The sequence below is a fragment of the Aythya ferina genome, assembly GCF_964211825.1.
Source record: "Aythya ferina genome assembly, chromosome: 14".
Taxonomy (NCBI): Eukaryota; Metazoa; Chordata; class Aves; order Anseriformes; family Anatidae; genus Aythya; species Aythya ferina.
This window is the reverse complement of record NC_140312.1, coordinates 701,592-819,764: the sequence shown is the minus strand read 5'-3', so window position 1 is coordinate 819,764 and position 118,173 is coordinate 701,592. Positions and strand designations below refer to the sequence as shown.

The 118,173-nt window shown below is 44.5% G+C and overlaps 3 long non-coding RNA genes across 10 annotated transcripts; all 3 read right to left on the bottom strand.

Moving 5' to 3' along the window:
* Positions 1–15,737: 15,737 nt before the first annotated feature.
* On the bottom strand, positions 15,738–17,329 carry LOC311444481. Its single transcript, XR_014697898.1, has 2 exons — positions 17,256–17,329; positions 15,738–15,961 (listed from the first exon to the last, which is right to left on the bottom strand). It is a non-coding gene; the product is annotated as an uncharacterized lncRNA (long non-coding RNA).
* Positions 17,330–29,159: 11,830 nt separating this feature from the next.
* LOC311444550 lies at positions 29,160–37,204 on the bottom strand. The gene is made up of 4 exons (XR_014697947.1): positions 36,878–37,204; positions 35,284–35,417; positions 30,966–31,055; positions 29,160–30,876 (listed from the first exon to the last, which is right to left on the bottom strand). It is a non-coding gene; the product is annotated as an uncharacterized lncRNA (long non-coding RNA).
* A 3,162-nt stretch (positions 37,205–40,366) lies between these two features.
* Positions 40,367–112,591, bottom strand: LOC311444547. 8 transcript variants are annotated; one of them, XR_014697938.1, is made up of 12 exons: positions 112,466–112,591; positions 66,777–66,929; positions 61,136–61,322; positions 59,381–59,517; positions 55,996–56,194; positions 52,595–53,824; positions 51,600–51,706; positions 51,004–51,143; positions 49,522–49,700; positions 47,602–47,782; positions 47,220–47,506; positions 40,367–42,813 (listed from the first exon to the last, which is right to left on the bottom strand). It is a non-coding gene; the product is annotated as an uncharacterized lncRNA (long non-coding RNA). The 8 variants fall into 8 exon arrangements; XR_014697939.1 differs by having other exon boundaries at positions 47,593–47,782; positions 61,136–61,284; XR_014697940.1 differs by having other exon boundaries at positions 61,136–61,284.
* Between the last annotated feature and the right edge of the window lie 5,582 nt (positions 112,592–118,173).

Sequence of the window (118,173 nt, the reverse complement as noted above, 5' to 3'; positions counted from 1 at the left end):
TTGGACGTTTCTGAGAATAAGTTTACTAAAAAAAAACAATGACTTTTTTTCTCCAGAACCTGGCGTGAAGCTGGGACCGTTGCAACCCCCTGGCCTGCCCCTGGAGAGAAAATGAGGAGGAGTTTACAGGTAGCCAGAAAGAATGGAGGGTTCAGCAGCTGCACGTCCAGGGACTCCCTCCCCAGAGGTGCCAGCTGCTCAGGAGGACAGCTCCAGCCAGTGCCAGGGTGCCCGTGCCCAGCCCTGCACACGCAGTCCCACGCAGGTGAGACAAGGTGTGCTCACAGAGCGTGCCCTGCACATACAGCAGGCTGAGGGGCTGCATGGAAAGGGAGAAAATTGAAGGGCAGCAAGAGCTGGGGTTCTGGGGATGGCTGAAGCCCTGCTTCAGCCCCCGGGGCTCTGCTGTCCCCCTTGGCACAGGTTGAAGCATGCACTGGGACTCGGCTGCCCACTCCTCTTTGGGGAAAAGGAAAAAAACAGCCTCCAGGCAACGCAGCTGTGTGGGGTTTCATTGTTTTCTAGTGACAGAACTCAGAACCAAATCTTTCCTTTCTTGAACTCAACACTTTTTGCTTTTACCTTAACTTCTGAGGTGTAAATCATACAGGTTTGGGAATTGCGGATAAATTTATTGGAGGTTAGGGCTTTGGTAGTGGTGAAAGTTGGAGGCTGAAATATAAAGACATGGAAACAGAGGAAGCGATACAACGGGTAGGTCGGGGGTGAGGAGGGAAGATCTCTGCACTGACCACACCGCACCTCTGAGATGTTCACCCATTCCTGGCTTCACTTGGGCTGGTCAGCACTGGCTGTACAGTAAGGTGAAGAAAGATGGAGCTGCAAAGCCAGCACCAGCCATTAGCAAAGAAGGAAAAAAAAAAAAAAAAAAGAAAAAAAGAAAGAAAAGAAAAAAAGAAAGAAATACCATCAACGGATAAACAAAGCAATTGGGTATTATTCAATAGACCATTAATGCTACAAAGACACAAAATAGGCACTAGGGAGTCATGCCTATAATCAATTTTTAAAAAAAGATTAGGGTCAGAATGAAATGAAAGGGCAGACTTAGATGATTCTCTCTGCTCGTTAAGAGAATTACATGTTTCACAATGGAAGAACAGGAAAAAAAAGGGGGGAATAATTACAGTTATTTCGGAACAATGAGAGATCTGGGAAGAGAAATCTAATATCTTTTTCTCCATTTTAAGCACAAATTCCAGTCGTTTTCAGCCTAGGTTAACTTCCTGCATGTATTTTCCATGCCTCAGAAGCTTTGGTGCTGGGAACCAAGCGAAGAAAAGAAAGCAATGTCTATTTGTGACCCATTCCGGTTTCAGAGCAGCTATTACAAGCAATGCTACGAGGGCACGAGGCTAATCCTAAACAAGGCTGCTGCTGGCTTTTCCTCCTCGTTACCGCAGCCCCGTGCAGCTCGCTGGGACCCGGCCGGGCTGGCAGCGGGGGGTGGCCGGGGCAAAGCGGTGCCGGGAAGCCCGGACCCCCCCGGAGCTCAGCCCCTGGGTCCTGGGAGCCGGGGGCATCCCCCAGGCGGCTCGGGAAACGGCCGCAGCCCGGCTGCCAGGGGTAGGGGCAGGGGACGGGGCTGCCCCCGGACCCCCCAGCTCTTTCCAGCACGCTCACCGCAGCACACCTCAGGGTCCATTACCAAAACCAGTCAAATTGCAATCCGCCTGGAAAAAGAAAAAAAAAAAAAAAGCAAAAAAAAAAAAAGCCACCAACTTGGCTTTGTTTTTCCCATGATAAGTTTTAATTGGATTTTAGCTCTCTGCCTTTTATACTTCATCTTAGGCTTTATTGGGTTTAATTACAAATCCATAGTTATTTGTTATGTGGCTCTGGTTTGATATTTTGCACTGACAATTACGTTTTTATTCAAAGAAAAATGTATTAGGAAAAAATAGCAAGAGACAGGGTTATTGTATGATCTGATTAATTGAATTCCAGTTTTATGTGCATTTATGAGTGATTGCATGCCAAAAAATGAGTTGAATATTAGATCAGAGTGCACTTATTCATTTTAATTGGTTTGCACAAAGTGCAAGCCACCATAATGATAGACCAGCTGTGAAAATACAATGGCAATGGAGGCCTTCAGTGCCCCATTCCTGATGTCTCCTAAAACTCCACTGGTTTCTTTGAAATCCTTCCACACAGAGGAAGAAAGATAGGATGGATGTTAAAAGATCAGCACCCTCTTTTAAAGAAACCAAGGACAAAGCATCACTACCTCTGCTGTGTTCTCTTCTTCTGACAGCTGCAATTTAGCTTTAATTATTCATAGCAACATCTATTAGCAAATAAGGTGTCATGTTTTTGCAGAAAAAAAATAAGCCATAGTAATAAGAACATAGCTCACTGACACTAAACCTTTTTGAAAACTTTGAGCAAATATGCACTAAACTAGCACTAATCACAAACAAAACCCAGTCGTGTCTGTGCTGGCTGAGCAAACCCGTTCTGGTGTGGATTTGCCACGGCGCAGCATGGTGCTGGTGCAGCGGCTGGCAGCAGCAGCACCGAGCGGTGTCTGCTCATCACAGCCCCAGGTCTGGGCTGAGAGGCCACCTCGGCCAGGCTGCGTGCACATCCCACAGGTGTTAGAAAGGGCAAGAGCCTGACCGAGATGTGTATCTGAAGTCAGAGCAAACACCAGCCTTGCAGCAAATTCACCTGTGCTCCTACCCTGTGTAACCACAGAGGCTTTTCACCATACTTTGAGTTTTGTCCAGAGTAACTTGTTGTGCTTTAATTTGAAGCTATCTCGTGCTGCTGTGGCTCAGCACCATCCCACAGCAGAAGTTAACATGACATGGCACTGAGAAATACAACCTGACAAACTGGTGATGATAGTCTTGCTGGAGAAAGCAAATTTTACTATTTGCTTTCCTCATCAACCACCATTAACTATAGTTTGCCAAGTACTGAAACTATTTCATCTCTCCAGTGTCATCTTGTCACAACAAATTAACTTGAAACTAGGCACAGACAAACCCTAGAACATGAGCATACCACATTGATGCTCTGAACCGAGACCTGAGGTACAAAAAGAAATAAAAAATCCTTCTTAGAGGCTGGAGCATTGCTATGATAGAAAAATGCATCATTTATCATCACAAATTGATTCAATGATAATAATAATAATAATAATAATAATAATAATAATAATAATAATAATAATTTCTTCTTCAACTCTAAATATCTGCTGGAATAATAGAACATCCCAAAAACACATACACTGATTTGGCCTTGTTTCTGGACAGCACGTTTATGGTATTGAGCCCTCATTTCAAATCAAGATTCCTAGTTGCTCCTTTGGCCTGTGCACATTGACCACAGGTATCCTTGCAGCTCTCTTATTTGCAAAATGCAACCTCTTTAGTAGGTGTTCACAAATAATGACTTTGAGGGAAAACTGAAGTTGGTTACTCTCAGCTTCTCTCATCAATGCGTCAAGAGCTCAAGCCAGAAAAATTAATCCAAACCTTTTCTCTGGGGAGCTGAAGGGCAAGAACCTGAACAGGGACATTGTAAGTTTGAAATCACCTGGAGATATGTCTTTTGTCTTTTTGCCCCCCTCCCCCCCCCCCCCTTTTTTTTTCCTAAAGCTTACTAACAAATCTGTTTGGAAGGATTCTTGGCATATCAGTGAGAATTACATGTCCCAGGCACTGACCTAGATCATAGCAAATTCACTAAGTAAAAACTAAGCTGCACACCCTCATCAAGTGAAGCCGTGGTGACTGGCTGGTTGTGCTGACACGGTGCTGGTGCCACACCGCTGCAGGGGCTGTGCAGAAATTCCTCCCGACCCTCGGTGTCACGGGGGGCTGCAGGGCTCACACAGACCCAGCATTACGGACTGGCAACGAGCATCCCGGCCCTTGCAGTAAGTGCTACTTTTAAAGCAGCCCCCCAGCTGCATTCCAGCAAAATTAGGCAGTAGCGTACATTATCAAATATCATTAGGTAATCACGCATGTTCTCATTATTTTTATAGTTCCCTCCCAAGCAATTTGTTGTGTAAGCAAGAGCCCCCACTCCCGCAGCACCTGCAGGCACCAGCACCCAGCCGAGGGCACCCACTTGGGGACACTCCGGCAGTGCCTGCACGGCTGCCAGCGGGCACAGAGGGCATTGCCTTGCTGCCCAGGCATCGTATGCCCACGCATAAAATGCTCTTATCACATTACCAGAACACAGCATAAAAGCACGTCAATAGAAATAGAATAATCAAAACACTCCTTGTGAACCTCTGAATCAAAATGTGAGTACAAAGCAGCTGAAGAAATGTAATACTTTCTTCAAATGTGCTTGCAATTCACAGTGAAATGATTAATGTCTGCCCAATCTTAGCATCTTTCGATTTTACCTGCCATAGTCCTGACCTAAAAACAATCCCGATCCTCAGCTTCCTGGGCCTGAGGATCCCAACAACGATAAGCATTCTGCAGCTGTCAGCACTACGTGGAAAATGACCTTTTTGCAACTTGTACTGGGGTAGTTGCCCAGTTAATGGTTAATGGCATCTCACACAGGGAGATGGTTCTGGCCCTGCTGAGGATCCCAGATCTGCCAGCTTGTACTTAGATGCCACACAACAGTACAGCTCATGCATTTATTTTTTGATGTTTGTTTGTGTGTAGGTTGGTTGTGGTTTTTTGATTGTTTGTTTTTGTTTTTCTCTCTCTTCATTCGACAATCTTCAATTGTCAGACTTCTCTGCTGGCATTTGGCTGTCAAAGAGACAAACACGGTGTAGGCCATTAAAGTTCTGCCAGGCAGAAACGACGGAGAGGTAAGAAAGGGGAGGTGAATATTGATGCTCCATCACAGAGCTGGTTCACGCCTCCACAGGTGGGCAAATGGCTTGTGCCTGTTGGGAGACCCAGGACTGCTGGCCGTGGAAGATTCCAGCTCCTGTAATTTGTGGCATTAAAATGAGCAGCAAGTTAGTACGAGCTTGCAGCCCACAAGCCATTGCTGAGTTCGGAGCACCAGACTAATTTTAAAGGAAACAGACTCTCCATACTCACTGAAAGCTGGGGAAATCCTGGAAGTAACCTGTGCAGAACGAGGCAGGATTTTTACACCTCCACAGAGCGGAATGAAGAGCACCCATCTCTAGACAAGCCACATTGTCCAGCACTTGTCATCACAGGGCTGTGCCAGCAGCAGTACAAAGAAAAGGGAACCCATACGAAAGTGAAAGAGGGACAAAGGAAAGACAAAGGCTAGGCTCACCGAGGAATGATGCTGACAAGCAGGCAGAAAACAGGACAGTTTGAGGTCACACGCTAATTTATATGCACAAACGGCTTCCAGTTTCAGCCTCAGGATCAGCTGTTGTTTCTCCCACCTATTATCTTCCTGAATGTCCTTGAGCCAAGAGGAAGCGCCTGTGACTCGCGCCTGTCCTTGAGTAAGCTGTGGGAGGACTGATGGTCCAGGCAGCACCAGGGCTGCTTCTGACCCCACCGCATCTCAGTGGGGCTCTGCACACTTGCAGTGTGACAGCCCACGTCCCTGACTGCACCCCAAAAGAAACACAGTGATCGAGCTAAAGTGTTTCATTCTTTAGTAAAACCTTGATGTTTTAAGTAAAAATTGTAATAAGAGGGCTGCACTTCCAGGAGTTCCAAACAGGCAGAACACTGAAGTGTGTGAAATGTTTCTTCCTCTCTCCTGCCAGCATTAGTAACAGCTCAATCAGGCAGGCTTCCCTCGGGAAAAAAGTGTGGGAGCCGTAGTGGAGAGGTTGGATTTTACAGAAGAGTTGAAATTCATAGCAGCCATAAGCAACTCAAAACAAGTCCAGAAATGGCACCACTGGCGTCCTCCTGTCCCAGTCCCATCCCACTGCCCACCATCCACCCTCCGCACCTGCAGGGTCTGTCACTAGCAGCACGTCTCAGCACCCTGACCATCCTGGCCCCTGCCAGGAACAGAGCAAGAGCACAGTGCTGCCGTACAGCCACCAGCCTTTGTTGCAGCATTACTGAGAGATGCTAAAACTCTGCCACATAGGAGAAAAAATTATGTTTTGCAGCTTTTTTTTCTTTGTTTTTAGCCACCACCTAGTCTTAGTCCTGCTACTTTCTCAGTTTCTTTACTGAAGTCTCAAATATGCTGAAATATAAACTCACATTTTAGAACAACCTGAACTGGGTAGAAAATAATTGCTATTTGTGAATGTGCTAGGTATTAATTAGGGAGTATCACATGAGAACTTTAAAGAGATGTAAGCGTTTTAGGGAAAATAACAGTATTGATCAGAATAGGAAAGAGAATAACCTAAAAATACACTTAAAAATTCAGGACTACAAAAATGGAAAATAGCCGAAATATAGTCCAAAAATAGAGATGGTTTCTACAACACAATCTGTATTTCTTACCAGGAGAACAAGCTGTACAAAAGAACTGAAATTTGCAAGACTAGGTTACAGCAGAAAGATAGCACAGGTGAAAAATGGAAAAGAAAAGGCAAAAGAAAATGGGCTTCAAGTGGAAAAGAACATCTCAGGGAAGCTCTCTGGCTCTGCCAAGGAAGATGTGTTTTGAGACGAAGAAAGTTTGTTTCCAGAAGCTTAAAACGACCAGATTAAATTAAGTGAGTTAAAAGATGGTTCTTGATCAGCTTGTCTTTACATACAAAGATAGTAGATATTTAATTGGGACCAGAAGGCAGCCTGATGGCAGAAAATATTTAAAGTAGGAGTGAAAAAGACACTGTAACAATGCAAATAAATTCCACCCTTAAAATCAGCTCACTTGACAGTCACAGCAGGGCAAACCAGCAGCAACCAGGGCACACGAGTGCCGAGGGTCGGGGGGGACCCATCAGGGAGCCACCGAGCGCCAGTCGCCACCAGCCCTGCAGCCACGGCTCACCTGCTCCAGCACCAGCACCCTGCTGGACCCCGAACCAGGCAATGTTCTGGAAATTAGACTTCTAAGAGAACTGTATATGTTAGTACCAGTGAGGAAAAAAAAAAAAAAAAAAAAAAAGTCCCAAATTAGAAATTGATGGGTATGTTAATATTATAATATTATGACCATATATGAAAGTGTATCTGTGTTTTTGCTGACAATCAGTAGTCTGTCCTGAAATATTCAGACTCTCATCTTTGTTTCAGAGATCTCATGGCTGCATTCCTTCTGCCTCAGTCTTTTCCATCTTCTAAACATATTTTTGCTTTCCTGCATCCAAGTGGTTTAATGCTGTGATGTCCTAGAGTGTTTTACATTGACCTTAGCATCCAGATGACAGTCCTGGGATTGCTGAGTGCAAGAGGAGTGGTGCAGGTATAATCCAGGTGGCAAAAACAGCTGAGCTGAGTGATGAGTCACGTGGGAGTGGGGTAGATGCAACCAAGGTTTTACTTCAGTGGGGTGCTCAGAGAATACCTTTACCTTCCACATTTGCAGAACTGCTGAAAACATAGTAATTAATAATAATTGAAAAAAAAAATAAGAAATGCATGGCTAAAGATAGGGAGAGAGCATCATTTCAACCTTCAGCGTGAGTTTGGAGTGTTTGCCAATGTATGGGGGCTGATCCTCAGCTCATGTAAATTGTCACAGCTACACGAAGATCTAGGAGTTATGACATACCATACCAACTAAATACCATTCCCTGTGTTGGCAAACATTTCACAGATCCTCATCTACTGGGGGCTGAAACAAAACTCTTCTTCCGCCCCCAGTAAACAGCTTGGTGGAAGCAAAGTTCTCGGAGCCCATGAGATCAGCTTCATGCCAGGAGCTCTGCCTCCCCCAGACACGTTTCACAAGACAGAGCACATCAGAAGGCAGAGACAAAATCCGCTGCTGGAGCTGCACTGATGGCAGAAACAAAGCTCCTTCTGCTCTAACGCATTTTCCTCCCGCAGTTGTCTGTCTCCATTTTTGACCAAACTCTGCAAATTCCTATGTATGTCTTTTAAAATAAATCTGTGTGCCTCTAGCAGTGGAGAACAAGCAAAGTCCACTTAGAGCCAGTCAAGTCAGTTACCTGATAATCCAGGAGCAGGAAAAAGGTTGCCAATGAACCACAGAACAGACCTCATGGAAAAAAATAAAATAAAATAAAATAAAATAAAATAAAATAAAATAAAATAAAATAAAATAAAATAAAATAAAATAAAATAAAATAAAAATATGAAAGCCACAGAAACTTCAGGTTAACTATCACCCTTCAGAAAAGATGCCAGAAGAAGCTATCACATGCCATTCCACCCTTGTTAATGTACTGCTCAAGAGGACATTTGTACATGGTGTAGGAGAACAGTAACTGCATTACCCTGTGAAGTAACTCTGGGTGGTCACCTGCAACACGATCGTTTGTCAAGGCCTGAACACCTACACCTGCACCAGCCCTGCCCAGGGCAGAAGTGCTGCACGAGGCCATTGCAGAGAGTGAGCTGAAAAAAGAGGAATTATTCTGTTCTTCTGTACACCTATGCTGTGCAGATGTAACTGAGGACACAGCGTGATGAGCTCTGCACCTCAGTACAGACTGAGCCAGCAGGCAGCTGGGCAGAGAGGACACAAAAAGTGTTTTTTTACCAGCATGGGAACCAGCAGTGGGACCACGAGAGCCCAAGTCACAATTTATTCTGATGCCCTGGCTTAGCAGAAAGACATCCTGAATATTTTCCACCCACAACGCACAAAACACCTCCTGGGGCATTCTCTCTCAGTCTGCACTCCCAGCTCAGCACAGCCCGGGGCTGCCCGGCCTCCTGCTGCCCAGCGCTGGGTCCGAGGCCGATGGAGCTCACCCACCAGCAGTTTGGGTTGGGGCAGAGCGAGAGCTGCCACCTGCAGCACCGGTGGCCGGTCCCTGCCATGGCAATCGTCTCGGTGACACCCTGCGGGGAGGAGGCTGTGTCAGGGGGGGATGCACAGATCTGTTCGGGCAGCGAGTGCTTTATGTACCACTGTGTAGGGCTGCCTACTCACCATCGCTGCCTGGCACGGATGCAAGGAAAGAAAAAGCTCTGCAAAGGTTTAAGCAGCAGACAAAGCTCTCTTCCCTCCCCAGCTTTGCAGTTTCTGTAGGCTTATATGTTTTAGATAATGGAAGAACCAGAAATTGCGTGTAAAATCTCAGCATCCTGTCCCAGTCCGGAGGTCGCTGTAGATCGTTTTTCATCTGAGGCCAGTCAGCACCCTGGCAGAGAGCCCTGCAGTACCCCTTGAGCTGGGACCCGGCTGGCAGAAGGATCCCCATGCTCCTCGCCCCAAAGCAGGCACCTCACTGTTACCTGTGCTGGCCCTCTGCATCACAGCCCGCTCAGCTGCACTCCAGCTTATCTGCTCTGCAAGTATTGTGATTACAGGCTGCCTCCGGAATTTTCTTTGCCTCAGAGAAGAGTTAACAAGATGTCATTGGGTCCAAGCATTCCCGATGTGCTCTGCTCAGGCAAGGAGTGGTGATCCTTCAATTAGCTACAGCCACAGCAGCAGGCAGAGCAAAACAACCTTCCTTCTGAAGGTACAGGTGTACACCTACAGACACAGATCCATGTTCTTTAAACATATCATATGAATCCGTGTGTGTGTGAATTTGTATAAAAACCAGGCACTCGTGCAAGCAGCCTGTGACACTTCATAAAGGCACCCGGAGGTAACAAGCATGCAGCCTGCAACTGGAGATCTGGGGATGTAGAGCAAACACAGCTAGAAAGGGTAAAATTAATTTGTGTTATAGCTGGGATCACCAGGATCATCTTGTTCCATCATTATATTCAGATGGCATAATCATCAGTGATGTTCGAGAAAAAAAAAAAAGCTTAAAAAATACAGAAAAGAAAGGCAACTAAGACAAGAGCTGATCAAATGGAGCTGGTTTAAACAACTCAGCAAGTGAAGTGACACAACACGGTTGCGAGGGGAACTATCAATTCTATTTAATGGTAACCAGCTGCATTAAAGGAAAACACTGTTGGCTTTGAGAGGAAAACTCAACAGGAATCTGTCAGCGCTAGGCCCACAGGGCATGAGCCCCGGAGTTCTCCCTGCAGCACCACCTGCACTCAGAGCTGAACATGCTCCAAGTCCTCAAATGAGAGATGAAAGTTAGACTGAGCTGTTATTTCGGGGAATTTTCAACTCATAAGTATTCTGGGTGCTTACAGACAAAGGGATTGTTTTGAAGGTATGAGAGAAAAAACTACTTAAGCTTTCCAGAATACTGAACTGTTTGGTTTTGAGAATCACACTTGGAAAATTCTGTTAATCTCAACCCTTAAAAATTTACAACAAAATTAATTTCAAGATGAAACAATTGTAACTGATTTGAATGCTTTCTCTAAAATCAAATACATGTATACTTTGATCCTTTTCACAGAGGTTTGCAGGAATTTTCCTCAATGAAACAAATTTCTAAACTCAAGGTGTTTTAAAACTCCTGGTTAAATTGAGGCTGTCTTACACAAAAAACAGTCTCCAAAATAACTGCTTACTTCTGAGAACATAACTATGCACGCCTTGTGGTTTCTCGTAGCTCTGACTCCCCGTCACAGAAGCACAGGCAAACAGCGTTCCTGCTGCTACGAGTGGATTTACAAAGCAGCAGGGCAGCGGCTGCCTGGGAAGCTCTGCTTGTGGCAGGGCCACCAGCAGCAGGACAAGGAAGGCAGCGTGCTGCTGTTGGGATAAAAGAGTCCAATGAGCTCTGAATAACATTTCCCACAGGCCCTGCTTTCAGTTTCCCACAGACAGCTGGCTCCTCTGCCCACCACAACAAGTGCCTTCCCCTGCAGCTCTCCGCTCTGTGCGCTTTGCCCCCTTTTAGGTCAGCGGCTGCTAGGTCCAGCAGTGCCACACACCCCCGGACACACGGGGTGCTGGCTGGGGCTGCCCACACCACGCAGCTGGGACCTGGAGGAGGGCTGGTGGCCAGGGCTGCTGGCCAGGCCCCTGGGGCACCGTCCTCGGAGTGACAGGGGGACACCAGGCACTGCTGCAGCACTGCCAGGGGATGCCCATCAGGAGCTGGACACACACAGAGGGCTCTGGCCACCCGTCTGCTGCCAACTCCTTTGGCTCCCTCACCTACCTGTGTAAGAGCAGCAGGGTTTCTGGACAGCTCCTGCCATCCTGCAGGCACCTACACCCGCAGCCAGCCCACAACACGGCAGAGGCAGGAAGGAGGACAGCTCGACAGCAGGGCACCTACGGAGAGGCCATTAGGAACAAGAGGTTGACAGGCTCTAGGGGAAGAGCTGGAGGGCAGCTCTTACCTCGCCTTGCTTGTATAAACACACCACCTGCAGTAATGAATTGCAGTAGGAGGCAAATTGGAACAGATCACCCACAGATTACAAATGTAAAAATACGGTACTTGCTCGTGGCAGGTGTAAAGGTCAGAGAGTAACCTTGTGAGTGATAAATGATGCTGATGTGGGGAAGCTAAACAGAAGGAAACAAATAAGGAAGCAGAGCTCTGAGCTTTGATAATTAACAAAAGAGGAGTAAAGTAACATCTAGGAGTAAAGTAGCAGACTGAGAGGTCCTGCCTGCTGTCAGTTAATGCCAAAGAGTACTTGATATGGTTCTTCGGATTCAGATGGTCTCTATCCATTTTGCAGGATTTAACAGAGTAGGAACAATACCAGTGAGGAATCTTCCTGCGCCCACCCAGTGACAGGGCCCTCCCATCGTTCTTCCCGTGATTTATTTGGGGGCTCAGGGAGCCATCATTAGACCACCACAGGGAGCAGAAAGCTTTCTGAGGGCTGCTGATCGTGGTGGAACCCCCCTGTGGGTGCACAGAGGCTGCTTTATCATAATTTGTTTTGTAATGCTGATGCACTGAGCAATATTTCTGTTGTGCCATGGTCCTGGTGAGGCAGGCGAGGCACGGATGCTGGAGATGTGCTGTTCTGCCACACAACTGCCCCGAGCACGGTGCTTGTGCCTCACCCTGGTCCAGTGGTGCCTGCTGTGGTGTCAGAGTCCTTGGGGACAGAGGGACAAGTTACCTCTGTCCTGACCAGAGAGCAGAATGGGCACGTACTGCAGGAAAGGGAGCTGTCAATGTCTGATCAACTGAAACCAAAACTGATTAAGATTTTTTTTTTTTTTTTTTGGGGGGGGGGGATTGGTGTTTTTTGTTTGTTTGTTTCAGTTTTTACATCATGTCATCATGTTTGCAGCCAAGTCTGGCATGCAAAAAAATCAGGAAAGCCTCACAAACTTCACACAGCAGAACCAAGACGAGCTCTGTCCCCCATCCCCAAATATTGCAGGTAGTCCCAAAAGGCACAGGACATGCTAGGAGCAACACCAGGCAGATTTCCTGTACTACACCTCTTTTATTGAACTTTCTAAGGTGTTTTGTTTTTGCCCAGCACAGCAGAATAATGTCTGTTCTCTGACTTCTGTATTGTTACTTGCATGACAAACAGATATCCACTTCTAAGAGAAAAGCCTCAGATTTTGCATTCCTGATCTAGGACCTACTCCTGTTAACTTTATGTGAATAGAAACAAGGTACGTAGTTTTCAGATGCTTTTTAAAAACCACACTGCATTTTCTTCGCTTGTCTAATAAGAGACATTTTCAAAGTCACAAGTAGCATAGGTTGGGACATTCTTTTTTTTTTTTTTTTTTTTTTTTTACTTTTTTTTTTTTTTTTTTTTTTAAGAGGAAACCAATGCAGATTTAACAATCTACCTACCTTTCCTAAAAATCTTGATCTGAACTTGAAAAATGCTAACAGATATTTTTGGAACCAAATTGACAGTTGCAATAAGACCTTATCTTTTTCTTTAGATGAGAAAAGCATTTATCACTTTTTCCCCCTTTTGTGAGAATGGCAGCATTTGTGTACTAACATCTTTCTGGTACTTTGTCATGCACTCACCAGCAAGACTATCCGGGAGTATTCAGGAGGCAACAAACAAACACAAAAGGAAGCATATGGCACTCTGTTCAGAAAAGTGATGCCAGTCTCATCACTGCCGAGATCTCAGAAAATGCATCTCAGATGCAAATTGGTTTCACAAAACCAGGGGGAAAAACAGTCCTATTTCTAAGAAAATAAAGTGAAAAAAGTATATTAACTGTGAAGAAACCAAGCATCACTGGCAGGATTGGTTATCAGTTTTTTTTTCTTCCTGACAAATATCCCTTATTTTTTTCCACCCCAAATTCTGACAACCAAGAAGGCACTCAAAGGGACCAATTTTAAAATCGGAAATCCCATAAGGAGGAAATGTAGTAGATTTCAGAGCAGTTATTTGGACATCTGCTAGGACGTAAAGACTGGCTTTAGCTCCCCTCAGCTGGACTGCTTTTTCCCCTCCAGTGGCCAGTGAGCGGTGAATGAGGCATTTGGACTTTGGAGAAGCTTTTGCCTGACCCACCGCACCCAGCCCTTCTCGCAGCCCCCTGCCCAGGCAGCACCAGCAGCCACCACAGCAGCACAGCTAACCCCGGCTTCAGCCCAAAGGCACAGCACCAGATAAATGCCATTCCAGCAATACCCAGAAGTACGGCAAGCGTTTGGGATTTGGGTAAATGAGCAAACTGATGTTCGCTGAACTGCTAGCAGTTACCATAAGAACTGTGTGTGAGTGGCACTTCTTCAGCTATTTAGCCGCTTGCTGTATGTGCCAAAAAAGTCATTGATATAACTATTGAAATAACTGACTTCTGTGCTGTGATGCATTTTGATGCAGATGCTTTACAGGCTCCTGGCAGCCACAACAGTTTTCTGCTTTTCTTGCCATTGCCATTTTTCTTGAAAACTCCGACAGTCATTTGGTTTCATTGCTGTTTGTCTCTAGCACTGTCTCCTGCAATGCTGGAGTTTATGAGCCGTAGTTAATGACAAGCATGTCTTTTGGCTAAGCCTGCTTAGCATACCCATGAAACCAATAGCCATTTTTCCACAGAGCAGAAATTAGTCTGTCCTCAGCCTTGCCCCCAGTCAAGTATCAGCACATAGCAGAAACACTGCCATATCCATTTGCTTTACTCTTGCTTCCCCAACATAAGGGGTCAGTAGATTTCTCCTGTGACCACATTGCCGACTTTTTATTTTTTTAATCTAGTTAAAAATAACCAGAACTTTTATTAGCTTTTGATGGGGGAAAAATAAAGATTGATGTCTATATGAATCCACCTAAAATGTGGGTTAATTAGATCCCAAATGGAGGAAAGAACGAACAGGGTGATGGGGCAATAACTCAGTGCAGAAGAAAAGTCAGTTTCAGGATGGGTCTTAACTATGTGAATGAGCAAAATGACCTAGACCCCCATGAGAGCTGGGTGTCAAATTCATAATCCAGGACACCTCCTACTTATCCAGTATCTATCATAAAAATGTCCTGAAGTGTAACCAAAGTAGGGATGTGGAATAGGGATTTGTTTATTCTCGCCACCCCTGCAGGGCTTCTTTCCCAACCTAGAACCACATATGATCATCTTCTCTAAAGCAAGAAATTGTATGGGATAAACAGAATTACCTCCTGCAGGACCTTCTCCATCACATGTTTTTGTGCCTTTTTTTTCCCCCTCCTTACCTTGTGTTCTGAGCTTATATTAATGAATACAAGCAATGACATTTAAATTAATAAGTTAATTTATTCTCTGGAAGGAAAGGAGGACCATGGGCCAAGTTGCTCACTTGCTCATCTAGGTGTTCAGATGCCTCATGATGTAGTTCATCATAGCTACCTGAAGAAAATAGGATAAACAAGCAATTGGCTGGAGCACTGGTATTAAAATAGAAGTAAAGATGATGCAATAAGTGCTTATCCACAAAATTCAGGTTCTACTGCGATGTTTCTAATAGCAATAATGACCTTGTGTACACTATTTTGTAATAGGAGCTGACCAACTGGAAGAATGACCCTTTTTCCACTTGTAATAGCTGCAAAATGCATTCCAGGTTAAACATTATTGCTTCAACAACATATGCAGAGCTACTCAAAGCTGTGTTTGCTCTGTACAAACAGAGCTCAGTCCTAATTAATCTATGTACGTTCCTAATTTTCACACTGACAAAGGAATGGAAGGGTAGTGCTCAACACAGCTCAGAAGCGCAGGGTGTTTGCCAGTTGGTACAACTTCCCAGCAATGCTCAAAGTTGCTCAAACAGAACAGCAACACTTACTGCAGAAGGAAGATTAGCAATATCACAATAGGAAGCAAATCAGGATGAAAACAGAGGAAGACATCAAATGTGAAAACAACATTCATGTCATTATTCTGCAGCATAAAGCATCCCTAGACAGTACGGTGTACGTTCACCATTTGAGTAAATGGATTATCTGAACACGTTCCAACCCTGCACAGCCTGTGCTCCATTACTCCCATATGGTAAATGGTTAACGACGCTCTGGTATCTGGTAAGTCATTTACACAGCCTAACCAGTGCTTTTGATCACTTTATAAATGACTTTCACTTTAATAGGATTCATTATGATGCCTTAACTGTCCTGGAGTTCCACCCGGCAACTCACTGTTCTGTCACCCAGTTGTGCTGTTTGAGGATAATTAATGTCCTTGGACAAAGGCAAGATATAATATAAATGCATAATACTTGTTCTGGTTTTTGGAAGGTGTGAAAAAAGCTCCCAATTTATCTTGTATTTTGCACCTTTATGCCTCCAAAAAAAAGCCATTTTCTTCCCTGTGTTGTTTTCTTACTGTGTTACTGACCAAGCCCCCCTCCAATTTTATTTCAACATGAATATTAATTCAAGTATCATTTATATTGCGAACAAAATGAGAAAAATATCTCAAGGCTGTTACAACTCCCAGTCTTTTTGGCAGAACCTTCTAGCTCTTAGAATAATCACACTCATTATTTATAAATTAACTGGACTGGGGCTTTACAAAATAAACACAGAAGTACAGTCCTTGCATAGAAGGATTTCCAGTGGATAGGTTGCTCTATCTTTTCTTCCAGCTGGATGAGTACCTACAAGACAAAATGATCAACTGGTGATAAGACAGTACTAGCTCTTTTCACTTTCCATATGTTTTCTCAGTTCTTTCTATTGCATTTAGTTTTCTCCATGTCCAGAATCACATGTATTTACATTGCCCACAAGCTAAATGAATGCCCCAAAATCACCGAGCTTAGTGTAGAAGAAATCAAGTCACGTATTCCTTCAATTGGTTCATCACCAACATCATTAGCAGCTCACACGAATCAGAGTAGCTGAGGTTGGAAACACCTCTGGAGACCATCCAGTCCAACCCTCTGCTCAAGCAGCATGAGCTGCAGCAGGTTGCTCAGGTCTCAGTCCAATTGCTTTTTGGAGCATCTCTCTCCAACGATGGAGACTCCACAGCTTCTCCAGGCTACCCATTCCAGTGTTTGATCCCACTCACAGAAGTGTTTTTTTTTTTCCTTATGCTCTGACAGAATAATTGACCTGATTATAACACTCATCCTAAGGCAGCCCAGGAGGCTGTTGACTTTTTTCCCCCAGCAGGAGCACATTGCTGGCTCATGTTCGGCTTGGTGTCCACCAGGAAGCCCACGTATTTTCTGCAAAGCTACTTTCCAGACAGTCTCAGTGAGGTCTGCAAACTCGCTGAGGGTGTACCACTGTGTCACATCATTCAGGCCAATAATAAAGATGCTAATCCATACTGGCTCAAAGTCAATTTCACAGTCTCTGATGATTACAGAAAAGAAAGCACCAGGCAGTGTGAGCAGGTTAACGATTGGACAGAGCAGAACATTAAGTTTAATGAATTCTGAGCATTTAACTTAAATGGACAAGACAGTAGCTCTTTTCTGCTGCAAGACTCACACGTTCTGCCTGAATATCACTTGAGAGAAATTTTCCATTAACTTAGACAACAAGCTTGCAACCTCCAAGACATTGGCAGTTTGCACCTTACCATATATCCTCTGAACCTTGTTCATACATATTTCATGCTAACGGCTGCATCTGACTTGTTTATTCCAACCCCACACAGTACTTCATGTTTACTTGGCAGGTCTGGGATTCCAAACCCAATCTCCCAGATGCTGACCCTTGAACATCAGTGCTATGAAGAACATAGGCAGTTCTTCACATGGATTCACCTTGGCTGTCTGCATAAAGTTTCCTTATAGGTTGCTGAAAAGCTTCTCATCAGATCTCTGATTATCTTTGAATGTTTTGGATGTGCAAGCATCACCTAGCATACAGACAAGCTTTCTCCTGCTGTTGTAGCCATACTATCTCATGAAAATACCACCCACATTGCAATCCTACCTGCTCATCTGCATTTTAGCTTCTTGCTCAGATCTTTCCACAGAGTTGCTCAGACATCTGACATATCCTGGGGATTAAATTATATGTACTATGTTGCTTCAAGCCATTTAAACTGTAGGTCTTTGCTTAACAGGTTCATTTTGGATGGGAGGGATTAGAGGGTGATCACACGCAGCTCTGCTGGCAGATTGACATGATGATCAGCAGCTGGGAGGGGGGCAGAGCCCTCACCCCCAGCACAGCTTAGCCAGTCAGGATGGGTGTCCGTAGCAGAAATTGCACAGTATGCTCTCTTTGCTGTTTTTATGGCATGTTTCATAACAGATGGATTAGAGACAGCCTTATTTGTGTATAGTTTCTAGCATTTGTATACAAATACAGTTCCTTGTACAAAGAAAACTACTCCCAAAACACTTGTATGAAAAACAAATTTTAAAAAATGGTACAACTAGCAGAGAACACAAACATGACTGCACTGGCAGCCGGATGGGATGCAAAGTACTGCTCTGCACTGTTTTTGCAGTGCTCAGCTGGTTCTGCTTGTTTAGATGGTAAAGAGCCCAGAAAGGTGCAAAGCCCTGGTCAGGCTGTGCAGGATGCTGAACGCGGCCTGGGGAGGCTGTGTCCCTGTTAGACAATAAATCCGTGTTGGCCAAACTGTTCCTGTGCAATTGCTTGTGTGATCAAAAAGAGGCGTAACTCAAGTGAGACTCAAACTTCATGAGCTATTATTTGCACTTTAATTGTCTGTGTATTGCAGACTGCAAAAGCCAAATCTTTATAAAGCCAGTATGCCATTAGATGCTGTTCATCTTTTCCATCATTACTGGCCATCTGAAAAAACACAAAGTCAAAATGAGCACTATGGTTTTTTCTTCTAGTATCGTCAAAAGAGCAGATGAGGTTTGATTCTTGGTATTAGGTCCCTCTCTCGCCAGGGCACTAAGATTTTGGAAGGCCTAACTTAGCTGGCTACAATTAATGGATAAACCTCAGCAGTAAAGAAATCCCCGCACATCTTTTATGGTAAGATACAGCTGCAGATCTGAATTGCTCTTAGGCTTCCCAGAATAAAACAAAGCACTATCTTCTCTCTAGTCTGAAGAAATATTGAAGGTGTACAGGAGAAATAGAAAACTAAAGCCACCTATTCAGTGTCTGTCATCTGCATTACTGAAGCAGAGTTTTTCCTCTGATACTGGGGAGATGATGGACAAAAGCTGATGGTAGATGCAACACTCCATGTGCTTTCGCCCAAGTCAGTCACAGACCAGGGGGAGCAGGTGGATTCCCAGGGGTGTTGGGACAACAAGGAATGAATTCCCTTGCTCTGCCTCCTCTGCAAGGCTGGTGGCAGCAGGTCCTAGTGAGAGAGCCTGAAAGCTGGATTGCAGTACCTACCACCCATGCTCAGGCTGGGAACCACAAACTCCCTGCTTCCCTAGCTGGGTGTTGAGCCTCAGAATCTGCTGCAAGCTGCTCTGAATTATTTTTACCAGAGTTGTGCTAGTTGATTGCTAGTGCAAAGGACAGCTCTTTTGTTTTACTTTCTTTAATTGGCAACACGAGTGTGCCTAAGAATATCTTCATTGCTTGGAAACAGAGCGACTTTGTGCCTGTCTGTCGTATCCTCCCAGCTTAGCTCTCCATGAGGCATTCCTGGCCCTTGGAGAGCGGCTGGAGGCTGTCTGCCTGCTCCTCCTCAGCACCATCAGGTCTGGGCCGTGGGGTCCCCCTGCAGTGCCCCCCTGCAGAGCCTCCTCCTGCCCTGGGGGTGAAGCATGCAGGCATGAGGCATTACGGGTAGAGGTGAGGTGAAATAACATAGCAGAGCATTCGGCTTGCTGCTGTCTGGAACTTCAGGTGTTTTTTACCCCTCTGTAGCAGAAGCAGCTGCATCTCAAGCTCCAATTGCACCAGGCATCAGGAGAAGGAAGGAAGAGGCCGCAGAGTGGCTGATGGCATCTGCCCAGTGCAGGCCCGTTTTGCAGAGACATCTTTCAGAATAACAGTTTTGATTTGGCACGGCACTGCAGGATTAAAACACTTCTGAAGCCCACAGCAACCATCCTGACTCACCCGTTGTCTTGGGTTGCACACTGACATTTGTGACTCAAGCTTTCCCTGTGAGGCAGGGGTTTTCACACACTACTTGAAGTGTGGTACAGCAGTTTCATCTGGCAACGTAGGGGAGAAGAGGCGGATTTCATACACAAGCTGGGAAAAAAAGAAGAAAGGAGGAGGTTGGAGTCAGCTGAAATGTTAACGTGACAGTTCTCCTTCTGTTCCCTGTTTGGGGGAGGCCTGGCTGCAGCCTGCAGAGGACAACACCACGCTCAGACCGGCTTCGCTGCCGCCACCTTATCTCCTGGCCAGGGGGCTCAGCACCTCAACACCCCCGGATGGGAGCTCCGGGGAGCTCTGCAGGTGTCGGCACCCCTGCTGCCCCCATGACAGATCACACAGAACCACTGGCAAAACCCACGCACAAGCTCTCTGTGTGGAACACCTGAACCCAGGTGGAGCCAAAGTCTGCCATCAGCGCTCAGTTCAGAAAGAAATGTGTGGCTACTTTCCTATGGGCTGCTAAAGCTGGATGGCATGCAAACATTTTCTTGTCCTGAGGACAGTAATTTCCTCTATCCACTCTGTGTTGTGTGTGGCTCCAATGCCTGGACAAAAAGCTTCCTGGTTTGAAAACGGTATGAGCATTGCCAAGGAAGTAGTAAGGCATTCCAGATAATTATGCTTTAGTAGAGCTTAATCAAAGAAGCCATGGAATGTGCTAGCATCAGAGGCATCCTTCAGATATATCGATTTCCTCTACGAAAGCCACATCTGTGTACTGTAGCATGTTGAGAAACAGAAAGGGGGGATTGTGAATCCTGGCTGGAAGATGGCTGGAATAGGCTTTATAAATCAATGCACAAATCTGCTGTTTTATTTCCCAGAAATAAGAACAGAATATCTTTTACTCTTCCACCTCCTAGGGTTGTTTGTTGTGTTGTTTTGTTATTGTTGTTTTTATTTATTTATTTTGCCTTCAGAAATACCTTTTTATTTGGAGCACATGTTTCTCCAGTTAGCAGCCAGACATACTTTATTTGATCAGGAGGTTGAACCATTTTATTCTCTAAAGTTGAAGTACTTCAGCAATCTGTTAATATTTCTCACAGCAGTAGCTCAGAGGGTAACCAGGACTGCTGGTGTAAATTAGTACGTTCTAGATTTCACATCTAATTCAAAGCTATAATTCAGGGGGATGGCTGTGTAGACCCTACAGCAAATTCCTCTTTTTCTGTCGAACCTTATTTACTCTATAGAATAGAAAATCATTAGCATTTACAGTGGGTTTGATGGTGTGTTTATGTGCATTTAACATATCTGTAACACGATAATCCTAAAACTAGCTCTGTTTGTGGGAAAAAGGGTTGATTAAAAACACCTCATCCCAAGCCTAATATATTTTACTAATGCCATGTGTGGCCTCTGTAAACAGCTGCTACAATAAATGATGTGCACGCACCGTTTCTTGTGTAAATTCATGGCTTTGGTTCAGATATGGAGCTACACTTTATATAAAGCTGTACTTTAGACAAACACACTGAACTTCACCACCCTCCCTTTGCCATTTTGCTTCCTCCAAACATGCATTCAAAGCTGCAGTGGAGCAAAAGTTCCCCTCAGCGGAGATCCCCGATTTCCTGGGACAAATTTTCACTTCGTAAAAACTCTGTGGTTGGTAAGCAGAAACACATTTGAAACTATTTGAAAAGTTGGGCCTTGCACTGCTGGGTAGGGAAAATATTAAAACTAAATCTCTTCTGCAGGTGTCTAAGCAGTTTCCCAGCTATCCAAGTTACCATCTGAACAGACAAACACACGCTCGGATTTCCACAACCTTGTTTTTCAAAGCATCTCTTTTCGTGTAACTGAGCAGCTTCTGGATGTTGCAAGCCCAGCTGTGTTTTCCACTGAATCAGTCTTAGAAACGGACTGATTGTCACCATAGCTGGCTAGCAAATAGGCTGAAATATCCACTTTCCATAAGGCAAGACAGACCAAAGCCAATATTTTAGTAAAAGAAAAGATTGATATTTAGGTATTTGGCATATTCATTAAGTAACTTGAAAGGTCACCCTCTTAAACATTTGCAAACAAAATGCAGTAAGAAAATTTAGCTACACTCTATATAGCATACCAATGAGAAGAAATTTAAACAATAGTAGACTTTCATTTAAAAAGAACAAACAGAAAGATTTGTGCTTCTCTTATCTCTAATCCTTACTTCTCCCTCCAGAGCTCTGGCACAATTAATTATTTCATATTAATCACAGTTTTTGCTGTTAACTTTTTTTTTTTTTTTTTCCCCTACAGTAGCTTTCCACAGCCCTGTGTCTGTGACAAAGGAAATAAAACACAAGTAGCACTAGCTCCTATAGCTTAGCAAGGACAGCACATTGACTGCTGAGGAAGATCAAGAGTTAATTTTCATTTTTCCAGCCTGCACATAGGGAGATCTATTTCTGTAATTGCAGGTGTAAATCTGCCCAGAAGGCTGATCTCTATTTGGCCAAAATAGCTGGAGTCAGTGCAAATCTCCTGCTATTTTTCAACTGTGGATTTTTTGATGCTATAGCTTAGGGGGATGTTTTTCTTATTTTTACATTTGATGGCTTATCAAATGCTAAAGAAATGTGAGATGTGTGTAATTGTTTTGTATGTACAATGGGAGAGGCTACAATGAAGTTATATAAAATTATGAATGGCAAATTAAGGGTGAATAGGGAAAAACTAATCTTTCACATAGAACAAGAACAAGGAACACAAAATTAAATTATCTAACAGCATTTTTAAAACAAACAAAAAAGAGTACATGTAATTACATTTTGGAACCCATTGCCATGGAATGTGTTGAAAAGCACAAAGTGTGAATGCGTTCAGAAAACAAGGGGCAAACTCCTGCTGAAAAGGCTGTCAATGGGTGCTAAATGCAACGGTGCAGGTGGAAGCTGGGTAAGAGCTGCTTCCTTCTGGTTCCCTCCTTTTGATGTTCCCTAATGACCATTCACCACATCAGGACTCTGAAACAGACCTTTGTTCAGGCCCTATACAGCCCTTCTAGCACACCACAATCAGCAGCCCCATGGCTCTACACCATCCCAGGTCGTGCAGTCCAAAGTTGCAGACGAGTTCCTGGAGCCATTTATAATTTCATCCAATGTGCACTTTGGTCTCTGCTGCCTGCTCAGAAGGAACAGAGATCACTTTAAAGGCAAAAGGCAGGTCCAAGCAAACCAGACCACGGTGCACAAGTTCACGAGCAGATTGCACTTGTGCTGTCCCCGGGGGAGCAGCGTGTAGGTAAAGCTGCGCGGCAGTGCGCTGTGCCTACAACGCGGCCACGCTGATCAGCCACCCAATGCCCCCCCGGGCTGCAGGCAGTTATATCGTGTACTTAAAGGCTTTTCATTGGCTGAATTCACTGCCAGCAGGAGTCTGCATGCAACTTGCTTACATTACCACTCCAGTGTGTATTTACGAACACACACCCTACCAAGAGGGTCACCTTTCACTGTCATAGCAAACCATGTCTTTCCCTGGATATCTGCTCATGCTTATAAATTTTGCCTTAACGTTTATTAACAATAAACAACCTCCTTTTGAGTTTAACTCCTCAGCATTAATATGATTCAATTTTGCCTCATTTCAGTTGGAGCTCAAGTACTTTGGCAAATAGAAGATGTTTCAGATCATAAAGGTTTTGATAGCCAGAGCACGTTTTTTTTTATTCCTGAGAAGTGATAGACCAACAGAGAATGTCAAAGGCAATAAAAGCTGTCCAATCTCATAGACTTTAACTTAGACATGTAACCCTATAGACAAGAGTGCATGTTAGCTCACTGCAGCCTTACCCTCTCCAGTCTTGACGTAAAGACATTCACTTTCAGTCCACATTACCAGCAATGGATAGGCACATCTTGAAATTTTTCATCAGAGAGCAAACTGGTGTCTGCAGAAGGCCAGACCTGGGAGATCGTTAGCTACAGCTTTCATTTCATTGTCATTTCGTGTAAATTAGTCTCACAAAGTCTCCATAAATGAGATAGAGGCAAGCGCAATTCAAGAAAAAGTTTATTTGGTAGTCAGCAGTTAGCTGTGAAATCCTCATGGCACCCTGTATTGGTCAAGGTGCTGCACAACAGTCCAAGAGAATGCCCTGAAGTTTTTTTTTTCCAGATATAATCTAGCACCTCGTGGGGCTCTTTAGCACTCTTTTGCTTATGCTATGTTTGTGGCCCATGTCTGTGCCTCCAAACCAGCCTCCCTGTTGCTCCTGCCCAACCACAGCACTGCTCAGTGCTTGGGAGAAAACATGAAACACATCTGGGCAGCAGCATATTCCCCACAGTTTGCTGCTCAGCTGTTTCATGGCAGGCCAGATAAGACCTGGGATAGAGGTTGAAGGTATCATCCAGTGTCCTTCCCAGCTCTGATAAGCCATTTCTCTATCAGAAGGTGATGACACATCTTCTACACTTCTGAAAGGCACATGGAGATGGGCAGATAAGCAGTGCTACTCCATAAAAATGTCTTAATTATTATTCTTCTCCTGTCCTGAAAATGTCACACAAATGTCACTTTTCAATATAATAGTTACTTCCATCCAGGTATTGGATCACCTCTGTTCTGCAAGGTGAATATAATAATGTTGCATCTCCTCGTTGCTGAGATTGTACCACTGCACTCAAAGTAAAAAGATGAGTAAAGAAATCAGGGTTGAGTCCTTTGTCTCTCCTAGATCATGTTTTTTGTTTCTTACATTTTACTTCTCTTGAGATGAAGTGATAGGCATATCTCTCGAATGAGCTAAACTGTCTTACATCCCCTTTTATGTCTTTCAGAAAGGCTGCTTGCTAAAGACATCCTGTTCTCACTGGACACTGGATGTTATGCCACTTGAACTCTTATTGATTGTGGTATTTAGAGAATGCTGTACTCTGTTGTCTTCCAATTGATGGTTAATATATGAGATGAGACAATGTTCCCTGTCAAAGCATACTTGGTTATATTGACCTTGTCAGTAGTATTTAAAGCAGAACAACAGATCCATTTTCACTGAGGAGACTCTAAAAGGCATCATTGTACTCCCCAAAAGCCATAATCTGTCCAGTACTGAGCTTTTCCACTAAATTAGTTAAATGCAGCGATCAAAAGCCAATTTTTAAACTCAAAAGTATGTTTGAGGCAAGCATTACATCAGTATTATTAGGACAGGTCTTTTCAAATGAGGACAACAAATAAAAACAACTGACCTGCAAAGATATGTTGCTCTTTGAAGACCTACACTTGTCCCTGAGACATCCGTGACTGAGGGCTTGCTGCTGCTCTAATGCCTGCTAATCCAAACGACCTGCAATGTGACCTGAGCCCCAGGATGCCTGAAGGTGTTTTTAAATGCCTAATTCCTGTTTACTTTCTTCAGTCCTATAAATTCGCAGAGGACTTGGTCAACTAACACTTTTGTGGCTATGGGTTTGGTCTGACTGCAATTACTGGAGACGCCGGACTCTCCGCACCCAGGAGCAGGAGCTGTTTCTCTGGTGATTGGAGACAATGCTCTAATCACTTGGACTCGTGTCCTGATTGTAGGACCAGTCAGCTGAGGAAGCCACATTGCACAACATATAAAGTTTTTAAGAAAAGAAAATACTATTGTACTTTTCTTCTTATTATTATTATTCAGTTGCTGTAAATATGTCTGCCTATAAATACATATTCAAAAAAATAATATATTCCCAGATAATGTACTGCAAATACCTACAACCAATTCCCTATGAATTTATAGAAATGACGGTATATTTTCCTCCATATCTTCACCTAAGTAAGTAATTTTAATGCTTACAGGTTGGATTTTTGAATAAGAATCATCTCCTACTGGCAGATGCTTGTTTTCATAGTGAACTTCAGTGAAAAGCTGGTCTGTAAGAAAGTCATTTGTCCGAAAAATTCTTTATCACATTTAAGTTTCAATTATGTGTTTTATTAAGCAAAATAAAAATACAGGAAGTAAGAGTGCCATCAATAACTTATGTATGTTTGAGGATGAAGATATCTGCTGTAATATTTTTTCAACAACGTTAATCTTAACTCCACCATTTTTGCGCGTTAGACACTGGAGCTTACAATCTTGACTGTGTTTTCATCTTACAATGCTTAAGACCACATCTCAGAAAGTGGGTACTTTATGTTTAACTTAAATTCTTCTTTTGTCCAGTAATTCTTAGAAATTGTATTTTGGTTCTTTCCAACAATAAGTTGTCATGAGGATTAAATAAATCATCTTGACAAGAAGTCTTCATACTTGTTCTGAGCTTCGTGTCCATGCCTGTAGCTACCTCAGTACAAAGCAGAGATGAGGTGCTACAAGTTGAGGCACACAAGCCAACCATGGCTGTAAGTTCTCATTACGATTCTAGTTCAAAGGCTCCTTTCAAATTTATCTAATCATGCCATGAAACAGCACCAAAATGGCAACACTGAGATTACTGCATTGTTTTAAGAAATAAGAGCAACCCGCCCCAACACAAAGAGGTACTTTGATGTATTTCTCCTCCCACCTGCAGTTCTCTCATCCTTTTCACTCTCTGAAGTGTTAAACACAGAGCTTTTTCTGTGGCTAAACATCTTAACTTTTGTTCACCATGCTCCTCTTGATTTCTAAGAGTTTAGGGTGCAGCTTGAATGAGAACCAGTCTTCATCAGATACAAAGAGCCATCTGAAGTAAATACAGTAAAGTACACTTGGTCTTTTTATGCTCTTTAATTACCCAGGGCTGGGTGTTATATTTTGCTCTTCTCCCCAGTGACTACCACAGCTTACTCAGCAGTTTGCAAGCACCCAGGGTGGGTGCACTTATGCCAGGAGGGTGGCACCTGCCCACCCTGCCCAGGCCCCACCCGGGGGACAAGTATAAAATCATCTAGCCATGCATCTCTCTAGCACAGCCCTGCTTCACAGAATTAAAAAGTGCTACTACGAACGGTATATGATGCAGAGTAAATTTCTACTTCAGCATCATGTACCTAAGGATACAGTTCCTGGTAACTCTTGCGTGTACAATGTCTGCCTGATTAAAGAGATTAGGAGTGTGTACAAGGGAGCATTACCCGTTCAGCCAGTTTAAAACATATTTTATTGCTTTGGGGGATAATCATACCATAACAGGGCTGTCGTGTTTCTTCCACCTCCCAGCAGCGTTGATGACAGACCCCTTGTCGAGAAGCACACTGCTCTGGGCAGCTGTGACCCCCGGGTGACAGCACCGCGTTTCCTGAAAGCTGGTCCCAGCACTTTTAATACCATCAGGCATGCAGGTACAAGAGGATATCAAAGCTGACAAATTTATTAGGTTTGTGCCTTGAAGAATGCAGCAGATATATCACCACCCTTACCACTTCAGCTGTTTGAGCTCCTGAATAAACCGTGAGTGATGCAGGGTACAGGAAGCACACCTTCTGTCGGGTGCAGGGCTGTGGCCACCCCATCTATGCCAGTGCACAGCTTTGAAGTACTTCACAAGCTTCCACAGGAGATGAAAACAGATCACTAACATGAGTTAAAAATAAATAAATAATAATAATAAAAAAATTTAAAAGGCCTCATTTTTTAACACCACCTGTGAAAAAGAAAAACACTAAATAATCTGTTAGATGGTCTCCAAGGGAATGTTTATGGAAATACAATCAGAACATAAGCCACATTTTGATATGAAGACACCTGAGTGTGTGAGACCACAGTGTGAAAAACAACATGTAATCACCAGCTTAGAAGTAGGTATTTATCAGTATAAATGCTGAGAAGATCCTGATTACAAGAGGGCATTTTTCTACTGATTTGAGGTCTCAAATACTTTTTTTTTTAAATGCCTTTAGTAGAGCCTGGACAAATTCAGACAAATTAGTACCAGAAGGCAGCATAAGGACATTTGCTGGGTATCCAACCGAAGTTAGCTAGAGGAATCCACACAGATTTATTTTCCACATGGAAATACCTGAATGCCCAGCAGTTCAGTCTACACCAAGGAAGCAGCAGTGACATATTAAGTTCCTGCTAATATCTTTGTTGTCTTTCTTGTTAGCCCTATGCAGAAAGATCTCCATGTTATGAAAGCTCATTCACTCCCTGGGAAATGAGGCGACAGAAAAGTGGCGCTGCATGGCCATGAACTACCCACGCGCCGGCTGCCAAACTCCTTTACCTGTCCTGCTGCTCCCAGGCTTGCCTCTGCCCTCAGAGCTCATCCAGCACCAACTGACTGGGCTCAGTGCTTGAATGACTTGATTGCACTCCGCTTGTTTAAGTTCTGTAAGAACTGTAAGTAATGCTAATCAAATAACAGTAGAAACATTTTTTTATATCATAACTGACTTTTTCAATAATCTCAAAGATGTTTTGTTTGTGGCTGAAATATCAGAAGAAAAAAAAAAAATCAAACAACTGCACTTTTCCCTGTTTTGATCTTTCTTGACCATAACATGTTCAAAAAGGTCAAGTACTTTACCAGTTTGGGGCAAATTAACCTGGTATGCTTCATGCAGTTGGCAAAGAGAAGCAGTATCACAGAAGAGTAACTCACGACTGAGAGCGACATGTTTCTGCAAATACCACACATGTGACCCTCTCAAGTTTTACATATATACCATAACAAGTTCTTCTCCTGGGAAATGTTCCCATGTTTATTTTACTCCTCCTAGTAACAAATTTAAATGTCTTTTTTTTTTTTTCTTTCCCCTGTATCTTATGTCTTTGCTTTTCTGTGTTTTGTAGAGCATCTTGTCACTGTGCTGTGCTATCACTGCAGCACTAATCTGTAAGTATAATCCCTCCTGCTTCACATGGGGTGCCAGCCTCAAAAACCAACAGATCGCTCAGAAAGGAACAGACATCAGAACAAGAGCTTGGGAAAAACTGAATTCCCACATGGCAGAGTAAGAAATCTTCTGTTTTGGAAAGGAAAAACCTATGTGCTGCCAAGCCCGTGTTCTTGGCGTCAGACAGTCCCCTCTTCCTCAGTGGCAATTTTAGCTGTGAAACACAGACCTGGAATCCCAGAGTGGGACGATGCAGAGAGAAGCTGGGCTTGGTAGAAGCTGATGAGAAACACGAACCACCCACATTTTGTTGTCACAGCTCCCACCTGCATTCACGTTACCTCTTCTGAAGAAGAAAGCTTTTTTTCCTGTAAATCTCCCAGACGGCCTCCAGGCTCTGCTCGAGATGGGACCACCACCACCACAGCTCGTCCCCTTAGCAGCTGTCCCTGGGATTGTCTCAGACCCTTTCCTGGTGGCCCAGACCCCTGCCGGGCCATGTCTCCAGTGCTGGGGTGGTGTAGCTCACACTGAAACAATTTATTTCCATAGATTCAGTGTCAGCTCTGAGAAAATACAGTTTAAATTATTGCAGGGTCTCAAAGCATAAACCTGATAAGTCACATCCAAGACCTATTTAAATAAACTTTTCTACTTAAGCAAGAGACTGGATGGAAACATTCTTTTCCAGGCACCTTAGTACCTAGGAGAATGACACGTGTGCTTCCTTGAAACAGCATGATGGGGAGCTGGAGATGTGCTGCTGGGCTGCGGCAATGCCACACTACACGGATCTAAACTCCCCTCTGACTCTGTGTGTCACCTCTTTGGAGGAGGCACCAGCTACCAGCTCCTGCAGAGGAATAGAGGACCAAGGATCAAGCTTCACTGGCATCCAGCCAGTTGGCTGAGAAAAAAAGAGAAAAAAAAATTCATTAACTGAAAAAAAAACCACCACCCAAACTGTCATGCTTCAGGGTCGCAAGTGCTTTCAATCACAATCACTTTCTGTCTCAGCAGGAAGAATGCTTTTCATTCAGAAAGGGACCTGTTTATCAGAGAGAACAACAGAGATAAATCAATAAATGTCTGGGTCTTTATTAACTCTGGGATCAAGCCCTTTGGCATTACCTGTGAAGCCACCAGCTACAGATCTCAGTGAGGGAAAGCATCCTACACATTAGTTAAAGTGACTTTTAGCATTCATTTCTGCTTAACTCTGGAACACAAGAAAATTCAAATGCCAAATCTGGGCTGAATTTCCATCATCCAGCCCCCAGTGTCACACAACTCCTCCTCCTGTTCAGGATGGGTAGTGGTAGAGACAAAAAGAAGTGATGTACAGGAACATGATTTAGTGACCTCTCAAATTATGTTATTGGTTATATACTGAGCAGCATTTTAAGGTTGTTTTTCTAAGGACATCGTCAAAAGCTCATGCTTTCAATCTAAAATGATCACAAAAAGTTTCTGAATTCCCAAGGACGTATGAGGAATGGGAAAACTAAAACCCACAGCTTTTGAACTAGTTCTACTTTTCACTTTCTTGAAGTGTGATAAGAAACAGCTCCTTGTTTCTGGTTCAGAGAAAAAATTGATTTTTAACTTTGGCAGCTTTCAGTGTGGTTGAGCTGCACAACACATGACACCACGCTGTGTAGTTACCATATGAAATGATGAATGAATATGAAGTGGAAGGAACAGCAAAAGTAATTTTCCCATGACCTTGAAATGGAAAGGAAGGTAAACTGGAAAGGTGTGCGTGGCACCAAGCTCAGGCGCAACCACAAACCTCTATTCGGGTCTGTCTGCAGACCAAAAAATCGCAGGATATATCTTTTATTAAGTGACAGATAGCTGTACTCTAGGCCTACAAAACACTCGTGTGTATAAGATTCATTTTTCTCAAGCTGAAATCCCCAGGACTTGTGTTGTTTTGCTCTCAGAAATGAAGTTTCTGCTGGTAGCCGTTACAGAAAGCAGAGAACATGCTTACCGTTAATATAAGCAAACAGTATATTGGAAGTACAAAGCAGCAAATATTAAGAATAACTTATTGGTACCTCAAAAGACCATGGAAAATTTTAAACATACTTCTGGGGAAAAGCGGTGGTGGTCTCTCAACAGAAGTAATGCTTTGGTTTAATAAATGAAATTTAATTTTGCAACAATCTCGATCCAGAGAGGCATGCGGACCTTGAATATTTACACAGTGCACTTTCATCCTTTTAACCTGCAAAATTGGATTCAAAATAAAGTTACAAATTCCCAGCCATGCTCTTGTGGAGATGCAGTATGTGCTACCACTTTCACAGTTGTTTTGCACCTCTGGACTTTCCAGTCCATAGGAAACCAGAAGGAAGCTGAAAAGAAAGCCTCCTGCAGCAGAGGTGTGGGGACATGGTGATCGGAGGGAGAAGCCCTTTACAAGCTGCTAAAAGATTTGTTTTTAAAATCAGGAGGGCATTCTGGTTGTAAAACTGGGAGGCATTCACAGAAGGTGATGTGCCTAATCACGCTGCCATCTTTTTGCAGAGGAAAGCTACCGCGCTGCAGATTGCACTTCTCCATGGCAATGGCTTCTGCAAGGCAGCAATCAAAAGATGGAGAAAAGTGCTGCATCACTCCGCCTTTTACAATCCCTCCATTATTTATTTACATCGTGACTAATTTCTCTGCTAGTAACAAAGTGATGAACAGTACCAGGGCAGAACTTCCCTGTTGCTTGAAATTGCTTCTCAGTCACCTGAAAAGAAAAATTCAAGAGAGAATGGCTTCTATTGCTCAATCCATCTTCAGATGAGAAACCCACCACCTAATCATTATTTATCTTACCTAGGCAAATGGCAACATCTATCTGTTTTTTTCCTGATACCGCAACAAAGGGATGCCTGGGCTCAGAGCCATTCATTGTGGGGAGGTTGCCTGTATTTAAGTAAAACGAGAAGACAAAGAAACAAGAAGACAAAAAGTCAGTAGCAGGGCAGCACTAACTGAATTTACAACACACAGAGCTAAACTCACTCTCCTGATAACCTTGATCAATCTTGTAAATTTGACCATTAAAAATATCATATTTGTTTAAAAAAAAAAAAAAAAAAATTATTTGGGACTCTGGCTATTCAGAACACAATATTTCCTGTTGTGAAATAACGTGAGGATTTTCTTATTTATTTATAACATGACACTTACCGCAAGCAGCTATTTTCTGAGGAGGAATCTAAACCAATCTCTTTCTTTTTAGATTTAGGGCAGACTCTAAATAGCCAAGGTGACTGAAGCCTTCATTACAGACAACGGTGCAGAGAGGATTGAATTTCCTGGTGGCCAGTGGGCAGACAGACACTGAGCCACTGAGCTCTGCAGCCCTCAGCTCGGCTGCTGTGCCCTGCAATGCCAGCACAAAGCACAGCTGGCACCAAAGCCGAGCAGTGTCTGCCTGGGCAGCAACGTGAGCTCCCTCCCTCCTCACCGGCCTCATTCACCCAAATCACCCAGCACCTCACTGCATGGTCACCGACATCAAGTGCACCCTTCAAACCCTCAAGCTGAAGCCTTTGGGACGGTGAGGCTTTGAACTAGCTCCCGATGCCCACCCAACAGCCAGCTCTGGTCTCCAGCAAAGGCTGCCCAGTGCCCGGGAGGTGCTGCAGGAGCCCTGTGAGCCGGGAGGGCAGCAGAGCTTTGCAGAGAGCACAACACCAACCAAGAGGTTGTGCTGGCTCAGGCACACCCTGAGCAACCTGCCAAAGCCAGGATCACACTGACCTTGTTTTAGGGTGGAAGAGACACACAAGCATGCATAAAGGTGCAAGCAACCAACAACCAACTGTTTGGCTAGTAAAAGTCACTCTCCCTAAATTTACCAGCTTTTTCTCCTATAGAAGTCCCTAGAACCCTTCCAAAGTGAAGTATGGTGATAAGTGCACCACAGAGGAGAAATCAAGGTTATAAATGAATTTGCTAAATGAATTATCTTTGTTTCATTCACATTCAAGAGCTATGGAAAACTTACTGGGATTCATGAGCAAATTACGGATTTGAAGTACTGTGAGCAGCTTTGCCATTATATCTGTGGTTGATTTTAATAGATGCAACTGTGTGAAAACTCTCCATACTGTCTTAGAAATTAGGAAGTGCAGCATTCAGTGCAGGGGAACAGCAGCAACAGCACACAGCATCTTCATAGTAACATCATTCCCGAGCAGAAAAGTATCAAAATTCCCAAAAGACAGAATGTGAAAGTCAGCCCCAAAATATGAGGTAATATTTGAATGGGAGTGAAGGAAGAGCTTACCCAGTGCCTTTAAAACAGAACAGTTCATACAATTAAATAAAAAGCTCAAAGCAGCACTGCAGGGCTCTCAGCACTTTGGAGATGCAGTTAAGTCCTGATCGCTTCCCTTTGTAGCTGTTCATCTCAGAGTTGGTGGAAAGCATGACTTTCATTCCCAGCTATTTCTCTTTTTCAGAGCTCATAAGCATGCTCTTTTATTAAAAGTTAAAAGCAGCACATAAATTAGGTGCTTTTTCTTATGAGAACGAGGCTGCTTTTAAAATGCTGGCATATGTTAAATTAGAAGGAAGTTAACTTCAGAAATCTTCCAGCAGTATGAAACAGTTGCCAGTAAGACAGGATGATTTATTCATGCTCTGCAACAAGCTTGCGCAACAGGGGAAGTTTTTCCTCTCCATTCTCTCTGCTCCACGCAATCTGCCTTGACACTCACCCAGCTGAAAGTCCATTAAGAGGTGCTTCATTATTTATACTGTAAATTGATTTAAGATTAAATTAATTATACATGCTCGGCCAAAAACTATTGCAGCATCCCATAAGCACCTCTTCTGGGCAGCGTTCCTGGGCTGCTGCACCCAGAGACGAGCAGAGCCACTGAACTCTGAGCCCCAGCCCCAGCCTGGGGAGGGCCCTGGCCGAGCACCCCCTGCCCCGAGGAGCCGGCAGGGGAGCAGCACCGAGGGGCTGGGGGCTGCTGTCACCAGGCAGGAAGGCAGCGGGTGCAGCCCCATCCCCTTGGGCAATAAAACCAGGCCGCAGGAGAGGGGCTGCAGAGCTGCAGGGATGAGCAGCAGCACAGCAAACACAGGGACACAAAATGGACAATGCTTCGTGTAAGAGAGAACCTTCTGAGAATGAAGAAAACCAGACATGTATTTGTAAATAAGCACTCTGAAATGCTGGATATCTTCATTGTAATGGTGTTTGGTGGTGGTGGTGGGTGTTGTTGTTGTTGTTTGTTTTCTTTTGAGTATAGAGAAGTAATTGCATTCAAAACTTTGTTCAATACTTGGCAGGATTTTGGACCATTAGCCACAACGAGTCATGTAACATCTGCAATTTTTGCTTTTAGGTTCAACATGTTTTTCCAAGTGGTTGTAGTCTGCTTTTTTTTTTTTTTTTTCTTTTTTTCTTTTTACTCTGAAACCATTATTTGCCACCAGCTGAGATTAGTAATGGTATTTTATCACATCACATGTACTCATCAGCCTAGGGGAATACTCCTCGAGTTGTTATTTTTTCACTTTTCTCTCATAAAATGCTTCATCAGTTCTCATAATGCAAAAAGTATATCGGAAGCCAGAATAGCAGTTAACACATTATCACACTTTTCATTCTTTAGGATGAAATCTAAGTATTGATTCCAGTTATTTTTTTGACAAAAGATTTGCTTGAACTCCCACTCAAGTCAAACGAAGGACCCCCAAAGGACACAGCCAGCCCAGGACTTAGCGAACAATTTCCTGCTAAATACTTAATAGGACTAATTAACTTTTTAAGGTCAAGACTTCTTCAATGGCAAATTAGATTTTTCAAGTTAATACTATTTTTCCACAGAAGGAGCTTCTGCAGAAAAATGTTTTCTTTATTGTAGGTTAGCAGCAGTGATCCCGGCGGGCTGCAGCTCACACTTCCAGCCTGGCCACAAGAACCCTGAAGCTGAGGGTTTCTGTCTGAACTGGAGGCTGAATGAGTAGCTCAGGATGTAGAGTAGAAATTTTACTATATAGTCTTTTTGCACACTATTCAAATTTTCTGTATCTGTGTCTCTTTGTGGGTCAGCACAAAGCTACGGCTGTAGTTAACTGCTGCAGACTGGATCACGCGTGTAGCAACAAGCCAAGCACTGAGATGAGCTTCATTTTCTTGCAGGTAGGTTAAATTGAACTTGATGAGGGCACATTAAGCAAGTACCTGTGTGAGTAACAGGGAGTTTTCAGATCAAGCCATGCATTTATAAGGCAGATGTTCGTTAGATGCTACGCTTCTGCAAGGGGAACACATGCAGTCCATCTGCTTGCATACCTTTCCCTTTCTTGCATGGAAATATATTCACCATCTACAGTGAAATCTTCCACACCACTAAGGCTAGGTTTGTTAGGGCCTTGCAAAACTGGTAATCCTAAAATAGTTGAAAAAAGCCAAACAGAAAGAGTGAGGTAGTAACTGAGAGCCGGCCCCGTAGCCTCATCAGTGGCATGCCGTGCGTAGGCTTTAGGAAAGCCACCAGCAAGCTGAAAAATGAGTTTGTTAAGATCTGCGTACAATAAACAGTCCATATGATGTATGATTTATAAGATGTTACAGCAGTCTTGAAAAGCCTTTTAATTTCCCTGCTGAAGCAGGGAAAGCTGTGCTATTTCAGGAATACAACGGGCCTATAGGCAGAAAAGCTCTCAGATAACAGCAAAGTGGCTGTCTGGCATATCTGCATTTTGTAACTGCAAGTATAAGCAGCTAAAAGGAATAGAGTGGTGCAGGCCAGTAAACAGCACAAGGGAGAATTTATATCCTGTATGGTAAAGTATAAGATGCACAAGAAAAAAAGACCTAGGAAGAAAGTAAATAAAAATATAGAAGAGAGGATCTGTCTAAAGCAACGATAGAGTTAACAGGCTCTGTATGAGCACTTGCACTGTTCTAGCTCCATGATTTTGTTAGAAAGAGGTTTCTGAAAAGTAATGAATGCTCAGGAAAGTTGAATGTCCTACACATACCCTGGCTCTATTTATATGTGAATTATAATTTCTTTAGTGATTATATCTGACAACCTGGTTGTTGAACAAGTTACCTGCCACATTTCCATATAAATACATTGCAGGAGTAATATTTTGCACAGTTGTGAGTGACCCTTACCTCTATATGACGTTCTGCTCAGGTGTGTTTGCATGCTTTATATCTCCAATCTTGGTTAGGGTAAGTGTATAAGCCACCACATCCTTTTAGAGTTTCCTTGTGGTTACAAAAGCAGATTTCTTCAGCTTTACTTCCTGCAGATCATTAATCAAGAACTTCAATTTCAACAGACACCCCAGTAAAATAAATGGATAAATAAATTCCTTCTATCAATGGAAAGTAATTCGTAACCATTTTTTGTTTGTATTCATAGTAATAGTAGAAGATGGAATTTGGCTTTCCCCAAGTTGTTGTTTGTTTGCTTGTTTTTCTAACATTATGAGTCAGGTATATCAATTTTCACATTGGAAATATAATACAAAATAACAGAAACAAAACAAAAAAATCTCTTTTCGGAGTTTTGGGGGCGGGATTTTAGTGACTATAAAAAAATCCCCATCTTTGAAAGGATAAAATTACATTTCATATTACTTTTCAATTTGGAGTATCTTCAAGTGACCAGCTTAATTTTTTCCATATTTTTCATACTCCACCAAAAAATTCCAAAATACTCAAACTCTGTTGTGCCACTAATCTAAACCTCAGCACTTTAATTAATTTTCCTTTGTATTTGTTTTCAGTTCTTTCAGTTGTCTACTATGCCCACTAAATAATAAAATTTTCTAGAGCCAGGAATATCACAGAATTTCTGTAGCACTCTAAACATTAGACCCATAATCTACACTGTCATACAATGTAAATAGCTTATTTCTGAATATTTCTGTTATAAATTACAATGAAAAGAGTTTTTCAATACTGAAAAGACAACTGAGCTGATTAAACACAAACTTCTGGAGAAGGACAAACACTACTTCTATCTTAAGGGATGCATTTAGAAATTACAACTCCCTTTGGCAGCTGCGAAGATACTGAAATCTATTATTCATCAATCAAGTTGTCATCACCTAGAAGATTAGACAGTGGCCCAAGAGACATAGCCAATATAAGTTTATAAATTTCTCAAGAATAAATAAATAACAAAAAGTCTAACTTATGGAGGATTTGGGCAGAGAAGGGGAGGGAAAGCACAGGAGGGAGTAAGTGACCTCATCACTGAAGACATACGAGGTACGGCGTATCTCAGTGAGCAAGATTTTATATGCAATTCCATAAAACAATTTTATAAATAAAGCTAAAAAAGCATAGTCTAAATAAGACTAACATAAAGTAGCTACAAATATATTGAAAACCACCAATCAAAGAGTGGTTATTAGTGTCCCCTGTGAAGCTGAGAGGACAGACGAAGCAGAGGCTCCTGAACAGGCTCAGATGCTGGAGTAGAGAAGATACTAATGTAATTTGTGGATGACAGCAAGCCGGGAGTGGTTGCAAGCACTTTGGAGGACAGGATCAGAATTCAAAACACTCTTGATGATTGTGGAAGTACTGTGAAATCAGTAAGATGAAAGGTAGCAAAGGCAGTTACAAAGAGTTATGCTTAGAAAGGAAGGATCAAATGCACAGAAAATGGAGAGCATCTGGCAAAGCAGCAGGGCTGCAGGAAAGCTCTTTTGACACCTGAATACGAAATAGCAGATAGCTAACATAGACTTACCTGCACGTGGGCTGCCCACTGAATAAAGACTGGGAGAGGGCTTTCAGACATCATCTGCTTTGTTAGGTCTGGAGATAAATCCCCAGCCGACTGTCATCCAGAAGAAGTACCTTTGTGACCAGGAATTTTGCATCACTGACTGTGCCCAAAGGTGTCTCCCCCATCTTCAGAACTATTTGCCATTTACAAGAGAAGGGGGGAACTGTGGGGAAATTGCAACCTGAGGGCACTTTAACTAAACCACTGTCTGTGAACTGGAGGTTCTCTTCCTCACACACCCTCCCATCTTTCACCCTGGTGGTCTCTTGGATGAGCCCACAGTGGCTACTGATGTCTACCTGGATTTGAGCAACACCAGGTGCCCTCGCTCAGCAGTGGGACAGAAGAAAAACAGGAAAAAAGACCATAACAGAAGGTGTATTTTTAGCTAATATGTAACAAAAGCATTTCAGTTTATTCACTCTGAGTGTCCTATTATCAAAATACCTATAGTCATCTCTCAGCCCTTAATACAGTTGAAATTATCTTACCTATCCTCTCCATTATTCTTGGTGACAAGTGAACAGTATAAATGCCTCACAGCTCGAGGATAAATATACTTCCCTTACAGATTAGGTTAGATGATATAGTGCAAACAAACATATCCATGAAAAGAAAATAGACATGCTAATCTATAAAGATTTAGATGAAGGAAGAAGCCATCAATCTGGCAGGAGTTATCAGTTTGTTTTTCTTCCTGTGTTACTACAGAGATTTCTTTTTAAGTTATCTATCCTGGCTATACAGGAAATTATGCATGAATTTCAGCTGGCACACAATTTTTCCTAAAAAAAAAAAAAAAAAAAAAAAAAAAAAAAAAAAAAAAAAAGTATTTACCAAAAATGCATCCATTTCTCAGGTGTGGGAGAATGCCCTGAAAAAGAGACAATCTCTTATTTGAAACTCCTCTCTTCCTGATTAGGAATGCTCTGACAATGTGTTTCACAATAAGAACAAAGGGTGAAGAGACAAAAATAGCATTACAACTCTGCTACCAAAACAAATAAAAGCATGGCTTGAGAAAAGCTGTGCCATATGTATTTACATACACTTGGGTCTGGATTTTCTTGTTGTTCATATGCTTCATTGCATTCTCTCTTTATTCTAGAAGACATTTGTTGTTTCCCCAGCCCACTCCACACCTTGTAGTTGGGCTGGTAGCATCACCAGGTATTGCTCTTTGCAGTACGTGCTACCTAGTGTACACAGGGCAAAATGAGATCCCACTGAGAAAGAGGGAAACCTGAAGAGCTTCTCAGCTCCTCCCTGTCTCACCTCAGCTCTGAGGCTGCCAGACACCAAGGAGTCTCAGCCTGGGTCACTGTCCACGACCTCAGGGTCTGGCACCCCTCACATGCATGGGACCCCAGAGGCACCAAGGGAAAAGGCTTCCCCACCACCTCACTGAATGCTGGATTGAGCTCATGATGGACAGATCAGAGGAAAACAGTACTTGTCTTAAATTGCCTTAAAAGCTATAAAAAAACTATTATCTGGGCAACGCCTACCACCTTCCATCCTATTCAAAATTTAAACCCCTAACATTTCACCAGGCTGAAAATGAGGGAAAATTATTATACTTGTGCAAAGACAGTCAATATGGGTGGTGGCGGTGCTGGCTATTTCAGTATTCCACCTGAAGGACCCCAAAACATGGACTAAGTCTGACTGTCCTCTGAGCACAACGTGGCAGCAGATGAATGCTGATCACTGCCTGGGAAAAGGTGCTAAAGGCAAGGTTTGACTAGCATGGAACTGCAGGGAAGTTTAAGGAGAGGAGATCCAATTTCCAAACTAGAATTTGGCAAAACAATGGCTTTCATGGCTTCCAAAAAAGTGGAGTCATACTCCAGTCCACAAAAAATGCAACAGGTTATTACAGCTTGTCCACACTCTTTGAATAACCCAAGCGTTGTATCAGCAAATCTCCAGCAGAAAAATATTGTTGCTCCTCACTCATATTAACTCTATAAATTCATGCAGCTCTGCAGGACCACCCTGGAGTCATCCACCACTAACCAATAAACTAAGCAAATTCAAAACAAAAGGTCTTCACCACTGACAATGACTTATCTGGAAAGAAGCCAGTGTTAAATTCAGCTTGAGCTTACCATTTGGGTAATAGAAAAACACAGGAAACATTAACTGGGAATCTCACATAGCCATTGGTTGAAAAATAAATAAATAAATAAATAAATAAATAAAAAGAAGATTCATTCTATTTATTGCATTATTCTGCTTTGAAACTGCCTTTCCTTGGATATGTTAAGTAAGTGATAATTCACAACATGTTTTCTTTAATGAATGAGATAGAAATGCCTTCAATTTCCACATAAATTAGAAGCATTTATATTCTAAACAACTGAGTAGTTATTTGCTAAATTATAATGATGCAGCTCCAGTCCAACTGATGTCAATAGGATTACTCATGTGAGTGATTACTTGTCAATGTGATTAAGGGGTCACTCTCTAATAGCAAATGAGACACCGTTTGCAGAATATTGCTATAAAAGTCCCTGCTTTAAAAATTATGGCCAGTTTTTCACCACTGTTTTCCACATTCATGTAGGGAAATCTCCCACCACAGGACATTCCCCATGCAGCACCAGAGAGCCCTTCAAAGCGCACTCCCCAGGTCTCTCAGAGATTTGTGGATCCAGCTCCAAGCACCTCTGTGCCAAGATTCATTACATGTCCCTTTGGGAAAGGAAGGAGTCTATTGGTCACGGTGTGTACAAAAACAACCACACCTCTATTCAAGTGGGAGTTAACAGGCTTTCTTAACTGGCTAAACATTTATACGGTTACCTGTTTCGTACCTGCACACCTCACCACACACTAGACATACACAACAATAAATGCTGTCATAATGACTACATCTGTCCACAGACGTGATCTCCTTCTTCATCCTTCTCAGAAATGCTGCAGCTGTGCACAGAAAACCGCAGCAACAGGTTAGGACAGATAGTGATAATACATTATCTGAAACTTTTGACTGCAGGATTAATTACATAGATCTTATTTTGGCCGGGACATGTGTAATTCATAGGAAATCAGATTGCATGGCCACATTTTATGTCTCCTCTACAGATGGAGCCCGTGGCATTCCAGGCACCCTGGTGCCATCCAGGGGTATTTGTTCAGCATTGACTCACAGGAGAAAGTGCCATCTCCAGTCAAAAACAACTCCCCCCAGCATCATGAAATTCATATGAAATCTCTCATCCAAGTACTGGCCAACCTCCAACCAGCTTAGCGTGCAAGATCAAAGACTGAAGTGCAATAGCCATAGGCAACAGAAAGTACAAAAATTTATACACATCAATTCAGCGAATACTAATTCTACCAAAACAAAAAAGTTAAAAAATAGGAAAACAACACCTGCATCTCTATAAGTATTCTAAGGTAACCCCTAAATTGTGTGGCTATGACAGAATAGACATGGGTGTTGATTTACAGGATTCTTCACCTCCCTAAGTGTACAGACAGATATTTTTAACATGGAGTACCACCATGCCTGTGCTTTCCACAATTAGATGTACAGTTTTACCTCCCAGAAATTTCAGTATCCTTTCCTTTGTGATATCCTCATGGAGAGCTTCTGGAGACTTCACTGAGGACAAATGGGTGAGGCCAAAAAAATCAGCATGTGATCCAGACCTCCTGGCAATGATTTATATGTAGAATAATTCAGATACTGACAAGTTCCTTTAGCCCTCAAAGTAGTGTATCTGCTATTGCTTAGACCAGGCAATGACACTCCCTCTAATTCTCATGCTTCTAAAGGCTTTATACAAGTTAGTGAATGCAAAAGAGCTGATTTAAACATTTTCACATATTCTTTACACAATAGTAATCATAATGTTCAGCAATAAATACAAGAATCTCTTATGAGAGAATGCCTCAATATTCTCCAGGAGCAGTAACATGAAAAAAAATAGCAGGGATAACATGGAGGGATAAGGGGAAGGCATTGGAGCAAAAATGCTTTCTGTTGCAGAATAGATGGCCATAGTTTCAAATACTAACAAATTTTTTAAGAGCTAATGACTAAAGCCTCAAGTCCAAGCCACTCATACAAACCAATACACAGGCAAGGCTTACAAGGACGACTCTCATAATACTGACAGAGTCAGTTCTTCCTTCGTAAACCACACCAAGAAATACATTCCCAGATAAGCTATTTCTCTGTCTCTGTGACAACCGAGATGGCACCGTGGGTCGGAGCAGAAGAGCTTTGCAGCAGAACCCTCCCACGCAGCGCCCGCAGCAGCCCACAAAGCCCCGTGGTGACACGGGACTGCCTGGGAAGGAGTCCAATATGGACATTGGGGGAAATGGTGGGTTTGTGCAACTCCTCCACCATGAAACCCTTGCTTATTATGAGAGCTGTAACAACCAATACTAATTCCTCTTCACCATTTAAAGAACTACAATTGTTCATTTTCTCCACTGAGAATGCGTTGACAACTGGGATCTACGTTTTTCCGTTATCCCACTGCACAGAAAACTTGGCCAAGAACAACATGCATTGGACTACCACTTAGGAAACACACTGGAAAGCACAGCCCCTGGCTTGCAAACAGACACAAAAAGGGATGTTCACCTGGAGACGACCAGGATTTGGTGCTTTGACTAGACAGTATTGACATTAGCAGAACATATTAAACTGACAGCTTGTAGAAGATATCAGATTGCCTCACTTAGTTCTTTCACCTTCATTAAAAACAAACAAACCCACCACCAACAAACCAACCAAATAAACAAAAAGTACCTTTCAACGTGAAGAAATGTAATAAGAGGCATAAATCTTCTGGACAAATCTTCACATGTTTAAGTATATATTTGACAAAACAGTGATCAAATTAGATCTGTCAATTTCCTCTGCATTTCTCTGCTGGTCTTTGGGGGACCAGCAACAAGTAGATGTCATGAAAGACAAGCACTACTAGTACTAGTGCACAACGTACATCCAGGACATGAGGGCAGATACTGCAGAGATACAGAAAATGTTACTAGTGGAAGTTAGATAGCTGTTGCCCACACATAAAGCAAAAGAGGCATAGAGAAAACAACAAATAACAAGAACTCATTATTCAAGCACAAGCAGTTCAGAGTCATACTAAGCAAAAGCTGTGGCATGTAGTCTCCCAGGCTAAGGAAGCCATCTCAGGAAGAAAACTACAAAGGAGCAGTCCTCTGTAGAAGAATTAAAAAATAATTGTTATACTACATATTTCAGCATGGTAAAGGTGTTTTGGTGGCACCTTGGACTTTAGAAATTATTTTCCACATTGGACACTTAGAGATAGTCCCAGTCAGCTCCAGGATTCAATTTACAAATGTTATTAGGATGTTTGTGTATCATTAAGGACCACTTGACTGTAGATCTACCCTAATAGAGAATAAGCTGAGTGGAGCAGTAAGCAACCTGTTCAAAAGTTTATAGCCAGATGAATCAGCAAGGAGAATAGTGAAGTGATGGTCAATTTCCCCACACTTTTAAAGAGCTGTGAATAGTATCCTGGTAGCAAGCAAGCGGACTCGTTCCTCCAGCAGGTCCCTTTCATCCCGTGATTCAGCACTCACCTCGATTATGCCCACAGTGGGGCTGGCTTTGATGGTCTCCAGCTCCCACCCACTGCAGGAGATGGATATATTTCGTTGCTTTCAACTCCTGACCTGTGCTCAGCTTCTGACGGTGAGGCTCCCGCTGCAGACTTTGCATCCCCGTGTAAAGCAGGTCCCACTTTTTGCCAAAGGAGCGCTCTCAACTCATGACTTCAGGAAGTGTGTTTGAAGTCTCCTGCAGCCTTTTTGTCAATACCACTCTCATCACCACCAAGTCAAGTTAATAAGCTCAGTTCATCAGCCTTGTCCCTTTGACTACTTCTTTCCTGAAGGGAAATATAATGCATTTAACATGTCAGATGTTTAACAGGCTCTTTCATGTGCAACCTCAGCTCATCACTAATAAAATACATTTTACTCTGCCGTTTTGTTCCCTGTGTGCTCCACGCTGTATTGAATTCAAGTTATAACATCTCATCATACTTTTTTTTTTTTTTTTTTTTAAAGCAGGAAATAGCCATGTGCAGCCTCCTTACAGCCTCCCAGAGCTCCAGCTGCCCTGCACCAGATGCTGCTACACAAGGACAGCAAGGAAGAGCAGAACCAAATGCACCAGGAGATGCTGCACAGACCTGTGTGACCAGCCTCTGTTCTAAGCAGCTCTCCAAATCCTCCCTCCTCATGAGGAACCTTTCCAGCTACCCGCAGGCCTCCTTCCTGCTCCGCTTGTGGCATGGGGACTGCCTGGTGCAGGACCGGGCTGCACCACCTGCGAGCAGAACCCGCGCACGCCCCGCAGCTCCGGCCTCCCTGCGGCGCTGCTCCTGCCCAGCGAGCTCTCCTCCCTCTCTCCCCAAAAAGCAGCTCCAACAGCACAGACGTGGCACTGCACTTTTCCTCCCACTGTCCTATTTGAAGCAAAAATGAGAAGTGTCGGGATTGACCAACTTAGGTGTTAAAAATCCTGTTCTCATCTTCAAAGAGCACCGAGGCAGGCCAGGCCGGGCACCACAGCGTGCCGCATCTCGGGGCCCTTGGCCACTGAAGCGCCAGCACCTCCAGGCACAACCAGGTCGCTGGCCTGGAGGCAGCCGCCTCAGGAGGCACCAGGCCCTGCACCGCCATGCCTCTGGGGCTGGGTTCGTGCTGAAGGCTGCGGAGACCGGCCTGTGATCCCACGGGATCCCTGCCCCATTTCCCCACGGGAGCTGCTTCCTGAAATGACAGCCGAGCTCTCTGGCTCGCAGCCGTTGCTTCAGACAAGCTTTTTTAGCAAGACACAAACTTCAGGAGGTTTGTCCTGTGCGGAATGAACATCGTTCATCACTTTTTGAGAATCACCAGTCACTAAAAGTTAATGCCTCTCAAAGCTTCTCAATTGCAAATTCCTTTCTAATCCAAAGTTAAAAACAACCTCTGAAATGCAAATAACCCAGCAACCTACACAAGATGATTTATGCCATGCCATCTTTTTCATGCAAATAAATTAAAAGAAGAAAATGTAATTTAGGGTGAACTGCATTGTATAATAAAATAAAAGAGTGACATTATTCTGCAAAACTCAGTGCAATGTTTTTTTTTTTACTATTGCTACTGGAGGTTTAACCTTCCTGAACACGCAGGAAAGATTTTGATTTATTTATTTTGATTTTCATTTTTATACAAATCATTTTACAGCTTTGGTCATGTCAGGAAAAGACACATTTTATTTTTTTTTTTTATGTTGGTGTCATTTCAAGGGAATGCTGGAAGTTTGACTCTCAATTAATGTTTGAAGCTGCACAAGAGAACTAAGAACCTTTTTTTAATAGTAAACCAACAGGGACACGGATCACTGCGCTGAACCCAGCGTAACACACACACACCAGGCAAGCTGGGAGTGCCCCGTGGAAGCAGCAGGCTTAGACATTTCTGATAAACACGGCCCTCAGACCTGCAGCCTCAGAAGAGGAAGGGCTTTCCTGTCCAGAAAGAACAGGAACTGAGGGGTGCTCAAAAAAGGTATGCCCCAAAGAAGTCAACAACAGATTTAAAAAAAAACATGATGTAACAGTCAGCGTTTTGTAACTCTATTCCAGCAGTGGCGATCACAAAGAGAAAGGTGACTTTTTTTTTCTGTGAGGATTGCCAGAGACTAAAATCTACAGTAAAGAAGACTGGGAGCCCAGGCAGGGCAGCACCACTGCAGCACCCCTCGGCGGGAGCAGCATCCCTCTGCTCAGGGAGCGGGCAGAGCCTGGCCCCTCCGATGGCTGCCTGTGCCTGACAGAACTGCACCTCCCCTCGTGTTACCTTATGGCTCATGTTAACATTTGGGTTCTTGTTCTGCTCTGTTAAACTTTATCAAATGGAGGGGAAGAATCTATTTTGATAAAATGAGTGGATACAATCATGCCAGATGGGGTAATTGTACTCTGTTCAACAAAACTCTCCAGCAACAGCACGCCCTTACGGCCAAGCTGGCTGCTGTGTCGTGCAGATCACTTCATACTGGAAGCTAAATGCGAGAGTACTTATAGATTTGTTTACTATTGCTGTGCAGCAAGTCAGGCAGGGTGCAGAAGTGCCCTGCTATAAATAACAGCAGCAAGGGGATGTCAGTTCCAGCACAGGGAGGAACGCTAAAGCTTTCTCAAAAGGATGACTTGCACAGTATATAAATCTGAGCCAAGTGATACCACTCTGAGTCCCATTAATAGCAAAGAGCTTGTCCTAAGCTGTCGGGCTGTCACAAGACACTTCCAGCTCAAGGACACCCTGTTAAGGCACCTGGCCACGCCAAACCAAGTCGGGAAAGAAAAGGCTGCCGCAAGCTAGGGCATTACAGACAGCTTGTGCTCAGTACCTGGAAGGATTTTGTGGTCTAACATCCACATAAATTGCTGCCAGCAGCTTATAAAATCCAGAGATTGATCTAAAAGACTCTTCAAATTATGTTTTAAATCACAAATTTCATCCAAGTAAAGACATGGGCCTTAACTTTATTTTTATTAATATTAATAGCAGTAAGAAAAACCTGCACTATTAAAAAGCAACAACTACTTACAAATGAACGGATCATTTCTAAACCAGGGTCATTTCCCCTGGTAATGATAAGACCCTGTCAGGTAATCATAATCCTTACAGAAAAATGCTTTGCCTTCACTGCTGTCCTCTAAGATAGTAAATCTGAGACAATCTGTCTGGTTCTTAAAATATAATTCCTCTTTGCCAGGATTGATCTTCTAAAATGGACTGGAGGACATGTCTTCTCGTTTCTTCTTTTTCTCTGCATTTTCATTGGCAAAGCTTCAAATCAGCTTAGGGTTGTTTTGTTCATCTCCCCGTATGCATGTTTTTGCAGGAAAGGGAAGTCTTCAAACAGAAAAATATCATAAGCATCAGCCAGGGACTGTAAAATCCCAAGCTCCAACTCAAATTCTGCCAAAGAGACAATGTGTGGCCTTGGGAAAAATCACCTCTCCTCCCTGCAGGCTCTCCATCTGCTTCTCGCTAATAAAATGGGATTATAAAACTGCCCCATCCCAAAGGGCAGGTAAAACTTTGAAGGTGAAAATTGTGTTACAAGCATGATACATTATTATAACACAGCAAAAAGCCTTTCAGGCCTCTTTTCTTCTATTCAGCGCAAAGCAGCCACATTTCAAAATGAAAGCTATGGACCGGCTTTTCCATTTGCACAGATTTCTTTCAGCAGGCGGCAGATTAAAGCTGAAAGAATAATCCATAGCAATTAATTTATTCAATGAATTTAGCCTCATTTTCTGTTCACAAAATGCCTGCAAGCCATCTACCATTTTTTTGTGGTTTAGTCATTATTCACAATTATTGCAATGTAACTCTTGGTCTGTAAATTACTCCTGAATAATTAGCTGAGCGTGTTTTATAAGCTATTTGGGTTAGTTTCAATTTAATACACAGGGCACATCATCTCTCCATCCTCTACTCCCCATTGAGAATAAAAAGTGCATTCAGTGAGCGCACCCAAAAACACCCTACTAGCTCTTAGACCTGCTTGTTCCTGCAACAGAAAATGGAGCCCCACTGCATGGTTCCCAGTAAACTGCTGTTTCCATTCCTTGGTGGGTCAGTCTCCCACTTCAGAAACATGCTTCCAGAGAAAAGGTGTATTTTGAGAAGCTGACCATGTTTCCTGTCTGTTGGTATTTTCCTATACTGGTTTGTACAAATAATTTCACAAACATTTCTACCACAATAGAGAACTACTGCAACATCTCCAAACACACACACACACAAAAAAAAAAAAAAAAAAAAAAAAAAAAAAAAAAAAAGAGGAATTCTTCAAGGTATTTTACTTAAAGGAACATCCATAAAGGTATTTTAACAAAACATGTATAGGATTACTGGTGGGTAAAGAGGATGCTGGCAAAGTCCATGCAAGTTACCATCAGCCAGGTTTAATATAGGTTCATAGACATTTTAGCATTTTAATGTGCTATTGGCTTAGCAAATAAATAAATTACAAAGTGCAGGAAAAGCTTCTGGAAAATACATTAAGGCAATTTGCAAATAATTGCAGTGAGCTGGGCTATTATAACTTTGACTTCAGAAGTATAAAATCTCCCAGAGATAATGATGATAATCATATTGAAAATAGTTGCCACCCTTTAATCTTCTAAGACAAAACAGAGATCGTTGGGAATTTGGGACCCTGTCACTCTAATTGAACATCTGACAGGAAAGTAATTAGAGTGGAAAGCAGAAAGGTCACCTGGTTGCCCGAGCAGAATTCATCAGCTTCCGCTTGCCATCACACGGGGCAGCTAGTTCATCTCTCACACAGGTTTCTCATTTAAATAGCTTCTTTGCCAATAAAAAGGCTGTCAGACAGACCGTTTCCAGAACGGCTTTGGATTTGAGTAACTCACTCTGGGCATGTAAAGATTCACCATCGATTACACAGGCAGCTCAGGAAAAATGGCACCAAAACATTGGGACAGAAGTCATTTGCTGACAACTCTGTTAAGATACAGGATCGCTTACTGGAGTTTCATCTTCCTAAAGACAACAGAATCACATCAAAAATCAGCTGTGCAAAGGAAGCTCCACCATTTCCACTATAAATATTTTTCTGCTGACCCCACCTGGCCTACCATCACTTTTTCAAAGTGCCGGCTGCTCTTATTGCCTGTTTACTTCCCTCGGTCCAGCCCACCAGGATGCTGCTAGTGCTGGGTCAGTGCAGGGATGTTTGCTCCTTGGCTGCCCAGCCACCTCTGAGCACATCTGGAGAATGAGCATTGCTTGGTGCATGGTCTCTGCACCACTGATGGCCTGCAGACAGGAAGAAAGTCCATGTGAAAGTGGCAACAAGGCTCCTCGACGGACAGAAAGGTGCTTTAAGGAAAGAGAAAAATGCATTCTGCTGCTGTTTTGTCACAGGAGGCTTTCACAGGAGGTTTAATAGAGTAGATCTCTTGGAATGCAGTGGAAACATCCCATTGATCCCGTCGGCTTCAAAACAAAAACAAAAATACACTAAATCCACTGTAACTTTTCAGTGCTTGTGTTTTGATGAAATGGTCAGAAAAGCTATCTATCAGTGTAAGACATGATACAGGCATGCAAAAAAATCAAAATGTCATAAAGATCATCTGTTTGGTTAATTCAGCACCATTATCAGACAGTTAAGCAGAAAAGTAAATACCAGCTGACAGTCACAGCAAATCTCATACACTTTAATTAGTGTGACGTATGGAGGCAATTTCATCCATGATGCCTATCTTTGGGAAATAATTTGATTTCTGTGTGTTTTGTTTTTGTTTGTTTGTTGTTGTTTTTTTTTTTTTTTAGTTGAAATGTCTGTATCTTATTATGTGTTGTCAACACAACCATATTTCAACCTAGCTAGTTAATAAGAATACTTCCTCTGGTTTTCATATATTCTTTATATATATACATATGTATATATATGTGTATATATATATATATATATATACACACACATACATAGATACCAAAATAAAACCTAGAGAAGCTCCTAAAGGGTGCTACAGGTTTTTCTTGTCTAATACATGAATCTAAATCCCCTACAGAGCAACAAAATATTGTCTGCCTCAGGACAGTTAATCTGAAGGTGGCAATTTGGCAAAGCTGGCTCTCATTTTACTTTAAATCCTTAGGAAAATGAGGGTCAGGTCCCAGGTGATGCTGTGTACCGGCATGTTAGCACTCTGTCCCCCCTGGGGCCATGGGGCACAGTGCTGTCCAAAGTAAACGAGCTGCTTTGTGTCAGAAGGGGCTGGAGGAGCTGTGCCAGGACACATGCCCCAGCTCTGCTCCCACCATGCCAACCCCACCATTGCTTCCCAGAACAGTCTTCAGAAAGTTGTTCTCAGCCACCTTGCAGATATTTAGCTGATGCTGTTTAACTTGGGGCTATCGCTCAAGGATAACAATAAGAAGGCCTCCCTGCATTTTCAGAGTTCTGGGTGAGATCTAAAAATGAATTACCTAGAAAAAAGTGCATCAGTGAGCTGGCTGTGTTCCTGTGAGAAGTGTAACAACTAAAAACCTAAGAACCTGAGAATTGAAGACATTCCTGAATTCCTGTCATTTCCACATAGTTAGGTTGGCTTTTTTTTTTTCTTTACATAAATGTGATCAAATGGTATCACTGGCATTTGAAAATTTACTTTTTCTTAGCATCACCACATTACTCTAAGCAATTCTGCATATGCCATCCTGAATGGTTCTTCCAATCCTTTACATTTGTAACCTTCAAACACTCATAAAAAGTTATACTTCCCCTTAAGTCATCATTTAGCCAGCCTATACATATTTAATTCTTTAATCTTTCCTCATAAATCCCATCCTAGCTTTAATCATTTTAGCTGCTCTTTGAATCATCTCCTTCTTCCCAGAACTGGCAGGAGGAGCAGAGCCCCAGTAGAGGATGACAAGAAACGTATATTGAGAGACAACTGCAATTGCTCTGCAACTTAATACCTGTAATCCATAATTATGTCGTACTTTCATTCAACTATCACTCTTAGAACTAGAATTTAACCTACCATTAAAATCTCTCTTGAAGGCTGTGTTTCCCATGTGATGCTGCTCCATTACATGGATTTGATGCATGTCCTCAACACTTCAGCTTCAGGAAACAGCAGTGATGCACCTCTCTCTCTCTTTGCACCTTAAAGGACAAGTAACTGATCTGCGTTTGTCTGTAGGTATTTCAAAGGCTTTCCTGTGAGAGTCAAGTCAAGAGGATACATTTTAATTTGGTACTACTTCCCCCCTACACACAAACACACACAAAAAAAGTGGTCTGACAGACCTCATCTGCTGCAGCTCATTGACAGTAAAGTCACTGTTCAAGTTTTTGGGTTTGGTTTTGTTTTTTTTCCCTTCGAACATCTACCAGCTTACGATTGCAATGGCCCAGCCAAAGTTTTAAAACACTGGTGTAGAAAGCAAAACAAGTCTTATGCTGCTCTAGAGGAAGGAAAGGATGCAGGTTTTGATAGACAAAGAGGTGGATAGATACAGCCATAAATATAATTACACTATGACACATTTCAGAAATTTTCATTCTGTTCTCCCTTTTGGAATAACAAATACAATTTTGAAAACTTGAGTTAATTACAATACAGGACCAAATCCATTTATTTAGACTATTCATACGGATGACTTATTCTTCAGCAGATGTGTTGTTAACTATGCAGTACAGCTCAAGTGAGGCTATTAAAATCCTATACCACTATGAAAAATTAGCCAGAATGGAGCAAAAAAGCTGCTCAATGTTATTACTTAATTCATATTATTGATAAAGCTCGCTGTTATGTGTGATCAAATACAGTATCTAATAGAAGTATTGTATGGTGTGGGAAAAGAAAGGAAAAGGAAAGAGAAAGAGGAGACGGGAAGGGAGGGGAGAAGGAGAAGGTGAAGACAGGAAAGACAGAAAATAGAATTTATGATTGTCCTTTTTAGCTCTATTTTATGTTCTTTTTGTTTGTTTTTGTTTTGTTGTTGTTGTTGTTTTTGTTCATTTGTTTGTTTTGTTTTTAATAAATGAGGAAGATGTTATGCTAGGTCATCAGGAAAGCCACTAAACTTTGCATATGAAACTAAAATAGAGCTGATAAATGTTCCTCTCAAAGTCAGCTTATCTGACAAGACCTAAGCCAAATAAATAAATAAATAAATAGAACTTGAAAATGAAATGCAAAAGCTGATAAGCTGCAAGAAAAAAAAAATAAAAGGTCAGGAAATAATTTGTCTAAAAGAACACATGATCAGAAGAAACAGGTTTTTATTTATTTATTACTATCTCTGTTTTTAAAACCAGGAAATTAGGAAGGACAGTCTTTATCAATCAAGACCTTGATGAATCACAGTGAGTCAGACATGCCACGTGTAGTCCAGTACTTATTAAAACTTCTGTTAATACATTAACGTAAATGTAGCAACAGCAGCAGGGCCACTTCTGATTTTGCAGCACATTCAAAAGTCAAGAGATTAATAACACTTTCAAGGAAGGTACCAACCAGAGTGAGGTGTGAGGTGGTCGCATCGTGGAGGCACTGCTCAAAGGAAACTGCTGGGGGGGTGCAGATGGTTTTCAGAAAGGTGTGGAGAACTTGCCACAGGGTAATGATCAAGTCAAAACTGCGATGAACGAGACTTCCTGCAATGTACATTGATCTGTAAGCGATCATTAAACCTGTAAACAACGCGCTGTCGCAAGTGATATTACTACTAAGATGCTCTTCTTTTTATCTTGTGCTTGCCAGAACAATTTTACCTATGGCAATAAGCTGTAACAGGCAGTTGTTCCTCACTTGCAAGGTCATTGTTCAAATCGGAGGAATAATGCCTACCACAGCACTTTCAGCACAGATCCTGGAGGACCAAAAGGCTCCATCTAAATAATTCAGTACAGTTAAAAAATCACCAGCACCTATCAAGAGCATATTAAAAGCATTCCCACTCAGTGTTCTGCTGCAGACATTTTTCTGGTTTCTAAGCCTTCACAGGATTAATTATTGCATACATCTACTGAAGACAAAACCCCACCTATCACTTCACTGGAGTGCCTACACAAACACAGAGCCCTTCCTGCCAGCCCAGGTGCACGTCTTACCTAGTGCTCAGCAGAGGTGGGTTCATCTCACCACCGGTGAGTACTCCTCAGAACCTCGAGTTCAGCACACCTGCCCATTCTCTTCCTTGAAAGGAGCTGGAGAAGCCCTGAGAGGTAACACAGGATCGAGCTGATTGCCTATGACATGTCCAGCCCAGGCAGGCTGGGACTGAGCCATCCCCCAGCCACATCAGGGGTTAATGGACCCGTCCTGGGCTCAACTGCCATGAGCAAGAGAACAAGAGTTTGTCCTGCGCCTCTCATGCAGATTTAATTTTCCCTTTTGCCTCATGTTAAAAAATAGCAGATGTGATTAGGCAAAATTAAAGAGAATTTACCTAATGTCTCTTCCTGTATCCCGTTAATCTTTTATACCAACACTACTGGAAAATTAATTTTTTTAATAAAGTGATGGTAAGATCTTATGAAGTGATAACTCTTATATGAATTGCTATTGTCTGTAGCAGAGAACTTTGACAAAAGCAAAATACACAGGGTGAATAACATTGATTTTACAAACATGCAATTCATCAAATGACACAAATCAGCCCAATGACATGAAAATACATCTGGAGACTTCATAATGTCACCTTACACTCCTGATAGGATTTGGCAGATACTGTGTGAAAAGCATTGCTTTGAGCTGCTTTAAGCTGCACAGAATGCTATTATAGCATAAAACTATTCTATTGCCTTAATACGAGTTATTTTCTCATCTCTTTGGGGTTTTCTTTCCTTCTAATTTTACAACTGTTAAACTACTGACATGCTTTCTACCATTCCAGTCAAAACGGCATCCCATTCTCAAATCAAAGCACATCTTTTTTTATACACTGAGGGAGTATGTGGAAGATTTCCCTGTTCATTCACATCCCGTGAAAGGCGGGAAGGAAAATACAGTGAAGCAAACTTTCAGTATTTGGCTGTCTTTGATCAGGAGATTCTGAGCATGGGACTTATCTTCTGCTTCATCTTCAACCCTTTCTCAGTCTTACCTTCAATCACACCTCCTGCATGGGATCACCTTCTCTCAGGTCGGGCTCATAGGAGTGAGATGGGCTTTTAGTATCACCAATCCATGTATCTTCTGAGTACTCACACTCCTGCTGAAACCACCAGCTCTTCAGAACCTTCCAACATTTTGCCATAGTACTTGATACACTCAGGGTCTTATCAGATAAGCACAGAAAAGGGCCCAGGTATTCTTGTGTTCTTCTGCTGTGGCTTTTGCTGACTTCAGAGGAAGAGGGCATGAGCTGCAGCAGTATGCAGCACAAACCATCCAGAGACTTCTGTCTTCAGGGCTTTACTCATGATTTAACAAAGCACAATTGAAAAGGCTTTTGAATAAATACAAAATGATCATTTACATTGTAAATAATGCATTGGTTTCTCATGCAAAACTGTTCTGACAGAGGACATTGATGCAACCAAACACCACGTTAAGTGATTCAACAAATAGCAAAATTTCTGGAATACTCTTGGGGTTCTGTATTTTTCTGTTTTTTTGGTTTTGTTTGTTTTGTTTGGTTTTGGTCAGTTGGTTTACTTGTATGTTTGTTCTCTTCTCCTTTTGTATTATCTATTGATTGCTATTTTGCTAGTCGGCAGCAGCTTCTCCATATTCCTTGGTGTTTTAATGCCCACAGGATACATTTCCATACTACCCCAAGTGTACTGATGACATGTAATCTTCTACCCTGAATACTCCAACTGCTATTAGACAGGTATATAAGTAACTGCAGAATTGTGGCATTTAATTTCTTCTCTTTTCTCTCCTACCCTTTACATATTTATCACATCACAAGATACAGTCCAGGTACTGAGCCTTTTCACAATACACATAAGCCATGCACTTGCAAAGGCCAAGGACCAGTTGTGCCACAGAGGAAGTGGTTTTGCAGCAAAACAAGACTCAGGGAGCATCCCAAAATGCAGCAACATCTGAGCTCAGTGTGAAGCAGCAAAATACAAGTCATTAGGTAAAAATGATCCCGAATATTATCAGTTATCATGCTGGACTAAACTCATCCACTTCTTTTTCTGCACTTTTGGAGCAGTACAGTGAACAAAAACCTGATCTTGGCACCAGGCAGATGTGGATATTCACAGCTCCACCAAGGTCCCTCCGCCTTCTGCTGGCACACACAAAGCATACCTTGCCCTGTTTCCAATACATTGAAAGGCTCTTCATGTACATATGATGTTCTCTAAGACAAGCTGCACTTTGGTTTCAATAGAAAAAAGAATTATTAAAAATATTCCAGTTCAGATCATGAAAAAAAAAATAATAATCTAGGTTTTACTTTTGCACTTTTATTCAGTTTTGTTGTGCGGAAAGACATCAATATTTTTAATAGCTTGACCTGTTTTTCATCATTAGTATCAAACTTGATCCACAGCAAATGAAGTCAAATGAAAGAAATTTACACTAATTTCTGATTTGCTTAACAGTGCGTTTAGCTCACCCCAAATGCCATCAGCCTAATTTTCCTAATGATACTTTTTCTGCAGATTGCTTTAAAATAATGAGGAGCTGAAATAAAATTCTTCCCATGAAGAGAAAAATTAGTATAAGTAGAGATTTAATTGTGCATGCTAATTGTTTTAGCAATGCACTTAATGTCAAAGCTACTGTTAGTTGATAAAATAAAATTAGATGATAAAATCTAAAAATTTGGAAAAGGGTGGAAAAGGGAATCAGTGAAAGAAAACTTGCAAAACTTCTCAAGAATTATCATCAAGCATATTCTCTGTGCTCTAAACTAAGTGAAACTAAACTAGGTCTGGATTTTTCTGTTTACATGGTGTTTCTTCCTACTTACGTTGCTCTGGAAGAAAATGTAACTTCATATGATATGAATTCTAAATAGTAACCTTTGAGATAATTAAACAAATTTTCCAATAAACAGCAAAAAACTTAATTAGGTAAACACCAAATCATGCTATTTGGGCCTCAGTTTCTCAAGAAGCCAGCAGAAGAGCCCACGGCCGTTCCCTAACCCCCCCAGCCCAGCACTGGGAGGACAAACACACCTGGGAAGGATGCGACTGACAGTGCCGTGCCTCTGGCATTCAGCTCTGCTGACACAGGACCAGGCGTTCAGCTTCCCATGTGCGATTTCCTCCTCGATCATCAGTAGCAGAAATGTTCAAAAGCAGATGCTAACACGTCCCTAATAACACGCCTCTTTCTGCAGAGGCACATCTGCCATGCCAAAACCTTCCCAGCATTGTGCACAAGCGCCTCGGGCTGCCTGCTTTTCCATGAGCCGTGCCGTGCAGCCAGCCAAGCGCAGCTGTTCCAGCTGTGGAAAATGTTCTTTGTAGGGCAGGTTCCTTGGTCCACGTCTTTGGTGGCCCTCTGCTATTCTCATTTCTTGGCTTGAGCCTGCTCCCCTACTTAATGCTTCAACACACACTACTAGCGCACCGGATGATAAGAGTTGCTTGAGCCTTGACAGATAACTTGCCTTCAGCTACACGTTTATCCCACCTGCTACGTGAAGCAGAAGAGATGCTTTTGGCATGTTGCAAGGCAAATAAGCAACCAGCATGGATCCTATGTGTATCTTCTAAGTTTAATACAACTTGATGTTAGGCTGAACTGGGTTAATAGAAAACTAAAAATAGATGCTCCTGTTATCAGAATTGCTCACTAATTCTGACACAAGCCAACATTTGTTTTTATTAGTAACTCACAGAAGTAATTTATCTAAATGAAGTTGCAGCACAAGATTAGTATTTTGCAGCTGGGCCCACTGCTTTCACTGTTTTGAATGTACAGCTTTCAAAGCCAACTAAAGAAACACCAAATGTGTTCTGAACTTTGCTGCTATCTGTTGCCAAACCTGTGTCAAGCACTGTCAGAGCAGCAGGGCCTGCCATCATCCTCCAGGCAGAGGAGGAAGGACAAGCAGCACCCTGGCCCTCTTTAACCTTTTGTGCCCAGATACACCACATCAAACACCTCCCTACTGAAAAAATCCCCCAGGGAAGACAGGACATCTTCCCAACGCCATTATCCAGCAGCTGCATTTTGATCTTCAGTTCAAGAAAACACTAAATACAGAGAGATACGAAAACCCCAGGCAGACGAAGGGCCGTTCACATGCCAGCAGCGGCGATGCCATGCCTGCCCATGTTGGATGGTGGATACAAGGTCCTGGCCGTGTGGCTCTGTACCTAGGATGATCTGTTCGTGGCTGGTTTTGGCACCCCCAGCAAGCCTCTGGGATGGGGCAGAGCAATGTTCGAGCCTTGGCTCTCAGCTATTCCCACCTGGGAATGCCGAGCTGAAGGGGTTTCTCTCTCTATCATTTGTTGGGAGGGAGTTTTAGAGAGATTTCACCCAAAATATAGGGGTGGGGAACACTGAAAAATTAATGTTTCATACCTTGATATATTTTGTAAATTGTTTTGTAGCTCCCAAGACACTCCTGTCAGTGATGTTATGCCAAAAATATGGTCCATCTTCACAGACTCCCAGAGTCCAGCTCTCCCAAGTTCTTGCTCTGGTTGCTCACAGCAAAGTCACTCCGGTGCTTTCTGCATCACGCGCAGGTGACTGCTCAGCAGAAACAGATGTGCAGCTGCTGGAGAGAGCAAAACACAAACAGAGGTTGCAGGGAGAACGTATTTATTCAGCCATAAATATCTGCTGTGAGACTCAGGGGAAAGTAAGGACAACTGAAAATCACTTTACTTCTGTGAGAAAAATGGAAGGCAACTGAAGAAGCGTAGTGTTATGGGATCGAGGGTCTTTCCCCCCTGTTTTCTTTGCCCAAGTTCTCTTTATCAGACTTCACCAAGCCTGTCATTTGGGGTTTCTGTGTGATCAGTCACAGACCGGAGTCTGTCATTCTGCGATAGCATCTCTGGGGCAGGCGGCTGCTGCCGGATCCCTCACCCTGGGGGTGAGGCTGCCTCCCATGAGGAACGTGCTGCTGGCAGTGCTGCAGGAGGAGCTGGATGTCTGCAGGATGCCAAATTCAGGCTGAAACACATGGGTGTGCACACTCCCGCCTGCCTGCCAGGAGGACTTTGAGCTGCGTGCCCCTGGGGTCTGTTTGTGCCAGGACAGTGCAGCCATCTCCCAAGGAGAGCTGGAGCTCCTCCACAGAGCTTTCATTACATATTCAGGAAGGGGAAAAAAAAAGAATCTAACTTAACAAAGTGTCCTCTTCTCACCTGTAGGGCTGATAGGTTTCTCACACCCAGCACCAGACCACAGAGACCAGCCTGAACTGTGTCAGCACTGCCCCTGGCGTCCCACCAGCCGACGGCCCTGTTTGTGCTGCAAGGACGGCAGCCCCCAGAGGGGGGGCTGGCCTCTGGAGCTGGAGTTTAGCTCAGGCATGGATGTAATTGCATAAAGGCATTGCTATTTGGGACCGCATAAATACAGTACCTTCTTTCAGGGTCACGGTGCCTGCCTAAGATGCACACAGCCAAACGTGCAAGGGATGCTGGTCCTAAACATTAGATGTCTGGGACATGCATCTCCAGGGTATTCATAAGCTGCTCAGGAAGTGCTCGCAGGAATGGCTGCAGCTTTATTTTAGAGGATAGAGGGAAATAAATAAATAAATAAATAAATAAATTAGAAGGGGGGAAAAAAAAAAAAAAAAAAAGAAGCATTTTATCTGCATCAGGTACTGGCACAGGGGCTTTTCCTTGTCTCTGTCCCAAAGCAATATAGTAACTCAAGTGTCATTTAGTTAAATTAATCCAACTGAAATATTCACCTTGCAGCAATTAAGTAAAAGAACCTATAAAACACCTCCTCCAAACAAGGTAATTTGCTGTTTCAAGTCTGAATCATGTTGGCATGAGAATACAGAGACTAACAGGTACACTAGAGACGTGTGAAGTGATTTTAATTGCCTGAAACTCCAGTACTGTCAAACTGCAGGGCAGGCAGGGAAAGCCTTTATAGTTCTCTCACTGCTAGAGATGAGTAGGGTGTCTGAGCTTGAAATGCCTCTACATGATAAAGGGCTTAAAATAGTAATCAACTTTCATTATTTCAATAGATACGTGGTGGATTTTGTTGTTGTTTTGCCTTTTTTTTTTTTTTTTTTTTTTTTTTTTTTTTTTTTTTTTACTCCTGTGGCTTTCTGAATGTGCTCTGAGTCAGTAACTAGGTCACACAGATAGGAGAAGCTGTGGGAGAGAAATAACTTCAGTGTTCTGGGGATAATTCACACAGCCAGCTTCCCTGCTGCGAGGCAGCATGGGGCTGGGGCACGATCAGTGCTGGGGCAGCTCCGCAGCCTGGGGCTTGGCCAGCAGCACCCTCAGAAGGGCCAACGCACTCCCCAGTGCCCCAGCCATCGCTACCTTGTCCTGCCCTGCTGGCCAGAGTTTCCAGCAAGGGGGCCAGGCCCCGTCCCACCAGGAGAACCACACAGCTGGGGATGCAGCACCACTGCCACACATGCCCCTGGATTCCAAGGTGCTCTGCAGCCCAGATAAATGGCACAAATTGTGTGTTGCTCTGCTACCCAGTGGAGAAAAGGGTAACTGAGTGCTTAATCCAAGTTGCTTTCCTAACTGCTGAATATTTGCAAGCTACATGGCCTCCAGGGCAGTGAAAGGAGTGCAGGTGAAATGGTGCCTGGCAGTGCCATGGGCCCTGGGGCCCTGCTGCCAGCGTCTGGCCACAGACACCTTGGGAATGTTTCATTTTCTGAAAATAAGATTTAAAATGCGTTCCCCAGGAATGATTCTGAATATGTTCTGGATATAGTTTATGGGGATAATCGTGATATGCTTACAATTGCTTTTAGAAAATGTGTTTGTGTTCATATGCTATGCAACAGAGCTGTCCTTGTGCAGACAATCTGTACGTGACAAATGTCTGTTGCAAGCAGGGACTGCTTCTGTCAAGGCTGCTACTGCATCTGTGCATAGGGGTCCACAACCAGCCCTCATTCCGCCAAATCAGACACATCCTACAGCAGGTAAGAGACGAGACAGATCTCAGCTCTTCACAACTTAGTTCCAACTCCTGACTAAATAAGGATGGGTTTGGTTAGGTTTGGACCATGTACACAAATCTGCATCAGGAAACTCCCATGCTTCAGTGGCATTCCCCTCTGGGTTTTGTTTACACACAAAATAAGAGGCAATGCTGGGATTCAAAGTTCTCCAGAAGCAAGGCTGCACAGGGCTGCTGCCCGTGACTTTAACAGCAACAAGACACCGAGTGTAAAAGCACTGTGCTTCCACTCCTTGCAGGATCCAACAACAACAGCCCAAGTAACATGCTTTGTGCTAGCGGTTGTTTTAGTCACCACAGTGATGAAATAGGGCAGTTTTATAAGCTATGCCAACAAGGAGCTAAAATATACCCAACCAGTATTACACACATACAAAAGTCTATATTCATCTACACTTTTTCTAAACTTCTTCAGTGCACGTGGCAGGCTGCAGCAGTGCCACAGGTCCAGAGGGCCCCAGGGGAGCCGTGCTGCTGCTGGCTCAGCCGCACGGGGTGCAGGAGGGGGCCCCCATCCCACACCGCCCCCGCTGCCCGCAGCTGGCACCGAGGGGCTGAGCTCCTCTGAGACTGGATACACGTCGCACCTTTAGAAAGCAACAAAATGAAGATGTTAATTACGAAAAGAGAGACTGCCAGGGCTATTAGAGATGTGTTGAGCAAATTAGAAACTGTTATTCATATGGAGAGTAGCTTAGCATATGCTTGGAGTTTTTTTCATCTATTCACACCCAAGACTGTAATATATTGGACTGTGCCTTGTCCCCATGCTACCTACCTCTGGCAGGCATTTCACAATGAATCCCCATGCTTCCAATTTATTTCTGTCTTCCAAAGGCACCTTTCTGGCATAGTGACGCACTGAAACGCTGCCAAAGATTCCCTCTGCTGTATGGTGACAACTGGGCTGTGGTTCTGAAAGAGAAAGTTCCACAGATGGGTCCTTCAGATCAAGTTAGCATCTTCTCACTGCTAGCTGACTATGCCATATTGTAGCTTAATTAATAACAGCCTTCTCTGGAATTTATTCATTAAAACCACAACAAAAATTGCATAATGTAGTGTGGCAAATCCTCAGCAATTCATGCTAACCTTGCGTGGTGGCAGTCACATTTCTGCTACAGTGATGGAGATTATGCAAATGGCTGGATTGTTAGTTTAGAGATGAAAACACAACCAAGAGATATTTATCTTAATAATTCTTGAAGAGCCAATTAAGTGGGTCATGTACGTGTCTGTGTAAGAGAAAGCATGCACGCACTCCTTTACTCTTCAGACTGAAAAGCATTTTGAGCTCTTCCTGCTTTTCAGGAGTTTATATACATTTGCAAGGATTTTATTTCCAGTTATTTTCCTAAAACAAGCATGTAGCAGCTGTCACAAATCCATGTGCACACATAACCACACAATTTCTATATGCAACTAAACAACTGAACGTGTATGCATTGTGTATATGTAAGTTCTTGCATGATGACAACATGCAAATACTCACATTAGGTGAATTAACACCTGTTTATTTGTAGGTGTGATATTCCAAGCAATTCCTGGTAAAACTGCAAAAAATGTGATTCTAGTCTTCATGATGCCTAAAGTGGGTTAAGTATGACGATATTCAGATGTACTGAATATTGAATGTAGATATCTTATTAGGCCCAAAAAAATATGCTCTGTGATGTGCTGGAGAAAGAGATACTACGAGAGGGTAATTAGGGACCAATTCAGGGAACAGAAGTTTATAGGTCTAGAGAACTTAGGACTCCATGAGATCCCTTAGACCCAGGAGTCCATCTGGCACCTGCCTGTCAAAACACAAATAAATATTCCAGAACACAACCCTGAGAAGAGTACTGCTGGAATGAAGCTGTTAAAGTCAGGAGATCAACTCTGAAGAACAAAATGCCTGCAAGGTTGGCAACGTGTCAACCTTCTTATTTGACATTACCTTAACGATACAGCCGCAATCCCGTGCATGTATGTTGAATACTAATACGATGCAATCATTATACCAAGGCACAAAAATTTGCTTCCTCAAAACCCAAGTGAAGCTTGAAGCACATCAACCAGAAATGTCAAAGTCATGAATAAAACAAGGAAAAAAAAAAAAAAAGAAGGTTATCTGGAGGTAATTGTAGGCCTTTAATGAAAGGAGTCATGCTAGACTCAAAGCCATGTCACATCAGACAGGTATGTAAATAATATTGACAGATTAATGCTGAATCCATAAAAGAAATCAGGCTCATTCACTCAGAAGCTTTTAGCTTTAGCTTATGTGGCTGTGCATAAACATTTGGTACATTGCCTTTGCACCAAAACACAGCACGGACATATTGCAAAGAGTTGCAGGACTGACTTTGCAGGACCCTGCTGCCCTGTGTCATTTCAAAGCTCAGTACGTACATTACCCCCAGCAAAGAGCTTCCTACTCGCTGGAGGTGGCAGCAGGATGAGTCCCATAAGCACAGCCTTGGTCAGTAAGTGAGCAAGAAGTGCATGCTCCTTGCTACAGGTAGCGAGAAGCAGCCTTAATCCTTACCTGGGGTTTATTTGGGGTGCTTAATATGAAGAAAACCGGGATTCTGAGTGGCTTCTCCATGCAGATAAATCCTAGGTCTCAAATAGCTGTGCATGGACGCGCAACTTGTTCCTGTGCAGGAGCTGCTCTTCCAACCTGGTGCACCATCTCTGGGCAGATGGACAGACAAAATAATTGCACCTGACAGCTGACAACAAAATTAAAGAGGTGTCAGTCCCACAGAAAAATCAGGTGCTATGAAGAGCACATTTTAGGCTTACACTTACAAATCCACACACACACTCAAAATGCGGTAAAGTTTGGGCTATGTTTGCTTTGCTTCCCTTTCCTGCTCTTCCCATTTTTCTGCTACTCTGCCTTCCCAGTTTGCAATGAGAAGCTGTACGGATCTGAGTTATACATACTTCTGGCACAACCTTAGAGATGCACCAAAATCACAACTTTTTAATCGGGTATCTCTCTTACTTGGCAGCCCATATATAAAAATAAAACATTTATTTTTCCAATCTTAACTGCACATGCTTGCTTTATACTAACTATTTGACTGCATTAATTCAGCAGTAAGGTTCTCAAAGAAGAGCTCTGCCCTCAAGCTGTGGTGGTGGCTTTCCATCTATTTCAACAACATACATCAAAATTTTATAAAAGCCATAAAGTATGCTGCAGTCTAGTTTTATCTTCTCTCTTTGAACATGCATGTAATTTGAATCCATCTTATCCAAACACTCAATAACCAGTAACAGGAGAGAACAGGAGAATTTAGTGGCAGCTGTTGGCAGAGGAGCAGGAAAATTGGTAGGGGGAGAGGAAAGATGCTGCTGCTTTTGTGACTAGGGTGCTTGCTGGAAACAGTGCTGCCGCTGGAGAAGCCTCACTTCTCCCTCTTTTATCACAGCACATCTCTAATCTTTTCCATTTCCAAGAGAAAGAAAAGCCTTCTGAATACCAGCTCCTGCTCTCCACCATGCTGTCATCTGCAGCTCCCTGCCTTCAGTACCAGAGCTGCCGCCTCGTCTGCCTTCCCTCATTAAATGCTCTCTCCTCCCGAGTTCAAACCCCTCTTTCGGCACTTGTCTTGCTCAAGGACTTGGAGCAGCAATCCAGACACACAAACTATTAGGGATCAGAAGCTGACTCTGCTGGAGGTGTGCGCTCCACCATCACTGACAGCACCAGCTCGTGCCTGGAGCCCACGGGATTTTAGGAAGGAACAGGACCGGCTGCAGCCAGCAGTTTGTGATGGATGGAGCCCTCCCAATAGGTCCTCACGTGTGCTGCTCTGCCCACAGGGCTGCCAGCACAAGGCCATGGTGATGGCATCAGGGGCAGAGCAGCACACAGCTCCGGCACCCTGCTGCCTGCAGGGCAGGAGCGCTCGGCAGCCCCTGGCATCACGCCCCAAGCCCCGGCCACACGCAGATGGGCAGCCTCGGCTCAGCTCCTGCCCGACAGGGAGGGGTATCCAAGAGTCAGCCAATATTTTGGTCCTGTCGTCCTCCCTGGGAATCAGGCAGGGGAAACAGAGGAAAGCATATGGTGAGGAGACCGGCTAGCAGGCCAGAATGCGCAGCAGATCCAGGCACTCCACGGGCTTGTGTTTTTCAGAATTACTTTCACCGACTTTAATTAAGCTCTCCCCAGACTCACCAGCTTGGAGAGATTAAAGCAAAAGAGCACGCCAAAGAACTTGCATACCACATTGCTTTCCCTATAAGCTTTTACAGCTCTGTAATTGAATTCACACACAACTGCATCATAATTGTGCAATGTGCAAAGCCACACTGACCTATTTTCCAACCATTTACATGGACCCCATGGAAGCTTTAAGCCACTTGACAAACTGAAAGTCATTTTGTCTGTGTTAAACAAATGCAATCATTATTGGTGGAATCCAAAATCCCTCTTTTCCTGAAAAGAGCCCGTCTATTGAGAAATTTTGCATAAGTTTTACTTACAAAAAATTATCTTGTACTTCCATAGGATCTTAATCATTTGCTATTACTATGTACATAATTTTGAAAGTCTGATACACAGGATTTGAATAATTTAGTGTGATAAGGATGTGCCCTGGTGTCCACGGATAAGGATGTTAACATGCTTCTGAAAGAAGGATACAGACCCTCTGAGTAGGCAGGGCAGGACGCAACAAGCAGAGCTTTTAACAAAACATTTAGGCAGTTTTCCAGACAAAGACAGTACAATGAAACTTAAACTACCTGCAAAATTGTCTTAGTTTTGACTCAATTGCCTGCAAAATATTCAACACAACACACCCTCCCAGCCTTCTCAGTTTTAAGAGGTGAGGTTTGTGGTAACATTTAAAAAGTGATGGACTGCTGGATTTCCAGTCTCCTGTCTTAAATAAATTGTTATGTTGATAAATCATAATTCACTTACCAAATAAATAAAATATTGAGACACAAAATAATTTTGAAGAACCCAAGAAGCAAACTGTCTGTTAACAACCCACAAGGAGCAGAAGCACAACAAACTTAGCTCCTAGAAGGCTAAACTCAGAAACTAATTTCTGCATGCAGATCCTGTTCTGGAGGCTTCTGTACGACGTGCACGCGTGCCCTCCCAGGACAAGAGCAGGGCCAAGCGAACCAGCAGGAGTCCTGCCACCCGCTCCTCGGTGGGTTTCATTTTTTGCTCCACTTCACAAGCAATAGCTGTTGGATGATAAGGATTTGCAAAACAAACTGAAAGCTGCACAGCGCTTGTGTTTGGAAGCTTTAAGCATGAAAATCCATTTCAGGGCCCATCTCCCCACTCGCTGAGATAAACCCGTCCTGAGCGCGCTGCATAAATCTCCTACCGGAAACACAAACAACTCCCAAACTTGTTATTTTCTTGGCACAATTAGTGTTCAACATGCAGGGTCCCAGCAGCCCTTCCCTGCCAGCCCTCACAACCCGCACGTGCACAAGTTCTCCCTGCACGGCAGGAGCACAGGGGCTTGCCGGGACCCCCAGCGCTGGGGCTGGCCCCTTCCTCCCACTCCTCTTGGTGCACAGGGCAGAGCCAGGCTGTGCCGGGTCCTCTCGCCCCACATTACAAGGTTGGCCTCAGCTTCAGCCCAAATGGAACTGCTCTGCCACAAGTCGCAATATTTTAGCAAAGATGCACCCCTTCCGGGGACATTCCTCTGGGCAGAGGGGCTCCCCATGGGAAGGGAGACCCAGCAGAGAGACTTCCATCAAAGAGCAGATTTCCCTTGATCAGCACTGGTGGGAAATTCACAAGCAGCAGTGTTTCTCGGTATTTTTCCTTGGGAACATACGTTATGTCACAGATACATATGTTTTTAAAATAATTACGAATAATTCACTATTTTCCCAACACTCCCCACGGAGGAGCAAACGCTTTCCCATGCACGAGCAGAGAGCTCGCCCTGTTTTACAAGCCAGCAAGCAGGGGTACAGCTGCTTGGGGAAGGTGCCCGGGACACCCGTGATGCCAGTGAGGCAGGATGGGGCCGGCTCCCTCAGCAGACGGGAGCGCACCCACTCTCGGTAACCCGCAGGTTATCCACGTGGCCCCGCTGAGCACGCCATGCCGCGCCAATACTGCAGTCTTTGAGGCTGAAGCAAGCTCAAAGAGTATTTTTAAATTTCTCTGTCATCGACAGGGCTCGCTCTGTAAGCACACCCTGGGGGAATAGTGCCGCTCCTGTCTGGATGAGACACCGCGCTCATTTAGGCACTAAGCTCATTACCTAGCACGGCACCAAATTGCTTTATTCCAATATATCTATCTACAGGCGCAGTTAGATTTTACACTATTAATAAGTAAACAAGATGGGACAAGTGCAACGGAGGAGACACAGAGGGTCACCACGTAGCAGAGACCCCTCTTGCTCTGCGAGTCTCGAGAGCTGAAACCAGCCAGGGACAGGTGAGTATCTGGGGGGGCATCAATGAGGAGAATCAGAGCCTTGGTCTCCTCTTGCATCTGCTCACGGCCACCCAGGAGAGGACGTGGTGGAGCCCAGAGCACCCCTGGCCCCCCAGCACACTGCGGGGTCGTGAGGCAGAGGCTGGCTGCAGGCAGGGCCCACGCCGAAGGCACAGCGTGCAGGCACGGGGGAGAATAAAGCTGTTTGCCCTCAAGTTCATCACAGGATTTTGTTTTCAGAACAATAAAGCCCCAAAGGAGACAGAAGCAGTTTTGTTAACGTAAAATTAGCCCTTTTACTCACAGTCTTTACAATTTAAAAAAAAAAAAAAAAAAAAAAAATGCTTTGCTCTGCCTTTGCCCTGCCAATCTTCAGCGCTATCTCTATATTTCTAATAGGTCTAAGCTAATTAAATTAATTTCCCAGAATAATAACCTCCTAGGGACATACAGCTAGATAATCCTTAACTCCTCATGAAGTTAGTTTCCTATAGGGTTGGGGAGCAATTACAACTCATTAGTCATCCATCTTAGAGGAGACGGCAGGGCTTTCCATTGATTGTTTTTCCAACAGCACCGTGAGAGAAACCAAGAACACGCGGGTGTCTGTGTTAACAAAACCTTTACCAGGAGATAGCATCAAGTGAGATGCATACACAGCTCTTTAATCTTAATTTACAGGAGGCTCCCGAGCCAGAGGCAGCTGCAGTGCCATGGCAGAGCTGCTGTGATCCATCGGGCAGCCAGGCTGGGAGGCTGCCCCTGTGCCAGCACCAATGCAGGTCCTCCCCACCTGAGCAGAGACCCCCGAGATTCCTTGGGAAACGCAACAAAAGCTTAAGGAGAGCTGGCTGCAGCCACAGCCAGCCATGCCCCAAGACAATGGCACGGTTCTCCAGACAATGGCATTGCTGCTCTTAACATAGCATAAGCTTAGCTCAAATTTTGTTCCTTATGTTAGGTGGTAAATGAAAAATTGTACATAAAATCATTCACTAGACTACCAACAATAAAAAGTTCCCTGCTTCACCTCCACCTCGGGTGGGAAAAAGAAACAGCAAGGCTGTTTAACTGGATGCAAAGTCAGGTTTCCTGCTGAGAAGTAGGAAAAACGTCTGGAAAAACTCTAGCTTAGAGTGGAGACACGGGAACAGCAGCACAGGCTGCCAGGAGCTCAGCAACTTTTGGGGGCATGGAACAGACACCAAAGGGCATTTGGAATAAAGCAGCCATTTGGCTTAACTTAGATAATTTATTTTCCCTCTCTGATGTCCAGCTATCTTAAAAATTTACATCGGCAGACTAGATTGGAGCCTTCCACATTCTATTTTTGAACTATACATTGTAAGTATTACAGTGCCATAAATTTGACATTTCAAATGCCAACAAATGGCTAGAAAATTGGCCCCTTGTGAATAATAGCCTAGCAGCATTTACATGTAATTATTTTGTCCAGGAATTTAATTTGCTAGACATAAAAGTTATGCTGAATGAAAGAGTGTTGGATAATGATCTTTAAGCTCAGGAAACAGACAGCCATTACTATAGGCACTGAAAGACGTGCCACTCTTTTCAAGTCATAAAGCAAATTCCCTGTGGCTAGGAGCATTTCTGTAACAAATTTAGATAATGCTTTATGATGAACAGCACTACTTAATTTGTAGAGGCTGTAAGTATGTAAACCATCCACCACCACGCTGCCACATCAGTGCAGTCACCCCAGGTACCCGGCACTAGCACCAACCTGTGTCCCCAGGAGCTGGAGGTGCTGCCATGAACGTGGAGCAGAAGGAGCTGCCCCAGCCTGGGGGGAGCGGGAGGAGGAGCTGGAGGATGCTGTGCCGAGGGGCTGGCAGTGCCCTGCAGAGCTGAGGATCCACGCTAAAACCACAAAGACCTACAACAGTGGCAACAAAAGGAACATTTTATTCCATTATTATCGCAGTTCATCTACGTACACAGTTAAGCAACCACCAAGGGTTTTCAGGCAATTGCATTTGTGGTTACCTTAAATACAACTACTGTTAAGAAAGAAAAGATTGGAGGGAAAGAGAGAAGTAAAACAATACAAAACAAAAGCAAGGGGAATCAAGTGTAGGGAATACAACATTAAATGCATATCTGGGAAGAATACAGAATGTTTGTTGTACAATCACAGCCGATACAGAATATAGGACATCTGTTCAATCTGTACTGATACACAGAATATACGTTAAAATACAGAACAAAAAGGATCTGAAACAAATTTGAAATATAGAGCTGGGCTCAGATCAAAATCCAGCAAACTTATTTTTTTCCTCCCAAAAGTTTTCCAGACATGAAAATTCTGGGATTTTTGTTTTAAGTCTCCACTAAAGATACAAAGTCAGCTTTCACCTCTGCTGTGACACTCCGGCACCTCCTGCAGTCACCCAGCAAGCCCCGCCATCCTGCCAGGCTCCCCATTGATCCAAGCTCTTGGGTGCAGCCTGGAGAATCCCACAGGCACATCCCAAACCTGTGCAAACGGCTGAGCCCTGCCACAGGCAGCCATGCCCTGGGCCCCTCTGCAACCAGAGCCATGACCTTATTTCCTAGCTGATCCCTTCCAGTTTTAAAACACGTAAATGCACCATTTTGCCCAGCATAGATGCACTTTTAAGGACGTACATCAAGGACCATGTGCCACAAAAAAAACCTGCTAAATTAAGACTCTTAAGAGCTAATAACAGAGCTACAGGAAATCGCCAAATCCCGTGAAATCAGCCAACAGAGTTATGCATAACTCTCAAACCAAATCTCTGGGCAATATACAGTAATCTGAAACAGGTAACTTGCAGTAAGGGGTGCTGGGTTTGTGAGTCACGCCCAAAGCAGCATTCAGATATTTTTATTTTTTTTGCATTTATTTGCTTTCTTTTGTTTAAAGACAACAAATATTTAAATACATTGCATAAATGCTGGGTACACATGTAAGGACATGCATGTGAACCTGTGCCAGGTCAGAGGTGGGCACATCACTATGGGAATAGCAGCAGAAATTGGGTACAGCATCTCGCCACTCTTTTGACACTAAAAGCATGAACGCAAAGCCAGATTTGAGCAACAATTTCCAAAATTTTAAGGCTAAATAGATTATTTATATCTCATACCTGCACTTAAGGCTGTGATGTACGAAAGATGTCTAAATCGTGGGCTGTGCCACATCCTGCTGACGGTACGCAGTGCCCAGTGGCTCAGCAGGGCTCGCTCGACTCCAGGCTGTCCTTCCGGAGTGACATCCAGCTGTGCTCAGTCAGACCAACACGTTCTGAGTACCCATGCTACCCAGAATTACGTGCTTTAGATGACAGCAAGTGCTGACTAAATTTAAAGCAGATGGCACACGAGAAATTTCGTATCATTTCATTTTGATTTACTCCAGATCACATCCTTACATAACTTTGAAATTTAGTGGCTTAACCTAAGGAGAATGTTCCCAATCCTTTCCCTGCCTTCTCACTCTTTTTTTTAAGACTTAAAGTTAAATGTTGATCGTGTCACTGTTGAAATAAATTAACTCTTCTAGTCATCAGGGAAAAGCAATCAATGGAGCATAATGTGAGCTGTCAGATAATCATATTTCAGTTCAAACCCAGTTCTGAAGCAGCAAACTACCTCCAGGAGCAAGGCAGGGTGAGAGCCACGCTATCTGCTTTTCTGGTTGAATGCGTGTTCATTACCACGGAGCCAAGGAAAAGCCTGGAGCAGCTGGGGACTGGCAGAGAGAGTTATTTTCACTGAGCAATACGAACCAAGTCGTTAGCCATATCTGAAATGCCTTTCATCTCCTAGGAAACCCAGGATTTGGACTAACAGTGTACCCTCAGTAGTTTTCTTCTGAGTTTGGCTTGGTTATGGGGTTTTGCTTGCTCTGTCTTGACTTTCACAGGCTATTTGCGCTTTAAATTGTCTACTTCCCTGCTCCAATTACTTCCTTAATCATCCAGACAAGGGAGTTTGCTATTCCCCCCGATGTTTATACAATGTTCACTCATTAGATGCCCCACAATTTAATGCCAGTGACAAATGTGAACCATTTCATTCTATACACATAGCTTTTGCCTGGACTGATGCTTCCTACAGAATCTCCCAGATCTGGGAGATTTTCCTGCTGTGGTAGGGATGTCACGCAGGGCTGGGCCCAGGCGGGGCCGGGCTGTAAGAACACTTCTGCTGGAGGAGTCCCAGCAGGGCTGCGCACGAGGCATCCTCTGTGCGAACGGCTGATGGGGAGAAGCAGAACTCACACAGCTGGCAGGAGGAGAACCGAGGGCAGAAAAACAGAGGAGGATGTGAGCATTAGTGAGATGTTGGCAAGGCAAGCAAGGACGTGGGAAACAGTCTTGAGAAGCAGCTAGAGCAATGATGCTCCAGAGGCAAACAACAGCTGTTTGTGCTCGCTGTGGTCCAGAAATCATATCAGACTAATTAGCTGGCAACAGAGTGAATGAAATAACACAATGTCATTTCATAGAAAAGTCTATTGTGAATCAGAGTATGAAACTGGATGTAGCATGATGACCCCGAGCAGCTTCTGGTTCTGAGCTCACTCAGACGCGGGCAGCTGAAGGCGCCCACTTCCAAACCATGGCCACAGCGGCACTGAGCTCCGACCGATTTTCCTTTATGAGGCAAAACTTTATAGAAGAACTTGTAAACAATCTCAGGCTCAGGGCAAAGCAATAAAAAGGATGTTTCTTGGGACAGTGTTCAAGATCATACGTGTAAACAAATGAATCTCTGTTCAATTTCCTTGGAAGCCTTGTTGCTGGCCTCCAAACACCGGCCCACCCCAGCAAGACCACCAGAGAGAGACTTCATGAAGAGGAAATAAAGCCTTTGGCAGTGTGATTTGAATAGGTAAAAACCCCATAAACATCACTGAATCTTTTAATTTATTCACTACCTATCCTTTCACCTCTCCAGCTCCTTGCTTTAAATAATACAAATGGAAAAGCTTGACATTATCAGATTCGGGATTTCACCATTAAAATAGGAGGTTGATACCACTAAGGTCTCTAAGGGGTCAGTAGAGAGGGACCAGATGCCTAAATTAGCTAATCTAAATCACCCCAAGTTACAGTATCTCGACAGGACAGCTGAGACAATTAGCATCCTAATCTGGTCACATCACCCAGTTTAGGTAACCATGTACTTTAACTTCATCAGCCTTCTACAACAGCATCCTCCAAGGTGTGGAACCTCTGCTTTGATTTATCCAGTCTCTTCTCAGGGAATTTTTCTTCGCTTTGAGAGTGAAAACTCAGCCAAGAACAAGAATATCCAGATAAATACGCAAGAGCACGTCTACGTTTCTACTGGTTATCAGACCCTGAAATAAGAATCATAATAAATATCTTCTCGGATTTTGAACAGGGACACTTATCTATCCAGAACAAATTTTATTTAATAGAGATTGTTCTAGTTAAACTAAGCTTAGCAATGTACTTCCTCTAAAGATCCACAAAACACAGTAAAAAGACAGAAACAAAGACAAATCACGGGATCACGCGTGATGTGTAGAAATAAGACGCTGACAAGCATTCAGCTGGTAAGATCGTATCGAGTCTTGTGGGATTCTTAAATCTCCTGGCTTGATCAAAAGGACTAAATCCTGATGAATCCTGTTATAAGGTATCAGAAATGAAAGCTTAATACTGGGCTTAATTTTGACATCCTTATCTTGGAAACATTCCTAAGCACATTGCATAGCCAGAGCCAACAGCGTCAGAAAAGCTGTGAATTTCCATCGGATTTTCATCAACATATCTAGACAGAGAAGTCTCTCAAATCATTAGAGAAGATGGAAAAAAAAAAAAAAAAAACTTTAAGGGTATTTTTAAGTACTTCTCTACAGTAGGATAACTGATTCATCTTTCTCTCTGCAGATACACGATGGGTTGTTATCTCTTTGATGATTTTTAACCAAGAAGCAGCCTCTTTAAATAGTTTTTTATCCCATACCGTAGATAGTTAATTCCACATTACCTTGCTTATCTGCAACTGATAAAATAAGTAACAAGGCCCAGTTTCGTCTCAGTAGCTGTGGGAAGGACAACTCCCACTGTAGTTAGTCGTGTGTTAGAATGCGAAGGGCTGTTTCTATGAATACACACACATCCTTTAAAACAGGCTTTCAGCAAATGTTCATCCTTAGAGAACTGCCGTGCTGGCAAGTTTCTGGAAATCTCACATGTAAAGGAAAAAAAAAATCATTTCACAATAAAGTGAATATTTGAAGATTCCCCCCCCCCCCCCAAAAAAAAAAAAAAAAACTCACATTTCTCATTGAATAGCACGTGCGGGAGGCAGCAGCAGGGATGGCAGCACGACCGGCTCAGGGTGACTCCGCCAGGGCTCTGGGATGTGCCACTCGTGTCCTCTGTATTAATTCAGTCTGCTCCCATACTGGCCCTCCAGCCACCCAGTCCATGCAAGGGCACAGTCCCACCTGTTCTCTGCATGCTCATGGCCAAGTTCGGAGCACAGCACAGACAAGGGACTCTCCGATTTTATCTCCTAGAAAGAAGTTAGGTGGCATCTGGGTGTTTTGGCAAGTACGCCTCTGTCTTGAAGGAATGGCAGACTCCTACTGAAAATGACAGGACATTAAAGGTCAGCATCGGGCAGTTCTGCAAGTCCAGTCCAAGCCTAACGTTTCTGCAGGTGGTGGGAATTATGAAAATAAAAGCCTTTAACATAGCCCAAAAGATTTTCAAATCAACATGTTCTATAACCATTTAAGTGTAGTTTTGCTCATTTGCACCAAGAGGTAGCCAATTATCTTAGAATATTAAAGCTTCAAATTAAATCTATTAATTGAGGATATTAACTCAATTCTGCAACCCAGACTAGCAAACTAACATTCCCTATGGCATCCAGAAATTATCTCCTAAAAATATAAAAGAAATTATAAATCAAATTGCTGTTGCCTCCCTACCTCACCTGCTGTGAATTATTCCCCAGCCATACCAGCTGTAAGAGCCTCACACAGATGCTGCCCATCAGCGTCCAGCTCCCAGGCCATTGGAGGCACTGACAGCAGTCTTTGTGCTGTGCTCCCCACAGCCCTCCTGTCCAGAGGCACTTGTGCTCCTTTACATTTAAGGAGATCAAACATTAATGACTGCAGAGAAAGGAGACGCTGCAGTCCCATTCTGTGCGCTCTGGAGCATTGCTTGGCGTGGCACTGATGTCCCAGGCAGACGCCTTTGTCCTCAGCACTGCTCTCAACAGATCCCATGTAGGGCCTGCTGCTGAGAGCAACGAGCCCTGCAGTGCTCACAGCCCTGCTTTGAGCTCGGCTCTCGTTGTACACACATCGTACAAAATGTCACTCTTAGTAACACTGCCAGCCTGTTATCACACCAAGAGACTGAGAGCAGCCTTGGTTAAACATTATATACTGTGTATGCACATTTTATGTATTAAATATATATCATTTATATTAAGTATTAATAGAGGAACAAAAATACTTCAAAAATAAAAACATAGATGGCGGCAGGCCTCTGCAGGTGCACGTGCGCCAGCAGGCCAGAATGCTTCTCTGCAAAGCTCCCTAACGCCTGCTGACCCGAGAGGGAGCTCATTCTATGCAAGGCATGGAAATCTGTATGTAAGTAAGACTTCGTTGTCTTGTATTTGGTTTGGTTTTAAGCAACAGCATGGTTATTCCCAAAATGAGTTCAAGCTTTTTAAAAAAATGTATCTTATATATAAAAGATCTTATCTTTCCTTCAGACACTCTAGCAGCCATGCTTTGGGGCTAGCAATCGAAATATTATTCTCCATGAAACTAGTTATGGGCTATTAGTTATTGGCTAATGGGCTGAATTAGTCTCCATGAAAAATTACCCCCGTTTGACTTTATCATAAGCCTTCGGCCACATAAGCCTGCTTAGAGAAGATAGAGATCCATTAATTAATACTCATTACAGTGGCCTCAGGCAATGTTAATTCTGTCTTAGCTCAGCCTCTTGGTTTTGCAATGAAATTTTCTTCTTGGAACACGCGTGCACCAGGCACCGGGACCAGCGGGGACAGCCCAGTGCCCAGCAGAAATGCCCTCGGAGCTGAAAACTGCAACTGCCACCTGCTGGAGCTCCGGGGGGCGAGCCCTGAGATGGGGCAACAGGGAGCACCTCAGGAGTTCGTGGGTGTTCTCAGGAAAAAGTTGAATATTAACATCAACCATTGAGATAAACAGCTCTGCCACATTTAAAAGGATGCTCTGTTTACTCTACAGATTTTTAATTATAAAATCAATGAAGTGTTAATGATTGCGAGCATTACTTCAGCTCACTGGGAGTTCCAAACAACTTTTTTTAGTCTATGGCATAAATTCATAAGTTGCTCAGTTTGACCAATTTGTCAAGACAATTTCCATTAGTAGACATGAATATTTAATGAAAGGGAAAACTGGCATGAGCAACTTCACTTAAGCGACTAATGACTTACTGGAAAACAAAGGAGATACATTAATATGCCACTTGATTAAGTATTTGAAGAGCGCAACAATCTGAATATCTCAGCAAAAACCTCCTTTATTCTGCCTGTCTTTATCTATGTATCCACCATCACCACGGCATATAGATGGCAGCAAATCAGCTCAGAAACAAACACTTTGCAACTTTAAACAAATTACTGCTTTTTGTTTACTCGTAGCCTTCACAAGAAGATCTAAAAGCATTTTCAATTCTTTTATTCCTAATTTAGCTAGTATTTTTTGTTTGTATGTTTAAAGGTAAATACAAAAGCCTTGTGACTATAAAGCACTTGCTGTTAACATATGTGGAAGTTCTGCAAGGTGCTGAAAATAAAAAACCTAAGTCTCTTAATGCCACAGCACATCCAGATTTCCTTCAGACCACAGCTTCTCTGCCCAAGCCTCCCAGCGATGGAGATTTCTGTTGCACAAAGTGAACTGGCACCGAAACCTCTGGCCCTGCATGAGCTGCTGACACTTCCTCCCTCTTCAGAAAGGTCCGTGGGGTTTGGTTTCAGGAGATTTTTAATCTCAGACTGCAGAGCAGGCTGTGTGTGCCCTGAGAACACTGAGCCAATGCATATGCATTACATCTGTAAAAAGTCTGATGAATTCAGGTGAAAGTCTGATAATTCTAGTGAACACAATTATATCCACTTGAGAAGGAAGCCTGCTTTCTGCAGCAGGAGCTCCCTACCCAACTGACCTTTCTTTGCCACAAATCTCTTTTGACAGGCGCTCACAATTACTAAAGTGAAAAGCTGTTTCCTTTCGTCACTATCCCCATAAAACACACTGACTCTCTTAATTACATGCTTAGTTGTTTTCCAAAGGCTCTACCCATGCATGTAGGCAATAATTCAAGCTCCGAGGCAAGACACCATGTCACAGAGCAAGAGCAGCACAGGCAGATGGAAACAAGTGGCCACAGAGCACGGCGGGAGCAGGGACTCCGGCAGGGTCTGGCCCAGGCTCCTGGGGCATCCCTGCACCCCGCAGACATCTGCTGCACGGGGGGTGCTGGCCCCCTGGGCTCTGGAGCCACAGACCCACATTTCAGGGGCTCCCAGCCACTATGTTCACATGCAGGTTGTGTTTTCAACTGCTGCAAGCCCATGGGTGGCCAACCAGACTAAGGACCTGGGAGAAAATCCCTGCCAAATTCAGCTGTGACTCACAGTGCAGAGCATCTCCTCTCTGCAGCTGCAAGTCCTCAAGGCGTGAGCCCCTGCTGAAGCTCCCAGATGGTCAGAGGCACTCGGTGCTCAGCACAGCTTTGTGATGCTGCACACCAAGTTAGAGCAAAACAGCCAGCGTCAAGTGATGTTGAATTATCACAGAATCACACAGAATCACAGAATTTCTAGGTTGGAAGAGACCTCAAGATCATTGAGTCCAACCTCTGACCTAACACTAACAGTCCCCACTAAACCATATCCCTAAGCTCTACATCTAAACATCTTTAAAAGACTTCCAGGGATGGTGACTCCACCACTTCCCTGGGCAGCCCGTTCCAACGTCTAACAACCCTTTCGGTAAAGAAGTTCTTCCTAAGATCCAACCTAAACCTCCCCTGGTGCAACTTTAGCCCATTCCCCCTTGTCCTGTCACCAGGCACGTGGGAGAACAGGCCAACCCCCACCTCACTACAGCCTTCTTTAAGGTATCTGTAGAGAGCGATAAGGTCGCCCCTGAGCCTCCTCTTCTCCATGCTGAACAAGCCCAGCTCCCTCAGCCGCTCCTCGTAGGACTTGTTCTCCAGGCCCCTCACCAGTTTTACCCAGAGAGGTGATGGGTCCTCACCCATCCCACCCTCCCAACTCATCACTATGTCTTCAGGTCCAGTATTAATAAAATTATCAACACTGAGATAACATTTTGGAGCTTTGCCAAGCCTGTTTCCTGTGTGCAAGCATCAAGATATGATGTCTCATCATATATTAACTTGGGAACCAAACTCGAATCCTACACCTCTCAGAGCCAAGTGACCCAATGCTCCCGTGGGAATTCGGTCCCAGCTGCACCGAGTGCCGAGCCCCTCTGTTACACCTCATGCTACAAAGCAGGCAGCTGACTTTGAACACCTAGACCAGACAGGCATTGCTAGTATTCTGTCTGGAAACTGCTGACTCCAGTATCAAATTTTTTTTTTACAGCAAAATACGAAGGGAACATCTTTTTCTGCCTGCACTGCTGGCAGTACTACTTTTGGTTCCTACAATCCCCTTTAGTAGCAGTGTCTATGCTGATCAGTCTACCCCAATCCAGTACTATCAAAGACATTTACAAACTCAGGTGCTAATGCTTCATTATTATAGTCATCAAGAACAGCAAATATGTAAAGTACTTCAAATTTCTACGGCACAGACAGTGCTACACTCTCTTCTAGCTGGGACAGTCTCTGATGCAAGAGCGTGGCGCAAACCAAAGAGCAAAGCACAACCGAACTGTGAAATACCAGCACTGTGAACTCTGCTGGCCTTTCTGAGCCATTTCAGAGAGATGGCAGGACTGGTTGGAGGGTTTCCTTAGCATTTAAAGAGGGCTTTGATGCAAAAGCTTTGCGTCATCCTAGGTGGAAGCTGTTCAGTGAACACTTTTTTTTTCTTGTTTTAAATATCTTGTTTAAAAATATTTTCACATCCAAACACTCAGGTTTGATTAGCTTTCCCTGCAGTGCCTCAGTCCTGCAAACTTGGTGTGCACCAGCAGTACCGTGATGAGTCCTCAGTTTTCCTAACAGGGAGAGGCAACTCCCCACCAGCTACAGACTGCCTCATCCCCCAAACCCTTCCAGAATAAAACTCCCCAGTCATGCATAGATGAAAGTGAGCAACTGTTTTCTCCGTGTTATTTCACTAAGACCCATGACCGTACTACCTAGCAATCCAGTGGCCTTCCATAATATTTTCTTCCTTATCACTCAGCACCCAGCATGGAAAGGGTTTACTTTACCCTTTACATTAATAGGATCAGCTTAAACCTTTCACCCTCCTGAAGGCACAGCTAGTAGAAGGGAGAAAGCACAGAGATGCCCACATATTCACAGAGAAAAAATTGCAGCTCCAGAGTCTTGACGCCATTCTCCTCTCTAAATTAATTTAATGATAATTTGGGAAGGATTGGGGAACAAAACAGAAGCAGTTTCCCTGGAGTACACCATCATATCATCCGGTTGGTGATCACAGGTCATCAACATCTTTAATCTTTTGAGAGAAATCTGGGTCAGTTTAGGACTGCCTCAAGGTGAGTGAGCCTGCCTGGGTGCCTGGCAGCCAGGGAAGGGAGGGCTCCCCTTTGGACCTGGGCCCTCCAGAGAGGGATTTCAGTCATCACCATAATCCTCCACCTAGGAGTAAAATAATAATAATAATATTAAATACTCAGAAAGGGCAGACTCCCTGAATTTCAGTAGGGGTTTAGTGTTTTCTTATTGGTTTTTGTCTTTTCTTCTCTCTGCTAACTGAGAAATCAATGCACAAAAGTCTGTTGGGCAAGCCAGCAGAACACGACACCCTCCTCAGGCAGCACTGCTTGCTTCTCAGCAGCAGGATGGCCTCCTGCCCACCCTTAGTAGCCCCCATACAGACACACGTCCTGAACACAGACCTGAACTCAGACCCCCGTAACACGTGGGCACCGCAGCCCCTGTGAGAGGCAGCGAAGGGAAGGGCAGAGCCGCGAGGGAGCGGGACCCTGCCAGGCCCGCAGCAGGGTGCTGGATGCTGCCTTTGGGTTGCAGCAGCCAGCACTGCACCTATAAATATTTAGGATACAAAAAGAACATGTTGGCATGAGCACAGACTCCTTATTTTTAAGGCTTTGATCACCAGGAGTTTAAATGGCATTGTGTGGAAATATTACTTAACTGAACTTCAAATAAATTCAGCCTTTTCGTTATTGACCCTTGCTACCAGGAACTAGGGATCTATTTTTGATCTTCAGCCTAGAGAGAAATCAGCTAATCCAATGTTCAAAGGAAAGGGAGGGTAAAACTCATTTCAGTTTCTTTGCCCCTGGGCAGAAGCTTCAGTGAGAGGAAGCAGAGGAGCTGGGAGGAGGCAGGGTCCTGCCCGGCATAGCCCCACCGAGGGCTGCTCTGGGAGCTCCAGCTCTCCAGCTGGGGCCAGACCCGAATTCTCAAGGTTTGCCCCCACCCCCGCAGTGGGTCCCCTCACTGATGCTCCTCACCCCACCCCCTCCTCTGGTGCTCCCCACAGAGCCACCCAAGCCCTGGCCCCGCAGCCCAGCATCCCGCCGCTGGCAGCAGCTTTCCACTCGCACACGGCTTCACCAAAGGGCTGCAAAGCATCAGTCAGCCCGAATAAACGTTAACTTTGCTCCTCTGGGTTATTTCAGAAACAAGCCTATTTTATGAGTGCTAGGAATAAAGAGAAATTTCATGGCTCTCCCAAGACCACTTCCTGGTACATCCGAGGACCCGGCGCAGAGCCACCAGCCCTCACCAGCAGCACGGCTCGCTTCCAGCTAACCCAGACATTTACAGCTTGGGTCAGACTGGAAGGACACAACTTCTCAGAAACATAAAGTCTTAATTAATAAACCCAGTTGCAGAGTATTTTTTAATCATCTCTTGCTTCCTTCATAGCAAGATGGTTATGAGAGAGATGGAAGAAGGAAAAAGTAGGGAAAATTGCATCCTCAGAACTGCACTCAGGGAACCAAGACTGCACCCCAGTTCTGACTTCACAGCACAGCATCCTTCCTGTTACATCACACACTAATCGCAACATCAGGTCACTGATTTCTTAACAGCAAGCTCTTCTGGTGAAAAAAGGCAGAGGATGACATAGAAAACACATTTCAGTCACGAATGGTGCGTTTACCCACCACAAACAGGAATGAAAGCAGGGCTTTGGTTAGCAGCTGTCTGAGGGGTAGGAGGGTAAGGCAGAAATAACTGCAAACCATCTCGTGTCAGACATGAAAACCACATTCATAGTTTTTGAGAACAAAGTGAGGGAGGGAGCGTGGGCAACTCCATAGTCCACTGCTGGACTCAGCCCTTCTGCAGGTAAGTGATGGAGCTAACTGGAGCTGCTGCTTTGTCCTTTTTTAAATATACATATTTAAAGAAAATGCTCCTTCTCTCCAGAATCATGCAAGGAAATAATTTAGGCTGACGAACTGATAAATACTCCTGGATTCCTGCAAGGCACCAACAGCCTCACTGTTTTTGGAAGTCGGCACGCGTGGATGGACAGCAGGGAATCAACGTGCCTGCAGCACACTGCGAGCAGTCACCTCGTGCCATGCCTCCTACCACGGCCGTTTGTGCAGCTGCAATATTAAAAACACGTTTCCTGGACCCACGTACACTGGGTGCCCTGGAGACAGCTGAATTAGTGGAAATGCAGGCTGCTGTTGTCATACCATAAGTAGTGCGGGATGGAGTTGCCTGACTGCATTTCCCCAGTGAGCTCTTTACATCTATCCAAGCTGATTGATTTTCAGTCAGTTTTCCGTGGGATGAGTTCAGATTCCCCAGCCTCAGGTATGTGGTAAGAGCATGTAAGTTAATTCACTAAACCACACGGTAATCCATCCACAGCCTCTTCAGGAGATGCAATGTATGAAATGAAGATTAAGTGCCCAAAGTTGTTGGGGTTTTTTATTATTTTTAAAAAGTTATTTATCTAACTCTGCCATCATGTTTTCTTCCAAACCTACTCCCCATAAAACCCACAAAAACAGCCAAGTCCTTACAACTTTTCAGAGTTCTCTCCAGTTCTGAGTCACAGTCAAAATTTCTGTTTGAGGCAGTTACTTATATATAATTTTATTACCAGGGAATGATACAATTAAAAATAATTTATTTTCTGGTCAGAGAGCGTATTGCTGTTGTTTCTTTTATATTTCATTCTGAACCTCATTTTTTTCCAGTACATTCTTTTTTTCAGAGCTATCATTCACAGAGCTGATATAAGCAGGGCGCTTCGACAATGGCTTTCCAGCACAGGGAATTTATTTGGGAGGGTATAAAACCCTAAGAGCTGATAAAATATTCTAGACTGCCCAAGGCGAAGCATGTGCAAGATAAGAATGGTCTCCCAAACGGATTACAAACACACACCATACATCATGCTTCTCCAAATTCCCTTCCCTCACTCCACCCACTTTTTAACACGAAATAAGATAAAATACAAGAACAGCTTTGAGCATACTCGGAATGTTCATCCAGCAGCAGCAGATCCGCAGAGTGCCGCTCCCCTTGCAGCCTGCTCAGCTGCAGCCCGGATTAGAGGAGGCTCCCCCCTGCCTGGCCGCCGGGCAGCCTTTGCTGGGCTGGGATGTGCCTCTCTGCAGCCTGCTGCTGCAGGTGTGAAGCAAGCTTATGGCAGGAGCAGCGAGGAGCAGGGGGAGATGCGAACGAGCCTTGCGGGATGCAAAGCAGGACTGCAATAACAATATCACCAGAAAACAGATGCTGGAAAATCAAATGTTATTTCCTCACAGCAATGACCAGACCCAAATCCAAGTCAGCACAGGAAGGAGGCCGATTCACACTGAAGGCCAGGCGTGATAAAATACTGGAATTCATTGCGCATATATACCCACACACATACTTCAATTTAATAGGTGTGAGTAAAGCTTTCATTTCCATTAACTTGCACGATAAACATCTTCACTAATTATAAACTGTGCTTACACTAATCACCTGCCTGAAGCCATCAGATTTTATGCAGGGTTCCTGTCAGATCTCATAAACCAAATAGGGCTGGATCAGATACTTGGATGAAAAGCACCTTATGATACACCATGGTGCTAAAATAATGTAATCAGTTCCAATTCTTCCTTCTCAATGGGCAGAACAGCAGCTACTTCTCAGCTGAGTCTCCCTGTGATACTGTCCACTCATCCTCAGGGATTGGTTATTGTTTTTTTTTTCCTTCGTTTGGATGCTCATTGTTCCTTTCTACCCAAAATCCAGTTCCCTGCTGGTTTCACCCTCCTTATGTTCCTCCCTAGGACACCTTCTCATTCAGAAACGGGCACATTTCAGGAACAGATGTAGCCTTCTGTGCTTTACATATGATGATGAGAGAATTAATAAAAAAGACTTAAGACAAAAGACTCTGAGACTCTCCTTGTACCTTAACAATGGCTCACAGCTATGGTATACAGACACCGGTAAGACTGATGCTGAGGAGGACCTCACACAGAAACCAGGGCGCCCACCAGCAGCCCCCCCGCCCTCTGTTTCCCCCAGCTGCAGCAGAACACCTGGGGCGCAGCTCCTGCAATAGCGTGGGCTGCTTGCTCCGGGTCTAGCAGCACACACACCTCCCGGCTGCTGCCATGGCTCCCCAGGCAGCACCCACAAAAAGGAGGTGATGCATTAGAGCGTCTTGCTCTAAACTGATGTGTGGAAACACGGGGAATGTCAGAAGGAACGTCACCACCCCGGCTAACCCTGCCCTGCTGCCAGGCCTGGGCACCAGCCTCTCCACAGCAAGCTCAGACTCCAGCATATGACCAGGACTGGATGAGTTTCTGTCTAGTTTGTAGAGAGAAAAGGGGAAAAAAAAAAAAAAAAAAAAAAAAAAAAAGGAAAAAAAAAAGCAACCAAATTTAACAAATGGACAAACTTTGTCCTGCTACTTTTTTTTTTGTATGCTCAGAGCAAACCTGTGATACCTTGTCACTTCCCCACAAAGAGCTGCACCACAGCCCCAGCACAACTCGCACCAAGTAGCTAACGTGAAGACAGGTTCTTAAAATTCAAATGCCCTCATCCTCCTCCTGCCACTCTTCTCAATTGCCCCGAAGCAGTCATTTGTTTCAAGATGATTAACTCTCTGCCACAGCAGCAGCCCCACATGATTCTGAATGCTCTGTGCAAATGTTCCTTTATTAATGAAATTAAACATCAGAGACACATGCTGTCAGGATAAAGTGATACAGTAAGCTCTTCCTTAGCCCAAGTCTGATAAGTCACATGCAACATTTAGGAAAAGATTTTTAAGGGTATATTAAGAAGCTCAGCTACTTTTCAAATCCCAGGGTCTGATCCAATGAGGTTGAAACTAGTATCCCATTAAAATTAATTGGAAGTGCTGAACCATTTCTTGATAACTTCATTTTATACTTAAATATACATAAAAACAACTGGACTGGAATGACCTCTGGCCATACATATCAAATACCAAAATTACTGTGTAGGCATACAAAGTAAAATGACTTCTACAATTTACCAGTACTTATAGTGATGGCAAGAGCAATGATATACAGCTCAGAATTTAACATGAAATAGTTTTGAAAAGGATGTAGGTAGCTGCAATTAAAAGTTTAGTTTCACCAGTCTGGAGGAGTTTGGTTTCCTTTGTAATAGCCAGCCTTCTGTGTACTGCCCAGCTGTACCCTCTTCTCAACCAGGGGACAAACAAAATCTTTTCTTCTCATATTTCATTTTTAGAGCATTTTCTTCTGGTTAAAATAGGTCTTCTCTAACCATCTTTTTTTTTTTTTTTTTTTTTTTTTTGGAGGAGGAGGAGGAGGAGGAGGAGTGAAGAAGGGACAATAAGTTTTGGAGTGGAGTTGTGTTTTTTTGGTGGTTCAGTAAAATAAATCAAGATGTAGAACCAAAATATATGTGTTTTAGAGATTCTAAAATGGAGTTTAACAAAAGGACATTAAAATTTTCACAGTATGCTGCAGAATCAGAGTCCAGAGGTAGAATTTGCTCTTGCAGTGCTGACCACCTGTGAAGATCAACCTGCTGTAGAGAAATGAGCCCCAACAGAAGCCAAGGCCATTATCTTCACAGAGCAAGTGATTTATCACCAGATCACAGAAGAGAAAACAGGCAGTAACATCTAGGCGATGAATTCACCTTCTTATTCCATCGCAAAGCCCTTTCTATACCCACAACTTTCAGCTCTATACCCACCTTACACAAGCACTTCATTGCCAAGCATTAGTGTTCTTTTATGGACTCAGGAGATTCCATATGTTTTAAATATTTTAGAAAATATCATTACAAAGACTTTACAAATGCAGCACTTAAGCATGCAGTTCAGCTATACAGAATGCAACAAACGTGAGTGCGGGCAGGCACTTCAGAGGTCTGCACTGGCATTTCAGATTCAGAAAGAAAAAAGTGCACAGAGTCTTTCAGCACTTTGCTCAGATACTCTCCTAGAGGGCTCCCACACACATCCATTGATGTGTTCAGGACCGCTTCCCTCTGGAAAGTGCTGTTTCATTAAGGGCACAAATTCCCCAGAAATGCTCATTATAGTGCGCAAGGTTCAGAGATCAAGATCTGGATATAATTGTCATTCGCTTGCAAGGATCTCCAAAGTAGCTCTGCATTTCTCATGAGCACTGGGAAAAGTTCAGAAGCTGACCTCTGAGTATTATTGCTACTCCATTACGAAAAAGGCTCAGCCATTAACAAAACACAAAGTCAGAGGCAGACTTGAGGAGAATGCTGCCAGAGCAGGACCTGGGGAGGAAGGATGAGAGCACAGATAATCAGACAGGTAGATCTGGAGCACTATTAAAGGAATATAACTAGACATGGAAATGGGCCTCTTGCTGCTTCAAGGCCTGCCAGCAAAAGAAGGGTTTCTGGGTTTGCCTGTGATGGCAAATTCGGGGTTTCGGTGTCATGCACTTCTTCTAAAAAGCCTATCTGCACCTTCTGTGTGTTCCTTAAAGCCTCCTTGGCAATTTATTCCCTAATTCTCACTGAAATTCATGAGAAGTTCTGCAAAAAAGTGATTTTTTCCCTCTTGCAATGCACAAACACAGCACACCACCCCTCTGGGATGGATCTATTTGGACCCAGGCCAGACCAACCACTCATTCCAGATCCAGCTGCTCCCAGCTGTAGCTGGAGGCTGCCCTGAGCTGCCGCCCCTAGGCCTGAACCCTGAAAATGCAGCTGAAAAAGCAAAAGGCCGTGTCTAACAGAGATTTGGCAGCTGCAAATTAGAGTGGATTTGACAGGACAGAGCCTTAAAGTTACACAAATGTTGTTTTCTGTAGTGTAAAATCTAACAGGAAAATAGCACATCATTATAAAACCTCCCAAGGAAAAGAACGTGATGCACCTCAGGTAGAACTAAAATTCGCTTTCTTCCCCAGACAGCTGGCAAGTTTATGCACAAAGGTGACATGCACTCTCTGGAAAGGATCAGCAAAATAGACCATAAGAGGCATGGAGCAGTATTAATGATTTCTGCAGACCCCAATTCTCACTCAAACAAAAGAAATAGCAAACAAAATACAGCCATGGGTAGGTACAGTGGTTCCACGTGATTATCCACTGACTGTAGTGACTGATATTTATTTCTGCAGGGAGCAAACACATTCATGACATTGAAAGCCTGGATATCGGTGTGCCATGATTCATTCTTTCTCCATCGCACCTGCAATATTTGGACTTCTACCAAACGCTGTGTTTTCACAGGAGTTTGGAAGATGGTTAATTTCATTTTTAACTCATTGAAAGTCATGTTATATATGTGTGTGTATATATATATATATATATATTAAAGCAGCATTGTTTTTCTATTACCTACGTTAAATTCTATTTGGTCTGAAAGCTTAAAAATCTACTTCTGGCATACAATGAAATATTGTGAGTTAAATTCAGATGAGAGTTTGCAAGCAGTGTCTTGTTTAATTAAAATCAAAATACTTACATAGGAAACTATTCAAGTTGGCATATAATTTCAATATTACTGAAGAGTCTGTGGAAATGGAAGTAAAACAGGCCATCTTGACTGAGAGTTTGTCACTCCACTCATCCATCAGTGCTTTCTACACTGCCATGGAAATGCCATGCCTACGCAGAGCCCAAGAAATAAGATGTTGTTATGCATTTAACCAGCTGCCTTTAAGACCAGGCAGCTCCTTTCCCCTGAGCTGCCAGATTTTTCACCTTTTCCATCAGTTTCAATAACTGAGAGGACATCACACCAGGTCCTCACAACAGGGACATGGGAGATCCCACTGCCAGCCCTTACTGTTAATCACTGCAGTTTTATCATCATGTATATGCTCCACCATAAAGAAGAAATCAATTTTTATACTTCATTATAATACTTAAATTCTGCCAAATCAGGGCTGCAACCTGATATGTGCACTTGTGAGTCTAAATGTGGTCAGAAGCAAAACTAAATTAAACTAAATAAATAATAAAATAAAAAGTCCGATTCAAAACACATTTACAAATAATTTTCAGGAAAAAAAATATAATTCTTTAATCTGTATTTGAGCTTTCAAGGGTTTTGGGAATTGAGCACAAAAGAAACAGGAATGCAGTGAAGCTGATGCTCAATTTTCCACGTGAAAGTACTTCATGGAACAATTTTCCTGCTGTCTACTGGAACTTTGGTTATTTTGTTATTATTTATGAGTTGTTGTTTCTTTAATTTGAACTTTTCCACATCATGGTTCAGCAAACTATAGTATGTTAAGTTGTCATCTGAAGCTGCTGGCGTGCTGAGTTCTGGTATGACATGTCTAAAATCCCTTTCATACGCCAGAGCCCGGTTCTGGAGCTCCCCCACAATGTGCGAAGAATGCCGCCAGGACATCACAGATTTAATCACACACAGCCCTGTGGCCCACACAGCCCCTGTGAGCAGATCCTGCTCATGCAGCAAGGCACAGAAGCCATCCTGAGATGCCTGTTCCCTGATGAAAGCAAGATAAAGAGGAGAATGGTGGGGGTTGTTTTTTTGTAGTTTTGTGGTGTGTTTTTTTTTTTTCCCCCCATCAAACTCCCTGGTTTTTCCCCATCAAACTCAGGAGGTTGATGCCAGCATGCTAGCTGGTTTTTGTGACTGGTGGATTATTCATCTAAGCAGGGTTTGCAGATGATCATTTGTCTGTATTTGAGCAGTCTCATTTCGCTTTACAAATGTCCTTTTCCCCTTATTTATGAGCCCCTTCACTTTTCCACATGAAAACACAGGCTCAAGCCTTTCCTACTTGCTACACTGCACTATCTTCTTATCTCCACAAACATTTTTGAAGCTTTGTAGGGGATATGCAAGAGGAATGTTACGATCTCACCTTTTTATACTTGCTGAATATTTAAAGGTTTTTAGCTCCCTTAAAATAAATCTTTTCCATTCGGAAGGACAGAGGGCTACTGTTTCCATAACAACCACTCCTCAGCAAATTTCCTTTTGGTAAATACAGTAGAATTAACTGCATAGTTTTAACATTTAATCATATTCTGCTAGACACGGACTAAAAAAGGTAAACTTTAGTTCACCTTGCTTCTCTATCATCTGTCTCATTGACCAAAATACGGCTCCTTTCAAACAACTGAAAGACAGTAAAAGAAAAGCACCTGTGAACTCATTCATTATGCTGTTAAGCAAGCTGATAGGCACTGCTGGAAAAAGAAATAAGACTGAAAATTGCTGAAGCATCCTCCATCATTGCAATTTCCACAAGGTTAGAAAAAGTCATATTGGATAAAATCTTGGAAGTGCTAAGGCAATGGTCTGGGAAATAAATGCAAATAGCCATTTTGTATTAGGTGCAGAGAAACTGGAATTGAGTGCTCCTGGCAGAAAACCTGAAATCGAGGTGTGATTTCTGCAATCTGAATACGACAGGAGAGCAGGCAGCTGGGGGGGCTGGTGTCCAGGCTGGAGGCGTGAAATGCACTTGTACCCATCTCATCACAGATAAAAAAGTCATCTCACCCCCTCAGTCATCCTTCCCATGAGGTATCTTACTCAATATCCACAGGAACTGAACCGAGGTTTGTGTAGTGCAGCAGTCTCGTGCAAGTCAGTGTTCCCCTGCTGGACTGCTGGCACTCGCACATCCCAGGCACCAGCTCTGCAAGGCCCTGAAGACATCAGAATGCAGTGACTTGTTACTGTGACTGCTTATCTTTGCTGTCACACAGCTGGTGCCCAGTACTCCATGTTCAACACAGTAACAAAAAGAGGGGGGTTAATACTCCTTAAATCAGTCTGCTTCATTTCTGAAGTTTCTGTCTTTGTATGTTCACTTCTATAAATACTCCAGTAAACAATTCATTGTCAGAAATGCTTACGTTAAAGGAAAATATTTTCTGTAGATGACCTGCAGAATCCAATTCCAGATGCCTAACCATGAGCCTTCACGCATACTGAAATCCAGCTCCAAGCTCAGTTTCTCCAGTGCAGACCTGGAAGACCACTTGACCCACTAATCAGATCATACTGCTCAGATTTCAAATTAACTCCCTACACATGAATGAAATATGAAATTGGAATTCACTGTCTAAAACTTTTAGACAAAACTCAGTTTTTACTCACTACAGTAAAAAAATGAAGTGATCTTAAGATGCTTTTTGTGAAGTTCAGTAGATCATTCCGTAGACACTTCTGCCCATTTTTAATAAGAAGAGCTCAGCATAAAACATAAGACAAGAAGTGGGTAGAATATATTTACTTTATATAGCTTTATTAAAAATCACTCTCATGACATTCTATGTTTCTGTTGCAAAAAAGCCTTTGGCTTCAGTCTCAGAAAAGATGAAAAAAAGCATCTCCCTCCTAAGTAAGTAGAGAGAGTACTATATAATGACCTGAGAAGAAAGAATATTACAATTCATCTATTTTTTAACCTCTCAGGATAATAAATATGAAGATCTGACTTGAAACCTCAACTAAAAAGCCTCTTCAAAGCTCCTGATAGAGAAAACATTTCATAAAGGCCATTTCATGCTCACAGCACCATTTACAGAAAATAAGGCGCAGTTCTGGTTGTGCCAGAACATCACTGAACATTATTCTGGGCCACTCAGCTTAAGTGGAGCCTGGATGTTTTAATCAATGCACAGATACCAGTACTGCTGCATTCTCTCATAGAAAAAGGAGCAGAGAAAAAAGAAATCAAGAGGTAGGTATCAAAACACTCGGTGAAAGAGATGCAATAAAGCAATTAGTCTCTCTGAAGTTAAAAGCTACAGAAATATTGTTATGGAACCTAATAAACCATAAAACAAGATTAAAGGATGTGCCCCTCATGCATCAAGAAGCCAAAAGGAAGAACAAAGACCACGGTAGGAGCTGGTTACTTCGTGCAGCTTCTCAAGTACATCTCTGAAGACTAAATAACTTGTTCTAGGACACGCTGTTAAATGCTGGCATAACAGCACCTGCCCTTACACAGCAGCTGCTTTATGAAACACGGCTCATGTAACTGGAGGCACGTCTCCATCGAGAGGAATCTCAGTGAAGTTGTCAGCAGGTCCCCAGGTGCTGCACCATGGGCAGAGAGCAGGGTGCCCAGCAGGGAGCTCACCAGCCGGGAGCAGATCCCTGAGAAGCACAGGGCTGGAGGATCTGTCAGCTGTGTCCCCAGTGAGGCACCTCAGCGACTGGTCAAGCCAGCAGCTTTCCAGTACTGAAATGAGCTCATACATCTCTGCACAACAACACGTGGAGGAGGCTGACTGCTACTGCTCTTTCACCCAGGGTCAAGAAGATGAAATTGAAAGTGGAAACGCTTGAGCAACCTGATTGCCTTACAACACGGACAGGTTGCCCAAAGGCCACCAGGCTTCAGGAACTTCCCATTTGCTCCAAGAAGACAGTCGTCAGGCGGCTGCCTCCCACAGTGCTGGGGCTGCGCCCGCTCTCATGGCAGCTCCCAAAACTCCATGCTCTGACAGGTTTCTTCCCCCACAGGTGCTCCAAGTCATTATTTTTCACATCCTATTCCACTTTGATTTTCTCATGGCCTTGGGTGGGCACCTCACATGTGTCTCAGGCCAATGGATCTGCCACTCACTACACCTCCATGCTCACCAAAGGTCACTTCCAAACCTGATTCATCTAGTTTGAGCCCTAATTTCCTGCCGTGCCATTTTACAATCCAACCACAACAGTGCTACTCAAGACTCCCAAAGCTGAGAGGAGTGCCCGCACCCAGTTTGTCTCCAGCACTCACAGAAACCTAGGCAGTGGCAGCGTGGCCATGAGGAAGAGGCTGGGCAGCTCTGCCTCCTCAGCTGACACCTGCTACAGCTCTTGTTGAAGGAGCAATTTACATTTCTCCCCCAGGCTCCCCCCTTCTCGCATGCCACATGCAGAGGCACCATGTACAAATAGCATGGGGAAGGCATGAACATGGAGCAAACCCCACATCAGCTGCTGGGCACCCGAGGCTCCTTGCCCAGCCACATCTCTGCTCACCAGAGCAGAAAATTCATCCTGCAGCTGAGGAAAACAACAACCTACCCTCTTCTCTCCTGCAGCACCTTTTTGCTGCTGCTGCTTCTTCAAAATGTTAAGTGCACTTTCCATATCAAAGGCAAGAGGCCGATCCAGCTGCATTTGACACGCCGAGGGCTTTTTTCTTTTAACAAGCAGCACAGAGAGGATCCAGAGGATAGTGTAATCAAGGAAATACCAACACAATAGGCTCCCTTCGTGAAAGCTGCCTGTGTAGTGATACCTTATGGCATCTGCAAAGTAATAAGCAACGGAAAGAGTTGTTCAAGCTAAGAGAAATGTAAATTGCTGAATTTGGCATTATTGTACAATAAAGCAAACCTCAGCACAGTAGATAGCAGGGAAGAAAAAGCCATATGAGAAGTTACACGACATGCAGTAGCAAGCCAGGCTGTTTCATGCTTCTGAAGGCTGACATATTTACCAGCCAGCAGTAACTTTTTGCTTTATGTTTAGATATCAACGCATGCAATATGTTTCTGTTTCTCAAGCACCTTAAAACAGCAGTTGGTAATTATAATCAAGAAAAAGCTCATACAAAGAAAGCATCCAGGTTTTCTAGAGGACTTCAGCACTCCTTTATGCATTAAGATACAGATCCCCCTGCAGAAGTCCTGTAATTGTACATACACATCTCGCTAACTGGAGAAAACAAGTTCGGAGGGCTATGGGGAAGGCACTGTCCTGCCTCCAGACCCTGTAACATTACCTATTTGTGCACATTTCCTCCTCAAAACTAACATGTTCATATGGCCCCTTGACCAGGCCCTTCCCCACACCTGCCTTCACAGCCACTCTCCTTGACAGCAGCGTGGCACCAAGGACAGCTGTGATCTTGCCTGCACGTGAAATTGCAGCTGAATTATGAGATAGGGGTCGGGTATGAGTTGTTTGCTTTGGAAGCAAAAAGCTAAGCTACAGTCCAGTAGTTTTCACCTTCCACAAAGCCATCCATGTACCTCAGTCAGTTGTCTGAGGAAGCTAATGCCAATGTGCTACTGCGAAGGTTAGGCAGGGGCACCAAAGTCAAGAGGAAAGGGATCTGAGCCTGGTTTCTGAGGGCAGAATTCAAGGAATACCCAACAAAGCTACCAAAAGCTACAAGAAAATACATTTTTGAAAAGGCACCACTCTAATAACTCCTGCACAGGTCATGTGGCAATAGGGCTTCTCACGCTGTCAGATTTGGAAAAAATGAAAGGATTGGAGCTAAGAACGTGAGTGTGAATTTCTGCAAAATACACAAAACTTAATCTCTTGGGAAGTGCTGCCATCCTATGAGGAACTGAATTCCTCCCACTTCCATAACATAGATGCAAATTACACACATTTAGATGTTTTTAAAGAGTTTGATTTATCAAGGGTCTAGGAAGTGGTGAATAAGAGTGAATCAGATGTAAATCAGCTGTCACAAACTTGGCTCAAACCACCTACAAGAAATTCAATCCTAGTTTGCTAATGCCATTATTAAGTAGTTTGGCAACATGATGTTACAGGGACTGAAAATGCGTTGTGTAATTGATGATTTTACACCGACAATACATCAAAGCAGCAGGGATGAGGAACGTTTCGCAGCAGGGTTCACCCCTTCGCTTTGCAAACATGTGGGGAACCATGCCAGCAGTAAGCACCAACAAGAGCGCTCTTGGGCATCTTCTTAAGGCTGTTAAATCAAAAGGAAGCAGTACGACTTTTATACAAATACGAATGCACTAATAGGAAACCAAAAGCGTGTCCATTGACCTGATGGCTTCATTAAACTGAAATGCTGTGTAACAAGTCCTGCCGATACAGCTTTGCATGAGAACACCCCACAGTCTCCTGGCGTTCCATTGGCCATTACAGCTGAGTTTTTGCCTCCTCAATCACACACCTAACAGAAGAAGCAGCCTTTAGATTTTCTAATTTTACTTTGAGGGAGGATCCCACTGCAGGCCTTTTGTATTTCCATTTTGTGTTTTCTGCCACACAAGAATTGCTTCCCCGGAATGCTATTGCTCCCGGAACTGGTGCTTTAGGCCATTACTAAAATGAGCCTTCCCAAACAGCACCAGCAGTTCACGTTAATAACTATATGAAAAACTGTGCAGTCAATAGTATGCTCTACACACACATTTTTGGCCCATATTAAGAATTTTGGAAGCTGATTAAACTGCCATACATAAAGATTAATGCAGATTTAATGTCACAGTGTAAAGTTACTTGCAATGTTTCCTCTTAAACAAGTTCTGCTTTGAAAAATCCTTATCTGGACTGTTTCCAAGTTTTAGTATAAGCAAGTTCAAGAGCCTTCTGTCACTAAATTAGTTGCAACCGATTTTACTTAAATTTCTGTATGCTGCAGTTCTTAAAGGAGATGCAACAACTTCGGTTTAGAAAAATCATTAAATGCTACTGTGCATGTTTAAAGGCCAACAAACACAACAACCATTTGCCTACTGCTATCTTCCAGCTCTGTATAACATGTAAACAGGAATTTGCTTAAATTAAACTGAGAATGATTATTACATAGCAGAGAAAGCATAGAAATAATGCAGATGGCACCATGCTGCATTAAGCAGTTAAGGTCACACTAATAGCAACAGTTTCTTTCATAGGATTTTTGACACAAAACAGAATGATCCAGTGAGAGGAGAAATTGTGCCTTATGGATGTGGGCAATTGCATGTTCTCTCCATTATTTTTTCTCTTTATTTGTTCTCCTTTGTGGGAGGATTTTGTAGAGTACTGTTCGCTTGACTGACAAGTATATATGCACAGTTAACCTTCTCATTAGTTAAACATCTCCTTGGGGAAACCTGAAATCCTTCAATAATGACCAGTATGTATACTTTCTAATGCAGTTGATGGGTTTTTCCTTAAGAAGAGCTCATTTTAGCCCTCAGCCAAAATAGTATATTACTTAGAAATCCTCCTTTACTTTTCAAGCACAGGCTTAAGAGAGGTTTTAGTGAGCTCAGCAACCTTAACCCTCTCATTGCTAATGATGGGTACATTCACTGTGATGTCCTCAGTGGTATTCAGGAGAATATTGTAATTTAATAAATCAATATAGAGTATTTACGTAGGTGTCTATTACTTAACACATTCAATTATCTGTGAGAATCAAGACAAAATACATTGACTAAAGGTATAGAAACTGGCCATGGTTTAGATTTAAACTGAATGTTTGTTACCTGACAGGTGAAGGTGAGCTTTAATTTTATTTCCTGGAAAATTCATTTGTGCCATTTCAGACAAAAATAAAATGAAATGTGTTATATGTGAAGAAGTGGAAATCTCTCTAGTTAGCGGCTGTGGAAAGCAAAGTGATACCACAAGCAAAAGTAATGTTTCAGATAAGAAAACAGCAGAAGATGAAGGTTTCAGAAAAAACGTGCCTATGATTTATCAAAACACAAGACCAAGATTTTATTGCACTTGCCCTCATTATAAGATGGAGTTGTTTTCTGTTTGACACATGCAGTGATACCTGCATTCGATTTTTAGTTGCCCATACTCAAATTTAAGAGTTTTGTGTAATGTAAGGGTTGCTCACCTGAACTACACAGAAAAGAATAAAAGGTAGCTATATCTAGGAGGGAACAGGAAGATGACAGATCACTGAGGTTATCTCCAACTTTGTCATATAGCATTGGGAATTGAAGGCAGAAAGTCAGTGACAGGTCCGTATACCATGGGAACAAAGGGTTTCTTCCAGACTGACTACCTAAGAAATGTTGAGGGTTTGTTCATGTAGCAGAATACACAACAGAGGAAATTAAAAACTGGAGGTAAATTAGGGTCAAGCATGCAAGAAACTTTTAGTTTTGCTATCACTTATGTAAATCAATTCAAGGTCCAAGATATGGAAGGAAGAGAACACTACCAAATACAGTGCCTAACGTAATCAGAACTCCTCACACTCAATATTTTTAAGAGGGAAGAGGAATTGCACAATTAACTGCACTGGGCTGTGATCTTATTTACAACCCACTTGGGAGGAAAAGCGTTGAGAAGAATGAAAGTGTCTTTGACCTTCATCTCCTCAGAAGGATGGAGATAGTGCAGCTATTTCCTGTTCCACCCTCATTTCCATGCCGTAGCACTGCTCATTTGGGAAACATGAAAAATATGGTTGAGTCAATTCCTCTGAGTTATTCTGGAGGAGTTAGGCTCTTTGTAAGATGGAAGGTGATTGAAATTCTATGGCTCCACTTTAAGTTATTGAAAACAGAAAACTGTCAGCTGCACAGTACTGAAAACAGTGCAGTATCTTGGCAGAATATATTAGAGCCCATTATTTTGCTATTACTTATTATGCATTTTTAACCTTTTGTGTTCATGCAGGAGGTTCTTCCAGCCCATGTTGACATGAATGCGCACACAGCCATCCCCGCAGCGGTGGCTGTCCAGCCAGCCATCTCACCTGAACAGCACTGACCTCACAGGACTTCTTTTCACCTTAATGTCCTCCAAAAACAAATGTGCTGAGAGGAAACTATGAAAGTTTGGGGAAATCAGGCCCTATAGATGTTATCATGTTTGACAAGATGCCTCAGCAACCCCTCAACAGAAACAGCCTGATGTGATTTCAGATTATTTCAGATTACACAGCTCATGCCTGCTGGGAGAAGAGGTGCAAGGGCAAAGTGAAGAGGTTCAATAACCTGTATTTGGAAAAAAGGTTTCATAAAAAACACAAATCCTGAAGGACAGTAACAAGTCAAAAGACAGTGGTCCAGGCTGCTATCAAAGGACTGGGACAGGTCCACCACGCTGGGTAGGCTCTGGGTGACATTATTTCACACGAACCCCATCTCACCCAGGGACACTTGGTGCCCAGTGTCAGGCTCCCATTTCAGCTCACCAACACTGCACGGGCTGACAGCTTTAGTATCTCAGCTCATACTTCTGTTCAAGCCCAACATGAGAGGGATCTTGCCTCTCAGATCTTTGCTGAGACAACAACACGCAGCAGAAGCCTCCCCCAGCTCCAGCTGGCGCCGCTCACAGGGACAGGAGCACGCACAGCCTGCGCCATGGGGGGAGCACAGCAGCGCCAGGAGGTCCCTGGAGTGCTCACAACACGCATGGTGCAGAGCCTCGCCCTCCGCAGTGACTGCTCACTCTTCCAAATCAAAGCAATAGCCTATTTCCAGAGCTCTGAGTTGTCTGGGGTTGGCTTGTTCCTCACACACCACGGCTACAAACCCCTGACAGGTGCCGTCACTCACCTCTGCTCGCTGCCCTCGAAGCTCTGTTCCCTGCCTGCTCCCCAGCCATCCACCATGAATAACTAACAGCCAACACTGCAGTTAAAGGATTTGGTTTTCCTAAGAAATTCTTCTCTTCTTATATCCAAGATTCGAAGCCTCAATAAATAGCTTTATCTGTAGTTGAAAATGCCCAGTTTGTTGATGCCATGTTAATATACCTCCAGCTCTAAGCTCACCTTGCTCCCGAGGGTTAGTCAGAGCCTGAGCTGCTACAGCAGACAGAATGCGAGTGAAATGAGTTTAAATTTACACATGCATCATGGATTTGTGTTCCTCCAACTAATTTCAATTAGTAAGTTAGTAGTAAAAAAAAAAAAAAAAAAAAAAAAACCACTGGTGTTTTTATAACACAAAGTCCAAAACAGACTGTGCTATGGTGTCAGCCTGGAATCTGAGAAATCCATCTTGAAGTTTTAGCTCTACTAAAACCTTTCATAGGCCTGTGCAAATCGCTGCCTCTCCACACCTCAGTTTTCTACCTGTAAGAGAGAGATAATGGATCCACCCTTCTTGGGCACGATGGGAGAGCCTCTACTGAGGCCAAAGTAACAAGCTACAGAAACAGTAAATTAAACACAAAATGCTAGAGCTTTCTCTTGCTATGTTACTTAGATTAAAAGTGGTTTACAACTTTTCATCCAGGAGATGAAAAGCCAATCAGCAACAGCTGACGATATTGATGCTCTTCCTTCTCCTCCTCCTAGACTGGCAGCACACTCGAAGTATTAATCCACACTACACAAAGTATTTACAGCTATCCAGTCAGCTATAACAGAACTAAATTATCTGTCAGAAAGAAGAGGCAGCAGCAATACGTTTTGTCAGATTTCCAAGATATTTGAGCTTCAGAGATTTAAACTATGCAGTATTTGTTCTCCTTACATGAATGTGGAGATGGAGACCTGATCCTGCCTCGGACTGACTCTCAGTCACCTCAGAACGGGGACCATGCTGCTCCCAAAGGTAAGGAGCAGGTCTGGTGACAGCGACCACACGTAGTAAGGAAAGATGTTTTGCAAGCTCCCCACACAGAGAAATCAAAACTTCACTGTTGAAAATAATTGAAGCTCCATCTATCACACTCTTCCTTTAGGGCTGATGGGTGGGAGAGAACCTAATCGTCTTCTCCCCTCAAGCTAGGCAGTCAATCAACTTCCAGCAAGCTGGCCGAGGAGCTGTACAGCTGGAAAAAGAGACTGATTTTGTCAGATATACAAACTCCCAGACACCTTTTAAATAGCCGCTGCCCATTATGACTATATGAAAACTTCTTCCTAGTGCCGGGAGCGCCTCCGTGTGCAGCAACCTCAGCGTGCTGCAGGATGAGACCTCTCCCAGTGCTCACCACTGAGCCCCCTCTGGTGCAGGATGAGGCCAGGAGAAAGCAGTAACAGGGCCTCTGCCTACTGCCAGGACATTTTGAAACAGTTGATGAACTATGCTTAGGGGTGCCTCCACACTTACATTTGCAGTCAGTCTCGAACCCAGTCTAGCAGCTCACCTTGCCCAAACCGACCTTTTACCCTGCCCTGATTTCTGAGCCGTTATCAAAGCTGTCCATGTTGTGCTTCTCATCTCTTACATCTGGTGTGCTGTCCTGTGGTGACTGCAAACCACCTGGAAGTGTCTCTGAGTAACGTGGCCTTCTCCAACTTTGACTTCATTTTGGGGAAGACCCTGTGCAGGAAGCAAAGTGGGACAGGACCACTAAGGGAGGAATGAGAAATATGGGGACTGGTGTCGGATCAGCTCTGGTACCCAAAGTCTTCAGTGCCACAACAACTTCCAGACCTTGCAGGAGTTAGAGAGCCTATCCCAAAGTTGTGCAGAATTTCAGACAGAACTCAAGGCAGATGAATGAGTGTAATGATTAAAATAATAACCTGACTCCAAATTTAAGTGTTCACAAAGGAAAAAACCCACAGCACAGGTTTCATTGACTTCTCTGAACATAAAGAAAACTGAGGACAATGAGCAGATAAAACAAGATGCGCTTTTTAGATAGATTTTAACCTATCTTTCATACACACAAAAAAAAAATAAAAATAAAAAACACCTCTAAAGTAGTCCTTCCAAAGCACGTAAGGCAGACAACTACAGTAGCCCATTTTAGCAGCCAGGTTTTTGAGGCATTCCCGTGGTATTGGGAACACATTCTGTCTGCAGCTCTCCTATTCCCCGTGCAGGCACTTACTGTTTGTTCAAGTAAATCTCAAGCCTGACCTTGAAAACTGCAGACAGAAGTGAAGTGTTATATAACTACTGACAGCTGAAGTTAAACAAATATTGCAGAAGTAGAAGTAAGACATGCATCACAAAAAGAAGAGAAAGGTCTTCCACCCAACAAGAATTTGAAGCAGCAGCACTCCCCAGGTAAGGCCTGCTGTTGACCATACGTATTAGTACCAATAACCCTAACAGTGATGGAATTAAAAAACTATTTACTTAATTATTGGGCTACCCATACCTCATTCAGACGAACACATGTTAATGTTAAAACACCAAAAGCCAAATTTAGGCAGACTGGATAATTAAATTGCAAGATCACCCTGAGTACATTTCAAATTGGATTTTGCATGGGCTGAACTATGACATAATTAATCATCTATATTCACGTAAATAAAACAACGTGAAAATAAACATATTAGTGATTCTGTTTCAGGGAGATGGAGGTGTTGCATTTTGTAAGTCAGCAGTTCTCAGAGACTAAGATGCTGTTTACTACCACTGTGCTTTTACAGCACTCGCCTCAGTGGTCTGACTCATAAATAATTATGAAGCCTTGGGAATAACAACTTTTGTTGCAGCCAGCTGGTTTTATTTCTGAGCAGTTCAGGCACCAGTCACAGTGTGCACACCAAAAGGAGCTTACTGCTGCAACAACGCACCAGGGTCACTGGGAAGGCGCAGGGCAACGCATGGCACCAGCCAGGATCTGGTGCTTACTGAAGCCCTGGCATGTTTCTACCATCACCACCAGAAATCAGCACAGCACTTGGCACCCCTTCAGCACTTTGGATTGAAGTATTTCAGCACTTGTGTTTGCACACACGTGAGCGCACAGCCTGGTGGCGGGGCCATGGGGAAGCAAGCCATGCTGCCACCGAGCAGCATCCACCCGGCTGGCACAGCGCGAGGGAAGGAGCAACCAGCAGCAGCCCTGCCCCGAGCTGCAGGCAAGAAAAGCTCTCTGAGGTGGCTGCAAAACTGGCTACCAGGCAAAGCAATTTGTTAATAAAGGAAATGACTTCTTTGGAAGCACGTAGGTGCAGTTTGGATGTCATTTTGTTTAAAATCTACTCTATGAGGACGAGCAGGCCACACACATCCAAAGACTTTGGGAATGGGGTGTGACCCACTTAACAAACCATTCACCCAGAAGAGAAATGCACAGATACTTACAAATTTAATAGTAAGATGCCAAAAACGACATTACAGCCAGAGTGGCATGCTTTTTGTTACAGGGTCTCAAGTTTGTCTGGGCTTTACCTTCCCTCCAGTAACTAACATTTGGTATTCGCAGGGCTTTTGCTACGTCTCCAAAGTGTGATTATATATCACAAAGTGCACAAAGGTTCTTGTTTAACTTGGTTAATTTGCCATTTCAGACCTTACAGGGGAGGCTGCACGGAGACAGAGGGAATGGCCAGCAACAAGGAACTAATTATACCAGGAACTCTACCCTAGGGAAGCTCTGCAGACCACTGGGGGAACACTCCTACCGCTGAATGGGCTTGCTTCTTTGTTTTTCAAACCTGGGAGAGAGGTGCATACATCACACTAATATGTTTTCCGCCTTAGTGCACCCATCATTGTTGAAATATAGACAATCCCAAGCAAGGGCTTCAATTTCATTAGCCATATCAAGCTTTCCTCCTTCCAGAGGACTACAGTGAGATCGCTGCACACAAGTGCAAAGTGCAGAGCTTGTTGCTGCCAGGGTCGTTTGCTTCCTCATTGCACAACATGCAGAAGCCCATGAAGGCACTGCATCACTCCACAAACCCTCAGCAGCACACAAAGCATATAAAGCATATTTTTACAAATCTTTCCACCATCAGAATGGAAACTACATTACAAGCAGCACATGTACAGAAGGTGGCTGGGTTCATGAGTTTTTCGACAAGCTGACACCATCATGGCAGTCCCTGGGTGAGCAGATGTGCTACCTTGGGACTCATTTTGTCTTCACTTCCAAATGACTGATTTGAGGTCTCTAGCACTATTCATTAATGAATTTGGGAGCTTTCAGTCTTCTGGGCACAGAGTTTAATTTATTTCTAAGTCTTCATCTCCAGCGGCTTTCAGCTTACGTGTCCATCACTGTGCAGGGGAAGAAACCTCAGCCATCCTCAGCTCGTCTCCATGCAGCCTGGTATTCATTTCAAACGCGTGCTTACTGTATTCAGCACTGAAGGGGTGCTGACCGTCCCCAGGAGATGCAGCAGCCACAGGGATGGGCTGTGTCCTGCTGCCCCGTACAGGGCACACTCAGTGTCACATCGTGGGGCACTGGCATTTCACCAGGTGAATCTCATAGCTCACCGGTGTGACCAGGTCTCCATCGCCACTCATAACAATAAAAGCCATAAGGGTCTGTGTAAGAGGGAACAGCAGCCTTATCCTAGAGCCGGCATACCCTGCGGTAAGCACCACAGTGACTTTCTTCTCTGGAAGTCACTGCATTGCTCGTTGCTGTATAGTCACAGCAGAGCTGTCCTGCCTAGAAGTACCAATACTCCCTAAAACCTGGGGCAGTTGTCAATCTTACAGCCTTTGCATCGTCGTCTCTAGATCGCTTCTGTCAGTGACACTGTGTGGCGAGACACCCCCGACAGGACTGCCTGACCTGCTTTGCAGACAAAGCTAGACAGCAAGCAGTCCTCATCCTGCCACCTGGGGGCTTCAAGCTGCACCCTCAGTGTCCCAGCTGATCCTCATTAATGCCATGTTATTTAGTTCCAGAATTTCCAGACAGATTTTATATCTGCTTACTGAAGACAGTAAGTAGCCCACGTTACACCACCAGAGAAGAGGTTGTACTAAAAAGGGCCATCATAGTGAAAAGCAGAAAACAAGTTCTTAAACTGAAACATCGATCATAATTTTATTCAATTGTTCTGTTCGAAGGCAGAGCGTATCCTGATATTTCAAAATGGCTGAAAAAACATCAAAACGTTCACAAACCCAGACAAATTCACCCAGAATGAAAGAACAGAAACTGCAGCACTTCATATCATAAGCGGGATATTCCGAAGAGGAGCAGACATCTATAGTGGATGAAATAACAGACTCCAGTAGAAGTTGGTTTAAACCTCTGATCTGTGGATGATGGCGTAAATATTCATGAAGCATTCAATGAATTGTACAATGTAGCACGAACATCAGCAGAACTAATTGTGTCAGTAATTAAAGGTGTTTTATTGCACCTACATCAGAGGAACTTCACTGGTGCCAATCATGCTACGATGGATGCTGCTACCCACAGGAAACGCAGCAACCACACTACTACAGGAAGCATCACAAATTTTTATATTCATCATCATTGGTGCACATTAAAGCTGTCAAGCCCAATACTATTAAAATCAGTAAAGCTCTAAAAGATGCTCTTGAAATTTCCATGCTGCCACATCCATTTGAAAATCACCTAAATTGGATATTGCATTTCAGAACATAAAATAGGCCTGAAATCCTTCAAGCACGTTACTAGATACTCGGGTCCTCTGTCCAGCACGTAAGACCATCCATGGGGAAACATTATCTCACATGTGCTCAGACGTGTCATTTACTTTGAGCTAAACAACCGGACGGGAAAACCATCCTCCAGGAGCTAGCTTAATGATATCAGTGTCTAAATTCACAAGGAAGAGAAATGCTTCTGTCCTAGTTTTGAATAGGGTAGAGTTAATTTCCATTATAGTGTCTGGTACAGCACTGTGGTTTGGATTCAGGAGGAAAATAACACCGATAACGCAGCTGTGATTCAGCTGCTGCAGAGCAGTGCTTACACCAGGCCAAGCATTTTTCAGCCCCTCGCACCGCCCTGCCAGGGAGGGGACAGGAGCAGGACAGGACCCAACCTGGACAGAGGGACATTCCACGCCATGTAGCATCATGCTCAGAAATAAAACTGAGCAGAGTTGGCTGGGAAGCTGCTGTTGCTTAAGCTGTCTCTCGCTCAAGCCATGAGTTTTTACTTTTTTCCTGCCCCGATCCTGCCCATCCCACTGAGGGGCAGGGCGAGCAAATGCCTGCGTGGTGCTGAGCCACCTGCCAGGCTAACCCACAGCAGCTGCCAGGAAAAACACTAATAGGAGCTCATGATCCACCAGCATCTCAAAACACTTTGTAAGCGGAGCTACTTGAAAAATCATTTTTAGAGTTCTGTTCTTTGCATTCTTTCACTCCAGAACAAAAGCCCACAGAACTGTCCCAGGATCACAACATTTGCAGAATACTGAGCAGAGAAAAACACAAGCTTGCTTGGTGCGTCCTGATTTCAGATGTGATCAACTGATTGCTCAGCTTCCGCTGCTGCAAACAAAGTGGCAGAGAGATCACAGAAGTCAGTTCAGAAATACCTCAGCTCACTCAAGGAAAGTGAACAGCCCTTTATGAAATGGAGTAGCTGATTAGGGTGGCCACCAGGAGCTCAAGAGCACAGTTTCAGTGTTCTGGCATATTAAAAGCAGTTCAGTCCACAATAGGATAATCAGCTGGTAGCCACAAAGCATAATCAGCTCTATACACAGGAGAAACATAGGTGCATAGCAGAAGCAATTTAAAAAGCCTCAGAAAAGTAATATCTTTAAGGCCTTTCCTAGACACTAAAGTAACCTTCCATTGCTTGTTTAAATACCGTGAAGAGCTTTGTGCCATCACCATGCTGGTCATTGTTTAGCCATAGAAGGTGGACCAGCTCCTACTGGAAATGTGGTATCAGATGAAATCAGATGAATGCAGTCCCCCGGCCTTCCTCTTGTCTGTGCCCAGGAGGAGAGAAATGAGGAGACCCGTATCTGCAGCAGGTTCTGCAGGCAGGAAGAAATGCACATCTGAAACAGTAAACAATAACAGAAGGAACCAAGATTGGCTTCCAAGGAGGAAACGAGCCCAATTTCTACTGGGAAAATGCTAATATGCAGGCTGCCTAATTGAAATGAAGAGATACCCCCCTGATTTTCTCCATCTAAACAACTGGCATCTTGCCTCAAAAACACATTCTCGAAAGCTGCTGACATATTCTCAGAGGCATATCAATTTGTGCAGTGCAGATGGCATCCAGAGAGCAGGCCTTTCTCTGCACAGCTCCGAGGACACCGGCACAGCACAGCCCCGTGTCCCTGTGCCAGCTCTCACCGCCCGCTCCCGTGCTCGCCCTGCCGGGGCACATCCCCACAGCCAGGCACAGCACAGGGCCAGCAGCCCCCTGGCAGCACAGCTCTGCCCGGCTTGCCTGTGGCTTCAGGTTAACACAGAAATCAGGGGAAGATTGATCTGAAGTGACCCGACTGCTGCTTACTCCGCTAAACACTCCGTTCCGCTCTGGCAGAACGATTAATACGTTTTCATTAGGCACTTTCATTCTAAACGGGGGGAAACAATTTTCACTTGGTATTGAATTAACCCCCTACCTGCCTCTTCTGAGCAGTACAGAGGCAAAGGAAAGCAGCTGCGGTACAGAGGTTTTGCCTTCCCGTCCCAAGCAATCTCGGGAAGCGTGTGGATGAGGGAGGAGCTGGAGGTGCCTGCAGCCCCCGGTGCCAGCAGCTGCAGACAGCTCTTGCCAGTTCAGGAATCTGAGCAACAGGAAACCTGAGCACTTTCTGGAAGCGGTAGAAAAATCTTCACCAGTTCCTAAGTTTTACAGTCTTAATATACCATTCAGAAAGCTTGGTTTTCAGCATTGCATTGTATTTCTTGGGCTTTGTTCCCTCCCAAAAACAGAGGTGTCTACATCACCTCTGACTTCAGGACCAAGATGATCTCGTGCCTGGAGGAAGTCTCATCTCCAGTGACCTGCAGCAGAGCTCTGAAGAACTTCCGAGGTACTTTGGCAACAACCAAAGTTGGAGACTTTCGGAGACACTCGGTCTCCAATCACCAAAGCCAGGAGCTACCAGGCAGTGCCCTGAGGCTCGGGAACAGCTGGCTCCTTTCAGCAGGACACAGCAGACCTAGGCCTTACCATGACACGAGCAGCAAGGCTGCAGTTTTTACCATTTTCTGTGTCTCCAGCCTGCACGCTGATGCGTCAGATAGATCTGTGAGCTACAATTTGCAAGGCTAACATCCTATGAGCTGGCTATCTTGGCAGCACAAACTGTAACTGCAAAAAAAACCATTTTGTTCATCTGCAAATCCTGTAGCAGGAAACACGCACCCAGCACCGTGACTGGTTTGCTTCAAATTCAGCACAAAGCAACCTCGCAGTTACCAAAGCCTGCAACACAGCAGGAACCCAACTGCAGCAGCTGACCACCTCAACCGCCCGCTGCCTTAGTGGTGCTCCACAGAAGGCACCCAGCAGCTTGGGAAGGAGGCTCGCTCTAATCCTACACATCTTCAGGGCGCACTTGGACTGTAGACTCCTGTCCAAGAGGTGCTTCAAGGCAGGTAAAACAGCTCCAAATGCCACACAAGAACTCTGTGGAGAACACAGCTCATACTTCGTGCCACAAGGGGAGCGATGGCATGCCGGAGACAGACCCTGCTGTACACCACACACACGGACGGTGTTCTACACCATACAGAAAGATGCAGGCTCTGGCTTCTTGATTTATTTTTATTGAAGAGATATTCATCACTATGGCAGGTTTCCACCCGATAACACAAGAGACGTGTTTTATTCCCTGCACCAGATCCTGACATTCCAAAAGAGCACCAGGCTGAGCTCCAAGCACCAGGCTGAGCACAGGGAGGTGAGAACGGAGCCAGCCCACGCCCCAGCAGCTGCTGCCTCCCCCGACCATCTACCACGTCCCTTGCCCATCAGTGTGGAGTTCAGCTTACCCACTGTCCGGCGCTGGTGTTTTTAAACCCCATACACAGGCCTGGAAGCGTGCTCCCAAGAGATCACACTCCATGGGCTTTGGGGCAGGATCATCTCACCCTGCACAGTTTTGTTTCCAAACCTCCGTTATAGGGAAGCTCCATAAGAGTCACAGGACGCAAGGCCAAGGGTAGCGTTTGACCACCTGCAGTTCTTCTGCATTTAGGATCATTTTCTAACAAAGATGCAACCCCTCTCGCCAGATGGACCCAATGAAGCCTCCTTCCCCCGCCACCCAAGGGGCAGCCCTGCCCCTCAGCAGCAGCAGCAATGCAGCTGGAGACGTGCTGCATGCAGGCACCCGCGCAGCATCGCACAGACAGGGGCTGGGGAAGTGTTACCTGGTCAGCACAATGGCATTTGTATTAACTGCCCAGCAAGACAACACCTGGCTTGCTTCCCCCAGCTCCTTATTGCCAGCTTGTCATAACCACACGAGGAGTTCATGAGCACAGCCAGAGTCCACATGCTCTGATCTGTGCAGAGTCAGAAGTCATGCCACCATTTGCATACTGCAGAATAACCAAACATCTTATGCCCTGCTTCTAAGGGATCAGGCACAGATCACAGGGAAGAAATTAAGAGTGAAAAAACCCATACACCACAACTACCACCTGAGCTCACAATGTGTGTTGCTGTGCACATGCTAGTAGTTTAAAAAAAAAAAAAAAAAAAAAAAGATTAATTGATATTGTTAACTGCTGGCTTTTTTTGTTTTTCTGGCTGCTGCTTCTGAGTACAGTTCCAGCAGGAAGAAGAGGTGCAGACTGCTGACAACAGTGAACCAAGTAGCAGAAAAGCTCCAGTGACAGCTTAACGAAGCCCAGGATCCCCTGGCCCACAGGGACTGCAGTAGGACAGCTATGATGCAGCTACATCAAACCGTGAGCATCAGAGGACGTAACCAGGGAATTGGCTGATTGCTGTTTCTCATAATGCAGGAATAAGGAGGCATGAAATGAAGTGACAAGCAAGAAGTTAAACTAACAGATGGCGATCCTTTTAACACCAAACACAGATAAACTGCACAGAAGCCATAGAATGGGTTTGTGGAAATAATGGGCAAAGGCTGACACAATGCAGAGAGAGGCTCCTGCCCCATAGCCCCGGCAGGCAGGGATGTCCCACGCAGCACCGCACCCTGCCCTCGCCCTGCTGCAGCCACCTCTGGGACACGTCCCCCCACGCTCAGCAGGGCCTGCAGCAGCAGCAGGGTGCTCACAGCAGTGACAGCTGTGCCGCAAGCACAAGGTATGGAGCAGAGCAGCAAGGTTTTAAAAGTCAGCCTTTGGCCCCCCTCCGGCAGCAGACAGGGACCGTGGCGTGCTGCTGGCCACATGGGCAGGGGCTGGGGACAAGGCTGTCAGGGCAGGAAGCCATCCCGGAGCCACCGAGGGGCAGGACAGGTCACAAAGGCAGCCGGACAGCTTTTATTTGTGTGGACGTATTATGATTAATACTTTGTGTTCACTTAACAGGTGCAAAAAGCCACTGACTATTCACTTCCTATGGAGAGGAAACGAAATGGTTTTCTTCTTGGTTAGACGGAGCGGGTGCTGACACGGCTGCTGGGATTTAGCACCATCCCCAGCTTCCATATGCCCATGCATGAAAAGGCATTTTCTGCCTCTGTGCCAGCCCTGCTAATTGAAAACATTTACAGAAAGTTTACACCAAACCTGTTTTCCGCTGGAAGACATTACTGTATTAAAAGCTCTTAAATAACCAATTGACAACATTTCATTAAATACTGTCAGAAGTGTCAAAACAAGGCATTTTAATATTAGTTTTCCATTGCCAAGCTTGTTATTATTTTTAATACGAGGCAGATTCAGCACAGAAAGACATTTTTATTGATCTTAGACTTCCAAAATTTCACGTGAACTCAACAGTTAAATTTAATGCCAAAATATATGATTTCTGATCCCATTTGAGACCCTTTTCAGAAAGGCACATGAGATAGAAGTAACCAGGACCAGGACTTTTAGGAACTCCTTCCCCATCGTGCTGCTTGGTCCCCCCTGCCCCACGTGGCAGATCCCTGCCCCACGAGGAGCCCGAACTGTTTACAGACTTCCCATCAACCATTTTGCAGCATGAGAGCCATAAAGGCAGGGATTATTCTGATTTTTAACGCAGACCTGGACCTGTAAGAGGTCCATCAGATTTTGAACAGTCATGAAGCAAAGAACAAGAACAAAACCCATGTTGCCAGCAGCCGTTCTGATCCTGCTCCGTGCACTACACAGGTAAAACCGTTCTGGCTGCAGAGCCCATGCAGCCTTAATTCAGGCTTATTCTGTAATGAAGATTAACAGCCTCCTGCAGCTCTGCATTAAAGAGGGGGGTGGAGGGGTATAACAAAGCCTTACTTTAAGAATGACCTCAAGAATTGCTTTCCTAACCTGGCCTAAATTAAATAAGTCTTTTTCAAGAGACTGCTTGCACAAATTAAAAGACCATTTGAAATATAAACCTTCCTTTCCACATCACAAAAGCAAGGCAAAAAGAAATCACATTCTGTTCTTTCCCAGTAATTGCACAAGGGCTCAATATTAACCTGGTCAATGAAATTCAATCAGTTGATCATCACAGGTAACACCAAACAGAGCAGGTAGTTCTTTCTTGGGAACACTTTGCTGCAAGTGAAACAAAGGAGCATTTACCCGATACTCGCTCTTTGCTCACACATTTCGAGCTCACTCTGAAATTGCATGTTTAATGGGATTTTGAACGATCACCTGCTACTGCTGGAAGTAACCCCCAGCTCACAGGCTCGCCTTTACAGGCTAAGCTGCGATCACTGGTCATTAGGAAGGGATTTTATAGAAGGAAAATGGGGAAGAGAAGACAGAAGAATTACTATTTAATTCATAATCTTCTGGGCCCTCGGTCAGTGGTATTAAGAAGAGAAATCTTCCAATAAAGAAAAAAAAGTAATAATTTCAAAGTGATGGGAATTTTTCCTAAAAGAAAAAGAAATAAAGAGTTCATTACAGTCTAAAGCAGCAACAAGTACAAAAGAAACATAAGATGAAATAGCAAGAAAAGAAAAAAAAAAAAAAAAAAAAAAAAGAAAGAAAATAAAAGAAGTCCTGCTCCAAATTGCAGAGTTTTCCCCTGGTTACAGAGATGAAAGCCCCCAAATTGCAGCCTAATCCACCAGGAGCCAGCTGCCCAGCACTGCCCTGCCCTCACCTGCAGCCGGCTCTGCCTGGAAGGAGGGGAGCAGAGAGCAGCAGCAGCGGCACCGAGGTGCTGCTCCAAGCAAGAGCACGCTGGAGAAAATCCCCTAATTGTTGATTCAGCATCAGGGGCTTATCCTGTTACTTGTCCCTGAGCGCGTTTGTCCCCTGTTAACTGACCCCCTGCATTTGTCTCTGCGGGCAGCCAAGAGAAGGGACGGGACCAGTGCTCGCTGCCACCCCAGCGCAGCCCCAGCTGCGGGCAGCCTCTCAGCAGCGGGCACAGCCGAGCAAGCAGAGCCCGCTGCAGGGCCCAGGGACACCCGATCCCACCGTGCAGCTGAGGAACTGAGCTCCAAGCTGCTGGTTTTCCCCAGGTTCCTGGTTCCTCTCGCTGCTCACAGCCCTGCAGCCGGGCCCGGTGACCCGTTGGATGTGCTGCACAGCACCGGGGGAGGACAATGGCAGTGCCACTTGACCCAGGCCACACAACGATAGTACGAGAGGTGACAACACAATTCAGAAGCCATCGATTACTTCTCATACAGTCAACAACAAAGCCAACACAAGCACTTCTCATTAGCTCCAGACTGTAGGGTCTCACAACTACGTGAGGCTCTCAGGCACTGGGTGTCCTTGCAGGATAAGGCTTGAAATGCTGGACACATCCCACAGACTTGTGAGTTCAGAGAGTCCCCAGCACTAACACCACACCCAAACAGGTGGGAAGGAGGCACGATTCATGGTGCTTGAGCACACAGCACCCACAGCCTGGCCAGGAGCCCCAGAGCACTGCTTGGATAGGGAGCACCAAAGGGAAGGCGGCCCCTGGTCCTCCCCACGCTGCAGGGAGGCACAGCCCTGTCCCCCAACGGCAGGCTGAAATTTTATCCTGGTCACAAAGTACAGCAGCAGAGAGCTAACCACAAAGTTCTCTTTGAGCCAAGAGAAGAAATCCACTTGGAAAGGGAACAGCTGCATTTTCCTTCTCACTAGCAGTACAAAACACCAATAATTTCTAATGTATTTAGATGGAGTGCCATACACACACACACAAAAAAAAAAAATCACTGTAGAAGATTTTTTTTTATCAACAATTTATTTCTAGAATAAGCTATTTTGGCCACTTATAACAGTAGTTGAGCCTAGCTTTCTTTTAAGATGTAATTCAGCACCAACTTTACAGCTTGGAGACTTGCTCCCAGGCAGATAATTCTGGCTGTAGGTTTCACACTCACAGTTTTGCCAGCTGCGTATTAGAGACCATGCTGGGACATAGCAAAAGGCAAAGCTTTCTTTGTTCACCTTTGGTTTATCTACAACTCCAGTAAAACCGAGATCCAAACAACAGAGCAAACATGTTATTTCGGTGACACCTAAAAAAAGAGCATTTGAAATCATCCAGCAAATCCTGCAGCCTCCTCCAGCTAACAAAGGCAGCAGACAACAAGCAGTTGGGGATCAACTCATCAATAAAATCAGAGAAGTGTGCTGTACATGCTCCTGATCTCTGGAGTGACAAAAAGCCATGGACAAGTGCACTTCATTGCCACCAGGTCAGGATTTAGCCCTCTCCCCCAGCAGCTAACGTCATCGGGCCTGGGTCTCATCTCATTAGGCAGGAGGTGCTCCTTCTGCCAACATGACTGGAAGTAGAAGCTCTCAATCCTCTTTTTCTTTTTTCCTCCAGACAAAAGAAAGCCCAAATAGTGACCGCCAGCCCTGGCAGGCAGTGCAGCAGAGCCTAGTGCCCACGCACCCCAACCCAGGGACAGGGACTGCAAGCCCCGTGCCCCAGCAGAGCACAGTGCCCGGATCCATAACCAGAGAGTGGCAGAGCAATAGGAGGTGCACCCACTGATGTGAGAGCGGTAGGCAGAGCCACTGAGCCTCATGTAAATACATTATTGATTTTTTTCCTCCTCCAGATGGTGCAATTCAGAAAAAAAAATTGTTTTTAAATTATGCCTTGCAGAAACACCAAGAAGTGCAGCTAATAGCAGGCATATTTCAGGTGAACACCGACCTCCTTTTCTCTCCCCATCAAGCACAAGCATCCAGAGTACTGCAAGCACTTTGTACGAATTACCTGCAGCCCATGAACCTGAGCAGAAGGCACTCTAATTGGAACTACAGCGCAGCAACCTCCTACCCAGTGCTCATTTGTGTTCCCAGCGCTATTCAAAGATGGCCACAGAAAACAACTCAGGTTAGTTGCAAAGTTCAGTGCAACTCTTGCCTTTCCTTTTAAAGTAAAATAAAGTGTACCCAGGAAAAAATCATTTTGACTATGAGCCGGCATGCCTGTGCCTTAAGCGTGCTCAGAGAGGCTTCAGCAAACAGCGAGGACAGCAGCCACGAGCGGGCTCCTGCTGCCTGCCTGCCTTGGGCCAGGCGTCCCCACACAGCACAGCCCTTGGCACCACCCCAACACCACCACACAGACAGTTCTTTTGGTAAGGCACTAATTAGGAGCTGGGACTTGTTACCAGAGGCTGCTTTAAAATCAGCAGGTGGAAGACCTGGTAGGGCTGCATGAAGCTGATGCTGCTGCAGTCTGGGGAGGAACAGGGAAGTGCGGTCCCCTCTGGAACTTTAAGTGGGAAGAAAAGGATTTGAGTCAACACTTCCCTGCTGTTAGAAGCTGGAGCACCTCTGTCCTTTGCCCACCATAAAGGATGGGAAGATTGCAACTCCTCCAGCAGGAGCTGGAACGTGGTTTCTCCATAGCAAAGCAAAGGCGAGACTGAAAACACATAAGTTCCACAATAAACCATTCCCAGGTTTATCCAACAGCTATGGCATGTTAAGGGCATTATCCAAACACCTCTTCCTCTTCACTGAGGAATTTGCCAAGACCTGGGGACCTGAGCCCCCGAGCGGGTCCTTCCCATCCAGGCTCCCCCATGACCTTCATAGAGGAGGCCACTGCAGGTAGAAAAGGCTTAAGCTTTTTCCCAAAAAGTTTTGCTTTTGAGAAACCAGGAATATGCCTTTTTTCCCCACTTCAAACTCTGTACCAGACCTATTAATAAAGTGATGGACTTGTAGGTACAGGGATCTGGTACACAAATGTACCCCCCTCCTAGCAACACACAGGGCTGATCTTAGAGAAAACTAAATGGATTCCACATATGCTCAGGAATATTTCTCAGCTAGCCCTGGGATTCTCTACATATAAAAACTGCATCCTTGTAATTCCAGCTCCTCTCAGAAAAACTGACCGGCTATTCCTGCGTCCTGCAGCTCAGTAGGTACAGGCTGCCCCAGCTGAGGAAGGACGAGCCAATTTCAAAGCCCTGGGCATACAACAGCCCCCCCAGGAGCTGCACCACGCTCTGGGCTCACCTGGGGAGCAAGGCTGCAGCTGCGACCCTAACACCTGCTTTGCATCTTGTAGGGAACAGCAGAAGCTAATGAGCAACCTCAAAAAAAAAAAAATAAAAAAAAATAAAAAAAAAAATTTAAGACTTCGCTTTCTGGCTCTTTTCCCGGTACTTTAAAAAAAACTGCTTAAAGTAGGTCAGCATACAGCGTGGAATTTCCCAGATATTTGCACCATATAAAGGTGAACACCAGAGGGGAAGGACTTGTACTGTGAGTGAAAAACAGGCTCGGGGACATCTCAAAATACGAAAGGTGGCTTTGGGCTGGTGCTGTGCTCAGGAAGCCTGCTCCTGGAGCAGCCAAACACAGCCGAGATGTCACAGTCCCAGACCCGTAAAGCTGCAGACACGGCCAGCTCCTGCAGGACGGGCCAGGAGTGCGCCCTGCCAGACCCCTCACCCCCACTCCTTCCCCAGCTCTGTCCTACTGCAGAAATGCCACGCTGTCAGCCCCAGCCTCCTCAGGAGCTCCTGCTGAGGGGCAGCGGGGCTCTGAGCACTGCAGGGACTGAACAGCAACAAGATATCTTATTTATCACATTAAAAAAAAAAGAGACCTGATGGCTGCAGAAAATCACTAAGACTGGATGCATGCGGATTTTTAGATATAACCATTGGCTCTTATGTGCTCATGTATTTTAAAAATAATACACCTGGCAAGATTGATTGAGGAAAAAAACATTGGTTTCTCATGTTAAAAGTCAGGCTGCATGACTTGATGTTATGCGAGCTCTGTCAGGCAGACCAAGGGGAGCATTTATCTCTGAGAGCTCTGCATCAACCCTAACTCAAGCATAAACACCCTGGAAGCTTCTGCATTGATCTTACAAGCACGAGGAAAACAGCAGCCACGAGGAGCTCGCACCAAGCAGGAGCCCACAGCAGGGGAGCAGCAGAACGGACCAGCTGACCCTGAACCAAGATGTCCGAGTAAAAGCATTTTCCCAAGACATATAATGAAGGATAAAGTTATTGTGCTTACTGACATAAATCTAAACACGTATTGCAATACAAAACGCATCAGCCTCTGTAGGAAGCAGCTTTGGGGATCAGAGGTTAAGTTGATCACACAAACAACCGCAGGGATGCCCGTGTTGCACCATCCCGTCCTACACCTGGGCTCCTTTGCCAGCCCCGCGGCCCAGCGCCCTGTTTCAGTCCCCCTCTGGCACAGAGGCAGACGCAGCCGGCGGAGGACGGCTCCGCTGCGGAGAGGCTGCTGCAGGCAGCCGGGGAGGGATGCTGCAGGGAGGAAGCGGCACCAGCAGGGGAACTGGCAGCACAGCTTCTGAGAGATCTCCCTCGTGTCCAAAGCCTGCGGTTTCAGTACCAGCCTTTAATTCATATTTAAGCACAGTTACATTTTTTATCCTTCCTTGGATTTAGAAGCAAAGAAAAGTACTGAGAATCTAGATGTTGCATCACGTTCCCCAAACGTTAATTTCCCTCCTCTTTCTATTTTTACTTCCCTCTCTCTAAAGAGAAGTTAGGCTCCTGGCAGAAGTAATTGCCACGGAGTGATTTATTCACCTGACAGGAAGAAGACGAGAGGTGAGATGCTCGCTCCTGCCCCAGAGCAAGCGTCCCCACAGACCGAGCCACCCTGAGCAGCGGGACAGGGAGCGCCCGGCTCTGCCCTCTCCACCCCATCACCCCACGGCTGCTCCGGCACCACCAGGAGCCAGGGGACAGCTTTGGGGCGGATTTGTGGCAGGCAGTGCCCGCAGCACTGCCAAACCCCGGGGGCACAGAAAGGGTGACGGGACCCTGACATGAAGGGCCAGGCTGCGGGCAGGGCAGGGCAGGGCAGGGCGCTACAGAGCCAAAGGGCTGAGCTGGCAGCAGCCAGCCATCGGCTGGTTTGGTGTCGGTGGCTTTTTCCTTCCTACTGGGGCACTTCTGCTCAGAAGGACGATGGCAACGCAGTGAGCAAACCCCAGCCACCAAACACTCGTGAAGCCCCCCGGGAGCAGGTCCTGGTACAGACACCCACTGGCGACAGCCCAAGCCCCCCGCCCAGCACCCCCAAGGTGCTCCTCCAGCCCAGGCATGAGCCCACTTTCCTCTCCTTATACAGGGAGAGCAGCTGGTGGCCAGGTGGTTTGTTTGCAATAACAATAGACGTACTTGATCAGGTCAAAGACTAAAGAAAATTTGGATAACTAAATAAAACCCATGACTATATATACGCATATATGTGTGTGTGTGTATATATATGTATATATATATAAAGTTGTCAGCAATTCGCTGTTGTGCTTCTGAATACAGTTGCAGCACTCTCCTGGAGGCTCAGGCTCAGCTGCTACAACAGAAAGAGCTCATCTGTATTTAAACACAATTTCCTGCCTAGCAGAACACTTCCCATCATGCTGGGTTATTATTAATTACTGCTTTTGCTTTAAATTTCCTCACAGTAAAGGGCAGCTTGTGGGTCTCCACAGTACCTGTGGAGAAAAGCAGTTACAGCCTCGTTGCTGACAGGTAGCAGAGATTTTACGGGGCTTTCAGAACAACATACATTATGCTTACTTGTTAATGAGATTTATTCTAGTCCTTTGTTTTATTGTAGCACACCAACTCAGGAGCAACACAGCTATTACACGACAGCTTATCTGACCAGCTTTTAGTATTTAAAGTCTTTTTTCTGAGGTGTTACAAAGGGAAAAGCTGAACATGGAGAAGGAAAGAGAAGCTTGCTTATAAACCTCACACAGAATCTAGAGTTAAGCCAGCTTGATTTCAGACAGCAGTCACAGCGTCCAGCTAAAACCGCAGGACACGGCCGTCCCCTCCAGCACAGAAACCCCAGAGCCAGAGGCCCCTACCTGAGGTGCTCAGGGGCAGGCAGAGAGCGGCAGCAGCCAACAGGAGGACGAGGCAAACTCCAAGCCCCTGCAGCAGCACGAAGCTACCAGGACAGGCTCAGGCCCCAGAGGAGATGCAGACACCTGTTTCTCAACAGCCCCAGCAGGCGATTGAGAGCATTAAATAAAATCCTGGCAATGCCCCCAGGTGTCTCCATCACAGGCACCAGCAGAAGCCTGTGCTCCTGCAGCACCGAGTGCTTTCCTGGTGGGCTGAGGACCAGGTGGCATCACTGCCCCGTGGCACAGGAACTCTCCCTTCTTGTCTCTGACGCTGCCTCTGGATGAGTGTTTTGGTGGGCAATTTCTCCACCCATCCACCTGCGATAGATCAACAGCTTTTCCTTCTCACGCCAGCTGCAGGAGCTACAACCACACAAATACACACAATTGTTTTTTAAACGAGATACATTACAGTTTGATCGATTTTCTGTGCATAAATATTTGCAGAAGCTCTTTATCTTCTTCCTAAGAGTTGCATCTCTCTCCCTGAGCGCTCCGGAAGCTGGCTGCTTTTCATATTAGCCACGAACAAAGTGCTGTAGGCTTAAAAAATACAAAGCAACAAAGCGCAGCAATGCGAGCAGCGTTATTAGCACAGCGGCACACCTGACAAGGGCTCATTGCAGGCTCTCTGCTCACTCCAGGCAGGGAGGGAAGCGTTTCACAGCAGGCACCACGGCCACGGCACAGCCCCACTTGGCCAGGGCCTGCCTGGGCCGGGGCTTGGGCTCGCAGCAGGCGTGGGGCTTTGAGGCTGCGGCCCCGTCACTGCAAGCAGGCAGTGATCCTGGAGGGCTGCCACGTCCGAGGGCACAGCCAGGTTAGAGGCAGGCCTTTTCCCCCAGCTGGGGAAGGAAGCAGAGCTGCTGTCAGAGCAGCACGGCACAGCGGTCCGTGCGTTAGGCTCACCGGGGCAGAAGGAAGGCTGCCAGCCCCACTCCTCTGGCAAGCAGCAGAGCGGGCCCAGCACCGGGCAGATGACCCAGCACAGCCCCGTGCCTCCCTGGGAAGGCTTTTCTCATAGAAAAGACGAGGACAGCAGGGAGCTGACAGCCTGCTTGACTTTGGCTGTGGCACAAACCGTAGGCTGGGTGTCGTGCCATGAAACCTGCCATGCCACAACACCAACATGGGGGTGTCCAGCTGCTCACGGCCATGCTGCTGCCCTAGTTAACCTAGTACCCAAAACTACCCAAAATTTACAAGGCACCCCAGGTGGCTGCTGCTCATAAGGGCCCAGGCTGGAGCCCGCGGCACCAGGCAGCAGCATGGCTGTGAGCAGCTCCTGCACGGGGCCTGGGGAAGCAGGGGGAGAAGCTGGGTACGGTGCTCTGGGCTGTCCTCGCTGACCTTCATCCCAGACAATGTCCAGCACACAAATGCTGGTACTGGTGGGGCCATTCCACTATCATCCCTTTGTCAGTATCCTCCCACCAAGTCGTTGAGGATACCATGAGCCCAAACAAAGAAATGCAACATCATACACGGATATAGATCAGAAGAGTGTTGGTTCAGCTTTTAGAAAGAAATAACAACATTAAAAATCCTTTTCTATAAAAGTACATTTTGTTCAACATCCTGTTTTTGTAAGACTACACCATAATAGAACTGAGTCATCTCATGGCATTATACCATGATTTGATCTGATTTTCCTAATATTTCCCCCCCATCTGTTCCATCATTACAGGACAAATTGTCACCCTGCGAGTGAAGGACAGAGAGAAATGCCATAGCTAGGGATTATTATAATTTCTACATAGAGTTCATCTGGTTTAAATGCAGCAACTGCAGGAAAACGATGTGCTCGTACGAACAGCTGAGTCCGGGGAGAGACCAGCACCGGCCCTGCACCGCTGCTGGCAGCTGCCCCGGCACCAGGCAGTACCTGCAGAGACCCGAGGGGCCCGTCAGCCTCCTGGGCAGAGCCCTGACAGCAGCCAGGGGCTGGGCACGGAGAGAAAACGTCTGCAATAGTGAGGGGTGAGTGTGGGAGCAGCGGGGGGAGCGGGGTGCGCTGCCCCTCACCAGGTGCACCCAACCACACGGCCTTTGGTCCGGGCACCCAGCCCGCGTCCTGGGGAGGACAGAGCCTGGAGCCCTGCTCAGCCCTGCAACTGCAGGTCTCAAAGCTGGGACAGGTGACATGCATTCCTCAGACCTTGAAAACAAAGCCTTTGGCTTTTCTCTTTTTTCATTTCTGTACGTACACAAATACCCGTACCACAGGCCTGACATCTGTCACTGCCTCACACCTCTGGCACCACCTCTGCTGCCTCCCAGCTCCCTGGAAAGCCAACAGTGCAGTCAGGAAACACAAGTTAAGCATCCTTGCCTCTGAAGCAAGGGAATACACTTGTCCTTTCTATTCTCTTCAATTTTTGAAGCAAACAATTTATCCCCGCTGCTGTGCCAGTCACCTTGGGCTGCCTATTAAATTTGCCAATAACCTCAGGGATGGTTGCAGAGCGGGTAGCAGCGTTTTTCTGCAGCACGTAGCTTTAGTCAGCTCCACGTGTCACACGCTAACACAAATGGGCAAAGATCACCCGCTGCCGCGGAAGGTTAAAAGCTTTTCCATTAGCAACTTTGTTGGATGCATTTTGTAAAAAGATAAAGCACTATGAGAAAATAAAGACTTGTCATTTACCTCTGCAAATAATTCAGGGCTGATAATAAGAATGAATCAATCAAGGCAGGGCAATCGCATTGCAAGGTCTTTCTGAATGGTGTGAATGGAAAAAGCATATAAAATCCTGGCACTTAAACAGCTTCTCCACATCGCTTTGCAAGAGACCAGGATTGCCAAAGAGAGTCCAGTCTGCTTCTCTGGCTGAAGACTCTCCGGTGTTTAAAACAAATGAGAATCAAAGCAAAAGGAAGTGAAAAATGGGTTTGAAGGAGCTCTACAGAGAAATGTGAGAACATGCCTCTGAAATGGAAAGTTTGTGCTCGGCGCCTGGGTCGGACATCCCCGGCTGTCTGTTACTAAACCAGAAATCTGTGAGGGAGAATGGGACAGAAGCAGTAGGGAAGGGCCAACACAGAAGCTGAAAAGTGCCTGCCAGGACAGGAGCCTGAAGTGAAGGTGGCCCAGGCCCTTCGATGCCCCCAGCACAGCTCCGGGGAGCCCCCACTGATCCCAGCAACTGCCAGGGAGGAGGATTAGGAGGAAGAGGAGGAGGAGGAGGAGGAGGAGGCAGCAATGTGCTGCAGCCACCTCGCATCCCCAGAGCAGGACCCCCGTGGCAGGACCCCAGCCAAGGTCCTGGGAACACCTCCACAGCCTTTAGGCACACAAACACTTTCTCAAGACCGCTGGTGGTTAGCCCCAGCGACACCAAAGGCACACGGCAATTCCTAGGTTTCCGTGCCGGCCACCCTGTGCGCAGCTCGGGCACCGAGAAAGGTCCCGGCTCTGCAGAGCCCGGGTGGGCGGTAGACCCTCCACGTGCATGGGAGGGTGAACTGTGCTTTTAAAGGCCAAATCATTCAATTTCTGCACAAAGCAGAGCCATTCTTGACATTTGGAACAATTTATATCTCATGCGCCCGGCGTCTGGCAGTTAAAAAAAAAAAATCAGTGGAAATTTACTGTCTCTTCCCCACAAAGACAGTGTTAGTGACCTAAGATTACAGTGATGTCCCTCCAAATGTCAGAAACATTTAAAACACTTTCTGTTTACAAGGCAGCAGCAAATGTGACAGTTTTTTCAATGCCATGCTCTGAAACACATCCTGCCTCTCAATAGCAATGTCCCTTTTCACAAGGCGTTCCTAATTGATTGTGGGAGCAAATGAAATTATTTTCCCTTTGAAAGGACTGAATCATGCATGTTCTTTATTTCCTTCTAAAGTATAATGGAACTTTTGTTGATTTTTTTTTTTAGGAAAATACTGTTCACCACACATTCAGCGCTTTAAAAAGTTGATTTCTAAGGAGCACAAAAGATCAGTGCCAGTCTGCAGAGTCCATTTTTATCTGGGCACTTTGTTTCTTCAGCTAATGCAAAACAAAGCATAATGGCATTAGATGGATTTAGAGTGTTCTGCGTTTAATTGGTCTCTTGTCTGCTCGTTGCTTGCCCATGTCTGCTGTTTTAGGCTCCCAGCCAAACCAGGTTTTCCGGTCTGCAGTGAAGGAGAGCAGTTTATTGGCTGGAAGAAAAAAAATAAAAATTAAATTAAAAAAAAAAAAAAGTTCCAGTCAAATTCAACAAAAAGATTTATCTGCATAGATAACCATGAAGCAAGATACTGCGAAATTTCCAATGGACATAAAAGTTTTAAGAATCAAACCAGTGGGAAACAGGATGTTGGCACAGGCACGGGGCAGCGGGCACCAAAGGCTCCTCGCTGCAGCACCGGGAGCCCCGCGCCCTGCCGCGATTGTGCTCTGCACAGGGCATCGACCACGGCACCGGGGAGGAAGATGCCCAAGCAGTCCTAGGAACCCCGCTGGATGGGGTCTTGTCCCCATCCCTGCCCCTTCCACCATGAAACCCCCCGCATCCCTTCCCCAGATCCACTCCAGCTCCTTGCCCACTTTTCCTCTCCTAAGCAGGCTCCCCTAAAGCAGCTTTAATTGCTGGATGTGTCCTAAATGTTCCCATGGCTTCAGGCGCTGCCTGGCTGCATGGGAGCAGTGCAGGATCGTGGCTCCCACTTTGCCTTGGAACGTCCCCAGGGGCAGGCAGGCTCCATCGCCGGCATGGCGAGCATTTACCAGGCTCACTGCATCAGGGGCTCTCCTGTCCTTAACAGTAGGGACTTTTAATAATATAAAATAAAGGGGAAATAAAGGTACAATAAAGGGGAAATAAATGCAAACTGCAGGCCTGGGCTCTGCTTGCTCCCTCTGCGCCCTGGGGGACCAGCACCCGACGTCCTTCACTTGGCGACAGACACACAGGCTTGCTGAGGGAAGGTTTTCTGCTCAGCTCCTTCCCGGAGGGCAAAGCTCTTCCCACAGCAAAGGGAGCTACAAGCTTGGCTTTCCCCAGGGCCCCGTTAGTGCTCCCAGTAAGGCAAGTAATTAATATTAAAACAGATAAGTGCTCTAAATCTTGCCACTCCTACAGAAGTGTTTGTATCATTAGGCAGACAAACATGAAACAGAATTCACAAAACAAGAAACAAACAGGAAAAAATAAAAATAAAAAAAAAACATACCTGGAAACTGGGAACGAGCCCTTTCAAAGCACGGGGGCTGATCAATCTGCGTCCCTCAGAGCCGCCAGCTCCCCAGCACGAGGCGAGCGGCTGCTTCGGGGAGGACAAACCTCGGCTGCTGCCCTCCGGCCTCACAGGTGCCCACCAGGAGCAGCAGCTCCAGCACCCGGCCACTGCTGGGCCACTGCTGGGCCACCTCTTGGCCACCACCACAGCCCTCCAGGCCCCAGCGCTGCCTCTGCCCTGCACCTCCCGGCCCAGCCTCCTCCTCACGCTCCCCTCACGCCACGTTTCCCTCTTGCACCTTCTGTGGGTGCCCCCTCAGCGCCATGCGGGGCTCGCTGGAGCTCCCACCTGGACACACAAAGGGGTTGTTTTTAACCCAAACCAGAGCAGCCCATCGGATCCTGACACTGTTGCTGTTGCAATTAAATGTCTGGAGCAGAAACCTGTTCCTAGTGAAATTATTTTCCTCCACCAACTGTTCGATTTCCTCG